This window comes from Vicugna pacos, chromosome 32, assembly GCF_048564905.1.
Source record: "Vicugna pacos chromosome 32, VicPac4, whole genome shotgun sequence".
In the NCBI taxonomy this organism is placed as follows: Eukaryota; Metazoa; Chordata; class Mammalia; order Artiodactyla; family Camelidae; genus Vicugna; species Vicugna pacos.
The window spans coordinates 8,253,480-8,397,658 of NC_133018.1; the positions used below are offsets into that span (position 1 = coordinate 8,253,480).

Here is a 144,179-nt window from a genome sequence, read left to right on the forward strand (position 1 = left end):
CCCAGGAGGACAGCTTTTTCTCAAACGTTCTAAGAGTGAGATGATGATAATTTAACAAACACCTGTTAAGTGTTAGGTCCCATCAGCCCTGCTTAAAGTGGAAGTCAGTCAAAATGAAGACCCAGAGGAGCGGGTAGACGAAGAGGGAATCGCTCCATTGGACAATCATTCCGCTTACCCACTCCTCAGGGAAGCCTCATCTCTACAATGCCAGCCATGAACGCTCTCTCAACTGAGCTATAAACCAAAGGCAGCAAAAGATCCTGATGCCCTGAACTCCAGCTTTGGACCCTGCTCACAAGATCACAAACAGCACTGAGAGCTGAAGGAAGGACTTTTCGTACCTGTCACTTTATTTTCAGCCAAACTCTGCTGGCAGGTCCCTGTGTCCAGAGGTGGATTAACAAGCTCACAGCTGAAATGTGGCACTAAATTTAAACCGTTACCTTTGCAAGGTGATTGGCAGTTTAACAAGCACTGGTTCAAACATCTGACCCTCAAAGCGTCCAAAGAGGAGCCCCCAGCCCTCCAGCTGGGAGGGCATGAATTCTGCCCCCTCCACTCCCACCCCCACCCCTTATCTCGGAGACCACAGTTACTTCCTGCTTCCTTTACAGATCCGTTCCATGTCTGTCCTCATTAGGGATGGGGACATCTCATTGCAGCTCTGCACTTTAATAACATGCAACTCCAGCTCTTAAAAGTCAACCAGCTCTGGGGAACAGGGTCTGAATTCATGGCCAATTTTTGGTGAGCAAATTCTATCAGGTATAACTTCTGATACAATGAACACCTTGGGGAACAGACTCATAGCTGTAACCTGATTAATCCAGTTCACATTAGCAGTCCAAGAGGCAGCCAGTGCTAAAGAGCTTCTGGTCGCTTTCAGGGTACCGTATGGCCAGGCCACCTGAGAAGCTTCCCCAAGGGGCAGGGCAGCTCTGGGTAAGGTGTGTGAGGCATGTGCGAAGCCCCCCAGGAGCCTGAGAGCTGCCCCGGGTCCAGCACTCCCCTGGGGGGAACCGGAGACCTTTTCTCCTCACTTTCTTGGCCAGCTTTTCCAGTATCCACCCACTCAGGAGAGTGGGGGAAAGAGGGAGGATACAGGATAGGTTAACACAGATGGTGACCACCAGGAGGTGGGGGTGGGGGATGGAAAGGAGAGTATTGACAGAAAAAGTGGGCGATTAGGGAAGGAGGCTTATGGTGATAACTAATGGGACAGTGGAGGGTCTCCACGCGAAACGGGAAGTGGGTGATAACAGGGATGGGGGAGGGGAGAGCAAGCAAGGGAAAGGACCTAAGAGGATGGCCACCGAGGAGGGTGATGGGGGTACAGGGTGTTAACACAGTGCAGAGGGTCGCGATGGGGCAAAAGGAGGAGAAGGGTGATGCCTGGGCCGGGATCACTGCCGAGGCGGCGGCGCTCAGCACGTAGGGAGCGCTGGGCAGCGGAGCCCCTCGGCCGAGCCGGGATGTGGGGCGCTGAGCATCCTCAGCGGCCGCGCCGCCGGGCGTGCGGACCGCGGGCCTGCAGCCGCCCGGCCCCCGCCTCCTCCCCCTTCCCGCGGGGTCGGCCCGGCCGCGCCGCCCTCGCGCCCCGCAGCCCCGGGAGACGCCGCTTACCTGCGCCCGGGTGCGCGGGCGGCAGGGGCGGCCGCTGGAGCCCGGGTGACGCCGCCGCCCGAGGGCGCGGACGCGCGGACGCCCCCTGCCCGCGCCGCGGAGCCACCGCCCGGCCACTGCCCGGCCCACGCCGCCGGAGCCCGAGCAGAGCCGGTACCCCGCGGGTGCCGACGCCGCGCTGCGCTCCGCGGGGACCACAACTCCCACAATGCCGCGCGCGGCCGGGCGGCGCGGGGAGGGGGCGCGGGCGGGGCGGGGCGGGGCCGGTGCGGGGCGGCCTGGGGGCGGGCTCGCGACCCTCAGCGCCCAGCGAGCGCGGGGTCACCAGGGGCCGGGATCGCGCCCCCCGCCGGCGTGGCTTCTGCGGGCGCGGCCGTGGCCCCGAGCAGGGAGACGCACCGCCCGCCCAGCCCGAGGGCGCGCGCAGGCGGGAGGGCGTTGGGTATTTCATTAAGTCCGGCGTGCATTAATTCATTCGCTCCTGGCTCTCCCTCTGTGCCTGTCAGTTCCCCTCCCTTCGTCCCTCTCCCAGTCTCTGGCTCTCTGAGTCTCTCCCTCCTACACTTCCTCCTTTCCTTCTCTTTCACTTTCCCTCCCTGTTCTTTCCTCCTTCACTTCCTCTTGCCCGGACACCCTCCTTTCCTTTATGCATTGATTCATCGAACACTTATAAGGCCTCTCGGGCGAGGAATGAAACCGCACATCAAACAGGATCCTTCGTCTCATGGAAGACTCACTCGTTCGATACAGATGATTACTGAGCAACCTCTCTGGGGCTGGCCCTGTGCTCTGTGGCGAGCAGTTCAGACATGGCGCCTGCCCGCAGGGAGCCACCGTCTAGTCAGGAGTTGACGATGCCCAAGTCATCACAGGTACAGATCTACCATCACCGGCCAGGCAGAGTGGTACCAAGAGAAAGTACAGGACAGGATGAGAGTGTGACAAGGGGGCCATGCGGGGCTGGGGGCCCCAGGGAGGCCTCTCTGAGCACATGATGTTGGAACTAAGGCCTGTGGGAGACTAAGTTAATGTGGCGGTGAGTTAAGAGCTCCAGGGGAACTACGCATGAGGAGGGGGTTCTTGGAACATGACGTGGGATGGCCAGCCCACAATCCCACAGTCCATCTGTTCTGTCCCAGAACCCACCTCTCCCTGTCCCTGAATCCACCTTGCCTCTGTCCCAGAACCTTCCTCTCACCGCTGTCCCAGAATGCCCCTGGTCCTTGTCCTAGAACCCACCTCTACCATGTCCCAGAACCCATCTCTCCCTGTCCCAGGAACCACCTCACCTTTGTCCTGGAACCTGTCTCTACAATGTCCCAGAACCCTCCTCTCACCCCCGTTCCAGAATCTACCTGCTCTCTGTCCCAGAACCCACTCTATTGTAGCTCAGAATCCACATCTACTGTGGCCCAGAATCTACCTTTACCATGTCCTAAAATCCACTTCATCCCTGTCATCTCTCCCCTTTTCTTAAGACCAAAGGAGGAAGAACAGTTTTTTCTCTTTTATTCACGTAAAATAAACCAAAATGCATACATCGAGAAACCATACAATGTATCCTGATTTGCACCAAGTGTGGGTAAACGGACACAGGCATCAGACTTAGAAACAGTAAACAAGACGCATCTTTTCACTGCCAGCCTCAGAGTGGCTGACCTGGGTAGGGTGGAGAAGGTGGGAGGGCATTTGGTGTCTCTCCCTTGCAGAAAGTTGCTCAAATTTAGACTTTTCCAAAGACACTTATCTATTCAGTCACTGCGTGACACTGATGACAGTGGAAAAGAGCCTTCACGCAGTTGTAAATGTGTGTTCCATTACTGGACTACGTCATCTGTAGTACATTATGAATTAATATTGTCTATAAATCTTATAATTACCTTTGACCAGTGCAGTTAGATGGCTCTGTACTTGTGGAGAATATTTGTCTGTTCAGTGGCAATGTTACCATATACATGTTTTGCTAATCCTGCTTGCATTCCTTCTTCTGGGAGACCCTGGGAGGTGAATTCCCCGGGGAAAAGAGTATCTGGGCCTTCCAGAGGGGGCTTTTGGGTGAAAGCTCCAGATAAATTGTCGCTGCGCTAATGGAGGAGTTGAGATCCAGGCCAAGTGCACATAAATTGCCTGTCTTCAGCTTGGCTGCCACCCGCATCCTCCTCCTCTCCCTGTATTCTCTAGGGCAGCCGCTCCCGACCCACTCTGAGGCTGCACAAACTATCATTACGCCGTCTCCTACACTTGCGGGGTCCACCCAACTCCCTCCTCCAACAGCTGGAGTCACCAGGGGTCCAGAGAGGAAACATGCCTTGCTCCACCAAGGCCACAGCAAGTCAGCAGGGGACTGTGTAAATCCTCGAGAACGTACTTGATGGGTGCATGAAAAAGACTGACACAGTCACTTCGTAGAGCAATTTGGCAGTATTTGTTAAAACAACAACAACAAATATGTATACCCTTAGAACCAACAATTTCACTACTCTGTATCTAGCCTAGAGGAATTCTAAAGTAGATAAAGGAATAGTTATGTTTTTTGTGTTATATAATACTGTGCAGCTATTAAAAGGGAAGAGAGCTAGATATATTTATAACAATATGGATAAAGCTCCTGAATAAATAATAGTGCAAAAAAAGTAGAATTATACTTGCAGTGTAATTTCATCTCCATAATACACAAATACACAACACGAAACGTTCTTCTGTAGTTTCTGTGGATATATACACACACAGTTACGCAAAAGCAGGAGGTAAACGCTGGAAGAATACTGTAGTGTGGTCCCCTTTTTAAAACCGAAGACGTTACAATGTTTATAATATAAAGAATATCCCTCGGAGGAAGCAACATCAGGGGAGGTCAGGAAGGAGTGAGAATTGGACACAGTGAACAAAAGGAATTCCAGCATCTTCTGTTACTGTTTTAATTTCACTTAATATTTTCAAAAGGATTTAAATGCTCCTGGAACAAAAAGCAAAAAGGACTAATGAGCTGCTAGGACTATCCCTCTCCTCTGGCCCTTAACCACCGGGTTCCCATTCCTTGAGACAATCATTATCACCAATTTCTTATGCGTTTTTTTCTGGGAAAGTGCTGTGTGTTTGCAAACATACAGAAGTATTTTAACTTTCAAAAAGGAAAAGACAAGGATGCTCGCTCTCACGAATCCTACACTACCTTGTACTTGGCCTTCTCACCAGTGCAATAAGGCAAGAAAAAGAAATAGGAGTTGGGTAAAAATAATAATTTGGAATAGTAATTGGAAAACACTATGCATAGTAGCAACGAAACAAAACTGTAAAGAATTTAGGGATGAATTTCACTAAAATGAGGAAGATGAAAAAAGGAAAATAAAAATACTGAAGGGCAGAGAATAAATTGTGAATAATGACCATGTATGCAAAACTTCATGGACACAAAGAGACAACATCATAAAAATGTCGGTCTCCCTAAATGACCTATACAATTTAACTCAATTTTTATGAAAATCCCAATTTTTTATGTGCAAAAAGATAAATTGATCATAAAATTTACAGAGGAAAGCAAAGGGCTAAGGAAGCTAAAGACAAAATGAAATTACCTAATGAAAAACGAACAAAGGATGTGAGCAGGCAAGTCACACAAGAGGAAACACCAATGGCCAGGAAACAACTGGGAAAGTGCCCTGCCCATCACTCCCCATGAAAATGCCAACTAAAACCACAATGAGATGCCATTTTGCTTTCATCATGTGAGCAAAAATTGAAAGGCCAGTTGTTGTTAAGTGTTGGCGAGGCTGTGGGCCAACAGGTGCTCTTGTGCACTGCTGGTGGAGTATAAATTTGCACAACCACTCTGGCCATCTTGAGCAGTTTGAAAGTGTGCACACCCCACCCCCCAATCTTGCCACTCCGCTTCCTGGTATACGCTCCAGGGCACCCCCTTTCAAACTGGGGGTTCCACTGATGGTGGTAGAACTGATAGAGTGAGTCATGACCACGATTTTAAAACCGTGAAATAGAATAAATTCCAGCCAAAATTATGAGAGTGTTTCTGAAAGTGTCCTAAGAGAACTGTGTGTTTGTGGGCATGTGGGTGCTATTCTGGGTCCCAGCGTAAAATGCATTTCTGATAGTGGGTGGAGTCAGGAAAGTTTGATAGCCTTTGCCCTAGAGAAATTTTCAGAATGGGACATGGATAGGAGTGTACATTGCAACATTTTGTGAAAAATTGGAGGCCACAAACATTCCTCAAGAGGAAAATGCACAGATCAATTCACAGAAAGGAAGAGGATACAGCAGTTAAAGTGGTAGAGACAGAGCTAAATGTTTCAACATGGATCAGTCTCCAAAATGCAATGCTGTGGGGTAAAGTGCATACTTGGAATGCATTGGTAGAGTGTATACTTAGCATGCACAAGGTCCTGAATTCAATCCCTAGTACCTCCATTAAAAAAAAAAAAAAGGTTGAGCTGGAAAAGGAAACTGCAGAATGGCGTGTATAGCATAGTACTAACGAAAAGTATGAACTCTTGCAAACAATACAATATACTGTTTAGGGAATACATATATATATACACACAATATATATGTTACATATGCATGCATACATACATATATAGTCAGGAAAAATGTATATGTTAATGTATGTATGAATAGTAAAAATCTTGCATGGGGACAATTAATGCAAATTCAGGCTAGAGATTATTCCTGGGGAGGGGGAGGGGGAGGGGCGGGGAGGTGGGAGCGGAGAGGAGGGGAAATAGGATTGGGGAGGGGCACATTAGGGGGGTGGGCTTTAACAATATTTTTAATATTTTATTCCTTTACAAAAACCGAAGCAACAAAGCAAAACATTTTGATTTGATGAAAGCAAGCGGCGGGTACATACATGCATGTCCGACCACTTCCTCTAAATGTTAGAAAGAGTACACAATTGTAAATTAGAAGAAGGCAGTTTGATTAGGTAAAATGACCTTTGTTTTTAAAGGTGGGAGTTGCAGGTTTCCGACAGGACTCGAGCTACTTGGAGATTTCCCAGAACAGCTGTTTGGACTGTGTTCCAACTGGGAGGTTCCCAGTGGCCCCTGTAGGGGCAACAGGAGAAAAGGGTCCAACAGAGTGGGTTTCGGAGCGGGGTGCACTTCTCTTAGTTACTTAGTTACTCTTTGTTACTTCCCCCTCAGCAGCCTGCTTTGCATTAGCTTTATGTACCCACCTTCTGTATTTGGGCAGTAAAAGATCCTAAGAATAAAATGTTTGTTTAAAAAAAAAAAGTTTGGAAACCATTGTCCTACCCCTAATAAAAGCTGGGAAGCTTTGCTCTGGGCAGTGTCAGGATAAGTGTGAGTCAGAAATCCTAGGGAATGAGTTTGCAAATCTCTCCAAATGGCTTTATGACACTGGATGACACACTTTGGTTGGTTAGCATATACAGAGGAGTAATTCTATCTGTCCAGAAAGCAGAGCCCCACTTCCGCGTTATCAGAGACTTAATGGGTTCCAAGAACAAATCTAAATCACCTTGAGCTGATCCAGAAAAGTGCTGCTAACATCTATTTAGCGTCTGAACAGACGGTGAACTTCCTGCTTACAGTGCAAATAGGTGGAACCAGACGTGAGCCCGCTGCTTGTGAAGCCCAGGGGAGCTTGCTTTATGCATCGGAGTCAGTGGATTAATTAGAACTTCTTTCCAAAGCCATCGCCTATTTCTGCCACTGTCTTCCCCTGGATCACCCTGCACTTGATCTGCTCCTCACCCTCATCTGGACCACTCTAGTCCTTCCAAATTCTCTAGAAGCTTTGGAATAGCTTTGACTAGTCATGGAAGGTAGGTTTGAGAACCTATCAGTCTTTGTGATGGCAAAACAGACCTTAGAAGCACGGCTGGGTTCATAAGATCTTTAAGTGAACCAACCCTCTACAAAACCTGGAATAAACAGACTTCAACCCCTAAATGAACCAGACTGTGTTTTGACAACATGCTTCATTTCCCACCTCGAAGAGCCTTTCTTGGTGGTAACAGATGATGACCGTCTTCGCATCCAGTTGGGGTTGATATTAAACTTATTTAACAACCAGTACACCATGGCAGCGGCCATCAGGATGGATACAGGCTATAAAAAACCAGCACGGCCACATCAATGCATACTGACCCCCATCAGCCTCAGACCAAGTGACACAGAAATCTCATCTTCATGGAATTCCATTCAGGCTGCCTCTGAGCTCAGGAGCAACGGATCTTAAAGCTCCCAGCTAGAATGGAGATGCAATCCCCCATTCCAAACCCACTTCTTCTACATTTCCAATAAAGGGAAGGTGTACTGCTTGTCAGCTACTTCTAAGCTCTGAGAAGTCACCTGGGGAAGACTATTTATTCTATTTATTTGACACAGAATTGTTCGACGTATACTCTGTGCTATGCCCACTGAATATACAGCGATGACTGAGTACTGGTGGCCTCTCCGTTCAATCCAGCACGAAGATACCTTCAGTGTGGTCTGCACAGGGCTTTTAAAAATTGTCAACCTTAAGGCAGAAGACCTAAATAGATATTTCTCCAAAGAAGACATCCAGAAGGCCAACAGGCACACGAAAACATGCTTAACATCGCTCATTGTGAGAGAAATGCAAAGCAAAACTGCAATGAGGTGTCACCTCGCACTGGTCAGAAGGGCCATCATTAAAAAGTTTACAAATAATAAATGTGGGAGAAGGTTTGGAGGAAAAGGAACCCTCCTATGCTGTTGGTAGGAATGTGAATTGGTGCAGCCACCATGCAGGACAATATGCAGGTTCCTTAAAAAACTAAAAATAGAGCTACCATATGATCTAGCAATTCCACGCATGGGCATACATCTAGAGAAAACTCTAATTCTAAAAGATACATGCACCCCAATGTTCACAGCAGCACTATTCACAACAATCAAGACATGGTAGCAACCTAAATGTACATCAACAGATGAATGGATAAAGATGTGCAATTATACATATATACATACATACATATATATACATATACACACAAACAATGGAATACTATTCAGCCATAAAAAAGAAGGAAATAATGCCACTTGCATCAACATGGACCTCAAGATCATTATACTCAGTGAAGTAAGTCAGACAAAGACAAACATTGTATATCACTTATCCATGAAATCTAAAAATATGATACAAATGAACTTATTTACAAACAGAAATAAAATCACAGACATAGCAGACTTACAGCTACCAAAGGGGAAAGAGGGGAGTGTATATAAGGAATCTGGGATTAACAGATACACACTACTATGTATAAAATAAACAACAAGGCCCCACTGTAGAGCACAGGGAACTATATTCAATACCTTGTAATAACCCTGTAATGGAAAAGAATCTGAAAAAGGAGATATATACCTATGAATAACTGAATCGCTTTCCTGTACACCTGAAACTAACACAACAATGTAAATCAACTACACTTCAACTTAAAAAAAATATCAAGTTCAAAAAATTAGGAGACACCACATACAAATCTGGATTTCCACCTTCTCTTGAAAAATGGGAACTTCTAGCCACCATGAGCCAGATTTCTGCAGAACAGCAAACGGGCTGGTAGGAGGTTGGCTGCCGTCTGCACCCCCTCCGTACTGCTCAATTCCAAGGATTGTCACTTGCCCCCAGCACTGACTCTGCACTCTGTGTGTGTGTGTGTGTGTGTAGGAAGGAACTGTTTCTCTGCTTTCAGGTCTCTGTCAAAAGTGGGAAAACACAAGCCAGACCAAGAGAGCTGAATGATTTTTATTAGCCTTGGCCACTTCCCTTGTTTATGTTATCTGACATGTTCCGTAGGCACGTGAGTTTGTAGCTCCCCGAGCAGAATGACGCCAAAAAAAAAAAAAATCTGCCTCTGGGAAGTTGGAATGAGCCTTAAACTTGACCACCTCAGGACCTAGCAGCAGGCAGAGGGGAGGAAGGCTTACAAGTGTGAACCATCTGGGCAGGAAGCCCATGTGGCTGGGGGAGGGCAGGGGGAGCCTGGAGGGAGGGGAGTTCGGAGAGCAGGCTCAGGCCTTTTAAGCGCCGGGAAGGAGCTTGGGAGCTAAGTGGGCTGACATGGGTTCTGCTCGACACCCACAAAGACTCTTTGAATAACGCTTGTCTGTTGATAGTCCTTGTAGACAAGGAGTAGGTTAGGGTGGCAGCAACAGGAGGCGGAAGAGAGGTGGGCAAGGCTGGCTTTTTAAAGAAATTTTTGGAAGGAGGTAATTAGGTTTATTTATTTATTATTTTTAATAGAGTTACTGGATATCGAACTCAGGACTTTGAGCATGCAAGCATGCACTCTACCGCTGAGCTATCCCTTCCTCCCCAAGGTTGGCTTTTACCTCAATGATCAGTATCACTCAGGTGCCCAGAAGTGGAAAGCTGGTGCACTCCCACTGGGTCACTGGAGGAGGGTCTAGTTAAGGGAGTGGGCGGACTTTAAGGAAACCTCTAGGATGGTGCAGTACCCAGAGCCAGTGACAGGGGGAGCTGTTACACACCCCACCCAAGCCTGAAAGAACAAGGGAGAGTGGTTACCAGAATCTGGCGATACCCTGTTGAGAGAGGGCTGTACTCTTTCCATAAGGGACCTAGTCAGCCCGTGGGACCCCACACAGAGGAAGCTGGGAGGAGTGACCTCACTGTCTAACCGCATTCTTATCTCCTCTGCGGCCACCAACTGGACACCGGAAGGGAGGGAGCCCATTGATGGAAACCACACAGGTCAGCCTCCTCAGGGGAGGGAACAAGAGAAAGCCAGAGAGTGGATCTGGAGGGGCAAAAGGAAAAACACCCGGTTCGTCCTCCCAGGACGTGGGAAAAGGAAATCACATCTCTATGTGGACGAGGGGCCAGACTCAGACGTGGTGTCTGCTGACAATGGCAATCACCCAACATCTCCAACTTCAGGGCAGAATAACCTCCTGGTTTCAGGAAGCCCGGGGACCCGAGCAAAGAAAAACTTCAGGATCTGGTTGTGAAGATAAGCTATTTGGTTGCGGACTCAGACCTGCCAAGATGGAGCCAGAGGCATCTTTGATTGGTCAGGAGTCCCTCGAGAGATGGCCCTGATCTGCTGTTACTGGAATTTGCAACTCCTGTGAAAAGTTGCCCGGGGCATGACTCACCCAGCTGATGTCCAAACCACTGCTCTCCATCCCGTCCCCTCAGTCTCCTCCCACTTTCTGCAGCTGCAACCCGAGAGGCGCTTGCTCCCTCCAGGGAGGGGCCCCGGGACCTGGCGCTGGCTTCCTTGCCTGGCCAGCTGCCTTTGCACACTGCAGGTAGCCGGAATTTCCTGGATCCCAGGGAAAGAGAAGCAAGTTGGAAGAGATCAGACAGAAGTCTCAGCCTCACCGGTCACATTCCTAGAGGGAGGAGGTGAGTCCCGCGGAGCTACAACACGAAATCACCTGGATCACCATTACAAGCTCTGGCTCAGTACATGAACTGAGGACAGCTCCACCGAGCTAAATCTTCTTTGCATTTCTGATTAACTAATCTGGTTTTCACACACCTGGGAATTTGCAACAGCCTGAGCCACATGCATTAGGGTTTAGTTCAAGTGTTTTTTTTTTGTTTTGGGGGGTGTTTTTTTTGCAAGCTTCCTTTTCGTTGTCTTTTAGTCTGCATTTCCTCCTTGCTCCTACCTGTCTAAGGTAGTAACTTAACCCTGCCGGATTCTATCCAGCTGATTCGGCGGTGGCGTGGGAGGGTGGTCGGGTCACGATGTGATTATCATAAACCCAACCTGCTCGTTGACACATCTGCCCTACCTAGGACTGAAGGGTGGTGTACTCAAAGTTCCTCTGAGACTTTAGCTGGCAAAGTTGTCACGATCTCTGTTAACCTGAGATGCACTGTTCAGAATGTCTTCTTTTACAAACTCACACTTCACTTGGTGGAAGAAAGCAAACAGCTTGAGACTCGGATCCAGATTTGAATCCCATCTCCAACCATCACTGGCTGGGTGGCCTTAGACACGGGTTACCTAAGCTCTCTGAGCCTCAGTTGTCCACCTGTCAAAATGGGCTTAATACCAAGCTCACAGCATTGCTGTAAGGAGCACATGGGATGACACGAATCACATAGGCTGGTTTAGAGGTGATCAGACATATTAGTGCCCTCCTGTTCCCAGCCTCCTTATTCACACACTTTTAACCCTTTAACATCCAAGCTGCTGACTTCAGGATCTTGCTTAACCACAAGAGGAGCTGGTGTGATCATGAAGGAGTTTCCTGCTGTTCACAGACTTCACCACTCCCGGCAGCTCCGGCCATCATCCAGCCCCTGTCAAGCCTTCTGCAGCCTGCGTCCTACGGCGTGTGATGTTCAGAGCGCCTTGTTGATTTGGGAAGTTGGAAATTCAGAACAATGGAAGTACAGGAGGTGGGTGGGTGGAGGGTCACGGAATGTGAGGGTGTGGAAGAGACCTGGGGGGCCATGAGGAGCTGTGAAAAACTGCAGAACTGCTGAGAATGGCAGGGAGTGCAAACTGAGCAACCCTAATGAGGCTGGGCGGCGGGTGCTGGAGGGATTCGCCTGGCACACACGAAGCCCGCAATATCGGTGAATGAATGAATTTGGAGGGTAAGGAAGAGCTGGAGGAAAGGGCACACCAGCCAGTGGGCGCCAGGGCACTCAGAAGGATTGGGTTTCTGCTCAAATGCCACGTATCAGAGAGGACCTCTGATGTCCTATGTCACTCGTTCAGTCCTCTCCAGCCACTGTCCTGCCTGGCTCCCCCGAAATGCTTATCACCATATTCCATATTTATTGTATATTTATTAGTTGCTTGGCTCCTCTGCTTGTATATAAACTCCTGAAGGGTGGGGACCTGGTCCCTTCCATTCTCTCCTGCATCTCAAGTGCCTAGAACAGAGCCTGGCACACAGCAGAGACTAAGTGCACAAATTTGAATAAGTTATTGAATACAGGAGAGCGATTCCAGGGATGGGAGGACCCAGGAGAAGGACTGGCCATGGTTCTCAAACTTAGGATGCCTCAGGATCACCTGGGGCTGAGTTAAAATGCAGACCATCCAGCCCCACTCCTGACCAGCTGAATCGGAGGCTCCGGGTGGGACCTGGGGAGGGGTCCGCTTTGCCAGCTGCCCAGGCGGTTCTGGTGCAGATGTTTTGAGGACCACACTGAGAAACTCTGGAATTGCCTTAGAAACTGCTGGATTCCCCCGATCACTCTCCCTTTTGGAATGGATTTCTCTTCCTTTATCTCAGAATCACTTTGTAATATCCAAGCATTGGATTTAACAGCTCTTTCCATCTTGATGTATCATCTTTGGGAAGCCCGCCCAGAATAACGTGATGAAAAGGAAGAGAGAACTTCCTCCAAACTGCTCCATCCCAAGACGATGCTCTTGGGCTCCCCAAACACCCCTTCCTGAGTGTTCCACCTGCTTGCACACTGAAAATATTGTATTTACTAGCCTCCAGTCTCTTATTTCTCAGTGATCTTCTGTGCCTGAATTGCCCGGGTCAGAGAGTACTGTCCGAGGGCAGGGACAGCGCCTTTTCTTCTCCATCCTTCCCTTAGTGGCAACAGTCCAAGAGGAGGCTCCACTGATGCTCTTAACTCACTGGCCAATTAACAGCCCCAGCTGGGCGCTGCATCGCGCTTGCGACGTGGAAATGATGATGAGAGCAATGACAGTCAGAGCCTCTTGGATACGCAGCCTCCAAGAGCCTTCCCTTCGAGAAGATTGATGACTTGGTGGTAAGGGAAGAGGAGTTTTCCTATTGTTATGTAACGTGCACTTTTTCTTCCTGACTCTTTGGCTTTCTCTGCTGCCCCAGTAACACTGTCTGTCCCTAAAGGAATTTATTCATTTAGCCTCAAGAAGTATGTGCCCGTGGGATGAGTGTTTAGGTGGACACAAAGCAATGGAACTTCGCAGGGAACCAACGAAGGGGCAGCCAACACTTTCATTTCTGCCGACTCACCTTACACTGAAAGCATAAATTGGCCAGACAGAAGACTCTTGCCCTCTGAGTTTGTGGAAATGTGATTTTACTTCTGGGCCCAGTGCTCATGATAAAAGCAGTGGTGGAAAAACATGGAAGTCAGAACCACCATACCTGACTGGCAGCTGCGGCTGGTGGTGATGGTGAGTGAGGTGGTGGTGGTGTGAGTGTTGGTGCGTGCCTGCATGTGTTGCAGCAAAACAGTGTCATCTTTTATGAAAATGCTTCTGACCCTTCCTCCTAGCTCCAAGCCAAAAATTCCTCCTGTTTTGACAGTTTCCACTGCCAGCCGCACCATTCTCCAAACAAGAGCCCTTGTTTTGAGTGCTAAACGCCAACGTCGATTCCTTCCGCGCCCAAGTGCTTGCTAGATCCAGTAGCCTTGACTGCCGCGGTCTCTCCCACAGGCATCTCTTTCTCAATCTCTTGGCTACCATAGCAATTCCGATTCGCGCAATTCCCCAGTCTGGGTCCCCTGCCCCCACTCATCCTACACATCACTGGCAGTTTAAAGTTTCTAAAGCAACTCCCTGGTTTCAAAGGCTCCCAGTTTACCCACTGAAAAGATATGCAGATCACTGGCTTAGTTGTCAAGACCTTCCAAGAGAGCGTCAACCTACCTGGCCCTGCTTATCCCCTCTACTCCGGCATTTTCCTGACTTTGGGTGTTTTCTCAGGCTGCCTCTGTGTCCAGGAATGCCTTCCTCGGGTATCATGTCTAAGGAAATCCTGTCCACTATTTCAGGTCTCACAAAGTAACTCCCGACGGGCGCTTCAGTTTTGCAAATCCTGAGTGCTCCAGGCACAGTGCTAAGTGTTGGGGATTACAAAAAAATAAACTGAGACTATGAAAACGAATGTGTGTGTGTGTGTGTGTGCGCGCGTGCATGCCTGGGACATTGTGCTGTACGCTGGAAATTGACACATTGTAACTGACTGTACTTCAATAAAAAAAGAAAGAAATGAATAAAGCATGGCTCTGGCTTCCAGCAGAGTTCACAGTTTACAAGGGCAGAGCAACGGGGGAGCATTCAGTAAAGCTAAGGGTTTCAATAATTCAGATTTCTGTGGAAGTACAGAGAAGGGGCACCTGACTTTGATGCTGGTGGTGGGGCAGGGATGGATGGTGGGAAGATAGGGACGCTGATACGGAGGAAGGAATATGTGGGCAGGCAGTGAAGATGGGAGGGCAGGGCAGGAGCCAAAGATGGAGACGGAAAAGTTCAAGGGACTGTGGAGAAGCACAGCCGTATGCTCTGTCACACGGGGTATCTGTGGACAGGCTGTGCAGAAACGCTGGGCCACAGACCAGTTCACTGACGAGAGGGAGAGAGAGGAGTTTTCTCCTGGCTCTTGACGCTCATTGCTCAGTTTATTCCGCAGACCATTAAGTCCCTACACTTACCCAGCCCTTCTGGGAAGCTGTGGGGGAGGTCGGATCCCAGGTCCTGCTGCGAGGAGCTTCATCCAGGTCTAGCCATGATGGGAGGAGCAGAGTCTCCCCAAACCTGGGTTCCAGGGCTGCCGTGGCTCCTACCATGGCAGGTGCAGTAGACCTTGTGCCTGACCCCAGCCTCACTCTACGGGAGGCAAGGAAGCTGGCAGTGGAGGCTTCAGCTGTGGTGATGGTGGCTGGGATTTCCAAGAAGCAGAGCATCAACTGTCAGTGAACTTCTCAGATATGTCTTCCCACGATATCTGGCTTCCAGACTCTATCAGTTGGCCTCAGTTTTTGGAAACCAAGACTACGACATGGAGGGTAGATTTGAAGAGGGCAAGTGTGGGAGCAGACAGATTAGCTAGGATGCTACGGTGCTAGTCTTAGCAACAGATGATAAGCATCGCAACTAGGATAGGGGTAGTGGTGACAGGAGAAAAAGAGCCTGATGGATATTTGGGAGACAAAATGAACAAGATTGGGTGATTGGTGGATATGGGGATGCCTCTGTCTGCATTGTGTTCCTCCACCAAATTCATATGTTGAAATCTTACCCCCCAACATGATGGTATTTGGAGGTGGGAGTCTTTGGGAGGCAATTAGATTTAGATGAGGTCATGAGGGTGGGACCCTCATGATGGGATTAGCGCCCTTATACGAGGAGACACCAGAGAGTTCTCTCCCTCTCTCTGTGCCAAGTGAGAATAGAGCAAGAAAGTGGCCATCTGGACGTCAGGAAGAGAACTCTCACTGGAATCTGACCATGCTGGCACTCTGATCTGGGACTTCCAGACGCTAGAACTAATGGAAAATAACCTTCTGTTGTTTAAACCACCGAGTCATGGCAGCCTGGGCTGACTGATACATGGGGGCTGAGGGAGAAAAAGGAATCAAGGTTGATTCCTTGGAAGGAAGGAAGGTGATTCCAACATGTGAAACGGACAAGGCAGACGTTTTCCACTATGTGAATCATGGGAAAAACCAAGAGAATAAGGCCACCATTGTCGAATGGCCCCAACTAAATTCAGACACTAGAGTAGGAGGATGCTGCTGGCACATTTTTCTATCACACTAGAGAGATTTCAAAAAATTCCAGTTTGTCTAATTATTTTTTGAGCCTATTTTTAAGAAATTAGTTCAACATCTTCTTTAGGAGTTTAAAAGAAAATTTCATCTTCTGGAATGCCAATCTGACAACGGTTAAAGGGAGCCTTTATCTTTCATTTCACGTTACCGCCATACAGAGTGGATTAAAAAAAATAGATATATAATCATCTGAGTTGAGGAGCTCTTTTTTAGCTCAGAGAGTAGGAGGCAGATTGGCATGCAGGAGCTTCATTTAAGCAAGTGTATTCAGAGTTATGCTGCTGCATTGTCCTGTCAAGATTTAAACTCCGTGAACAGCAGAGCAAGTAGGCTCGTTGGCCATAAAATCCTGTCAGAAGTCAGAAACCTGTGGACCAGTGCATCTGCTTCACCAGTGTCTCCCTTGAGCTTGTTTTTTAAAAGGACAGATTCTAGACAGGACATTGTGATCTAGAAATGGTATCAAGTCTTTCTTATCATTATCTTCCTTTGTCTTTGCCAAGTTGTGCTATTGTTTCTCTTTCCAATCAGGTCTTAGAAAAAAATACAGAGCAGGGACAGTTTTGGACATTTCGACTTGAAATTTCCAGCAGCTCTTTCGGTAAATGCTTTTTTGTTTCCATGGAAACCAGCAATGTTTTGAAGAGGCGGTGACAGGTTCAGCACACACCAGCTACCGTGGTGGGGGATGCATGTCAGTCAGTTTGTTAAAGCCAGTGGCAAAATTACCACCTTCTGGGGCTTTTCTCTGACATGGCCAACTTGACCTTCTAAAGACAGAGATGCAGAATGATGAAGATGAAGCCATTTTCTGCCCCTCCCCCCAGCATTCTGGGTCTGTATTCTGTTCCTCTCTGCATCACCAAGTCATTCTGACTCCCACTTTGAAGCCACCAGCACAACAGATGTGGTGACTGCTGTCTGTGAAATGTGTGTGATCACAGCGCTGGAGAGAGGAGATGGCTCTGGCAAGAGAAGGTGACTTGCCCATTGGCTGGCATTTCCTACCTCGTGGATTTCATTCCCAGGAACCCTAGCGTGTCTTGCTAGATTTCAGGTTCAGTTAGTTGCTTTAAGAATTCATGACTTTTACATACTTGCACATAGGGACAAGAGAGGGGCATATGTTTTTCACAAACCCTGAGAGTCTGCTGGATTTGGGGAGATGTTCCTGGGAGGTGTGTGACCTGCCTGCAAAAGTCCAATTACAGGTGAGCCAGGTATGGGGGCACTGTCAGCAGGAGAGCTGGTGACCTCTTTCTAGCTGCCTAATGAGCTGGGTGTGGCACACGTTTAAAAAAAGAGAACAATCTTCAGTGAGATTCAGCGAACACTGTGCCATTCTCCCAACTACAAAAGGAGAAACGGTTATATTTATCTGCTCTGGATTTCATCAGCCATTTGGCCATGTTTTGTCATGGATGCTCATCTTGAATCTGCAGGAGATGCCACCATCCTCAAGGCCCCCACCATTTCCCTGCACCTGTGTTCCTTGCCCTGAGGGCTTTCTCTGGAGAGCCCCACGTATGGGCACAGGTGGCAGGCCAGCAGTGTCACAGCGCTGACACCCTCTGAGAGCAGCTGTCATCCAGCCACTGGTGGGACGTGAGGGACGATTACCTCTTGGTAACTGGAATGGGGAAGCTAGGGTGCATGTCTACACTGGCTCCCAGGGCTCCAGAGTGGAACAGAATTCCATTAAGCAAGTTATGCCCTCATTTACTGCCTCTCTTTCCCTGACTCATTTCCCTACTTACCTGTGGATAGTTCCTGGGAGGGCTTTTTATGTATTTATTTTAATCCCCCCCCCCCAAAATCACCAATTTTTGAAATTCACATCATAATCTAAAATTAACCATTTTAACGTGAGCAGTTCAAGGGCACTTGGTAACTCACAGGGTTGTGCAGCCCCACCATTTTAATGGGTGAAAAAGCAAACCCCACACCCACGAAGCATTTACTCTCCCTCGCCCCTCCCCTCTGCCCCTGGCAACCGCCAGTCTGCATTCTGTTTCTACGTATTTACTTATTCCGGGTATTTCCTGTCAACAGAATCATAGGATATGTGACTTTTTGAGTCTGGCTTCTTTCACTTAAAGTAGTATTTTCAAGGTTTATTCAAGTTGTAGCCTGTGTCAGTACATTGCTTTTTATGATGAATAATATTCCATGGTATAGATACACCCAACTTTATTTATCCATTTGTTTATTAATAGATATTTGGGTTGTTTCCACTTTTAAAGCTACTGTAAACAGTGCTGCTATGAACACCCATGTACAAGTATTTGTCTGAGTCCCTGGTTTCCATTCATTTGGACCTATACGACCTAAAAGTGCAACTGCCGCCTCTTACGGTAACTCAATGGTTAACTTTTGAAGACTCGCCCAACTGTTTCCACAGTGGTTATACAGGGGTTCCAATCTCCCGACATCCTCACCAACATTTACTATTTTCCGGTTTTTTAAATTACGTCTGTCCTAGAAGGTGGATAGTATCTCATTACCTTTTTCATGTCCTCTTTCCCAAACACGTAAAAAGAACACACACCGATCACCTGCATGCCCTCTGCTTAGATTTAACAATTCGGATTTGCCCAAGTAGTTCTGGTGGGGCCACTGGCCCCGTTCTTCCATCTTGGGCATTTTCTCTAAACTGGGAGTTCTGGCTAGAAGCCCGCGCAGGCTCAGGTGAACCATCTTAACTGACATCTCAACGTAACAGCAGACACGTGTGCTGGGCGAGTACTAGGGGCCCAGTGTTTCACGCAATGTTCTTACCCAATCTCAGAATGACTCTGGGTAGAAGCGGCGACAGCTGTTCCTGCCTCCTGCCCGGCTTCCACAGCCCTCTCTTCTGGCAGCAACACTTTGATTTTCTCTCAGAAACCACCGTCCCTCTGTGGGTCCACCTGCTTAGCTAGATGATGCTGACCCCAGCCCCTAATTAACCAGGGAAGCACCTGACTAAGGCGTAACAACCAGAGGCCCAGTGATTGGCCAGCGACTGGCACGTGATCAGCTTGGACCAATGAGAGCCGGCCTCTGAGCTACCGCAGTTCATGGAATAGAAGGCTACGTCTTTGACTGGAGGATTCACCGTTCTTTCCCGTAGACTGAAAGTCCTGTCAGGTCGTGATGCAAGGGCATCGTTTGTAAGATGCACCCTGATTTCAGAAATATTCAAAGGAAAAATTGTCTTAGACTGCTGGCCATCTCGCCCTCCCTGGAGAAGAGCCTGTCTGAAGGGCAGGGCTGTGTTTCGTGGGGTTGGTTGGTTAACTCTCCACGCCCTCTTTGCTTTTCTCTAGCGGCCTGGAGACATGCATTGGGGGGCTGCTGGCTGAAACGCTGGATGTTCAGGAAATGGACCCAATCTCCCCAACACTTGCTGGAAATGCCCTGTACTCACTTACCCATCTTCCCTGACAAGTAGGGTCTTTTGGATCCCTAAATTTGCAGAGACCTCACGGACTCCATTCCATTGGGCGGGGTGGGGGGGCAGAACTAGAAGCAGCCACACAGTTCCCAGAGGTGGGTCTGTCTTGAATGAGACATTCCCGTGGGGACTGCGGTGGTGGTCAGGGCACTGGGTCCCAGGAACACCATCCTCCAAAGATTTCCAGGCACTGGGCTCAGAAATCAGTCTGTTTGAAGGGTCACCACTTAGCTGTGTGACATTGGACAAGTTACCCAGCCTCTCTAAGCCTCAGCTTCCTTCTCTATGCTGGTTTGTCATTTACAGGGTTGCTGGGGGTATTAAATGAGAGCATCTCCACAGAGCTCAGTGCAATGCCAGGCACATTGTGAGTGCTTAACACGTGTTAGCCGTCACTCTGCCCAAGGTTATTCAGACCTTAGGTGTCCAGCCAGCCTTGAACCCAGGGATGTCTGGCTCCCTGGCTGTATTCTTAAACATCTCCCCAGGACGCTTCACATTCTCATCCTGCTCCTCCTCTCCCCCTCCTCATGTCGCTCTCTTAAATTCACAGCTAAATTGTGACAAAACAGGGATTTGTGGCAAATGGCTCAGCAGGATTAAGAAACAACTGCTGGGCACATCTGCCACGCACGCTGGCAGACTCCAGAGAACAGAACTGTCATCAGCTCAGCTCACCTCCGCCTTTCCAGAGTGGGTGGGAGGGGAAGGAGCCAGAGGACTGGGCATAGGGCAACACCCACCAGGACCTGCAGGGACCTCCGCACCCTCCAGTTGTGTCGTTCAAAATCACAAAGCTTAGGAATGAAACTGATGGAATCTCAGAGGTCAAAAGATATTTTTTAACAGACGTGGACACAGGAAAAATCCAGCCATGGATATGTGAGGCAGGTTTCCAGGCAGCCCACAATATGCACAGCCTGACAATCAGGTCCCTGGGAGAGGGAGCTGGTGCGGGGGTGAAGGGGTGATGTGGGGGTGGGAGTGGGGGGGGGCAGGATACAGACAGAGACCAGGAGAGAAATGGAGCAGAGAAACAGAAAGAGTCAGAGACCAGACAAAGAGAGAAAGAATCAGGAGACAGAGGACAGAAAGAAGGACAGAAAAGGATGCTTGTTAACTTACAACACAGAGGTCCAAGGAAATAGAAAAAAGTGTGTTGTGGGGGAGAACTTAAGGAGAGAAAAAGGAAACAGAGCAGAGCAAGGAGTGGGAGGGGGTGGGAGGGATCTGATTAGCCAGTGAGTCCCTGCTGGCCCGCCCTTTCCCCACTTCTGTCTCCTGTATTTTTTCCTCCTGCAGGTGGAGGGACAAATTAGCAATAATCAGTCAGTCCTGTGCCTCTGGAAGCCCTGAACCCCAGTCTAGTATCCAGGCTGTGTTAGAGGTTTATGGGTCTGGTTCTGTACATGATTTCCCTCCCCCTCCCCTCTCCAGGTTCTGCCCCTCTCCTAGGCACGCTATGCTTTTTCATAGGACACAACTTCGGGAAGACCCTGTGAGCCTCCAACAAGTGCAACTGGGCACATGATTTGCAAGGCAAAATGAAAATACAGAGCCCCTTGTTCAAAAATTATTAAGAATTTCAAGACATTGATAGAGCATTAAACCAAGCATGGGGCTCTTCCGCTGCCCTCAGGTACGGCAAGTGAGTGGGAGAGGCAGGACCCCGGGCCTCTGAGAATGGCAAGAAGTACTAACTCTACCCGGGGCTTCTCTGTTGATTTCATTCATTCATTCATTCAACAGACATTTAAGGTGGCCACCCTGTGGCTACAGTCTCATATTTGGCAACACAACCCTCCATTTCTCAAGGACTCTCATGCGCTAGGCATTTTACTTGCATTATTTCATTTCATTCTCATTAACAACTAGAGACAGTGGCTGTTATTACTACCAGCCCCATTTTACAGATGAGAAAACCGAGGCCACTGGCTGAAATCCCAAGGCTATTAAGTGGTGCAGCCAGGTCCATCTGTCTAGAGCCCTCACTCGCTACCATCAGGCCAGTTTTGTCTCTCTCTAGTCCTCTTCTAAAAGGGACAGGAGACAGAAAGTGGGGCTCAGCAGGTGGGGAAGGCGCATCAGCTCCAGGACTTCTTCCAGCCAGCAGGGAGATTAGAGGGACAAAAGGGGGAGCAGCCTTAACGCAGTAGGAAGGCCATTCCCCATTGATGGAGGAGTTCTCACACACTGCAGTACGGGCAGAACTGGCAGGAAGCAGTAAATCGTGCCCCTAAAAGCACAGCCTGCCTGTGCCCTAGGGACCTGGGAATGAGAAGAGCTCAGAAAATATCAGCATCTGATGTGCAATTAAAGCATCAGGTGCAAGGCACTTACAGGGGTTTGTCAGTTGGGTTTGTTTTTTTGAAGTAAGTCGCTAACATGAGGTGTCAGGTGACCCTGCAGTGAGCACCCCTTGAGGGATGTGTCAAGTCCTCCAGAACAGGGGTTCTTAATCTGGGGGTGCGAGTGGGCTCTGGTTCCCCCGAGTTTGGACGTAGCTGTCCTGGCTGGTGCTCTCCAGGAGCAGACCCTGAGTCAGGATGCCACTAAAAGTGCTTGCTGGAGAGGTGAGGCCAGGAAGCACAAGGAGAATGCAGCTGTAATCTTCAGAAGGGAAGGAAGCCAACAGAAAGTGTGCACTGCGGGCAGCGGAGGTCCAGCCCCACTGGGAACTCCGGGGACAGCGTAGAAACATACCTCACAGTCGTGCCTCTCAAGGGAAGTGAGAGCGGGGATGTCAGTCCCTCAACGCCACCCTCAGGGGCTGAGAGCTGCTCCCAGGTGCATTTCTCCAGCACTTCCGGATGCCCTGCAAGCCACCGACATAGAGTATTTTATTCTTTTGATTTTTTTTTAAACTTGGTCTTTTTCATTTTTTTTTAATGGAGGTACTGGGGAATTGAAGCCAGGACGCGTTCTACCACTGAGCTCTGCCCCTTCTCCCACAGAGTATTTGATTCTCAGCTTTGAGTCTTGACCTTAGGCATACAACAATTAGGAGATACAGAATTGTCTGCACATTATCTAAGTATTACACTTTTTCAGATGTATCTAGATGCTTTGTGACTATGACTGAATTCTTAATAGCTCTGTGGGTGTGTGTGTGGGAGAGAGGCATGTACACAAAACATATTTTCTCAATTACGTGACATAAAAATACTGTTCTGTTAGCAACACATCTTTTAGTTTCAGGGGACAGAAACCCAGCTTAAACTGGCTTCAACCCAAAGAGGTTTGAGTCAGACGACTGCAAAGGTAAGAGGAAGCAGGTCTGCCTTTTAGTCCAGTTGGATCCAAGAGCGTCAACAGCAGCATCACCAGGAACCTTTTTTTCCGTTTCTGGGATTTGTTTTTCTTGATCTTATTTTCATGCACAGCCAGTCTTGTCCCACATGGCAACGGCTGCCAGCGGGTCCTGGCCTCCCTCCAGCAGCCCGGCCACTTGCACAGACAGAACAAGCTTGATTCTCATTGGCCGAGCTTGGGTCATGAGACCACCTCTGAGACAATGACGGAACCTCTGATTGGCTAGACTGTGGTCAGGTGCCCATAGAGGCGGGAGGTAGGGCTGCTCCACCCAACACGTGGGCTCAGATCCCTCTCTCTTTGGTTCCCCAAAGCAAAACTGAGGCACGCTGTGACCAAAAGGGAGCCTAGATTTCCATTACAACCAGCATGTGTCGTGCCTGCCATAAAAAAGGGACCTTGCTTTTGGAATATGTATATGTTCCAAATATGTTGAGATCTAGACCAAAATGTACCAGGGTCTTCCTAAAGAGGCACGTGGTTGGTTGACCATGATGTTGCAATAAAAGTACGGTTCTTTCCTTATCATTTGGTTGTGATTAAACCTCTCAGAGAATTCTCCAGTAGAAAACAATTGAAATTCAGGAAGGAGGGGCTCTGTGGGAGGGACGCTGAGGAGGCAGAGTGGGACTTTAGCTTCTGTAGACATGAGGTCCAGGTAGAAGAGTCTCCATCCAGGTGGGGTCCCGAGGGTTAGAGCTTGGCTGATGGGAAAAGAGGAATTCTGGAACTGCTGGCAAAGCCTTTCAGATAAATAAGCATGATGGTTCCCTACTGATTGTCCTCCGTATTCTTTTAAGCTTTTGACACAACAAATTCTGCCGTAATAAACAACCTTGTACAAAAATCCTCTCCCCGGTGCCTTGTATTTCTGTGGGATAAATGGAATCAATTACGATGCAGCGCACCATGGACTATAACTCAGCTTTGGGAAGAATGAGTTGGAGCTTCGTGTAATGACCTGGCGAGATGTGTGGGACAGACATGTCCTGCCCCCCACCTCTATCAAGCGGGAGGAGAGCCAGGTGCAGAATTTTTTTTTTTTGAGGAAAACTAAATCTCTCCTATGTGTTTTTAAGACCAAAGGAAATGGTATAGGAGGATCCTCATCAAACATTGAATATTAATATTTTAAGGATGTGGGACTAGGGACTTGTTTACTAGCCCAGTGGGTTGTTTGAATTGTTATAATCAGCCTGGGCCGTTTTTACACATGTATATATTTCCCATGCAATACAACAAAAATGGAAAGAGGGGAACGAGTATGTTGCATTTGTGAACAACCTCAAAATAATAAACTCTCCCCTTTCTGCTAACTCTGCTTGCTAAGAAGACTGAGGACCAGGGAAGGTCCTGCAGGCTGGGGGTTAGAGAAATGAAAAGGCATTTACAGCTTTTATAGAAGAGGGAGTTAGGGTTGGTAGATAAATGCCCAGTTAAATTCGAATTTCATATAAAGGATGACTACATTTTAGTATAAGTAAATTCCAAAATTGTACTTTCCCACTGGCCCAGCTTGGGTCATGTGACCATCTCTGAACGAACCACGGAAACTCTAATTGGCCAGAGGGTAGTCAGGAGCCCGCGGAGTCAGAACTTACTTATACTACAGATTTATACGATATTTAAAAAAAAAAATCTGATTTTCAAATTTAACTGGGTAGCCTCTGTATTTACTGTCTAATTTGGCAGCCTTATAAGGAAGGAAGAAAGATGTCGGGGTAGGAGATGGGGGTAGTGAGCAGGGGACCCCAGCTCTGCAAGTGGGGAGAGCCAGATGGGGTTTGGGGAGGGAGAGAGAGCAGAGCAGGTCCCCAGGAACGTGAGACTCTCCGGGACAGAACTGGCGACAGAATTTTCAAGAAGTTTCCTTGGGTGACATGCCTCCCTTTCAGTTCCCTTGAGAGACTGGCTGTAAAAGTTAGATTCTTTTAAATCTTCTGTGGACTTAAGAGTGGTTGAGGGCGACACTACAAGACCAGGGTCCAAGGTGGGCCCATTTTTTTTTTTTACCCAGAACGCATTCCACCCGGGTCTGTTTCACGCGCAAGGATGAAGCACCAGAGATGTTCATTTCTTTCTTTGTCAAGAGTCAAGGGCAGTCCACTAAGTTTCCAAATTGAAACCTCTTGTATCAGAAACAATCCATTTCATCAGCTGACTTTGTCCAAAGAAAATAACCATTGGGAGGCAGTGAAGTGTGACTGTGTCACTTTAGGATTAGTGCGACCTCCCAATAAAGCCTTGCCGAGGCTGCCACCTGGCGGTTTAAAGGGGCCCAGCACGCTCTCAACGTTGGTCATACCTTGGATTTCTCTGCTAGTGGATATTCATTCCTCCAGCGAATCTTTCACAATGCCTGTGTGTCCCAGGCAACAACGTTGCAGTCATACGAACAGCATTGTTTTAAAATGGTAATGTCTTAGTTGAGTGCAAATAAAAAAACATACTGGAAATGTAAGGAAATGAAAAGTAGGTTTTTAAAACTTGTAAGCCATGAAATCCATGTTGAAACTACTATACCATGTTTTAGGGCAGGGGATTCGTGACTCTTTGACAGAGTCATAATATGGAGAGAAACGGGTTGGGGAGAGCAGAGGGGGAAGGAAGGAAGGAGGGGGAGACACTTGGAATGGGAGGTTGGTGGGGGCACAAGAGCTGAAAAGTTGATAGACCTTTCGAGAAAGTAGCACTCACACCTTACCTTTGTTTTTAGGTTCCATGTTGGTGAAATCTTTTCTGTTTTCCTCCTTTTTTTTATGTAGGGATGTATTAGTCCCACATCTGGGGGCTGCACAGGGATGTAGGAAGGCATCACCTCTCTACCTGCGTCCCTCACCCCAATGAGCTGCTAATCATCGATCAAGTCAAGATTCAAGCCCAGAGTTCCCGCCCTTCGCCACTGCTAAACCCAGCCAAACAGTCCTGGGACAAAGCCAAGTGAGGCAGAATCCCTGTGCTCAGGGCGTCCACGGGCTAAAATCTGCTTCAGTTCTGGGTGCCCTAGGAGGAGATAGCACTGGTTGGGCTGGCCCTCAGCCATTCCTACCCTAGACATCGACCAGGATCCAGACCTCCTGGGTCCCCTTTCCTCCTGGATGAGCTGGGTGGACTTAGCCTCTCTGAGCCTCAGATACCACATCTGTCAAAGGAGAATGATACTGATTTCTTTACTCACAGGAGTAAATGAGATATTAAAGTGCATCAAATAACTAGGAAATCTAAAACTATTCTCAAAGAAAACGTGTATTTAAAATGTAGAAAACAAAACAAAAAGAACTAGCAAGCAGCCAATAAATGCCAGCTATTAGCTATCACTATTTCTATGATTGTTAATGTCATCACTACATCATCCTGGCAGGGATCTCTTTGGTCACTGCTTTATGGCTCTCTCTCTCCTGGCCGAGGGCCGTCCATCCTGCTCATTTTGTCTGAAGCACATCTACCAGTGCAGGTGGGTTCTGGCCTCAAGGAAAGCTCTGTCGCTCCACTACTGTTCTAAATTTGCAGGCAGCCAGGCACTGGAAACAGCATCTTGGTTTCTGAAAGCATCCTGCTGCCTTTCACCTTGTCTGTCCTTCCAAGGAATCTCAGTTCAAGAACTGATTGAGTGACAAGCCCATGACTGATTCAGACTCATCCTAGTCCTGCCAGTGCCACCCATCCCCCCTTCACTGATAAAGCTTCTCCCCAGGGGACCTTTCAGAAGCCCCACCCCCTCGTTTTATATTAGAAGATGATTGGACACCTTCAGGGAAGGAGCACGCCGGACGTCAATCCGCCCACCGGGATGCTTCCCCACGTGCCTCCTCCCCGACCCGCTTCCGCATTTGTTGTCCGTGAGATAAAGGGCCAACTTGGAGCTCCCAGCCTCCAGAATTACCCAGACTTGGGATTGGATTCCCAATATGGCCACCAGAGGGCGCATTAAACAGAGCCGGTCCTGTCCCTCCCCTGCTACCTACACGGCCGGCCTCCCTGGCCCCCTCCGGCCAAGCAACACCTCCCCCTACCCTGAGCCACACCCGCTGTCCCTCCAAGGGGCTAGGTTCTCGTCGTCCTCCCTCCACGTGCTCCCTCTGCCCAGAAGCTTCCCCAGCAACCCTGCAGGGCTCTGCTCACCCTCCCTGCCTTAGCTTAGAATCACCTCCTGGACCACTCACTCCCAGCCACAGCCTCACCTGGCTCATCCAGGCCCTCGTCAGTCTCCGCACGTATCATCGCTGGTGCTCATCTGTCAGGAGTTGTCTCCCTTCCTTCTGGGTGCCCCCTGGACAGCTGCTTTGTTTGTTAAATGGAGACAGGCTGCGATGGTTAATTCTGACTGGGTTAAGGGGTGCCTGGATTGCTGGCCAAACATTATTTTTAGGTGTATCTGTGACGGCGTTTCCCAAATTGATGAGCATTCGAACTGGGAGGCTGAGCAAAGGACCGAGGCAGGTGGGCGTCTTCTGGTCCAGCGACTGCCTGAGCATTGCCGTCTGCTCGAGCTGGGCTGTCCGCCCTCTTCTGCCCTCGGACGCCGGTGCTCCTGGTGTGTCCTGGATGGCGGTGTGTCTGAAGATGGCAGCGGACGGGCCTCGTTCCACACACTCCCCAAATGTTCCCGGAACCAGTCCCGAGTTGGCCGTCCTGTCTTGGCATTCAAAGTGTCAGTGGGTGTTACCCCAACTGAACCCCCAGCAACTGGAAACATGCCACTTCGTGTCATCCTGGAGCCTTTGTAACAAAAACCCCACCGATCTGACTCTTTTTCATTTGTTTTATTAGCATCAATATATACAAAGTGGAAAATGACTTAATTTCATTAGCTTAGAAAGTTTGTTTTGCGTTTTTATTCGGTTTGGACATCAAATGGAAATGGAAACTCCCCAGGAGAAAGCGTACCTTTGGGGGGTGCTGAACAACTCAATCAAACCTGACCTCAGATGACCCAGTGGCCCCTCAAGAGCATTGGAAAGCGATACCCTTTGGATTGACTCCAAAGAAAAGGTCATTTTTGTCCAAAGCTCACGCTCAGCCTGAATCTACCCATATATCTGCCAAGTCCTTTCTGCTTATACAACCATCCCGATTACAGAGCCACTTTGCTTCCTGCTGGGCTGTTTGGCTGTTTCCAAAGCTATCAGCTTGAGGATCTGTAGGCTCTCCAAGGAGCTGGCTTCAGAAGATCATTTTTAAAGCATGTCTATGGAACGAAGTAAGGACGGCCATCAAGTTGGCTCAATAATTGTACCCCCTTCCCCCGACAAACAGCAGAAGGATGAGCTCCAAGCTGAAGAGGGTGGAGGGCGTGCATTTTTATAAGCACAGGGTTGGGGGTGGCTGACAGATACAGCTTATGAGAATTAGCATGTAATACACACCATCACACTCATTCATTGAAGCTCGAAATAGCTGTAAACGTATTTCCCCGATGTCTTCAAAACAAAGAGTAGCTTGTAGGAAGGCTCAGTCCATTCTTGAGTTTCTCAAGATTGTATCCGATTCAAAAATATTTAACCCCAGTGGGTTTTCACATTGGTCTTATAAAAAACAGACATGACGTGAGCGGAAATGAGATGCCTGGTACATTTTTGGCACTATTATTATTATTTGTTTTACCTTTACCTATTACAAAGACACATTCAGGTATTTCGAAAAGAAAAATAGACACCAACCTGTCTTTTCAATCACACTGTACATTGTCAAGCTTGCCCACTCCAGCTTTAGGCTAAAACAAACTTTTAAAAACATGGTTACAGGTGCTGTACTTCTAAGACAGAACAAAGACATTGGTATCCTGGAAAAACAAAATAAAAATCAACACCTCTCTGTCCGTCCAACAGCCAAGAAGAATTGCTGGGCCATGGCCTGGCCAGTTTTAGGGGACAGGGTTAGCATAAAGATTGTATATTTCGTCAGTCTTTATGAAAGGCAAATGTTTAGTGTTCACATAACCATAGTATGTTCTAAAATTAAAAATCATTAATAGAGTTCTTCGTTCGGATGACCCAGGGTTAGGGTTAGAAGAAGCATCAAATAGAAATAAAAGCCAAGACCAGATTCTGACTTTAGAAAATGACCGAGTAAGACGGAGGGGGCGGTGCTCGGAGTGGCTGGGGTGGGGAGGGCAGCCTTTACTGATCTCGCAGTGCTTCGCGAATGCAAGCTCGAAGGAGCACGTGTGGGGGATGCTTTTCTGGCAGGAGGGAAATACTTGGGTCTCAGATCCCTCAAGACTGAGGTCCAAGCTCCTGGCTGGGGGTGGGGAGGGTAGGTGTGTGCGTACAAAGCCAACTGCTGTATTCTGTTCCAGATGCTTCCCAAGCAAGCTACCAAAAACGTGGGCTCCCGGCCATTCTCCCAAAGCCGTGGCAGCCAGAAAGGTCTTTTCTGGTTTGAAAACCAGCTAGTTTAGAACAATTCTAGAGAGCCTGGGAAGGCGCCAAAGAGGGCCCTCAAAGCCACTGGGCCTGTGTGCCTCTCTGATCCATCGGCCGTCCCTCAGGAGGTGGATCAGCCTCACACACACGATTCCTCCCTGCAGCCTCACCCTCTGCCTTCGCTTTATACTTATTTAGAAAAGAATCTTCCGGAAGATAGTCACACACTCACCAGTCCCACTGGGTTAGGGCGAAAGGACCCTGGTAACACACAAGGATGCTCATAGTATTAATGAGATGCCGAGAATTCCTTTTTGGCTTGGAACCCCTCCTTCTCTCCCCATCGGAGATCGAATCATGTGATGGGGGTGGATGCTGTCATGGTTCTAATCCCCGTGGCCCTGTTCCTCTGCACCTCCATGGTCCTTGTCAAGTGTTCATGCCACCATCCAACATCTGGGCAGAGCTTCAGACACTAGAAAAGTAGTTTCTTCTTTGAGGGCCCTCCCTTCCCCCAAAATACTGGAAGGCAAGTGTATTCTGAAGGTGTCACCTCTTAGGGTGACAGTGCACTCGAGTCTCCTCTCTTTTGAGGGCTCTGGCCTTCCAGGACCCCGAGAGGGGACCGGAGATCACCTCTGGATGTCTCTCCTGCTACACAAACCCTTTTAACTATACGGGTGGTGCTGCTCACACGTCCAAAGCCTGCGGGTCTATCTCGCAGCTTGAGGGTGGCCTCGCTGAACAAGGTGATCGATTCTGGCACTTGGAGCATCAATTTCGTCGTTGAAAGAGTGTCAGAGAAAAGAACAATTTAATTAGCTCGACTCCCTTACCTAACGCTCCCCCTCATCCAGTTCTTCACTGGAACTCTCAAATCTCTCATCTTCTCTGAAAATTTTCCTTTGTCATCTGTCACCTTTATGGAGAGAAAAGATTTTCTTAAGTTTGCCGGCATCCAGCGAGGCCAGGGTGGTAAAAGGGAATGTCGATGCGATAACACCTTTGCTGCCTTCAGAGGGGCCGTGGTGGGGTGGGGAGGGGATGGGGAGGGACCTTTGAGAAGCTGCGAAAACTGGAAGGGAGGACACAGGTGGGTTTTGGAGCAGACCTGTTTAAGGATCCATGCTAAATTCCAACCCAAGTTAATTCAACAAGAAACACCCTTTCCAACCTAATCTTGGGACTTAGATTTGTAGGAAAAAACGCCGTGGGCATGGATTGCGAAGATGCATGCAATCTGATGCAGCCATAGCATGGCAGCGCTGCTGGGAGAAACTCAGCCTCTTTTTTCCCCTTCTCTTCCCCCTGCTGCTGTATTTGCCATTTTGTAGGTCCTCCACCTGGCTTCAGGATTGAGGCTGTACCATGAATTTGGCTGCAGCTGCAATACATCCAACCACACCTATTTCGATTTTAAATATAATAAATACAGTGAAGAAAACAGCAAATCTTCAATAAAAAGTCTAAAGAAAAGACAGTCAACACTCTGGGGTTTCCATTAAATGCCACGTGGTCTCTGGATGAATCTCTCGAGGAGGTTGTCGTTGAATTCCTGTCTGTAAGTTCCCTTCTCAAGTGGAGCTCTCTCTAGATGGAAACTTCATACTCTCTTGTTTCCTGCAAGAGAGAGAAGCCCAGATCTGTTAACCCGTTGTGTGGCACAGTGACTCGCAATTGGTTCCGGATCTTCACCCATCTCTGCATCCAAGACATCGGGCATGTGACTTTGCAGTCTCTTTTCTTTGACCTTGACTTGCTTTTGCCGTGGGTTATGGGGAAAGTGGGTCAAAAGAGGGGTTTGAAAAGCACATGTGTGTTTCTGCTTGTGTCCTGCCCCTCTGCCATCATATGAGCAGAGCCTGCCTTAATGGCCATTTCCACCAGCAAGAAAATGAGGGGAACAGACAGCAGAGCTGAGTCACCCAGCCAACCACCAGCCAGTCCCAGATGTGTGAGTGAGGACTGCCGAACGAGGACTATCCCCCAGCCGAAATGAGCTGGAAACACGTTCCCTGGGCTGATGAGCAGATTAATGTTTGTTGCTTTGAGTGACTGAGTTTTGGGACTGTTTGTTACTCAGCATTATCATAGCACTAAGTAACTGATACATATACTAATAAGTATTAATAAGGTGTAGTTTCTAACATGCTATTTTTCATCAGCTGGACCTTCTTTTAGGAGTCAGAAAGAAACTATGCAGAATGTAAAACAACATATAACCTCTTCTTACCAGTGCCACATCTAAAATGACTACAACATGCAGGTAGCAATCAGTTCAATTTCTCCAATATTCATGGAGTGTGTGTAATCTACTCCAGGCCCCGAGGGCAGAGGAGCAGGGAGATATAAGAAGTCATAGACTTGGCTCCAGAAAGGGTCACTGTCACATGTTTTGAAAGGAGATCTACAGTTCCCATAGGTCAACATAGTTAAACGATTACATTTGTGCTTCATGAGAGATGGAAGTGCGGTAGGCAGTCTCTAAGGTGGTCCTCATGATCTCCATCCTCTTGGTATTCACATTTTTGTATGATTCCTTGCCCTTACTATGCTCTGCTTCTAACCAGGAGAACACAGTAAAGGGACCAGGATGTCACTTCTATGTTTATTACATAGGATTGTGATTTCCGTCTGGAAAGGAGACGCTCTCTGTCTTTTGCTGACTTTGAGAAAGCAAGCTGCCATGTTGTACACTAGTCCCTTAAGAGGGACACATGAAAAGGAACTAAGGTTGACAGCCTGCAGGCCATGGAGCCCTTCATTCCAACAGCCTGAAAGGAACTGGATGCCATCAACAACCATGGGAGCTTGGATGTGGACCATCTCCAGTTGAGCCTCAGATGAAACCGCTGCCTTGATTGACACCTTGATTATAGTCTTTGAATCCTGGAGCAGAGGACCTACAGAAGTTGTGCCTAGACTCCTGACCTACAGAATCTATCGGGTGGTAAAGGTATGTCCTTTTAGGTTCCTAAATTTGCAATAATATTGTTACACAGCAGTTGATAACCAACACAGGAAGTCAGAGTGAGTAGGAGGAAGGGAAGGTTAGCAGGGACAAGGATCAAGTCAAGTTCATGCCCCCAAATACTGGGAGACGACTGTACATCATTACACAGTGAATTTGAAGGGTTGTGGTTTTGCAAAGTCACTACCAGCCTTCCAATTCTTCACATGTGCCTCTGGGCCTTTGCATGTGCTCTCCTGTCTTCCTGGCATCTTCTTCAACCACCATATAAATTCTACCCACCTTATTTGTCTCAGCTTTATCTCACTTTCTCAAAGATGCCTTCTCCCACCCCCTCCAAGTGTTCCCCATCATACACTCATAGCACCCTGTCCAATTTCTTTCATGGCCCTTAAAAATTATGGTTGGTTGCAATTAAGACTTTCACTGGCACATGAGATTGAGGTTCAAGGGGAGGCAGGAGAGTGTAATGATGAATGGAATCAAGTAGAATTTGCATCCTAGACACAGGTTGTGCGCCCTGGCTGTGTACAACCTGACCAAATCATTCTTCCTCTCTCTGAACCTCAGTGTCCTCATCAGTCAGTCAGAAATAACTGGAGAATCTATCATATGGAGTTGAAAGGATTCAAGGAGATTATGCATAAGGTGATATGCATTTAATATGCCCATGGTACGTATTATTATTATTATTATTATTATTGATATCTGTCTCCTTTGCAAGACTATAAGCTCATTAATGGAAGGACTGTGTCTGTTTGGCTTAGCTGTGTCCCTAGTACCCAACACAAAGCCTGCTACTCAAATGTGGAGGGATGTTACACACTGCCATTCAGCACGGAATGGAGTTCAACAGGGTGTTTGGGAATGCCACCTGTTGCTACCAGGCCACTGGTGGGCTCTGACCCATCCATCAGCCCCTTCCTTCTGTGGTCATTCTGCTAAGAATGAACAGAGCGATGGACTTGTCACCAGCTCGCAAAAAGAGCTGGGTTCTCCAGCAGTTGTCTCAGTAGGGGTCTCAGTGGGGATGAGACGGGACCACTGGCCATGCCTTTCCGCCAGCGGCACTGTGAGCAAAAGGAAATTAAACCTCCGGTTTCAATGCTGACAAATACAGAGCAGACGAAGAGGGACCAACTCACCCCTGTCTCGTAAATGGGGTTGTCAAACTCGGTCTCCACGGTGATCTGGCTGTAGGGGTGGGAGTACATGAGGGGCAGGCGGAGGCTGGAGTAATAGCGACATCTGGAGAAGAGACAGTCAAGGGAAGAGAAGTTACTTTTCCCGGACTAGGCGACACCATACAATTCCGAAGGGAATCAGCACCTTCCTGAGCATCAGCACCTCTGCGAATGACAAGGAGGATGTGTGGAAACAGCCTCTTGCAGGCGAGAATCTGAGTGGGGTGAAAGCTGAAATCATAATTGCTCTCAGAGCCTAACCCAGCCACTGATCACTAATGCCTGTAGCTCCACTTACTGGGGAGGGGGTGGGGCTTAATCGTAAGACGATTTAAGTTCCTCTTTAATGCAAAGAGCAACAACAAAACTAATGTGCATTTATTAAGCGTCTACTGTGTCGTCTCAGAACAGCCTTCCCTGGCCACCTATTTAGAAGTGGTCTCTGTTTCCACCCCCTATCCTCTTTCCCTCATTGTATTTATCATAGTATCTTATAATTTGCATATTTCTCCTCTCTCCCTTCCAGACTGTGAGCTCCACAGGGCAGGGAACATTTATATTAGGCAAAAGCCTGCCTCAGGGCCTTTGCACATGCTGTTTCTCTGCCTGGGATCCTCCTCTCCCATATATGTGCATAGTTTACTCATTATTGCTTTCAAGCTCTTACTCAAATGTCATTTCTCAGTGGGGTCCCCTCTACCTCTCCCATTTAAAATGCAACTGTCGCCTACCCCAGCTCCCTTTTTCTGTCTTCCAGGCTTTTTCTCTCTGCATTTAGCACCTTCTACTGTACTACATACTTTTATTTTATACTTTACTTAGTGTCTATCTTCCCTCATTAGAACCTGGGCCCCATATGTCAAAGATTTCCTTTTGTTTTGTGCAGCAATGTTCTTAGAGCCCAGAAAACGGCCCAGCACATAGTAGGTGCTCAATAATTGTGAAGTTGAATGAATTAGTGAGTATCCTGGCCATGGCTGAGTATGTTCCTTCTTCATTAAAGTCAAGTTCTATGATCCCTAACACCAGGGACAATGACATTAGATTGTCAATACATATTTGTTGAATAAAGGAATGAATGAATGAGTTAATGACAGAATGAATGAGTGAGTGTGCCTGGTAACAGCACATGTCTATCTCTCCCACTAAACCCTAGCTCCGTGACATCAGGGATATTGTCTGTCTGATTCGCTGCTGCATGCTCAGCCCTCCTACCACGGAGGGTTGGTAAGTGCTCAATCTAAATGTTTCTCCCAGTTTGGGATTTGCAGATACTACTACATATAATATAGATAAACAACAAGGTCCTACTGTGCAGCACAGGGAACTACATTCAATATCTTATAATAGCCTACAATGAAAAGAATATGAAAAGGAATATATATATATGTATGTAGAACTGAATCACGATGCTGTACACCAGAAATTAGCACAACATTGTTAGCCAACTAGGCTTCAGTAAGAAAAATTTCTCCCAGAGTTGAGTTGAATCACACCATCCTGATGATCACACAAGTGCCACTGTCCCCAAGGTTACAGGTGGAGACCTGAGGCTCAGAGAGGTGAAGTGCCCAGTCCCCTGGGGCACTGACTGTTGAATGGATGGCAACCGCCACTGCCACCCGAAGCCCCGCACCTGGTGATGTAGAGGTAGGCTCCTCCCAGCAGTAAGGAGATGACGAGGACTGGGATGAAGATAGCCAGCGCCATGCTTCCTCCTTCCAGAGATGTCTCCGCTGCCGCTTCTGCTACTAAAGACAGGCTGGTGAGGGCACCTGGCTCCCAGGTGAGCTCCCACCCTCCCAGTCCTGCACCCACTCAAAGAGCTGATGTCACAGAGCCTTGGCCATTGGAGAGCCACCCCCAGGAGGGAGAAGGGGCAGACTGGAGGAAATGGTTCTTTGCAACAGAGCCCAGACCCATCCTTGAATGGGGTGGTCACCGAGGCCACCAAGATTTACACTCTTTTAAATCATTTTCTTGGTGGGGAGGGTGGTTACCGGTTGAAATCTGGTTAAAATCCAATTCAAGGGAAGACCTGGATAAAACCTCAAATGCGCTATCAGGAAAGGCAGATTTGCTTGACATTGCGTGGGGTTAGAGAGTTTGTTGCATCCAGACTGGCTAGTTCCCCCTAGAGTTGCTCAATCAGACCGTCCAGCAGAGGGCGCTGGGCAGCCGGATCAGTGCTCAGGACTCTGCACCCCACGACACCCCAACTGGGAAGACCCCGTTTTGATCCTCAGAGGCCAAGGCCGCTCATTCTCCGGTAGCCCTCTCCGCCTGCCCTGGAGCCTCCTGCTACCTCCCCACGGTCTGTGGAGACCCCAAGAACTACGAGGACCATGGTGGGGGCGGGGGGCGGGGCGACGGGGGCGTTTTCCCAGCACGGCTCCAAGGGAGACCCCACATCCCCTCGGGACACTTGGCCTCCGCCCCTCTGCGGTTCTCCGCCGCCACGTCTACCAGGGCCCGGCTGCACGCCCGCCGATCTATAATCCATTAACCGCCACTCTTCAGATCTGAAAAATTGATCCTAATGCCCAAGAGAAATGCGTGCGCACGGAACACCACGATGGCATCAGACTCCCTGAGCAAGCCAGGCCTTTGACATGTTTGCATGGTTCATTGGTTGGTGGAAGACAGCAAAGGATGGGCCTGAACAGAGCCTAGCACCGATAAACGCTCTCTCTTTTTCCAGTGGAGTGACTAACATGTGCTCTCCGCCCCGCTCATGTATTTGAGCCCTGGCTCTGTCTGCTTGGATTAAAATGTCATCTGTTGCAAGAGCGAGCAACTAATGGCATAGAATTCCCACCGCCCCAGATTCTGAGTGAACTGTTTATTGTCAGAAAGCTAAGTGGTTCCCAAAATAATAATAAAAACTATCTAATTGGTTAAAACTTGGATTTTTAAAATGAAACAAAAAAATATATATATATTTTGACACCACAGCCCAGTGAGTGGTTTTGGACCAAACTGAACGAAGGTTATACAGACAGCAGAGGACTTTACGTGTTGGGGGAGGGACTGAAAAGGGAGAGAACCACAAAATAAAAACAAAATCCTGGATCACTTTTTAGCATCTTGTTCTACATTAATAAATCTCACTTGGTAACTTCTGACAAAAGAACAGAAAACAAGGGGGGTGATCCAGGGAGAGCTATGCTGGAGAAGAGAGAGACGGAGGGGAAAACAGAAAATTCCCCAGGGAAGATCTTTCTCCCCCAAAACCAGGAGGATGCTCAGCATGGAAGGTGATGCATCCATAGATGTAGTTCCCCAAAGTGGCACCACATGGTTGAAAAGCTTTGCAAGAGGGTGACGCCTTTCTCAGGCGAGGGGACTCCCAGAAGTTTTTACCTCGTCTGCATGAACAGAGCTGGGGGCAGCTCTCTCTCAGGTCCTAATTCGGGCTGTAAGTTGCAAATTCCACAGTTTTTTTTCTTTTTGATATCATCTATTTTGAAATGATCTTCAGCAGTGTGAAGGCAGAATTTTTGCTTAAAGATTTTTTTTTAAAGCACCCGGGTAAGGATATTCAAGGACCTGCCCTTGCTTTCTGCAATGAGCTTGGTTTACTGGATTTTGTCATCACTGGACTCACCTTCTAAAGCGTGTTCAAAGCTGTCCTGATTCACTGAAAGGGAAATTGGACCATTGGTCAATGTCAAGTGAACTCACTCCGTTTGCACGAAATGAAGCCGCCCCCGCCCCAACTAGATGCAAAAGTCCATGCCACACTGCGCTGAAGTTAGAGTTATGGTTTTTGTTTGTTTTAAATATTGGGCTGCTGGAGTTAGCAGAAATGCCTGCACACACTCCTAAGTTCCTGAGAGCAGAGGGGATAGACATGAAAGAAATAGGGCACGAATTCCTGATACTCACCATGTGTCAGATCCCGCACATCAAGAGCATTACATACATTGGCGCACTTAGCACTCATGACAATCTCGTTCGATACTGTTATCACCCCCACTTAACAGATGAGCAAACGGAGGTTCAGAGAAGTCACCACACAGCTTCTAAGGGTTGGAGGCAGGATTTCAACCTGCTTGGCCATCTCGAGCCTCTGCTCTTAACTACGCAGTTCTGGTCTCTTCACTGTTTCCATGTGGGACAAAGGCTGATGAACGGTGAGGGTCAAGACAAAATCCCAAAGGCAGATGTTTTCCACCCAGGACATGAGCTGGACCCTTGAGTGCCTGTCTGGGAGGGCAGAAGCTTCCATGGAATCTTAGAACTGGAAGGAAATGTTGTACCTTGGAGTGTGGTCAGCGATAAAATGTGCAGCTTCCTGGGCCCTTTCCTGGACCTGCCAAGGCGGCGTCCTTGGGGCTGGCCCGTCTGTAGCTCTGGCCAACTTCCCTGTAATTCTGCTGCTGCTGGCCCAGCCACTGACCCTCCTTTAGAAAACCTGATGTGGACTCATCCAATTATTTCACCCAAGGGGAAGCCCAGGTCAGAGGGGGAGGGCAGGTGGACGATGGCAGAGCCAGGCCCGAAAATTCTCCGGCAAGGATGTTTTTGGCAAAACAAAACCAGTAAGAGACGGGGAAAGAACCGGCAGATCCACCCACGCTGGCAAGACTGAGTGCATTATGACAGACACTCAGTGTGGAATGATCGGAAATGCTGAAAAAAGATAAGGCAGAGCTATGGTTTTGTTTTCTGATTCAACGGATGTCTCTGATAAGTGGGGAAAAGCAAAACATTGTATGACATGCCCCTCCTTTTTTTTATTTCTCCTTTTGTAAAAAACAAACAACCCCTTCCCATCCTTCCAGTCTGTCTATCTGTATGAGTCCAAGGAAACGGGGACGCATACAAGCTCAAAGGTGATGAGTAATGGATTTCGGAGAGGAACATGGAAGGGGTGGGGGAAGGGAGGGAGGGAGCCACGGCCACTGCTTCTTATGCAACTCTGATTTCTTTTGCTTCTTGCAGGAAACACTTTTGTCATCAATCCAAAAAAAAAAAAAAGTGCTGAACATCATAGATAGGCATTTGGGGATCCGCTAAAGTTACAGATCCCCAGGTAGAAATGTAGAACTGTATGTTTCCCTTCCCCTTGGGGAGAGAATTCTGCCTGATTCTTAAGAGAGTTTTAACCATAAAAGGTTAAATCCTTTTGCCTAAAGCACTGAACATATTTCGGACATGATTATTAATTTCACACATGAAAGACACAGATAAGCGGACCCAAATCTCAATAGATGTGTCGTTACTTAATTTCAATGATGAGTATTTCACTGATTATAAAATAAACCTCCTCCCTCCCCTACCCCGCCCCGCCTTTACCATCTCTGAGATGGGGGCGTGTCTTAAAAACCAATGGGGTGTTACAATCGCGGCCAACAGGCGGCGCTCACGGTGTTCGTGAGCGCGGAATCCTGAGCGCAAACTCTTCAGCCTTTGGAGGATGGGTGTGAAACACTTGGGAGAATTCCCCAGAGGCAACGGCGCAGGGGGTGGGGGTAGGGTGGATGGTGGGGAGGAGGGGCGAGAGGCTGTGCAAGTAACCCTTGGGAACAAAGTAGTTGGGCAGGCTGCCTCTTTTAAAAGTCTAATCTTGAAAGAGCTCTTTTAGTAAGTAAAAAAAAAAAAAAAAAAAGCTAAGCTAGGAGAAGGCATGGTGTCATTGTTTAATTGGCAACCACTTCCTTCTTTCTCGGTGGTCTGGAAAATAATAGTGGTGGGGTCTTAGATTTAGTGAAACACAGTAGCTTGGGGTTTTAGAGCAAATTTAGAATCCCTGCAAGTCAACCCTGACATGTCTGGGTCCCTTAGTCCCCGGGATGTGGGTAAGTTTCTTTACCTTTACAGACGGGCAGTGGCCCGTTCCAGTGGGATGGCTGTCCCAGGATGCAGCGAATGGTCACTTCGCCCATGAGCTCGAAGCCCTCGTAGCACATGAAGGTGAGGGACTCTCCAGGCAGGTAGAGTCGCTTGTACAGGATTTGGTACCCGTTTTCAGGTAGCCCTGGGTTGTCACACGCCAGGGACTCCTCCGCTAAAAGGCAAGCCAAAAGGAGCTCTGATGAGATGACGCAAATCTCTGGGGACTCCTACTCAGAGCCAGTGTGACTGAGTCCAGTCTCCCCAGCATCATTTCTCTACGTCCCCACCTTGCATGGAGCTGGTTCCCATTTCTCAAACTCCCCTTTCCCTCCCCTACCTCTGGGCGTGGGTTACTCAGGGGCACAGTAGAATGTACCAGACTGTGGAATCTGGGTTCAAATCTGGCTTCTGCTACTTACTAGCTGTGTGACCTCCATCAAGGGCCATGACCTCTCTGAGTCTCAGTTTCCTCATCAGTAAAATGGAGATAATAGCAGTACCTATCTCACAGGAACTTGGAAGATTAAATAAGACAATGTGTGCAAAGGCTTAGCATGCCCTTGAAAGGTAGGTACTCAGTAAACGGTGGACAGTGGTGCTGATAAATTATGAAATATTCCTCTTGCTTCTCACCTTACACCTCACCTGCCCATCCAACCTGGATAAGTCTTGTCTTTCAATACTCAGCCTTTAGGTCTCCGCCTCCAGGAAGCCTTCCCTGATGCCCCCTACCCGGGAAATGCTGATCTAATTCCCTGGGCTTCCCTTCCTTCTGGGGGGAGGGGAAGTAAGTGATCCTTGAAGAGAAGGCAAATTCCAAGTGCAGCACCTGCAGTGTAGCAAAGGTGCCAGCAGGTGGCAGTGGCAACTCAGAAGGCGTTCCCCACAGACTCCCTGGAATTATCTTTCATAAATTAACAGGTTAATGAGTACAACATATATTTACTGAACACCTTCCATGTGCCAGGGACTGTTCTTGGCCCTGGACATACAATGATGAGAAAGACAGACGTGACCCCTGCCTTTTTGTAACTTAACGTTCATGTAATACACAGGTTATTTCTTGGACCAGGCACTGTCCTGGCCCTGGGGAGACAGAAAGGGACAAAAGACAAATTCTTAGACCTGGGGGTAAAGGAAGATGTTGACAGCAGGTCTAGGAAGATGAGGGGGAGGCGTCCCCAGCTGTTCTCACCTGGCTTCATCCTAGAATCACCCTAGATTATTCAGTGGGCTGGCTCTGCACCCTAAGGTATTTTAATTTAATTAGTTCCCTCAAAGTATTATTTTTAAAGCTCCCCCGGTGATTCTAAAGTCCAGCCAGAACTTTAGGAATGAAGGATTTAGGGCTCAGAACTGCTGCTTTGGTGTCTTGGGATGGTTAAGTAATTGATTAATCATTTAATTAATTAATTCCCCCAATTAATTCAAATATCCATTTTGTACCAGCGGAGTTACAAATATTATTTCTAATCCTCCCTCAAGTCCTTAAAGATGGTTGACAGTTCTGAGCAGAACAGCCAACATTTACTGAGAGCATCCTATGGGCCAGGCACTATTTGGAGTTTTATAGCTGTAAACTCATGTAAGTTGCACAACCACCACAAGACACGGATATTAATTATCATTGTCCATGTTTTATATCTGAGCAAGTGAAGCACAGAACTCTTGGGTATCTTGTTGGGTAAGCTGTTAAGCTAACTTGGTGCGAGAGATAGGATTCAAATCCAAGTGGTCCAAGTTTGCTGTTAATCACTGCATTAGACACTCATTTTTACAGATGAGGAAACTGAGGCTCAGGGGATGGCCTCTTGTGAAAGGTCCCACAAGAAGGAAGGGGCTGAGCTGTGATTTGATTCTTTGGCTCCAAAGTCAGTCCATTTCAATTCTGACCCAGCCGTCAGAGTCTGAGAAGAATTCCATGCGAAGTTGTTTCCCTGGCAAAAAGCCAGCTGTTTTTTGAAGGCATTTGTGTTTATCCTCAGCTCCCAGAAGATGGCAGGATGGAAAGTGACCTGAATTTGAAACCGGAGGCTTGGATCTAGTGTGTGTCCTTGGGTGAATCATTTTATGTCTCTGGACTTCATTTATTTTTCCCTGCCTGTTAAGTAAATGGACTGGACCAAGACCCCCTCCTTAGCTGGGATGTGGCTGGACAATGACATTCCGAGGATGTACCCACACTTTGAAATAAGATCATCTAAGGCAGGTGTTCTCAACCTACATGCTACTGACATTTTGGGCTGGGCAACTCTGTGGTGGGTGGTTCTGTGTCTGGTAGGGTGTTAGGAGCATCCTTGGCCTCCATCCACTAGATGCCAGCAGCACTCCTCTCCCTCTGTTGTGACAACCGAAACTGTCTCTAGAAATTGTCACTGACAACTGTCCCCTGGGGAGCAACGTCACCCCTGGTTGACAATCACTTGTCTTAGGTTTAAACGATTCTGATCACAGTGGTGTGACTTCATCCCGTTCTCTCCCAGGAATTCAAGAGAGCTGGACTGATGGTCTTACAGACATAATCACACACCTGCCCTCATTTCTATTCCCCTCCCTCCACACCGCATTAAGTATAGGAAAAAATGCACATTTTTGGAGCACATTTGAGCAAAATGCTCAAAATCAGGCTCCCTGGCTATTGTTATGAAGGGTTTGTGGTCGTGGAACACTGAAACTGAGCAGTAATTAGCAACCAATGTTAGTTGAGCACTTATTGTATACTAGGCACATCGTCATGAGCTACTGCTTGATGAGGACACCGGCTTCGGCTTGTTCAAAGTCACGCAGCTGTCCAGTGGCAGAGCTGGGATGCAAAGGTGACCTGCTGGCTTTTAAATCCTGTGCATTTAACGGTTCTGCTAGAATGAAGGGCCCTTCTTGTGCCCGAATCCCCTGGGCTATCGTGAACTGCTCTGAGCTATGGCTTTCTCAGAGACGGGAATTTCTTAATGAAGACGGGCACCCAGCTAGAGCTCAGCCTGCTGGCAGAGGGGAGGCCCCTGGGGATGACTCGTTTGTGGAAACTTTTACTTTGGCCAAGGTCTGGCCACGTGGGCTCCTCCTAGGCTAGGAAATCTCCTTGTCTCCTATTTGTGGTGTTCTGGGGGCAAGGCAGTGAAGGCCAAGGGCCCCCAGGAGAATCCTTCTGTGCCTCCCCAGAGAGCCGCCCATAAAACCCTCGCTGGGTTTGTCAGATCATTACTTTTCATGGTGTGGCTGATGTTTTCTGGGCGGGAGCCCCAGCAGCCATCTACCTTGCTGTCACCAAAGAGAAGTTGCAACAAAGCCGCGAAGTGCAATTAAGACCGCATGAGTGCTGCGAACGGTGATGATGGCAGTAATAGCAACAAATACTGTCATTTTTTTGAGCCTGTTGGGCCCAAGGGATACAAGAACCGACTGGATACAGTCCTAGCAGGTGAGGTGTGTGTTTGAGTCTCGGAACTCGTAAACAGATCATCTCAATCAGCTGCAGCAAGTGCTGTGTAACTATAGAAGCCATGGGAATGCAGAGGAGAGATACATGACCTAGCCTGGGCAGTCAGGGAGGCCTTCCTGGTGGAGATGATGCTGAGGATTTCTTATGATTTCCTTCATAGACTTGTTTCTCCTCCCGCATCTTCAACAGACCCCAGGCTCCCTGAGAATGTGGATTGGGTCTGTTTGCACATTGCTATATTTTCAGAGCCTAGCATTACTGTTCCCAAACTAGGTGCCATGGTGCCCTGGGGTGCCACCACAATCTGACTGGGGTTCTTTGAGGTTTTAAAAAAAATGTTGAGGAGACACAGTGACATCTTCCAGTCCCATGTGCACCAGTAGCTGGGGGAAGGTCACAGCTTTAACATCAGACTGAGCTTCTTCCCTTTGGATGACGCCCCGTCTTTGCAGAGCGAGGCTTTCTGTGGTTGTGGTTCTCAAAAGCAAGAACTATGACAAAATCAATAAGGACCAGGGGATGAAGGGGGCGGAGTCCAACCTGATGCTGAAAGTTTGAGAAGTTTGGTGGAGCCGAACAGGCATCTCTGCAGTAGTAACTGTATTACAATTGCATTACAATTGCATTACAATTACTGTAATTGTACATAAGCGTTATTTAAGAATGAAATAAATAAGTTCACTCGTGTCATTGGTTTAGATTCCACATATAAGTGATATCATTTGGTATTTGTGTTTCTCTCTCTGACTTACTTCACTTAGTATGATCATCTCTAGGTCCATCTATGCTGCAAATAGCATTATTTCATTCTTTTTTATATAAACAACAAGGACCTATTGCATAGAACAGGGAACTATATTCAATAGCTTGTAATAACCTATAATGAAAAAGGTTATGAAATTTACACATACATATACATAACTGAATCGCTATGCGGTGCACCAGAAGCTAACAGAACATTGTAAATCAATTATACTTCAATTTAAAAAAAGTGAAATAAAAATAACATCTTTTCTTTCACTTTATGTGCCTTACTTTTTCAAGCAGCTACAAGGGTGTCAGGGTATAGCTGCTTATTAAGTGGTCTGGACCTGTTTACTAAATATAATTGTTAGGTGTCCTGGCCCAGGAAATCTACAAAGCAACCCCAACACTCCAGAGACTGAGTTGAGAAAGATTGGGACCCTCCGTCTTAGCATGTGCCTGCCTAGAGGAGGATACGTTAAATGACTGAATTATACCCAGCAATCCTGCCTGGTAGGAAGTAGTAATTCCTTTTCACGAGGGAGGACCCTAAGGCCCAGAGAGGGTGAGTTACTTGCCCAAGGTCACTCAGCAGAGCTAGGGGTGTGTCTGATGGCAAATCCCAGACTCGTCCCTCTACCTATATCTGACCTCTCCGTTCTCAAAGTGGCCTGAGGTAAACAGACCAGGAGTGAAAAGACATGGCTTTGAGTCCCAGCTGGACCAAACCACGACATTGGGCAAGTGACGTGAACAGAGGCTATAGACAACCAGAGTTTGTACAATTTGCCATCCACTTCATGAGCTTGTTGGTGGACGATCTTGGTCAACAGGAGAGCCCCAGAACTTTACCCAGGAGCTGAGGCTGCAGAGTGATGATGCTTTGAGGGGTTAGTCAGGCTTGAGCTGGAATTCTGGGTTCTCTTTCCCCTGCTGTGTGACCTCAGGAAAGCTGCTCACCCTCTCTGAGCCTTCTCTGCCTGCTTTTAAGTGGACACACATACTATTCATGCAGTTTGGTGAGAATTAAACATGTCAATGTTGGGAAAGGGTGCAGCCAAGATGCTCATCAAACCAGGCTGTTTCCTCTGCTCAGCAGAGGAAACATTTTAAAGCTGTCTTATGTTCAACAACTTTGTCCTTAAAAATACTCTCGGACCCCAGATACAACCTCGCCCTCGCCCTGGCACCTGACTGCTAGAATCTGACCATCCTCCCACCCCACGTGCCAGCTTCCGTCAGCCCCGCCTGGCTGGGAAGTTGCTGGAACCCCACACCGGGTTCTGCTCCAGGCATCTCTCTGTAAGGAGGATCGGCATGTCTCCTGACACCCAGCTTGACTCGTGAACTCATCAGCGTGGGTGTCAAGGACGCCTTCTCACCGGAGCGCCCTGGGTCTCAGGGGAAGGCAGCCCCAGAGGGAGGGGGGGAAGCCAGCTTCTCGAGGCTCAGAGCCGCTGCAGCCCAGGGGCTCCTTGGAGGCTGTGTGCCTCATTAGTTGAGGTGCCTTTTCTTTCTTTTTAAACATAGCTCCACCTTTCAGTATTTTTAAATGAGCCTTTGTTTGTAGCTTTTCATCTCTGGGTCTCAGGAGCTTGAATTACTCAGGATGCTCGGATCACCCTCAGTCATTGGGCGGGGGAAGGGAGCTATATTTGCTTTTCGGGATGGTGTCACAAAGTGCCACCAACCGGGGGGCTTGGGACAATAGTCATTCACTGTCTCATAGCTCTGGGGGCCAGAAGCCTGAAATCAAGGAGGCAGCAGGGCATCCTTGACGTGCAGGTGCGGCTCTCCCATCTCTGCGGCATCCTGTCTGTGTCTGTGTCTCCATCACGTGGCATCCTGTCTGTATCTGTGTCTCCATCAGGGTCCCAGTCCCCCTCTTCTTACGAGGACACCAGTCACTGGATTAGCGCCCACCTTAATCCAATGCGACCTCATCTTAACTCGACTGTATCTGCCAAGACCCTATTTCTGAAAAAGGTCCCAGTTATAGGTCCTGGGGGGTTAGGATTTCAACATACCTTTTTTGGGGGGGCACAGTTCAACCCACAATGGGAAACAACTAGTGTGGACTTGGCCCAAAGGTCAGGGGATGTGGCTGTGGTTAAGGCATTAGGGCCACAGATTGCAATTCCCCTGGGACAGCCCTGTGTGGGTTGGGACCCTGCAACTCACAGTGAAAGGATGGGGCAAGACTGGGGGAAGGGATGCTGGCCTTGGAGACTGGAATCCTAAATCTCAATCCTAGTCCTGCCCATGAAGAAGTTTTGTGACCTTAGTCATGTTTCCCTTTGAGTCTCAGTTTCCTTTACACACCCTCCTACACACATTTATATATGTGTGTACATACATACGCTCACATCTCTCTCTCCCTACATACGTTTAGCAATGTGTTTCGCACATGAGAACTCCTGATCTCTGTATTTCCCTTCGAGCTTGAGTCTCCTTGATGCATCTGCACATATACACACACATACCGTACACATGTATACAGTCGGTCACAAACATGCACAATGTGCTTAGCATAATGCCTTACACGGTTGACAGATAACAATTATTGTTACTGTCTGTAAAATGGGGGCAGCTGTGTGTCATCTCAAGGTTACCCCTCAATTGCATTTTATCTCCCAGATTCCCTTCAGCTCTGAAATTCTGGGACTCAGACTGAAGAGGGCAGATGGGGAGACAGGGCTGTGTGATGCAAGAGCCCCTGTTGCTTGCGACAACAGAACAACGAAGTCTCGCCTCTTCCGTGCAGAGCTTCCGATTTTGATGAGTTCCCACCTGCCTGTATTTGCTTTTGTTACCCGTACGTCTGGAGTTGTCACCACGAAATCACTGCCGAGACCAAAAGCATGAAGCTTTCCCCCTATGTTTCCTTCTAGAATTTTTACAGTTTCAGGTGTTACGTCTGAGTCTTTAATTCATTTTGAGTTGCCTTTTGTGCAGAGTATGAGGTAAGGGTGCAATTTCAAAGGAAATAATCGGTGAGAGCAATCTCCAATTTAGGGAATCGGAGAATGTATTTGCAAGCCATGTATCTGACAAGGGGTTAACTTCCAAAATATGTAAGGGACTCCTACAACCCCATAGCCAACAACCAAATAACCCCGTTAAAAAAATGGGCGAAGGACTGGAAGAGGCATTTCTCGGAAGAAGACACACAAACGACCAGCAGGCACAGGAAGGATGCTCAGCGCCACTAGTCACCAGGAGATGCGAATCAAAACCACAGTGAGGTGTCGCCTCACGCCTGGTGGGATGGTCTTTATCAAAGAACCAGACGACAGTAAGAGTTGGCGAAGATGCGAAGGAGAGGGACCCCTCGGTGGGAATGCAGGATGGTGCGGCTGCTACGGGAAACCTTACGGAGGTTCCTCAGACAGTTAAAAATAGAACCACCGTAGGATCCAGCAATCCCACATCTAGGTATTTACCATAGAGAATTGAAATTGGGAACTTGAAGAGACACTAACACGCCCATGTTCACGGCAGCACTATTCTTACCAACCAAGATGTAGAAACTTATGTCACTGAGGGGTGAGCCGGGGGCTCAAGTGAGAAAAACAGGACTCACAGACACAGTGGGGCAGGCGGGACGTCCAGATGGGCGTGCCGGTTTCGCGGCTGTAGCAGGTCAGCAGAGAGCTCCCTTCCAGCACGAAGCCGGGGTTGCAGGTGTACTGGATGGTGGTGCCCACCAGCAGCACGGGGTCCGAAATCAAGCGGGTCGAGTGGTCCACCTCCCCGGGGTCGGTGCAGTACATAACTGCGCGGGACGAAAGAAGACCAGGCGGGCGTTAGGGCTCCGGGTGACCGGAGGTTTGCCGACGACTCCAGAACGAGCCGGAGAGCCTCCTCCCTTAGCTCCTTCCCCGTGTGAGAGACAAGGCAGGTGGCTGGCGTACAGGCCAGGGCTCCCGAGACCTGAACTTAATTCCACTTCTAGGAATCTGCCCAAAGATCTATGTACAAGGTTATACATCACACCATTACTTGCAACAGTTAAAAAATAGAAAAAAAGGGGGGAAAAACCCCAATACAAAGCCTTTAACAGAAGAAGAGGTAAGTGTCATGGAACAACCATTCCATGACATCCTGATCCACCACGAAAGAGAACAAAGTGTTTTCTCTGTAGGGCTTCACTATGGTCAAACAAACGCCTAGTACTTTTTAATTAAAAAGTCAATATAGGGTGGGGATGGCATAGCTCAGTGTTAGAGTGCGTGCTTAGCATGCACAAGGTCCTGGGTTCAACCCCCAGGACCCCCACTAAAAGTAAATAAATAAATAAAATCCTAATGACCTCCCCCCCAATAAATAAAAATAAAAAAACGCGAAATTGTAGGAAAAAGGCTCAAAAAAACAAAAGAAATATTAAAGAAGTCAATATAGATGGAAGGAAAACAATCATCCAACTAAAACAGATGAAGTAGACAAGCTGCGGGCTGCAAAAACGTATCTGTATTTCTGAGTTGGAAAAAAAGGGTGGCTGCAAGGCAGTCTGTATAAACTGGTGCCTGTCATGGTGACATGCCAGCGATTTCTGTATGTAGCCCTGCGGGTCCACCTGCACGAAACAGACAGCGTGTCTGTGTATCTGTAACAGACCCATGCGGACAATTGGAACGATTCTTTCGAGAGTGGCGCCACCGCTAGACAGCAGGCCGTCACCGACTCGCTCCTTCGACCTCGCTGTTTTACCACTGCCCGAGAACCACAAGCAAGCATTTGTTACTTGTGTGATGTGGTTACCATCGGGGGTGGAGCTTAACCAGTGAAAGGTGGTAACGACATCTAGGGACTTCCAGGTGGGACCCCAGTGTCCTACGGAGCTTCTCCTGCCCTCGTTTCACTAGAAGAGAAAGTAACCAAGCAGGGCGGGGAGTCTGCATCTCAGACGTGGAGAGTCGGTTAGGCTCCCAGCGTGGGAACTAAACACACAAGGGGCCCAATGCAAATTTATTCCCTCTGCTTTGGTCCTTTTATTTTTTGGGCAAAAATTGAGGCACGCGAGGGGACTGTCCCACAGAGCTAGTTTATCCCTTCCAAGCTTTTAAAATGTTTAAAAAAAATAATGGTGATGCAGATCACATCCATGAGTCCATGAGGGGTTTCTCCAACTACCACCACGTGGGGCTTCGCACTGTCCATTTCAATTTTCTGTCACTATGCCCCACCCCCCACATACATTCTGTTGCAGAACAAACAGATGTGTTCCCCTAGCTGGTTTGGTGACTCTTTAGCGAGGTCCTTCACGTTTCCTACAATTATAATGAATGTTCCTTGATGTTGGAATGTTTGTGGTAAGAACTGTATGGAACCCCCACAATTTCCTTCCCTGTTACTCTCTTTCTCTGCTCACAGTCCATATTTCTTATTTTGCAATCAGTGATTTAGGTCATGCTGATCAGAATTACCAAAGTACCCCCCAGGATCCAAGGATTCCCAGCAGACTAGAGCTTTAGGTAGGAGGTGGGAAGCAAAGGGCTGGGGCGGGGGCAGGCCACCTCCAAGTTTAGCTCCGCCCACTGCTACTGTGACATCCATGTAGAGACCAGAAGCACTTCCTTTCACTACCCATCTTTAAGACGCTAGACTCAGCTGTCACGACACACCTGGCCCGCACTCCTGAGGGGAGCAGGCAGGAGGGACCAGGAGACAGGGCTGGATGAAGTCATTTACCTACCACAGGGGTTCTGAACTGGGGCTCCAAGGGCCAACTTAGACTAGTTTGGGCTGATTACTGTAGGTATTTTAAAGAACTGAATTTGAATGATGTTTTTACACAAGCTACTCACATTCACTGCAGTCCACACCGCTCCCTACTGTCTCACACCCAGCTTGCTTCACTCATTTACATCATCTGCCAGATTTCTGAAAGCACCTGAGTCTAAGACTCCTGCCCTTGGGCTACAAAATGACGTTTGTGAGCAGGACCGGTGTGTCGGTGGAATAGGAGAGACGCCGGGTGCGAGGGATTTACTGTGCAATGATCCAGAGGGAAAAACAAGACCATGCTTACTTTTCTCACAAAACGGGGGGTCGCTGCTCCAGCTGAGGTCCCACTGGCAGGTGAGGGTGTCACTCCCCACGATGTCATAGCCGGGATCACACTGGTAAGTGATTCTGGCTCCCCTCACCAGCTCTGTATGAGAAGTGGTTTTCCAGCCATTCTGGATTTCAGGCAAATCTGAGCAGGAGTCGTTCCTTGACACCTCTTTAAAACAAAAAACCATTATCTTTTCCTTTTATGAATGTCAGAGGAAAAAGCAAATAGAAGAAAAGGCCTCCAGAAATAAGCAACGCAATTTCTGAAATCCCTTAACCTGCAAGAACTCTTCTATAGTGCGATTTTGTAATAATTTCTTCCCACTTTGGGTGTGGAGCCTCTGGCCCCAGTCAAGCCTTCAGATGATGGCAGCCCCAGCTGGTATCTTGACTACAACCTCAGGAGAGATCCCAGGTCAGAACTACCCAGTATCAACTCCTAAATTCCTGGCCCACAGAAACGGTGAGATCAGAAACGTTTATTGCTAATTTGGGGGGTAATCTGTTACACAGCAATACGTTGCTGCTACACTCAGCCTCATTCTAAGAATGTCTATAAATCTACTGGTTTGATGGATTAGTAATATACATTTTCGTCATGCTGATTAAGATAACAATGTAACTATTAGAATAGAAATAATCATTGGTCGCATTCTTCAAATCACATTGCAGATCATCAGCGAACATTAACCACGCTCCAGAAAATGCTACACACAGTTGATTACCACAGAGTCCTCCTCTGGAATGATTTTGCTTTCCTCCTGCAAACCTTCGTTACCAAGGTAGCGACCCAAAGCCCACTATTACGAGTCTCGCTTCAAAGTGCCCACTGCACAGATTTTGAGAAGAGAGCTAATTATGCCGTATAATTAATTTGCAGCTCTCATGTGCTTCTGGGGAAAGCAAAGTGCCTCCGCTGTCTGCAGGAAAGTCATTCTGAGAAACAAGCCATGGCTTTTCCCGGGATTTCATAGTGATTTTATTTGGGGGAGGGAGATCTCATGGGTGTCTGCAAGAAGAGGGGCACCGGGACATGGCTTCTAGAATTGCTTGGTGGGGACCAGGAGCCTCTATTTTTAGGCCTTTGAAAAATCAGTTGAGTCCTGGATTGAGGACACAGCTGCAAATGCTCACACTATGGATGAAAGAGGCGCAATGGGGGCAAAAACTGGATCCGTGGTCTGCTTTGTGCCAAATGCTTTCAGATCAAGAAAGGTTTGCTTGTCTGACTTTTCAATACGAGCCGACAGGTCTACACAGTCCTGCAGGACCACCCGTCTCCTCTGTGGCATCCACTGCATTTGGGATTACTCAGTGGCTGCCACAGTGCAGCACAGCCTTGACTCAAATCTTGGCCCCACAGTCTACTACCTGGGCGGCTTTGGCCGACTCACTTAACTTTCTGTTCTTCAGCTCCCAGGCTCCACCCCCAGAGACCCTGATTCAGGAATCTGCGTGTTCACCAGACATCCTAGGTGGAGGTTCTGGGATCATCTGTTCCTATGAACCCTTGTTTCCTTTGCTAAGAATGACAAAACTGGCCCCGGAGTCAGAGAACTTTGCTTCTAATCCTTTCTTTGTTTTAGAAGCTGTGTGACTCCAATCATGTCCATAAACATCTCTGAGCCTCACTGTCCTCAATCACAGAGTGGAGAGAAGAATCATGACCCTGTCTAGCCTTAGGGGCAAAGTGAAAACTAAGTCATGTGCACGATATACCAGTAACACTAAGATGAGTTACATGGATTCATTGACTTGTTTGACTAAGATGTGAGTGCCTACTATGTGCCAGGCACCAGGAATATAGGGATCTGAATATAGGGATCACGGTTCCATTGTCATGGTCAAGATCAGCACCATGGTCCAACTTTTGGGCAAAAGAAATACCCAAATGCACTGAGTGCATGCCACCAATGACTGGTCTTATGCTCATGGCAGACATTGCTAATCAATCACAGCAATCTCTTTCTTTGAATCAAGCTGAAACCTCCCCATCCTTCTCAACACAATACATCAGGGATCCACTGTCATTTGCTGGGGCTTGATCTACAATATGGAGCTTATTTATTACCTTGGGATTAGAGGAATAAACAGACCACTGACCAAAATCTTTGGAAGACACTACTTTCCCATCTCTGCCTTTTTATTCCTTTCCCTCCACAGGCTCTTGGCCACAGACACTAGCAAAACATCAGTAGCAGTGAGGAGAGTGGGTCTTTGCTTCTGCCTGGGCAGAGGAGAATTATTTGAAGTCAGAACCATGTGCGCCTAGAGTGTTCCTCTGGAAGGTTCTGACAGCAACCAGAGCAGATAAGCCTTGGCCACTTTCCAGAGCTGGGTTTTGGCCTTGAGATCAGTCTAGGAGCCTCAGAATTCTCTAGATGACAACAGAAACCCCTAACCCTTCCATCTGATCCCTTTACAGAAATGGGAGTTGCATCTACGTCTGGTTAAGTCTAGACCCAGGGTAGCAAATACCTCTCCTATGCCCATGACCGACATCACTAGTCAATCATGGAACCCTTTCCCACTGATTTCAGGCGTGGCCTCCTCTAAATGCAACATGGTCTTCAGCATAGGTAGTCACGAGGAATTGCTTGACATCAAAATTAAATACAGAGGCCCACTTCCCTTCTCTGTGAAATTAATGATGTGTTTCTTTAACAGAAATAAGGAGAAAACATTGAAAGGTTCTCTCTTTTTGTTTAATCCCAAATTAGCCAGGCTGTGTACCCCAGGGGAGCACTCCCTGAAACCCTGTGCTCGTCAGCACAGGACCCTGACGTTGTCTCTCTCCTTTTCACTAACTGACTCAAGGGCAGGGAGAGAATTCTATCCTTTCCTGTATCCTGATGCCTAGCACAGGGTCTAGCACTTAGATTTGTGAGCCAAACTCTCTGGAAAATGGAGATTGTGCATTTGAAGATGAAACAAAATATATATGTAAGAGTGCTCGCCAACTTCAAATTGTCGCACGAATCTGTTTCAGCTTCAGTGAACAAGAGCACATCCTCTTCAACACAGTGCCAAACTGAACACTGGCCAGGCTTTCTGGTCAACCCTGGGCAGGCTTGGATAGAGTCAGATTTCTGCCATCAAGCTGAATGCAATTTGGGAAGACTGACTCAGGCACCAGAGGAGACAAATGACCAAAACTATGACCTCATCTTCCAGTAGGGAGGGGTGGGGGAGGAGAAGTCTAGAGAGGGAGATGGAAGCCAAGTCATCAGAAAATCTCCCTCTAAAGGCAGCTCACTCCAGAGGGCACCTTGCCTGGACAGTTGGCCTGAGCCATCCCCCCACACCCAGGGCACCGCCTGCCAAAGAACACGTGCAAAGCGGCAGCCCTGGAGCGCTGAACACACTTAGCATCACAATCAAGGGCAACAGGGCCCCTGAGAAACATCAAAAAGGAGGTGAGCACTTGTGACGGCCTCTCTGAGAGGTGCGTGCACAGCAGGGCAGGGACGGGAAGTGTCCACCTGCTGGAATCAAAAAATATGGAAGGGACTTATTTTCACGTGTGTGGGGCCCCCTGAGACAGCCAGCGGTCAGGGAAGTAGCCCGTATTCCAGGGGCAGGAGGAGGCACAGAGAGAGCACTCTGCATTAGACAGAGATGGACAAATCTCCTAGCCAGAGGGAAGGAAGAACCAAAGACGTGGAATCTTGCTCAAGCCAGAGGGTCTTTGGTGGAGGGGGGTGAGGTGGCAGAGAAACTCAGCAGGAACAATCCTCCTTTTCCTTTTCCATCTTGGGACTTCAAGATGTCAACCTCTTTCCTGGGAGACGCAGGCAAGTCCCCTAACTGCTGGCTGAGTCCTGCCCATTGAAATCCTCAGGAGGCAACACTCACCATCCTGGATGCCAAAAGAAGTTAGGTCTTAACTGCCCCCTTGTGTCTCCCAGGTTGTCTACTGTTGCCAAAAATACTAGAGGTGGAGAAACCCTAAGAGCTGGGAGCCAGGAAGCCTGGGTGTGAACCTCAGGTCCTCCCCTGATGAGCAAGTCCCTTATCCTTGGTGGTCCAGGGCTTTTTCTGTTGTGACATGACAGTCTTGGACCAGATGCTCTGTCGGTTCAAGTCCCTTCCAGGGCTAGGATCAGTGGGACCTCATGGTGTTCTGGTCCCCTGACTGCTGGGGATGTTGGCAGCTTGGACTAGGATGGTGGCTGTGGAAAGATGGACAGAAGTGCTTGGATTTGAGACACATTGTGGAAGTAGGGTTGGGAAACAGGGACAAGGAAAGAGCAAGCAGTCTGGGGAACCAGGTGTGGTTCCGTCTGGGATGGGCTGACAGCCGGAGAAGCAGTTGGGTGGTGGTGGATAGGGGGTCGGGAAAGAAATAGTTCTGTTTTGGCCATGTTAAATCTGAGATGTCAGTTAGACAAGCAGGAGGGTAGTTAGCAGGGAGTTGGATAGATGAATCTGGAGTTCACGGGAGAGGTCAAGGTTGGAGGTACAAATTAGGGGTCAATGGAATATAGATAACTATTGTTGAAAGCCATGGGACTGGATGAGAACACACAGAGAAAAGGACAGCGTCCAGGATGGAGCTTTGGGACCCTCCAGGGTTTAGAAGTTGAGCAGAGGAGAGTGATGGAGCCAGCAGTGAAGAAGGGGGAGTTACAGGGTGGGCAGTGAGGAAGGAAGGGTGTGGGTGGATGAAACAGTAAGAAGGGGGTCTTGGATGGCCAACTGGGGACTTAGTTTGAACTTTATAGCAGGTTTTCTTCCTTCCTTCCTTCCTTCCTTCCTTCCTTCCTTCCTTCCTTCCTTCCTTTCTTTCTTTCTTTCTTTCTTTCTTTCTTTCTTTCTCTCTCTCTCTCTCTCTCTCTCTTTTCTTTTCTTTTCTTTAAGATGAGGGGTAAAGAAAAGGTTTGGAAGGCACATTGAACATCAAGAAAGGCATCTCTTGCAGGAATATCCTAAAGAACGGGAGGTGGGAGAGAAAGGGCTGTCTTGGTTGGATGGGGCTGCAGGGGAAGAGTCCTTAGGAGAGAGCCAAGCTTCAGTTCAGGCAAGATGTTGCAGATGGTGTTTTGAGAAGTTGCAAATATAAAAGCGTTGATGATATAAAGTCCCAGCTGAATGCAAATGAAACATGATGAAACTTAAAGTTATGAGACCTTATCTATTAAGTCCTGATATCAACCGCACGGCGTAGGTATCACTACTCCCATTCTACAGATGACAAAAAGGAGGCGCAGAGAGGTTAAGTGACTTGTCCAAGGTCACACAGCCATTGATGACAGTACTAGGACTTGAACCCTAGTCCTTCCGACTTGAGAACCCAACCTCTTAAAGAAACTACGTATATTTACCGTGCCAATATATAAAAAACCCCCACATAACACAACACTCCCAAAAAGGCATATCTAGAGGAAATCATCTTAACTTATATCTAAACATCAAGAAAAACACATGACAGCCTGGAATACCTACCTATGTAGTTCATGATGAATCCCTGGCCCTTCCCGAAGATGAGGCCGGCGGGGTCCGAGTGGAACTGGATGGTCAGGTCCGGCGTGGATGAGTACAGCTTCTGGGGACCGCTGTTTCCTAGATACTGGCCCAAGATGTGGGGCGTGACCTCATCACCGTCATAGATGGTCAGGATGTCGCTGTTGCTCAAGTTCAGGCTGGGGCGAGGGCAGAGACAAGAGGAGGGGTCTTGCGAAGCTAAGTTACGGACATTCAACAAGCCTTTGATTTATTTTTCCAGGTAATATGCATTTTTTTGAGACATACTACATATCAGGCCCCAAGCGAGGACTGGGGGTGAGGTCGGCACAGACCGAACACGCGAGCGGGGCACACTGATCCTTCCTAGGAGCACGGGACACGGATCTGGGGAGGGACTGGGCTTTTGAAGTGTCATTCGTGAAACAGCCTTCCCCGCATGGAGTTCACTGCAGTCAAGTGCTGCAGAGATGCTTCTGAACTCTCATCATTGACCACCTTTTCCTGGGCGAGACTAAATGCTGGGCACGGGGCTCCCTGCTGGGGGTGTGACATGGGCCTTTCATTCTTCTTTGATGCAGAACAGGCTGACTGCACGCTAATTATAATTTGCATTCTCACAGAAGGTGAACCGATCCTTCCATTTATCGTGTGGCAAATTCCTCAAACTCAACCAGGTTATCTATCATGTTTAGGGGATGAGGCAGAGGGTGGGAAGGAGGCCGCCTTTCTCATGAAACACACTCAAAGTTCCTATCACTATTCTTAGCATTCCAGGATGACACATTTTAAAAGACTCAAATGCAAGAAAGTACCTTGACACTAGAAATTTGGATCGCGATGGATAGTCAATAATCCAGAAAGTGCTTCAATATGCTACAGAAACACGTGCTGTGTTAGGTGTGCCGGATAAAATTGATCTCCTATTGAAAGAATGCCAGATAATTCAGCTTTGGCTGCATCAGTCATGGACAGGTATTAACTCATGCCTCTTTCCTTTCTTTCTCCTTCTCCCCTTTCTTTCTTATGTCTTTCTCCTTTTCTTGTGTCCGCTCCCTCATATTCTCAAGGACCTACTAGGTGCCAGGCACTGTGCTGTGCTCAGAGGACATGAGGAGTCACAGAGCAGTGGTATATGTGGAAGAGAAAGCCAGTGCTTGTGGGAGGAGTGACAATCAAGGTAAGTGCAGAGAAGGCTGTCTAACTCAGATTGGAGGCATCATGGAGGCCTCCCTGGAGGAGGTGATGCTTGCTTCGGATCCTCAAATAAGAAAAGGGGATGACAAGGCGGATAAACAAGAGGTAGGAAGAAGGCAGTGCCTGGGGCAGAGGGAGGAAGGGAGAGGGATCAAGGCTCACAAAGGAACTTGTTTGGTGGTCAGTGAAACCAGGTTTGGGTATAGACATGGGAGCAGGAGCCAAACCATGCAGGGTTTAGGAAGCCAAATTTAGGTCATTTGGATGTCATCCCATTGGGGATGGGAGACATGAAAGGATTTTAAACAGGAGCATCCTGACTAAGCAATTCACTGCCGGAGGAGAGGCGTTTCAGGAAATGGCCTGAAGTTCCTGGAATTGATACAGAGTGACAAGAACCACCCCCACCTCCCAGCTTCATCCAATGCCCAAGGGCGGTGTTTGTTGCCAGTCTGGGAGTGGGGAGGAGACGTGGAAACCACCCATGCTGGTGCTTCAAGCAGTAAGAACAAAATGACAGAAGCACAAGGTGTACTGCTGCAGGTTGGTTTCCAGAGGGCAGGGAATGCATGTTACTCACCACTGTATCTTCCACAGCATCTCTCACAATTCCTCAGGTCAGGCTGTCCTAAAGGGTGGCCTCGGGAGATTCTAACTGCCCCCATAACCTCCATCATCTTCCCCTGCTCCAGCCCCAAAACATCCTCTCCTAACAAAAGCTATGTGCTCATTTTGCACACATGGCTTCAAGATTAAACTCCTAGTTTGGGATTAACAGATACACATTACTGTATATAAAACAGATACATAACAAGGACCTACTGTGTAGCACAGGGAACCATATTCAATTTCTTGTAGTAAGCTGTAATGGAAAAGAATCAATCTACCTACCTACCTACCTACCTATATCTGTAATTGAATCGCTTTGCTCTACATCTGGAACTAACACTGTAAATTGACCACGCTTCAGTAGAAAATAAGAATGAAAAAAGACTAAGCTCCTAGACTCTCCCTGCCTTCTGCCAGTTTCCAACTAGGTGACAGCCTCTAAACCCCTATTATACTGAAATTCTGGAGTCGCCCCCTTCCTCTGCACACAGTAGGTGCTCAATAAATGGTATGGTATCAAAGAGCCTGCCAGACTGCCTATGTGACGACAGAAGTAGATGTCAGCTCTTGAACTGTGGTAGGGAACAGCCTCTTAACTCAAAGTACCAAGAAGACATCAATAGCTCATGAAAGTGTCGGACTGGGCCAGCGTGAAACCTGGTAGATGGCGGATATTTGTTCCTTAAGCCGACTTCACAGCCGATCCGCTGGTAACGGTGGGTTCCAGACAGTGCACAGCTTGGCTTCATTCTACCATTCATTTCAATGATCTAAATGCAGTAGGAGCATCTTTAAGGGTGCGAAGAGCTTTCATTTTAAAACCCCAGTGCAACTCTTTGTTCTTTGTAAAATCGGAAGGTGCAGTGCGCTGGAGAGAGCAGAATGCCTTGGAAATCAGAAAGCTTTGGTTTGATTCCTGGTTCGACATTTTCATAGAGGGCATGTGGTTTTTCTGAAGTTCCTTGTCTGTGAATAGACAGTCTTAATAAATAAATAAAAAGTCATGGGCTTTGCAGTGAGGTGAGACATGCAGAAGATCTGGGATCAGATTCCAGGTTCACTGATAGCACCTGAGCAAGTTTGGTCAAGTCATCTGAATGTTACGTCAGGTTGTGATGTTATTATGGGCATCATCACCATCACCACCACCATCATCATGATCATCACCGTCACCATCATCACTGTCACCATCATAGTCCTCTTTTTCGGTTGTCTTTTATACCCAACCTCAACCACAGGAGGTTTTGTCCCTCAGAGGCACTTGACAAAGTCTAGAGGCACTGTTGTCCCAGTGAAGGGAGTGCCACTGGTAAGTCGACGTTGGGGAGACTGGTAAACATCCAACAATGCACAAGATTGCCTCCTCCCACAACAAAGAATTTGGGTCACAACAATCTGGACGGAAAATGTCAACAGTGCTCAGGCTGAGAAACCCTTACTTATGCGAATGCATTTTGTAACAGTATAAAACAAACTATTAAGTGCCACTTCTCCTGTTGTCCTGGAATTTCAGACAAAACTCCCTAAGCTAAGAACAAGCCAAAATAGGTACTGAGCATTCCTATTTTCTAAAGGGATACACGTGGCCATTGAGTAAGACTGGGTTCTCCAGAAGCAGAGCCTGAGCAGAGATGCGACTGTCTCTTGGAGACTGGCTTATTTGGGAAACCATCCCAGGCAGCACAGGACGCAGGAGGAAGGGAAGGAGCCAGTGCATGGTGCACGGATGGGCAAATTCCACTGGGGCACTGGTCTCAGTCCTGCAGGAACTGTGAGAGATGGTGCAGAACATACCTCAGGAGAGAGGGAGCTGGGGTATTTATCCTCCAACTCCCATCCCTCATTGGCTGAGGGTTGCTATGAGGGGTGCTGAATCTCCAGCACTTCTGACTCACTAGGTACCACATAAAGCCTTCAGGCAAAGAAGGCTGCAGTAGAAAGCCATCGTGGGTACACAGTGGCAAGTGCTGTAGGGCTTGGGCAGTACACCAATGGCATCGGCCACCACCATCTATGCAGCTCTTCCAATCTCAGCCCTCCTCCCGCCTCGAGTTTACAGAACACAGAGAATTCACTGGGCCATGAAGAGACTTGCAGGAAAGATGGCCTCAAGGGGCGTGTCACTCCGGGAGGGGATCCATGGGGAAGGGAGATGGTGTATCACCCTCATCTAGTGCAGAGGGCTTCGAAGAAACTCTTGGTGGTTTGGCAGGTGTTTTGAGGGGGAGGGGGATTGGGAAACAGTGTCTGTATTTGATGCTCACCAAGAAAACAGTAAGGATACAAATCAGCCTGAAGCTGCCTTACTACCTGGGGGCAGAGCAAAGCGGGGAAAAGGGGGTGTGGTGTTGGGCGTGAGCTGCCCATGACTGATGAGAATGGAGAGGTTTCCCAGGTCTAGATGTGAACCCTGATAAAGGCAGACCCTGTGGGTCTCCTTAAAAGTGTTCCCACCCTAAAAGTGTGATGGGATCCAGCAGAAGGGAAGGTCAAGAGCAGCCGGGCTCGGCAGGCTCCACTCATGTCAAGTACCCCATAAGAGAGAAGAAAAACACCAGCATTCTGCGCATTCCATAACATAACAGCGGGGACACATTAGGTTTTCCTGTGAGAAAGCAGCATCCCATGGGGCCCTTCCTCACTGCAGAATTCCCAGCCCGAGGAGCCCTGCTGACAGCGGGGTGAGGTTTTAAAATGAATGATGCTTAGAGCTATACGATTATCAGACTGAACTGCACTTGTGACCAGAAGACCCCATGAAAACAAAGCTTTCACCACAAGAAGCCAAAAAAAAAAAAAAGGAAAAGAAATGTGAAGGGGCAGTAGGAGAAAGGATAAAATTCCTCTCTGCTGTACTCTTCTGATCTACCTTTTTGACAGACAGGTTCCAACAATACACACAAATGCTGGTAATTAATTTTCTCCCCATCCCAAAACGAGCCTGCGTTTTCCCTCGCCCACCCGGCTGTGTTGGATACACCGAGTCATCCAAGGTCCCGGCCACCGGGCCGTCTTCAGCAACTGAGAGGAAGATGCAGAGACTGAAGGGTAGAGGGACTGGCCACAGGGCAGAGCAGGGCTGTCTGCCGAGGACGGAAGAGAGATGTCAGTGAGATACAATCCAAGGAGGCACCGAGAAATTGAGATGTCAGTTTGACTCCAGAGCAAACAGGAGATGGAGAGGTGCCGGCAGGCAGGTGGGTGTGAGTTGACTGGAATTGGGTGTAGCAGGACCCCAGAGGGAGAATTCCACCAGAAGATAGAACTTCCCAAGGCCAGCCGCTGCCTGCGTTCTAAGCTGCAGGGGGGAAAGGCTTTCTCTGGGCACAGGGTCTTGAGCTCTTGCCAGGAGACCTCAGCTTCTGTCTCCTATCTGACAAGCCACCCCTTTCTCCTTGTCTCTGCCATTGGCTTCTCCCCATCATCTTTCAGCTGGATTGTGGGACAGAACCTCATGGCCTCCTGACTCTATCCTTCCCTGGCCACAATCCCTCTCCTGTCAGAAGTCAGGTGAATCAGACCTGGACTCTTCATTTGACAGCTCAATAGAAGCGGGGGGAGGATATAGCTCAGTGGTAGAGTGCATGCTTAGCATGCATGAGGCCCTGGGTTCAATCCCCAGTATTTCCATTAAAATAAATAAGTAAATAAACCTAATTACCTCCCCCTTCAAAAAAATCAGTAGATATACAAATGTGGTCTACCCATACAATGGAATATTACCTAGCCCTGAAAAGGTATGAAGTACCAACATACACTGCAACATGGACCAGCCTTACAAACTTTATGCTGCGTGAAAAAAGCCAGTCCCAAAAGGCCACATATGGTATGATTCCATTTATAAGAACTATCCAGAAGAGGTAAATCCATAGAGACACAAAGCAACTTGGTGATTGCCAAGGGCCCGGAAGCCGGGTGGGGAGGAATGGAGAGTGATTGCTTAATAGACATGCGGTTTGTTTAGGGGATGATGACAATGTTTTGGGACTAGATACAGGTGGTAGTTGCACAAGAGTGTGCGTGGACTCAATAGCACTGAATAATACACGATAAAACGGTTAATGTCATGTTATGTGAATTTCACCTCTGTTTAAAAAATGCTACTCATCTGGGGTGAAGTCCAAGTTTTTGATCGTAGTGTCAAGGCTCCGTGCATCTATTTTTCACCCCCTCCTCTCCCCACGGCCTCATCTCTCCAACCCAATATTCCAATACAAATATTTTACAGACTGAATTACTTGCCAATTTCTCCAAAGAATGGTGCCCTTGCCCACCTCTGGGGCTTTCCACGTGCCGGTCCCTGTACCCTGAATTCTTCCGTAGCCTTCTCTCTCTAGACCTGGGTGACCCCACCCCTCCATATTTTCTCAGTCTTCTGAGACTTGCTCACGCATGGGGCCCCCACCGCCCCTTGTATCTGGGCTAGGAGCCCCTCCGTGCTGACCCCTCATACAGAGCTCAGCACTCATGCTCCAGTGGTCTGGGCATGTCTGCATAGACCAGAGGCTCCCTGAGGCTGCGGAGCACGTCTGCCTGCTCTCGGCTGTGTCCCCAGCTCTCGGCACGGTGCTGAGTGTGTGCTGGGTGAATCAGCACCAGCCCAGGGCAGATGTCCCGGTTTCAGTTCCCACTCAACTTGGACTGTGGTTCTGGTTTCCTCTCTGCCTGGGACCCTGACCCCAGATGGACCCTTAACCTGGGCCAGCCTTGGGAGTGGGACTCCTCTGGTTCTGGCTACATTCAGCACTTGCTCCCAGGAGTTAATTTGAAAGCCCTACACGATGGGAGCTGCCCCAAATGCTTTCTGCCCCACCTGCCTCCTGGACCCTTCTGGCCCACGCCCTCCATTCTTCTTACATATGCAGGTCACTGGAATTAAGCCTGATACCACGACGCCCCTACGTGCCTGATAAGTCACTCCAATGCCAACCCATGGCCTTGACCACCTGGGTTCTAGCTTTCCTGCGCCCCTCCCCACCCCTTGATGCTGCTCCAGGCACATCCTGAGCCCCGTCCAGTGCCTGAGCAGCCATCGGCAGGCATGCCATCCAGTGCTTCCACGTCTAGCATCCCCTTCAATTCCTCTCTGTGGCAGGGCCGTAAAAATACTGGTCTCACGGTGTTTTGGGAGAAAAGATCTCCCAAGACCTCACTTAGCTTTTGCATAACAACGCTGCCTCCTGAGTATTCTGCACTCAAACAACAGCAACCACCCCATAAACTAAGACTTACAACATACCCTCTTTTCCCCAGATGACGACACTGAGGCTCAGCCAGGAGAAACCACCTACCCAAGGTTAGGTAGGAATCAGACCCAAGACTCAAACCTAAGTCTGCCGGAGCCAAAGCCTGAGAAAGGAACCACTATTTTATGTGACATCCCATGAAAGCCACATATACTTGTCACCAAAAAATGTGCCCAGGTTCCGTCTTGTCTCAGAAAATATGAATTAAAAATTGCAAATAAAACCTGCAGGATGAAGAAGCCCCATTTCACTGCCACCCCTCCTCCCTCCATTCTGACACGCCTTTTATTCTCATGATGCCATTGCTAAAGTTCATTCGATTAGAATCATGACTTCCAAGATTCCCCCCCCAAGATAATATTTCTTCTTTCTGCAGACTCCCTGTTTTAAAAATATCTTGTCTCCTAAACATTTTACATTTCTTGGTAGCAAATTTGTTTCTCTTTGTTGCCATTCTCCTTCGTGTATAACAGAGTAGGCGATAAAAATCACCCTTAAACTGGCTACTGAGACTGGGTGGCTTTATTTTAGTGGCATGAGATTTCTGTTATGAGTTTGGAAATATTTTAGAAGAGTTCGGGAAGAATGCATAAGAAACTGGTATAGTATTTGCCTCGAGGGAGGAGGCTGTTTGCTGGGGGACAGTGGGAAACTTGACTTTCACAGTAGACTGTTGTGTATCGTTGGGTTTTGAATTGTGTGAGTGTACTACCTTTTAAAAATGGATAAAAATAGCCCAGGGGACTCTCATTATGGCTTTCACTAGGGTCCAGAGTGGTGAGGATGGAACGCAGATTTGAATCTGACACACATTAGCAAACCCTTCCCTGGTGAAGTAATTCTCCTCTTGGCCAGTAGAGGGCAGTGTATGTCTAAGTAAGGTATAGGCGGCTATTCCCCAGCAGAATGTCCCCCCACCTCTACCCCCAGTCAACCTGGAGCCTGGATGTGGGGAGACAGTGGTAGGTGACGTTTGTAACTGTTGAGCTGGAGTTAATATTCCACAGAAGGAGTAGAAAGAAATGGTGAGCAAACCACCTTGCTTTTCTTTATTCCTTTCCAAATAAACGTCTGAATCTTGCTTAGAAATCTTGCCTTTAAAAGTCTTTCCTGAGTGGTGCTCATAAGATGATTTTTAGGTAGGCAAACATACTTGGAAATGTCTAATGGCTAGGCATTTATTTAAATGTGAATTAGAAAAATATATAAATATGTGGTTTGCACATCAAACTTTTAATTTCACGGACATTACTTTGCTGAGAGTCAGGTAAGTGAAAAAGGCAAGGCAATTGATATGCAGTTTAAGGGGGAAAATAAGAAGTAGCTGGTAATAGAATTGGACGGTGGAAATCACAAAAATTAGCCCACAGAATTAAGCTCAATTCTCTCAGCCCATGAAGTCCACGGTCGGGCCCCAGCTCACCTCTGCAGTCTCAAACATCTCTGGATGCCAGATCCTTTGCAGCCCTAGACTTGCCTTAGCCAGGCTGGCCCCCTGGATCTGGAATGCCTCCCCTCTCCTCTCTGCTGGACAGCATTTTGCCCCCTGTGCTGCCCACACCCGCCTGCGTTTACAGCTAGATGATAGCTAGCCAGGGCTTTCCTAAGGCTTCCGAGGTGCCGGGTGCTGTTCTCAGCCCTTCACAAGTACCGTTTCATTTTATCCTCCAATGAACCTTCTAAGGACTACTATTCTCACCCATTTCACAGATAAACAAACAGAGGCACCCAGAGGTGAAGAAACGGGATGAAGTTCAAACAGCTGGTCGTAAGAAGAGTCAGAGGCCAAACCTACGTAGCTGGAAGGTAAATCCCCAGCACTGAACCACAGGACTCTACCTGCCTGTTTCAGCTCCCACCCCAGGCTACGAGCTTCCGGAAGGCTCATGCCCTTTGTCCTCATATCCCTAGACTCAGCACGGGGCTTGGCACAGGTGAAATCAGTGTTATTTACATGGGTGAATTATGGGAGATTCAGCTTTGGGTTTTTCCTCCAGGTGAGCAAACTGAGGTTCACCGGGATTAAAAAACTTTTCTAAGAAAACACCATCTTGTGACTGGATAAAGAAGTTGTGGTACACACACACACACACACACACATGCACACACACACATGCATGCACATAAGCGCACACACACAATGGCATACTACTCAGCCATAAAAGAGAATAAAATAATGCTACTTGCAGCAACATGGATGGATCTGGAGATTTTCACTCTAAGTGAAGTAAGCCAGAAAGAGAAAGAAAAATACCATATGCTATCATTCATATGTGGTATCTTGAAAAAAACAAATGAACTTATTTACAAAACAGAAACAGATTCACAGACATAGAAAACAATCTTACAGTTGGTTACCAGTGGGGTAGGGGATGGGAAGGGATAAATTGAGGGTTCAAGATTTGCAGACACTAACTATTACATATAAAATAGATAAAGTTTCTACTGTATAGCACAGGCATCTATGGTCAACATCTTTTAGTAATCTATATGAAAAAGAATATGAAAAGGAATATATGTATGTATATGTATGACTGAAGCATTATGCTGTACACCAGAAATTAACACATTGTAAACTGACTACTCTTCAATTAAAAAAAAAGATTTGGCAGAAAAACAGAGAAAAATAGACAATGGATATCAAGGAGAAAATTGACGGAAAAATAAAACTTAATATAAGGAAAAAAAGAAAACACCATCTTGCAATTAAGGCAGGACCTCCACGGGATGGTAGAGATGGTGATTAAGTACATCGTAGGGTTTAAATAAGGGGGAAAAAAAAGAGAATCAGAACTCATAAATCCAGTGGTAGGTATAGCAAACTTTTAAAAAATACTTATATTTTTCTTGAAAGCCTTAAAAAAAAGACCTGTTTTGAATTCTTTTGCACCCGTTTTCTTATTATAGCCCCTCAACCACATGGTGAAGGGTGTCAGAGAACATGTTATTAATCCCATTTCACAGTGAAGTAAACTGAGGCCAGGAAGGCCCAGATCCTAAGGCTTCCGCTCCTTCACGAAGCCGCCCAGCCAGCGCCAGGTCCTCCTCGACACCGTGGAATTGCTGAGGGCCCTTTGGCCCAGCGCTAATTTGGTTTCAATTTAATTTGATAAAATGGCAGGCAGGACAAGAAACCATGTCACCTCCAGGGAGGGCAGAGAAAACCAATCTCTTCGGCTCCCTAAAAGGATCCATTAAAGCAAAAAAAAAAAAGAACAGTTTTCTCATTTTCTGCTATGTCCTTCCCTGTTTCCTTCCTCCCCTTCTTCCTTTTTCCTTTTCTCCCCCCAGATACCCGCCAAGCACTGGTCTGCGTCCAGCTCAGACCTAGCCCTTGCCCGTGCTTCTCAGTCCTGGCTGTACAGGAGAATCTCTGGGGAGATTTAACAACTCGCTGCACCCCAGGCCAATCAGACCCTCGGCATCCCTGCGGGTGGGTCCCAGGTGTCAGTGTTGATGAAATTCCCCAGGAGGCTGTACCAGCAGCCAGGACTGATTTGCTGCCCTGGAGGTGTCAATGTGGATGAGACCCAGTCTCTGTTCTGCCTTTCTTTTTTTCTTTCTTCTGCCTTTCTCCCTTTCTCGACCAATTCCCCCTATTATTCCCAAAGAGAAGAAGAAAGGGACCCCCTCATTGGACATGCCTTCCTCCGGGATCACCCCACATCCCTGGAACGAGCCATCTCAGAATGTGGTGGGCAGAGCTTTGGCAAGGTCACCGAGAAGACGCTTCCCACCCAGCACTACAGACCAGGGGCAAACCCAACAGCTCCCAGCTGCTTTGCTGGGAGAGCACAAAGAGATTAGTCCTCAACCACCTGGTGTTTTCGCTCCATCCTGAGAAGGAGGGCTAAAAGAATGGGCTTTGGGTTCAAATCCTAAGTGAGCTGGTTTCTAGCTGGGTGACCTCGAGAAAGTGGCTTAACCTCTCTGATCCTCAGTGTCCTCACCTGTAAAATGGGGCTAATATTACTGAGAGCTGTAAATGACTTAAGTAGTGCCAGGAAGTCAACTAACAGAGCATCTTTTTGTCTTTGAAAAAGTATATTTATAATGATCACTGGGACATTGTTCTGTACACCAGAAATTGACACATCGTAACTGACAGTACTTCAATTTTAAAAAATTAGCAAGTAAAAAAAAAGTATATTTGTAACGAACTCCACAGCCTGTTAAGGGGAGAGTGGGTGTGGTGTCAGGAGAGCTCTCTGAGAGGCGCCCCTCTGCTGCTTCTCTGCCCTGTGACCCTGGACAAGTCGTCCAGCCTGGGCCTCAGTTTCCCAGGTGAAAATCTCAGAATACACCAATTGTAAAATAATTAACAATGGCCAAGCACCAAGCCGTGGGTATAAATCTTGTCCTGTTCTTTTTCTAGCTATGGGATTGCAGGCAAGTTACTTCACCTCTCTGAGGCTTGGTTTCCTCAGCTGTAAAATGGGGATAATAATGGCCACCTTGTAGGGTCAGTTGTGCACCAAGATGTCATCTGGAGCTTTGGACTGGGGCCAGGAGACCCGAGTTCTAACCCTTACTCTTCTTTGGCTGGGGTAGCATGAATGCAGAAATGATTTCAAAGCTCTGCCCTCTTCCACGTCCATATCCTTTGCCACGAGGCTTCGAAGCATCTGCCACCAAGAGGTGGAGTCTTGTTTCTCCACCCCTTCAGTCCGGGCTGGTCCTTGCTCTGTGACTCGCCACAGAGTATGGGAGATGATGCTGGACCAATTCCCAGTCTAGGGTCACTCAAGAGGCCCTGAAGGCTTCTGCTCTTTTCACCAGTCACCTTGGGAGGGAGCCCAAGCTAGCTGTTGGAGGATGAGAGACATGTGTGACAGGGGTGAGCCATCCGAGGCTAGGCCTGCCTAGACTGACAACCAACCTGCCCCAGTCACGATCTACAGAGCCACCTATCCATCCCACAGCTGCCAGCAGCCACAGAAGTGAGCCAGATGAGAGCAGAGGAACCACCTTGCTGACCCGTAGACTCATGAGAAATGATACAAGCTTGCTGTTTTATGCCACTGAGTTTGGGGTCGTTTGTTATGCAGCAAGAGCTGACTGATAGAGGGGTCTTGGGACAGTCTTTTCCCTTCTCTGGGTCTCAGCTTCCTCATCTGCAATGTGATGGAATTTGGACTCTGAACTGTGCTGTTCCTTCTCAGATTCCTTAAAACCCTGGGCTCTGGGAAATCCCATCTCCCCTCCACTAATGGATTGCAAAGCTTGTATTTCTATTGTGGCCAATTATCCCATGATTTCTGCTGGTGTCTGGAAATCTGTGCCCCTGGGGCCAGCACTGCCTTTAACTCTTCTTTTTTTCTTTTTTATGGAGGTACTAGGGATTGAACCCAGGACCTTGTGCATGCTAAGCAGGCGCTCCCACCACTGAGCTATACCCATCCCCCTAACCCGACCCTTAACTCTTGACTCTCCCTTCTTGTTTGGCTCTCAAGCTGAGTTCTTACCACCCAAAGCAACTATATCTCTGTTTGAAGGACGGAAGTGCCTCTGGACAAGGCACTTAATTTTTAGGGCTTGGAATTAACTTAGCACAGAACAGGCTGGCAGCAGCTGAAGAGAAGTATGACCCAGCTATCAATCATACAGTTACTGGGTCCTTTTATTTCCTGGTTAAAGGACTGGGCTGGGGCCCATAAACAGGGAGAGCTTTGGGGATGTGCTCCCCCATGGAGTCAAGAAAGGCAAGCTGGAGCTTGCCCAAAACTTCCTTCTTCCAGGAGTATGTCCATTCTCAGTAGGTGTCCAGGAAATGGGAGAAGAGCACCTCTCTGAGCCTCAATTTCTTCTTCTGGAAGATGGGGTGAGGGAGCTCTTCCTTTTGGAGCACCTCGCTACACTTTGTTGTGTGGTTAGGACACTGGCTTTGGCCCCAGAGATCTGGATGCAAGTCCTAGCTTGGCTTCTTTTTAGCTGTGTGGCCCTGGACAAGTGACATCACCTCTCTGAGCCCCAGTTTCCCCATCTGTAAAATGGGGGGAGGTAATTATAATGCTATCACATAGGTTTCCTGGTGAGACTTACATGACAGCATGGGGAAAGCACTGGGTGACTGGCAAACAGTAAGTTTGACTGACACTCTTCAAAATTCTGCTTGGATGTCACCCTCTCTGTGACATCTCCCCAGCTCACAGAGATCAATGCAGTGCTCCACTCCCTCCACACCCACCTCCTCCAGCCACAGCAGTCTGCCCGCATCTCGCTAGGCTGTTTCTGGCCTCTCCAGAAACTTCCTGACCTTGGAGTTTCTGGAGGCCTAGGAGCCTCCCTGCTCTGTTACTGAGACATAGCTGGTCCCCTCAAAGGCTGTTCAGGTCAGTAAATGTGGAGGGTAAGGTGTATGCACAAACTCTGGTTCTGTCCTTCATCGGCTGTGTGACCTGAGGAAACCACTTCACCTCTCTGTGCTGTCATTCCTGAACCCATAAAGTGGTAATGACAGTAGCTGTCTGCTGAGGATTCCTGGCATTTGAAGTCTTCATTGATGAGGTGCCAACTACAAGCCAGACCCTACGTGATGTGCTTTGCACATCATCTCTACATTTGGGTAATTACCTCTCTGTAATGCTCTCTCCTCACATTAGCTCTAATTTATGTAATTATTATCTCTACGTAATCATGTTCAAGTTCATCATTGCTCATGGGTATAAACCACGCAGCTCAGGGCCGAGCACACATTAGGTCCTTCATAAGTGATGACTAATTAGAACCATTATCCTAACGCCCAGAGCATCAACAGATCTGCCCAGTAGGTGACGGGGAGAAAAGTCCCCTCTCATCCGGCACACAGGGCATAAATCCTCACGACTCAGCCAGTGCTGCCCAGCACCTACTATGGGCCACCTTCCTGGCTCAGTCGGCAGTGCAAACTCCTTCCCCCTCGCCCATGTGATACGTAGCAACTGCAAACACTCAGGCCTTGTGAGGGGCCCCAAGGACGGAATTATTTTTACTATCAAACCCAAATTGGTTTACGAAAACTGTCAGTGGAAACCAAGCAAGATAAATTAAACCCCGCAGCTCCTCGGCCCCACTTACTCCTTGCTGGTGAGAGGCTATTTTCACTCCCTCTGTGGGAGGAAGGGGGTGCCAAGTCCAGATGCCACCCTGCCAAGCATGTGTCACAGTCTGCCGGGGAGAGCCTTGGGCCGGTGACCTGAGGGCCCAGCTCCCTTCTGCAAAGCTTTAGTCCTGTTAACTGCTTAAAATCCTTCCGCTGCTGCCCACCGTGGGCAAGTCCAGACTCCCCAAATGCAGCCTTCGAGACCCTGCCTGATTCCACTGCTTCCTCCTTGACGCCGCGCCTCCTGTATCACTGAGCTCCAGGTGCGCAGGGCCTCCTCCAGCTCCTCTCAAGGGCCAGTGAGGACTCCAGACCCTGGAGACCTGGCAGGCAGAGTTCAAATCCTAGCTCTGCCAGTTCCCGGCTGTGTGATCAAAGTCATTTTTCTATCTCTACGAGCCTCAGTTTACGCATCTGTAAAATGGAGATAATAAGAGGACCCACTGTATGTGCTCACTGTGAAGGTGCCTGGGATGTGAATGCCATGGATAAACTAAGTGCTCAGCACACATCCCACGTTACAGACAAATTTTCCTGCTTCTGGACCTTAGCACATGCTGTTCCTTTCAGCTGGAACACTGTTCCCTCCAGTGTTGCCCATCTGCTGTCTGTACTTTGGTCTCAGCTCAGCATAGATCAGAGTTCTTCTACTACAGCATCACTGACATTTGGCATCAGCTAATTCTTTGTGGAGGGGGCTGCCCTGTGCTTGGCAGGTTGTTTAGCAGCATCCCTGGCCTCCACCCATCAGATGCCAGTAGCATCTTTCCCTCCAATTATGGCAACCTAGAAATGCCACCAGACATTACTAAGTGTCCCTGGGGAAGCTTTTTCTCCATGTCCTGCTAATTTAGATAAGGATGTTGAAGGATATCTCAGAGGAGGCCACAAGGGAGCAGAGACCTGCAGGAAGCTAGGGAGTGAGCTATGCAGATATTCAGGACAGAGAGAGCATCAGGAGGTGAGGAGGAAAGAGACAGCCAGTGCAAAGGACCTGAGGTATGTTTACGGAACAGCAAGGAGGCCAGTGTGGCCAGAGAAAGCAAGGAGGAGAATGGAAAGAAATGAAGCAGGAGCCGTAACCAGGGCCAGATCACACAGGGCTTTTGTAAGAGCTTTGGCTCTTACTCTGAATAAAATGAGGCGCTACTGCGACATTTGAAGCAGAGCATGATGTGATCTGCCTCAGGTTTCAGCAGGGTCACTCAGGGTGTTGGGTGAAAAACAGCCCCCAAGGGAAGTGAGTCAGAGAAAGACAAATATCACATGAGATCACTTATATGCGGAATCTAAAAGAAAAATGACATAAATGAATTTATTTACAAAACAGAAACAGACTCACAGACACAGAAAACAAACTTATGGTTAACCAGGGGGGAAATGGCGGGGTGGAGGGATAAACTAGGAGTTTGGGACTAGTTGATACAAACTACTATTTACAGAACAGATAAACAACAAGATCTTACTGTATAGCACACGGAACTATATTCAATAGCTTATAATGCCCTATAACGAAAAACCATATGAACAAGAATATATGTATGTATACTGAATCACTATGCTGTACACCAGAAACTAACAACATTGCAAATCAACTATACTTCAATGAAAAAAACAGCTCGCAAGGGGACAAAAGCAGGAGCAGGGAGACCAGGGAGGAAGCTCTGCTATAATCCTAGGATGAATCAGCGGTGGCTTGGACCACGGTGGTGGTCATGGGGGTGTCTGAAGTGCCTGAACTCGGGGCAGGTTTTGACTCTTGGGTAGAATCAACAGATGTACTGAGGACTTAGGGACAGGGTGTGAGAGAAAGGGACGAATCCAGTTCACAGCGAGTGTGCTGGAGCTGGTGGCTCCTTCTGGGTCCTAAGAGCGGACTGTGAAATGACCAGGCACATGCTGAGCCTGTGGGCATTGTGTTGGTTGCCTGAAATTGATCACAGTGGGAGTATTCACACCAGGGAAATTGGCAGACGTTACAAATAAGGAGTTGTTCCCCGCCCTACTTGCTGCACATTTACCAGCATTCTACTGCTCTCGAATTAATGCTGTATCTTTTTGGTCTGAGCAGCTGACTCCCCACTGAGACGGGGAACATGACGTGAAAGAGTCTGGAGAAAGAGAATCAAGGGGCACTTCGTCGGAGATGCCTCTTAGACACATCCAAGTGAAAAGGGAAGAAAGCAGGTGGATACAAGTTGAATATAATTGCTGTACTGAACTCATAGGATTACTCTGAAGAGTAAATTAATTAATGTTTGGAAAGAACCTTGCAAACAGTAAGTACTCAGTGATGGAAACGGCTTTCTTTATCACCTCCATGAGAAAGGACCTTAACCACAGGCTAGACTTACGATCTCTCAAGTCTGAATCCATCCAGCAGATACGGGGGAGGGCATTATTTTTTTAACAAAATTGAATTTAGGTGAGGACGTTCTTCCCAATCCATCACAGTTCCCTTCCCTCCACGCTGTCTCATACCAGCCCCCCATTCCCATTTTATGTTACTTGCCTGGCCCTGCGGGAGTCTGTGTTTCCACCCTCTCTATTGAAGGCAACTCATTACTTTGTAGAGAAAGAAAGTGAAGCCCAGAGAGGCCAGGTGACGGGTCCAGGGTTGCTCAGGGATCACTGTCAGGGCACGGAAGAAGGAAGCCAGGGGCCCTCTCTTCCAGTTAACACTCACATCTAGTGTTGCCAAGATGATCAGAAGAAAGTCTGCTCCTTGCAAGGGTTCCTTTCCCGACGCTAATGCCGGTGGTGGCCTGGCTTGGGGTTGGGGGAGGATTTCTGTTTAAACTGCTCCAAGTTCCTGGCTTGGCTGCCCCGTCCTGTGCTTTGCAGTGGAAATAAAACCCCAGCTGGTGTCAAGCTGAAGGTTAATTGAATACTTGATGCCTAGAGGGGACGAAAGCAAGGTTCCTATTTTCCTGTTTCCTCTTCCAGGCCTCTAATACCAAGGGAGACGGGGCCTAGTCTTGGTGAAGCAATCCCGTCTGTAAGGGGAGCACGTGGAGGAGAGGATAGCTGAGCTGGGCAGAGGGGAGGGGACCACAGACAATGTTTCGGGGCATGGAGCTGGGGGACCTTCTGCAAGAGAAGCCAGGATATCAGGAGCTGATTTCCTCTTCTCCTGGCTGAAGACTGAGGTGGTTTGCCCAGCAACTCCTGGTGCTGGGGTGCTCACTGATGGGGACCATAAGTTTCTATTTATTATGAGGGCAATGGGGAGCCACAGAAGGCTTCCTAGAGGAAGCAGCTTTAGAACAGAGTTTCCAACTTGCAGCTTTAGCTCAGAATACCCCTGGGCCTCCCTTGGACGCCTTCCCTCTGTAACCCCTACCCAACCTCCATGCTCCAGCCACATTAAACTCCCTTTAAGTCACAAGGCAACCACCCTCTCTGTAATTTCCAGGCTTTGCACATCTGTTCTCACTGTCCAGATATGCTTCCTTTCCCTTCATCACCTGCCTATACCCTCTTTCATCTCAGCTTAGAAGTCACTTTCTCTTGGAAGCCCTCTAAGATTTCACTCAGGCTCCCTCAGCTGCCTCCCCTCCCCATCATTACCCTTATCACACTGCACATAGTTTCTTGTCCTCTTCACCCACTAGACAGTGAGGGCACAGACTGCTTGCTTTTCTCAAAACCGTTCCTCCAGCACTTAGCCTAGTGCTCGCACAGTTCTTAGTTTTTTCTTTTTTCTTCAGAGTTCATCGAAACCAGCCAATCCAACATAAGTCTTACTGCTGAAGGGGCAAAGATCAGAGTCTTTTCAGTGCCTAAAACTGCCTGGCTCCTAGCAGACACTCAAAAAATTTATCTTGAATGAATGAGCAAGTTATTCCAGATTCTAGAGGCCAGACAGATGAGAAAGGAAGAAAAGGGGTGTAACCTCATTGAGGAATGAGTAAGGGGGGCACTGTGCAAGGGATGCTTAAAACCTGCCTCCAGCAGCCATAAAACACTCATGTTCCAGGAACCTCATTACAGATTTAAAAACAAAAAACAAAAAAATGAGGCCCAGAGAGGAGCCAAACGTCACAGAGCTGGAAACGGAGGGGATGGAATTCTGACCAGGCTGTCCTGGCCCCAAAGCCACATGAGGCAACTGTGCAGAGTCTGTAAGTCTGTGACTCAGCTGGAGCAGGGGGTCCTGTGACAGCCTCTGAGGACCTTTCCACTACCGCTAGAGAACAGCTTCAAAGACAGTCACTCGTAATTTTGCAAATAACTTTCCCTCTTGCAAGCCTCCGCTGCAGAGCCAGGCAACCCAAGTCCCGCTTCCCAGCCAAGTGGGTTTCTACTTCAGGCTTGAGGGGCGAGCTGACCCCCAGAGGCCCTGGCTGCACGCAAAGAGGCTCTTCCAAACTTAGCATCCCCCCACTGTCCCAGCCACGTGTCTGGGTCTGCTGGAACGCTCTTTTCTGCTTTCTAGACACCCCTATTTGTCTCTGTCCCCTTCTCTTGATCCCTGGGAGGTTAGAGGGGGAAAGGTCTAGATGGAGCATCTAATAGGTACTCCCACTGAGTATCAGAAACAGCCACAGTCAGGTAAGTCCATTCATTACAGCATTTCTTCATTCAGCAAGCATTTCCTGACCATCTACTGTGTGTCAGGCTCTGTGTTAGACACTGGAACAGAGGTAACTCAGACCAGGTCCTGCTTGCAAGGACCTTCTGGTCTAGCTGACAGGTAGGAAAATAAACTACTACAGTCCGGAGCGAATGTGTTACACCTCCCTCCTCCTCCTGACCATCCTGGCCATTCAGTCCTTTGAAAATGCTGCTGTGTTGGCTCTTGCCACAGGGCCTTTGCACATTCTATTCCTTCTAACTCATCTAACATTGTGTTCACTCTAACTCACCCTTTAGTTCTGAGCTTTATCAGATCCTCAGGGAAGGCTTTTTTGACCTTCTTCTTTACATCCAATCCCTGTTACAGAATCTCATAGCACCAGGCACCATTCTGTCCATCACTGACCAAAGTTACGGTATACTGTGACTGACATATTTCCTCACTTAGTGCCTGCTTCCTTAGCAGACCGAATTTCCTGAGGATATGGACTCTTTCTGGGCATGCATGATGTTGTTGTTTCCCCACCACTGGGTCCTCAGTCCTTTGCACAGTCCCTGACACACAGTACATGCTTAATTAATATTGGTTGAAAGAATAAAGCAGGAGCAATTTCTTCCCCAATCTGGCTGGACTGGGGGTCCACTCATCACAAACACTTACAACTGGATATCTAAGAAGATCCGTTTCTCCTCCCCTACGTGGATCTTCCAGACACAATCTTCACCTTCCACATAGGGCTCTGGCCAATTTGGGGACAGCACCACCCCGGCCACAGCAGAGAGCTCCCCGCCACACATGGCTGTAAAAGACACAGACAGACACACAGACACACATTACGTCTAAGGAAGCAGATACGGGCAGCGCACTTAAGACTGTGGGCTATGAGGTCAGACAATCCATATGTGTGTGTAGAGTGATTACATCAGGGCTGGCCACATGCCTGTTGAGCAGAAGGGTGGCGAAGGTGGGGCAAGGACATTATACCATGGGTTCTGTACCCACGGATTCAACCAACTGTGGACCAAAAATATTTGAAAAAAACCCAGAAAGTTTCAAAAAGCAAAACTTGAATTTGCCACTCACTAGCAAGTATTCACAGAGCATTTATATTGTATTTAGAACATTCCCATTGCATTTACAACTATTTACATAATATTTACATTGCATTAGGGATTGTAAGTAATCTAGAGACAGTTTAAACTATACAGGAGAATGTGCATAGGTTATATGAAAATACTATGCATTTTATATAAGGGACTTGAGCAGCCATAGGTTTTGGTGTCTTTGGGGTTCCTAGACCGATCCCCTGCAGATAACGAGGGATGACTGTAGTTCTTTCAGGACCAAGGACAGAGCTCAAAGTTCCTAGTGAATCCTCAGCCCTCCAACCCCTGCCCTCCCTTGTGCAGGGTAAGTAGTGACTAGGAGATGGTACATTTGAGTCAGGTGGACCTGGGTTGGAGTCTTGCCTCTGCCATCAACAGGCTCGGTGACAAGGCATATAACTCTTGAAGCCTCAGCTCCCCCGCTCTGGACAGCAGGGAGAAACAACAGTGCTGACTTCACTGGGTTATTCTGAGGCTTGACTGAGCTCACAGATGCCAAATGCAGCACAGCACCTGGCACAAGGTAAGCATCCAGTGATCCTCAGTTCATGTGACTGTGGAAGGCCCTTGGCTCTGAACTGGGAGTGGAGATGTGGCCGCACCTGGTGCTTGGTCCTTTAAATTTCACTCTGTGTTTACCCCTTTGGAAAGTTCTCAATAAGGCAGAGGCCAAAGCACCAATAAATTCCGCTCTGTTAAACCAGCACATTTAATAGAGGGATCAATCCCTCACCACGGCAAGGCTGTGATTTCACACCAACCGCCATCCGGGCGGCAGCTACCAGGGGCGAGGGCTCTCTTCATCACCCCACCTTCCCCACATTGAGTCCAGGCTCAGGATGGCTCATTGACCTTGAATGTGGAGAAGTGGGGAGGGCAGGGCACTGGAAACCCATGTAGATGAAGGTCCCACACAGCCGACATTGTCCAGAGGGGCTCAGAGCACAGGTCTCTGAGAACAGAGAGCCCAGACTTCCTTTCCTGCCTCTGTCAATTACCCTCAGTGTGTTCTGAGGCTGTCTTTTCAGTTTCTGTTTCCGCATCTGTAAATAGTAACATGTACCTTACAGAGTTGGAGTGAGGATTAAATCAGATAATGCACAGACAGGGTGCCTGTAACACAGCTTGTGCACTCCTGTTAACAACTACTGTTATCATTATTATCATTATTAATGAGACTCAGGGCTGCCATGTGTTGTTGGGTGGGTTGTGCACTGCACAAGTGTGCACAGCACATGTAGGAGTTGAAATCCATGCAGTGGTCTGCTCACCAACCTGTACACGATGGGGCCATATGCCTGGACAAAGGGGTACCTTTTTATTTTTATTTTTATTTTTTAAAATATTTCTTATTGAGTTATAGTCATTTTACAATGTTGTGTCAATTTCCAGTGTAGAGCACAATTTTTCAGTTACATATGAACATACATATATACATTGTCACATTTTTTTTTGCTGTGACAGGGGCACATTTTTAAGTGTAGCCATTTTGTAATTTTCTCAAGGACCAGCAGCAAACCTGACCCAAAGGAGAGTGAGCCCTGAGAAGAGCTCTAAACCTAAAATTGGTATACAAGCTGGGCCTGTTCATCTGAAGGGGTGGAGGGCCCTGTGCGCTCCGGGAGGAGGGCGGGGACCCACTCACCTCTGCACAGGGGCTCTGTGTCGTTCCAGTACGGGTCCCGCACGTTGATGCACTCAATGATGGCCGGGCCCTGCTCCAGAGAGTGGCCAGGGTCGCAGGTAAACTCCACTATCGTCCCGATGTTATAGGTTGGGTCGGATGTGGTGAAGTTCCCGTTCTGAATGTAGGGCTCGTAGCAGTGGCCTTTTTCAAAGGCTGCGTTGGGGACAGAGAAAGGGCAGTCACTCAGATGAGTCAGGGGCCGCTCACAGTGCTGTGTCTCAGAAGCAGGGGCCCCTCTTGCTGCTCACAGGGAAGCCCCAAGGGAAACAGGTGCCGGACCTCACAGTCTAGTTCCAGCTGACCTGCTGGGGGCCCTTGGGCCACTCACTTGGCTTCTTGGGCCTTGTTATTTTCACATCTAAAATGAGAATAAGAACCTCTTGCCCTCCCAACCCTGCGGAGGTGGCCTTTGGAAGTCCAAGGGCCAGTCTAACCACTGCCCCCAGCCCATCCTTAGCAGGTCAGATTTGTACCTCCCAGGACCCAGGCCTAGCCCCACCATGCTTCCCCAACTGCCACACCACCACTCCAGGAGAGGGGGTGACCCCCGGGACCCTCACCCTCGAACCGGATGTTGAAGGCGGAGGTTGCCCGCGCCTGGTCAGAAGTGAATTCGATGCGGATGGTGTGGCCGTCACTTAGCAGGCCCTCAAAGGGGACGCTCTCGGTTTGGAGGGAGTCGTAGAGAAGAGCAGACTTGTTGGTCAGCCCGCTGTAGACCATCATCCTAGCAGTGGGAAAGGAGATGAGGGCCCCTGAGAGTCTTCCTGGGTCAGAGTGTATGCCATGAGACCCCTTCTGGAGATCTATTCCCAGACTCAAATCCTGACTTCACCCCACACTCGCCCAGACGCTCTACTTCATTGAATCAAATTTGTTTCCCTTTCTGTCCAGCGGCTGTCCTAGACTCATGGACTGATTCTGAGGTTGTAAGGAAAGTGATGTGTATGATGTAATGACCAGACTACTTAACTGATACTGATTATTATTACTAATTAAGAAGTTGGGATGGACAGACTAATAACATTCCTGAAATACTGGTACATATATTTAGACAGAGTCCCGGCTTTAACTTTTGAGCTGTGCGACTATGGACAAGAACACTTCACATCACTGGGCCTCTGTTTCCTCATCTGTAAAATGGGTATAAGCACACTTACATCAGAGTGTGGGCATTAGACACCATGGGTATAAAGTACCCAGGACACAGTAGGGACAAGTCAAGTTTATGAAGCCTTGGACCCTTAACTAGGCTGTGTCTTTGATTCTCATTTCCTAAGAGCATGGTTGTGCGGAGTCAGCTGTCCTGATTTCCAGTTCCCAATTCCCCACCACTGAGGTTATCCAAGTCTCAGTACCTTTTGGGCCTCAGTTTCCACAGCTGTGAAAAGAGGGATCATAATGTCTTCCCTACCTATATTACAAGGGGGCTTTGAGAAAGTAACAGGATAAAGTGCCTAAAAAATAAACAGTATTAGACAAAATGTTGGTATTCATTTTTACTGTTGGTAAAACCCTTTGAGGCTTGACTCTTTGCTAGCCTTGGTATTTTTAAAGAAGTTTTGCAAAAATGGGGAAGAAACCAGTATACAAATTGGATAACTTATTTTTATGGAGTCATTAAACAGGCATTTTTAGTCCTTTGAGTTTTTTTGACTGTGACCCATAAAAAGGGTTTATATTATGTTGCCCAGATGAATTGCTAATGTCACCAAAATGCATGAATGTTGGAACCACAGTTTGTTCATTTTGCCGTGCGTCCACCGTGGCTGGGATGAGGAGGGGGCCAGGGAAGAGGCCATTGGCCATCCCAAGAGTGGGGAGGGGCCTCTTCACAATCTTCTGATCCTTGCTGATTCTGTTGTATCTTGGGGACTGTGCCCCAGGACTCCTCTTTCAAAGAAACAAGGTCTTTGGCAAAGAGGGTTGCCCTGGAGGAAACCCCCAAAATCTCAAAATCTCTATAGTCAATTAATCTTCTTAAAAATAGGAATTTTCTAGCTATGTTCTCTAGAATGTCTGAAATGATAATAAGTTTTATCTCAAATCTATATACAATCTGTGGTCAAATGGGTTTGGGAAATGCTGGGTTAAGTAAGAATTAAACATTTTTTTCCCTTGCAGGACTTGTCAGTGCCTTTGCCAGTTAATATGCATTAATACCTACTGAGATAGGGATACGGCATCTTCCAAACATATTTGACCAGGGAACCCACATTTTACACTGCATATTATGGGACAGGAATTTAGAAGGACTTCATTTTGAGGGGAAATCATCTTAAAATCTTTCTTCATATCTCTACTCTACTCAAAATCCTTCCACGGCTCCCCATAGCTTATAGAAGTAGCCTGGCACCCAAAGCCCTTCAGAAGATGACCCCAACTGACCTCTACATCTTTGCCCACCCCTCACTCCTATTCTCCCTGCTTGAGATATTCCATCATGCATTGTATTTTTGGATTCCCTGTTCAAATTTCTTTCCAAGGTTTAGATCAAGGTCCTATTTCTTATGTAGAGCCTTATCTAGCTCTAACCTCTAACTGTCATTAGCTGTTTTCCTCAATAAAGTCCACGGACAAAGTTAATAGAAATTAACTTTTCCTCTTTGCACAGTGAATGTCTTCATTTTGTGTGTGTGCGCCCGTGCGCGCGCACATGCATGCACATGCGCTAATCTTTAACCTTGATAAACTACTCCAAACTTCTTTCCCTATGGACACACTTGAGAACTGGTTTCCCCTAGTGGCTGTCAACTCCCACCTTTCATAAACCTGTCTGTGTGTGTGTTTGGCACACTTATCAGAATTTAATAAACTTTCAGAAAATACTTATTTTGGTTAATTTTTTCTCTCTCTACTCATTCTTGCTGTCTGGTATAAATGTAAGCTTGGTTTATTCCTAGCACCACTCAGAAGAGGCCAATCAGAGGTCTGAGTTTTAGAAAGTGTTCATCACTGAGGGTTCCCGGGTCTTGCTTCTCAGTCAGTCTCTAGGGAGAAAGACTGAACATCTGATATTCTTAAAGGGTTCCTGAGGTCCTTCTGATGCTGCCAGGAAGCCACGTTCTGAAGCCCCTGTTCTATACCTTGCACTTTAGAGCAGTGATTTGTTGGTGTGCGGTTGTTCAGGATAAAGTTGGACTACTTGGAGGGAAGTGGAGTCCAGAGTTGGGTAAATTATTTAGTTGTCTGATATTTTTTCTTCTAATCCTTTCCTAAAGAGGTTAATGGTTGAGGTTTGAAGCTTCAAAGAAGCCAGAGTGCTATAATTCTAAGATCACAGCCTGATAGATCCCAGAATTCTAAGGTGCTGGCAGTCTAGCAAATGCTGTCAGTACCCGACCCATATCCCCTCAGCACTCATTACTCACCTATTTTCTGCTGGTTTCCACAGTTTCTGAGAACCAGCCAGCTCAAACAGGCAACGCTGGGGAGTCAGAGTGCCCAGTGATGGATGTTGGGGTGGAGGTGGATAAATACCCCAGCTCCCTCACCCTGTGCTAGGAACACCCTGAGCCCCACTCAACACAGCTTCCCAGAGGTCCCCGGTAGATAAGAACCCCAGTTGTCTCCACAGTAACACATACTGTACCTACTCCCTTTCCTTTTCTGCTCACTTTCCTAGTGCTTTCTAGGATCAGCTCCCAAAAAACCCACTTTCTCTCACATCCTTGTCAACATGTCTGTTTCCAAGGGAACTCAATCTGGGACAGCACGTCAAAGCTGCTAAGGTCTTAATTTTCTAGGACATTCCAGAATATTCTAGAGTAAGTTCTCAGGTTAGTAAAGTTTTAAGATTCTGGATTCTGTGCACATTACCTAGCATCTACAGACGTGCTCTGGGTGAGATGTTGTCTTCTATCCTCTCTAGTTCCTTCATGTGCATAAATCTGTTTTTTTATCTCAACTTCCTATCATACCAGGAACCAAAGTTCCTTACTTCTCTCCTGTTCTCCATGGAGCCTAATTCATGACTAGGAGAAGGTACGCAGTAAACATTACCTCCTTGTTCAACTGCAAAAAGGGATGTGCAGGAGGAAAGATGAGGAAGTGAAACGTGGGGGAGCTGGATTCCCTTCCCGCCTCTCCCCCTGCCCTCTGTGACTGGGGCAAGGCCCTCTCCCTCTGTACGCCTTAGTTTCCTTACATGTACAAGGAGAGTTTGAAGCTGATGGTCCCTAATATCCTTGCCACCCTCCCCAGCTCTCCCTTTTTTGACTTCCATGAGCCACCGTTTTAGCCATTTCAAGACTCCAAATCCCTTGCTGCGTGCTAACGCTCTGGGAGAGAACGAGGATGTCTGGGGGCCCTTGGAGGTTACCTGTCCTTCTCGTGCAGCGACAGCCTCTCAAAGTGCAGATGCAGCTTCTGACCCTCTGGAGCTTCAATCGTCCACACACAGAGCTGGCTCCCGTTGGTACTTCCCGAGTGACTTGGGGAGAGGACGCGGCCGATGGTGGCATTGTGCACAGCCCCTCCACAAGGGGCTGGGGTCAGAGAGTTGGGGGGGGTGGGTGATGAGAGGAGAGAGAGAGACAGAGAGAAAGAGACAGACAGACAGACAGAGAGAAAGTGAGAGTTTCATCCTTCCCCGATCCCCACCTCTTAATGGGAGGAAGCAGGCTGGGAAGAGGGGAACCATGGGAAAGGCCTGCCCCCAAAAGAAGTTCATCCTGTCTGACAGCAGATCTAATTCCACGATTGGAACCATCATCGTGTGAGCTCCACGGTAGGAATGAATGACTGCGATTTAAGGATTCTTCCAAGGTGCTGCTGGTGCCATTTCTTAATTATAAAACGGTAATCAAGAAAGACATCAACAGGCAGTTCACAGAAGAAGAAATGTGCTTTTAGGTACTTAGTAAGCCCTAAAATATCCAGCCTCACTAATAATAAAAGAAATGCAAATCTAAACTGTATTCTGTTTTCATGCACTTAATTGGTCAAGATAAAAAGCAACAGTAAAACAGAGATGGCACAGGTGATGGGAAGTGGTCCCTCTCATTCAGGCCCGGTTCGAATGCAAATTGCTGTGACCTTTCAGGAGAGCCATTTCGTGAAACATCTAGAAAGTATGTTCAAATACTCTGACCTAGTAATTAAGGTTCTGGGAACTCACCTTAAGAAAAGATTTAGAGAGTTTCCCAAAAATGTGTGAATGAGGATGTTCACTGCTAGACTGTTTCTAAGAGCCAAAGATGAGAAATAACGTGAACGTCCACTCACAGATACTTGGTGATATACATACACTCCATTCATACAGTTTTTAAAACACTACGTTCCCAAAGAATACTTGAGAATATAGGAAATACATAAATATAGAAAATAGAGGAAAATGCACACTGTATTTTAAGTGGAGAAAAAGACAAGTTGCAAGATGGTCCACCGTTTCCTATTTCAGTGAGCTACACGCACGGATCAATTGAGAACAGGAATATAAAAGTGATTTGCTACAATCTTCAACATGTTCATATGTCTTGGATTTTTTTTTACCAGAGTCATATATTACTTTTACCATAAAAATTCAATAAATATTAAAAAGTGATTTGTGAACCAGGAAGAGTTATTCAAACGTGGGAAAGCATGGACACAGAAAACAAACTTATGGTTACCAGGACCGTAAGGAGGAAAGGAGGGTAGAGGAATAAATGGGGAGTTTGAGATTTATAAATACAAATTATTATATATAAAATAGATAAACAGCAAGGTCCTACTGTATACCACAGGGAACTATATTTGAAACCTTGTAATTGCCTATAGTGAAAAAGAATATGCAGAGACTATATACGTAAAACTGAATCACTATGCTGTACACAAAAAATTAACGTCATTGTAAACCGACTATACTTCAATAAAAAGACAAACAAAAAAACAAATGTGGGAAGGTAGTCTTTTTCTTATTCTGAAGAGATATTTGACTGTCATTCAACGTTTGTTGAATGACTGCATGACTAATAAGGAATTGCATAGATGAGAAAGGCAGTCAGCTTCCTTCTCTACTCTGGACTCTGCTGTGACCTACAGCAAAGACACAGCCAAGAAGTCTGGTACTTCTTTCAGCCCATGGACAGAGCACCGGGTCACTCTCTCTCCAGGCTGCCTCCTCCTCCCACACCCACAACCCTATTTCCATCCTAAAGAGGAGGTTCAAATCTGGCCAGTGCCACTTACCTGCTAGGGATCTAGGACAAGTCCCTGAAGCTCTCTGAACCTCTAGTTCACTGTAAAATGGTAACAATATTTCCACCCTCCTTATAGGACCGTGGTGAGAAATCAATGAAACATTGCACGTAGAGAGCTTGGTGCCACCCTTGCACAGAGAAGGTGCTCAAAATGTAACCAGCATGACTGCCCTATAGCTCAGGAGCTGAGGAGATGGGGGATGCTGTCGCTGTAGGGGGGCGCCGGCCATCTGTCCTTCCTGAGCTGCCGCTCATTTGTTGCCTCTCTGCTCCCTTCCTTGCCTTATTAAGCTGCCTGATGACTCTGTTTGGCTTCAATTTGCCAGCCGTGGCTCCCCATCCATCTTTCTTAGCACAAATTGAGGCTTAATTTCTCTCTTCACACATAGATAAAAATTAACACGAGGGAGCATGGAGACCAACCGACCTATAGTTCGGATTTTTTTTTCCTTTGTTAAAAAAAAAAAAAGAAGAAAAATTCTGAAGGGCCTTGGGGGAACAATACTGCAACAACTAAATCTCAGAATTTATCATCAGCTCTCATTTGCATTTTCAGTTCCATTGACTATGAACGCCTGGAGGGCAAGGATTATGTTTTCTTATTCCCAGTCTTCTCCTTGTACATGGCTCATGGCCTGGCACATAGTAGGTTCTCAGCCAACGTGGGCAGCCTGTACTCTCTGGCCATGGTCAGGACTCTTGAGAATCTAGTAGGGTTTTGCTCTCTTGATAACTGAAGATGGTCAAGGTTATTGCCACTGGAGCAGGGACAGTGTGGTAGGGCCCAGTGTTTCTCAATCTATAATGTGCACATGAACCACAAAAGGAGTATGTTACATGTAGATTTTGATTTGCTTGGTTTTATGGGGCGCAGGACCATGTGTTTCGAATAATCTCACTGGTCTGCAGACTGCACTTCGAGTAGTGAAGGTATAAGGGAAAGAACTCAGGAGAGAAGGATTCTGGACTCAGTTAAATTTCTATCTGGTGACTTTGAGCAAGTGACTTCACCTCCATAAGCCTCAATTTCCTCATCTGTAAAATGGGGATAATGGGATAATCCACCACATAGGATTGCTGTGAGGATACAGACTGGACACAAAATACGGCAGCAGTCACATCAAAAGTACAAGCAACAAACAAACAAACAAAAAATAGATAAGACAGATTTGGTCAAAATTAAAAACTTGTCTGCACCACAGGACACTATCAAGAAGTGAAAAGACAATTCATAGAGTGGGAGAAAATATTTGTCAATTGTGTATTTGACAAAGATCTAGTACCCAAAACATATAAAGAACTCTGACAACTCAAGAAAAAGACAAATGACCAAATTTTAAAAAATGGGTGAGGGACTTGAATAGACATTTCTCCTAGAAGATAGACAAATGGCCAAGAAGCATGTGAGAAGATACAATATCATTAGCTGCCAGGAAAATGTAAATCAAAAATCACGGCAAAATACCTTCACACCCACTAGCATGGCTGTAGTAATAAAAAGCAAATGTGGAAAGCAGCAAGTGCTGGTGAGGATGCGGAGAGACTGGCACTCTTGTATGCGGCAGGTTGTAAAGTAAAATGGTGCAGCCACTGTGGAAAACAGTTTGATGGTGTAAGGTCACCTTCAAAAGTTAAACATGGAATTCCCATGTGACTCAGCAATTCCACTCCTGGGTATGTACCCGAGAGAAATGAAGACCTACGTCCCCACAAAAACGTGTACCCAAATGGTCACAGCGGCATCATTCATAACGCCCCCAAAGTGGAAACAACTCAAACGTCCACCGACGAACGAACAGATAAAATGTGGCCTATCTGTATCATGGAATATTATTCAGCCATAAAAAAGACTGAAGTTCTAATACATGCTACAAGCAAGGATGCACTTTGAAAATACTGTGCTAACTGAAACAAGCCAGACACCAAAGATCATATATAGTGTGATTCCATTTACATGAAATGTCCAGAATAGGCAACTCTATAGAGACAGAAAGCATACTGGTGTTTGTCAGGGGCTGGGTGAGGGAAAAATGGGGAGTGACTGCTAATGGGTACAGCGTGTCCTTTTGCAAGTGATAACGGTGTTGGTTGCGTAACATTGTGAATGTACTAAACGTCATTAATGGTCAATCTTAGGTCATGTGCATTTTATCACATAACAGAGCTTTAAATAGTAGCAGAGATTTGTATTTCTCTTCCCCTAAGGGCAATATTAATACCCTGGGGGCTGATCTCCCCCCTGCTTGTGGACCATCCACATTTGGTCTGGCTGAGGCTGGCGTGTACCTGAGCAGACGGGCTCCTGGCTGCTCCAGTGGGGCTTGGAGGCATTGATGCACGTCAGTATCTCGGCTCCCTGCAGCTCATAGCCCAGGTGGCAGTGGAAATGGGCCACCCCGCCCGAGTGCAGGCCCATCACCGTGACGTCCCCGTAGTCTGGCCGGCGGGGAAAGTTGCAGCTCAGCATGAAGGCTGGGCAGAAATGCAGAGGCAGACAGTTATTTCTCAGAGAGGGAACAGAGAACGTGACCCACATCCCGGGAGCTGATTTGTGCTGAGGGAAAAGGATAAGGCCCCTGGGGACCCCGGAGCTCTGGAGGTGGGTATTTTTGTGACTCAGGTTGATCATATGGTGCTTGTGGTGCTGAGATGGCCAGACTGGCGCTTTTCCTAGGCTCAAAGCTCCCCACCCTGCCTAGCCAGAGACAGTAGATTTGGGGTGAAAAGATGTGTGTCCTATACCTCACTGGAGCCTCTCTCCACGTGGACATAGAATGACTTTCTCCTTGAGCACAGGAGGGGCGGGGTCGCCCAGCTGGTTAGTCCCACCTGCACGAACATCTTAGGTGTTTGTTTCAAATGCAGGTTCTTGGACCGGAGTTGGAATAACTAGTTCCTCAGGAAATGCCAAGGATATGATGAAAGCTTGAAAACAACTGTCCTGGGAGGTAAGGGCTTGGTCTCTGGGGGAGACCAATGTGAGTTTACGCTCTTCACTCCATCATTTAGAAACGGTGAAGAAACTATTCATCCATCACTTGAGAAAGTGACACAGTGCCCTGACCTTCACTCTCCGCATCTTGCTGGTGGAGTCAATAATGGTCCCTACCTCATGGTAGGTGGTAAGGATTAAATGGGAAATGCTGAAAAAGAGCCTCCTTAACTCAATGTGTGGTGAACAGCGCTCACCGGATGGGGGTGGTAGAAGGGCGTGTGTGGCCGCATTGCACTCAAGCTTCATTTTCACAAGAGGATGCTAAACCCATCCTAGCTCCGCCCCCTAGACTCTGGTCTGATCTCTCCTGCAGCCTAGGACACCTGCATTCCCAGTACTCATTAGAGGGACCAAATTCAAGTCCATGTCTCAACACACTATTTTCTTTTTCATTTTTAAATTAACAAAGACCAGAGAGCGCAGTCTCCATCTTGAGAAGGTGTGATGACATAGACACTCTATATAGTCGTCTATCTGTTTCAGAAACATCCAAGGGGAAATTTTTAAATGAATTGTTTTTTTCTGGATGTTTGGTCAATGCGACATAAATGTGGATGGTTTTCAGTATCCTGAGCTGTGGCTAAGAGCTCCTGGTAAGGGAAGTAACCCGAGGCTGGGGAACCGCCCAGGAGGTGGGGAATTGGGATGACATTGAAGAAGAGAGAGAAGGAAGAGGGAGTGGAGGGTGGGTACGAAGACAGAGAGAGGAGGAAAGAAAGGAAGGAAGGAAGCAAGAAAAGAGGCAGGAGAGGGAAGGGAAAGAGAAGAGAATGGTGAACAGAAAGCAAAAGAGGGGAGAATGGAAGACAGACAAAAAGGAAAGAAGTAGTGGAGAAGGAGGAAAAAGAGGGGCGGGCCCCGGCGGCAGAGGCTCTCGACCAGAAACCCACAGACTCATGGGACCCATGTACCAAACTCAGGAGCCATGAACTTGAATGGGGAAGGGGGCTTGCTTATTTTTCATTAACCTTTAACTCAGACGGTGGTGCTTCCCTTCAATCATGAACGCAGGCAACGCACTGTAACCTCATCACAGAACCTGCGACTCTGTCACCAAGGGAAACGGCAGATACTTTCCTAGCAAAATGAATATCTTGACATATTTCTTCTGCTTCTCAGTACTGTGAAATTACAGTAATTATCACAGCTGCTGGGAAATATTATTTCATGCGTTAATAAAAGAAGCACATAGATGCTGATATCACGGATGAAAACAGTATTTTGACAACTGCTATTCAATAGGGCTTGTTTCCTTTTTAATTGTGTATGTTTTATTTTATGCTCTTAAAAACATAAATCAAGGGAGGGGTCCATAGATGTGACCAAACTGCCAGAGGGGGCCCCCTGGCACCACAAGGGTGAGAACCCTCGACTCCAGAGGGAAACTGAGACCAGAGTTCCGTGCCAGCAGTCCCGGCCCGGTCCTACCCTGGTAGTGCAGCTGGAAGGTCCCGAGGCCGTCGTCCTGGAAGGTCCGGAAGTAGACGGAGATGGTATTGGTGGGGCTCCGGATTACCTGCCCCTCCACCAGGAGGGTGTGGTTGGCCAGAACGGTCAGGGAGGGGCCGTCCACCCCGCGGATGGAAAGCAGCTCCCCTTCAGACAGGTTCACACTCTTTACCTGGGGATGAACAGGGGCAGACAGAGAGAACCTGAGTCGTGTTTAAGACAGGACCCTGGGTCGGGGGTGTAGAGCTCAGGGGTAGAGTGCGTGCTTAGCACGAACGAGGTCCTGGGTTCAATCCCCAGTACCTCCATTTAAAAAAATAGACAAGAAAATTTTTTTAAGTTTAAAACTTAAAAAAAAGACAGCCCCCCCCCCCACGCCAGGCTTTGAGGCTACCAGCACAGCAACCTACCCCTCCTCCAACCAGCCCTGGGTCCACGGAGAAGACAGGCCCCAAGCCCCAGCCCTGGGAACATCCAGAGCCCTGGGAACACCTAGACCCCCTTCCTGTCCCTAAAGGGCTGAGGGGACAGAGTGAAACCAAGCTGCAGGGTGGAGGCACTGCAAGGGTCTGTGAGCCCCCTTAGCTGGGTCCCACGAGACAGGCTTCCGGATGCTGGCAGCCGAGAGACTCTCCTGGACCTTATTTTTCAGCATGTGCCTCAAGTCCCATCTCCAGGGAGACAGAAGAAGGCCTTTCATCAGAACATAAGTTCCAGGGAAGTGGGAAAATTTCCATGTTGCTCAGGGTCCTCAGTGCCTAAAATAGTGCCTGGCACATGGCAGGTGCTCAATAAATATTCATAGAACGGCTGAATACATTCTTGCCCCAGCTGGTGAGGGAGTGAGGGGGCCTCATCTCTAGAATTTTCTCATCCTCCCCAATGGTGGCTTCAGTGGCAGAGCTCCCTCCAAGAACCGTGTACTTGGTCTGCTAAGTCCATTTTCCAGGCTTGAGAGACAAAGAATGGAGATGTTTTACTTATACACAAGGACAAATGGAGCCAGGGGTCAGGTGGGGCCTTTAGTCCCCAGTGCTCATTTTGAACATTTCTGCTTCTCCTAGTGGGGCCTGGAACCCCAAACCCTCTGTCTCTTGTCTAAGCGAGGCAGGCATTACCCACAAGCCTTTTCTTTTTCGGAGTAAACACCTTTCTCTTCTCTTTGATGAACTCCTACTCATCCACCGAAGCCCCACTAACACTGCCCTCCATTGTGAGACCTTCCCTGACTGCCAAGAAACTTGCCTGTCCCTCCACCATGATTTTTACAACATCTGCTATCAACACTACTAGAGACCTTTTCAAAAGGCATCCCAGGGTCTTCTCTGTGTGCCTATCTCAGTCACAAAACAGTGAGACAGTGCTTTAGGGCTGACACTGCATCAGTTTTGCACACCATCCTGTCCCCTAGTGTCAACTGCTGTGATTGGTATATAGTAGGTGCTCAGTGAAGGACTTCTACGGTGCCTGATACAGAGCTGTGTACAGCATGCGACACAGAGTGGGTCTCTTCAAGTGGAGGAAACTGTTCATTCAGTTCCAGAATCAGAGGGACTGCAACTGTTCTCTGGCTGAATTCCATGAACATTCATCAAGTACCTACTACGTGCCACACGTTGTGCTAAGCTCTGGGGGCTGCAAGGACCATTGCATTGTTGAGAGGCTTCTCTTTTATCCTCCCCATACAACCAGAAAGTCTTTTGAAAGTAACATTCTGCTTAGGTCATACAGCTGACTGTGCCTCAAGACTTCTGGTGACTCTTTATTGCCCATTAGAAAAAGGTACATGTCCAGCCCTTCAACCTTGGCCTGGAAGGGTCTGCCACCACGTGGTATTGGCCCCCATTTCTGGCTTCACTTCCATCCTTTCCTCTCGGGGCAGTGAACAGGACAGTTCACCACTCCCCAGGACAGCTCCTCAGTTCATGTGGAAAAGGACCTCTAAAGGTGGGGTGGTTGGTGAGGGGTGGCCTGGAACCAGGGAGGGGATAATTGGTAACATGCATTGAGCACCCTCTCTGTCTCCCCTAGGCTCTGGGTGGATGCTCTCTGTGCATTGTCATATTTATCCTTCAATGAGACTCTGTACAGTAACAACATTTTCATCTCTGTTTTACTGATGGGGAAACCGAGGCTCAGAGAGATGACATCCCTTGCCCAAAGCCAAGCAGCATTACTGGTAGAGCTGGGACTTAAAACCCAGCTGTTTGAACACTATGCCAACCTGCTTTTCTGTTTTTAGTTCCCAGGCAAAAGTTTAGCTAACAAATGAACCAGGTGGGGCTTCCATGAGTATGACTGTATGAGTGTGTGTGTGTGTGTGTGTGTGTGTTTGATAAATTTGATAAGCAGGGTATCAGAGGACTTTCCTTCTGGGTTTAATGTCTCACAATTTATCAACACATCCTCTTGCTTCCATGTACGCTAAGAGATTTCCAGCTGTGCACTGAGTCGGGAACTCCTGTTCGTCCGCCAAAGCCCAGTTCAAACTGCCACAGTTAGGGAAAAGACAGAACCAGACTAGTTAGGATGATGACACCGATCCTGACTCAGACCACCCTCCAGAGACTTCCTGCAAGAAGATGCAGCCACCGCAGGGCACCTTTCTGGGCTTACCTGCAGCTCCACTCCATAGCCAGTGTAGACTGTCACATTGTAGGTGCACTCCAGGAAGCTGTTGAGAGGCAATGGTGGGTAATCACTGGAGTCGATGTACCCTTCAGGATCGGAGAAACTCACACTGCAGAGAGCTGGAGGAAAGCACTGTAATTAGGACACGGAGAACAGCTCAGATGGAATCTCTCAGATGGGCTGTGGGCTGGAACAGGTCCGCTGGGAATACCTGTGTCCTCCTGGCCCCTCTCCTCCCACTGCTGTTAATTCTTCAGCCCCAGAATCAACTTGATAATTAAACAGCAATGGTTGGCATGGAATAACGACTTACTGCATGTTGCTAAGCACCTCATCAGTCTACAGGGGGACCCCTGCATCTTCGGAGGGACTGATATTTTGTTCTCATTTTAGAAATAAGTAAAGCAAAGCTCAGAGAGGGAGAGCATCTGGGTCAAGCTCACACAGCGATCAGGAGTCAAACCCAGAGCTCACACTCTTTAATGAGTGGCCACTTTGCATCTGTCCAAAATTAATGAGTGATTGATAGCCGATGTCTCTCTTCTGTGTCTGAGATGGAAAAGAGGATAGAAGAAAGACTGGAACACAGAAGTGCATTTTATCAAGTTCATGGAATAGTAAAAGCAAAAGCGTGGTGGAAGGCTAGGGCCTTGTAGGCAAGCTAAAGGGTTCTGCTCCAAGGCGACAGGCTGGGAACCACACTCCTGAGCTGTGTGGCCTTGGGCAGGCTGCTTCATGTCTTAGGGTCTCAGGTGTCTCTTCTCTAAACTGGGGATATTAATTCCGAGCCACAAGGTCAAGCTCACAGTCAGTGCTCCCAGATGGTAACTAATGGTGGGGCGTAGGCCTCCCTGGGGCCCCCTCCCCCCCATGCCTGGAGCACAGCGGGTGCCCCACAGCCCCGAGGGCTGGAAGAGTTGGGGGCTGCATACCTGGGGCCTGCTCGGTGGTGATGACCGTGGTGGTAATGATGGTGGACGTCGTGGTCTCCTGGCTCTCCTCTGAGGCCGACCCGGTCAGCTCATTCTCACCTTTGTCCATCAGGGTCACGGGACTGGCGTCCTCAGGAGGAGCCTCGGGGACCTCCTCAGGCATGGCGGGTGCCCCGGCGTCGGGGTCGGGGCTCTGGGGGAGTGTGTGGGCCAATGGCGACTGCGAGGTGAAGGGGGCGATCTGCAGGGGTGCAGGCGTCGTGGGGACCGCACTTTCCTTCCGCTCCAGCCAGAGGGGCTCCTCCGAGGACAGGGTGCCAGTCTCCTCTCCTGCGGAAGCCAGGTGGTCCAGGTCCCCTGGGGGGCGAGGCTTCTCCGTAGCGGAGGAGAGGAGACCCAGGCCGGGGGATGCTGGCTGGGACCCCACCCTCCGGACCGCTGCTGCAGAGGTGGCCTTGGGCCTCAGCTGCATCCTGGCTGAGTTCACCTGCTTGAGCGAAGGCACCTTCTTCCTCGGCGGGGAGGCGTGCCCGGTGCTCGGCTCCTCCGGAAGCGGAAGCAGTGTGGACGGGGCTACTGAGTCTTGAGGTGCGGATGGGACTGTCCCTTCCAACTCAGGCTCATGAAGCTCTTCCCCGAGCTGTGCTGGATTCAGAGGGGCCATGGTCACTCTATCTTCGGGGGTCTCTTGGCTCAGACTGCTGCTCCCCATGGCTCCCGAGGGCAGAAGGTAAGTACCCGAAGGACCAGTATCTCCCTCCAGTGGCATATCTTGGAAAGAGAACAGACATCAGTTAGCTTGGGGCTGGGGGCTTTAGGTCCTCCACCGGACAGACTCTGAGGGTGGCCCTCCTAAGGTGGCACCCAAGGCTTGCCAGGATGCCAGCACAGTCCAGTCAACCGATGCAGGGGGCACCTCATTTCCTTCTTCCCTTCCTCCCTTCCTTCTCCCGATCATGGATTTGTACGGTTGATCGTGCCCAGTCTGAGCTAAGCAGAAACTGAGAGCATAAGAATCTCACAGTCCAGTTGGGTATGTCCCGGGAGGGGAAATTAGAAAATAGAAGCAATCATATTGCATGTGATAAACACTATGAAAGAGAGAAGCTTTGTGTGCTAAGAGGACAGAGAGGACAGGCCCCCAACGCAGTCTGTGGGAAAGGACTACCACGTACAGTTGAGCAGGTTGTTCACTGCGCAAGGAAATCGCATGAGGAGGAAGAGTGGGACTGTAACCAACCCACAGTCTCTTCTCCAAGCTGTGTGCCCCAACTCAGGGCTATATGGTCCTGGGATCGGGGGAGGAATTTTGTTTTTGTTTTTGTTTTTACTAAATACTATAAAAGGGACCTCGTGGGAGACCTAGAAAGATTTGAGTATCCAGAATCCTGAGGCAGGTTTAGTATAGAGGTGAGGCTCAGGTGAGGGCAAAAGAGGAAGACAAGAGAACAGGCGACGGAGGTGGAGGGCGATTCGAGAGAAAGCTGGTGAGGTAGGGAGGTTGGGGCCAGGCTCTGGTGGACTTTGTATGTCCTGCTCGCTGGCTCCTTGTGATTTATTTTTGTCTTGAAAGTAAAACTACCTAGTAATTGTAAACAAGGACTGCCGTTTGGCAGAAGCGTGCCCAAAGCAGCTTCATCTACTTATCCGAAACTCAGGGCTGCCAACTGCAAGCTGATAAGTGGCTTTCTCTCTCTGAGCCTCCGCTTCCCCAGCTGTGAAATAGGGCCATTGTTCCATAGTTGTTATCATTCAAGGGTTGACATCATTCAGTGTATTATATGATGTGTATAACACGTACGTACATAGGGGTCCCTCACCGACAGTCAGTGCCTAGCACATGCCAGCTCTGTCATCATCCTTACTACTGTCATTGCAATCTCTCCTCTCAGCAGGATGCTGGAGCAGTCAGAACATTCCCAATGATGACGATCTCAAGATAGAAAGGAATTACGTCCTGGGGACAAAGGCACTCAGACCGATAGCTGTCCTTGTCGATATTCCACAGAAAGACACTCGCTCAGCATCAGTCTCGGGCCCTTGAGCACTGTCATTTAAATTTATTTCCGCCGCCGCTGGAAAAGGTTCATTTACTTTCATGGAGTCGGGGGCAGTGGCTTCATCTATACAGACTGCAGCCGCCTGCAACTGGCATCGACAGATGTTCCTGCCGTGTAACACTGGTTACCAGCCTGTGCATCCCGGGCCGACCTGGCACTGGGGCAGGAGCGGGCATCAGGGAGGAGAGGGTGTGTGGATGACCTGAGGACAGATCAAGGTCATCCAGGTGCCAGGCAGGTTTCTCAGTCCAAGAAAGGGCCAAGAAGAAGAGCTGAGGCCTTGGAGTTAGACCTGGGTTCAAATCCTGCCTTTGACAGTTACTAGCTGGGTGAACGTGGGCAGGTCCATTAAGCCTCTTTTTTGTGTAATAGACATACTCCATTGACTTCGTAGGATCAGATCAGATTGCGCGTCTGTGCAAAAGCTGTGACTTTTATGCTCACAGTGGCCTTTATCAAATGATTGATGCTGACCATCTTTGTGGGCTATTGAGTGAGGAGGTGATGAGACAAAAATAGGAGAGGATGAGGGTTCAGGACACTTGACTCTGGAGCTGTGGTTCGATGCACGGAGCTTGGATGCAACCAGGGTTTGGGGGACCTGGTTGACGATCCTGTCTTGATTACTACTTTCTGTTATAACAGTGTGGATTTTTCTCTTCTCTCCAACTTCTCTCTCTCTCTCTGTTGAATGGGCAGCCAGACTCGATGGGGCCTAAGGGCCCTTCCCGCTTTGACATTGTTGATGATTGAAACAATCGGGTAATTGGCAATTATTCTTCGAGCCTGTTGGTAATCCTGCTAAAAAGGGCAAAGTGACAGCCTTGATCCTGACACTGGATTGTGACTTTAGCTGGGTCCTGTGGCTATGTTAATTTCAGCCAGTCTTTTTACAAAATTGTCCCCTTGATCACAAGGGGCTGGATGAGAGTGAGGAAGGAGAGGGTGTGGGAGATCAAGATACTGGGAAGCAAGTCGTTTCAAAGAAGGTAATGAAAGATTATCCACGACACGAAGCATGTCAGTGCGCCTTGGCCACAGTGATAGTGGCAGTGAGAACATGTAATTCTTAATGGCTTGACAGAGTGCTGAATACGTGAATTGAGGCATGGGCTAAACGCTTTGTATCTACTGCCTCATTTAATTCTTTCTCCACTTTATTAATTAGAAATTACTACTCCTATTTTATGGGTGGGCAAACAGAAGCTTTGGGGTACTGAGGAACTTTCCAAGGTCATATTGCAAAGCTGGGTTTCAGACCTTGGTTTTCCTAATGGCGAAGACCATGCCGCTAGCTGTCAAGAAATATGGGGTATTCTCACTTGCAAATGTTTCCTCAGCTTGAATCAACCTCTCCCCTGCCAACACCCCTCTCTCTAAAGCCTCATTTTGTTTGTGTTTCTGCTGGGTGGGCTACAGTGTTTCTTAAACCCTCCGGATGATACTAGCCCCACCCCTCAACGTGTTCCTTGTGAAAATACGAAGTTTCGGGCTCCCCTGCCAGACCCATCACCCCTGAATCTCCCGGCCTGCTGAGAGCCCACGCGGCCAACAAGAGCAGGAGGAAACACAAGAGAAAGGATCCTGTAGTCAGCTTCCTCCCCACAGTCACTGCTCTCACCCCTGGGGTCCCCGGGGCAAAACCGGTCCCAATCACGGTAGCAATGAAGCGTTTTAGGGAGTCAATCCACTGGACTGAGTCAGCCCTTTCCCACTGAACACCTGGCTGCCGAGAAGAGTTGCACATCCACCGTGTAAATTCACCTCCCTGCCCCCGACGTCCCCTCCTCCTCAGAGCTCACACACGCTGGGGTCTTGCTGGCTGGCTCCAAACTTCAGACCACGTTGAAGACAGGTGAGTGTCTATCTGTGGTCTGCAATGTGTGCGGCCTTTGAGACCTGGCCTACGTCCTCGGCCAGGACGCTGGCCAGGTGAGTGCCACCTGAAACCAAGTCCCAATTTGAGAATTAGTCCAAATTGGATTCCACAGCCTCAGAGATCCAGAGACTGAACTTGCTTGAATAGTCTGGGTTTTCCTGGGGCTTCCCAGTGACCACTGGGTTGAATTAACTCCTTTTTCTCAGAGCACTTAACTTTTCCAACCATCGTAGTCACATGGGCTGATTTTTCCTTCATCATGTGCATTCAGTGCCCCACTGGAATGCTGCCAGTCAGTTAACGAGTGAATGCATCGGGTACTGACTCTCTCTGATGGTTGAAAGTCAACACTCGAGGATATGGTCCCTGCATTCAAGTGAGGAGGGCAGACACACAGCGATATCCCCACATGGGTATCAAACAGAAGAGGCAGAGCGCTAATTAAATACATCCTGATGTTGGTTTCCCCTCTTGAGACAAAACTGAGCAACTGAGCATTTGTTCCGCCAACCAAGTTGCAGGGTTGGGGGAGGGGGAGGGGGAGGGAGGAACATATCTTTCTCTCTTTTTTCTAACGTTGATGGGGAGATGGGAAGTTAGACTTGGAAGCATCCCATGAAAGTAGAAAAACCACAAGTTCTGAAGCTTTGAAGCTGAAGATTTGTACCTTAAATGCCGAGTGGCAGCGGAATGACCAGGAACGGGCTGGATTCTAAGTAATAGCACATCGTCACACAGGCACCAGAGGGTAGAACGGGAAGTGGAGGAAACAGAAGCCGGATGGTGCTTCTGCTACAACGTTCAGTGGAAAGAGCAAGCGGTAAAGTTCTCTGGTGTGGACGCAACCAACTAGAAACAACCAACTAAAACAGATCACAATGCAGAGAGTCCTTCTCCCATCGGAGGAATGGCTCCCAAATGGTGATCCTGGCTTGCCTCTGGGTGGTGGGACCTTCGGCAATGTCTTTTTTTCCTTGTTTGGTATTTTCCAAAATGGGCACAATAAATATTTAGGACCTTCTTAAAAAAATTATAAAAAGAGCAAGGTTTAAATGCTGCCTTTGGCACCTCGTGATGGAGAGGACGAGGGGGAGCAGACACACATTTGTAATCATAGAAGCGCTTCATTCACTAACTGAGTCATTGACCCCCTTTGGGATGCAGGCTCCTGGTGGGGATGGTGGCAATTCTTCTCTTTGGACTGTTCACAGGGAGTAAATTTAGGAGGTAGGAATGGTAGGTGGATCAGTTGATATCTTTTTGCTAAACAACAGTACAAAAATGTTAGCCACTATTTCATCATCAATATTAATACTTGATTCAGTCGTGGGTTCTTGTATTTTCATACTGCACAAGAAGGACTTGCCTAGTTCACCCTGGTCAGTTTGCTTGGCTGTCCCCAACAGGGACAGAACCCAAAACTAAACATCACGTCTTGCAGATCAGAAGTCTCCCGGAGCTTCTGATTACAAATGCCCAGAGGATGGACTTGATGTCCAGAGAGGGAAAATGGGCTCACACAGCATGTTAGCAGCCGTAACAAAACAAGGCGACTCGAGGCTTGAAAAACCACACCAAAGCACATCAAATGAAACTAGAAGCATCTGGACTGCCGTGAAGAATGTCAGTTCATTCTATGCTTTCTGGGATGGAAAATTCTTTGCTGGGGACAAGGGGAGGTCCAGTGCCGTTTAGGATCAGCAGCATTCCGGGCCTCTACTCATTAGGTGGCAGTAGCTACCTACCCCCATCCCCAGTTGTGACAATAAAAAATGATTGCAGACATTGTCAAATGTCCCTTTAGTTGGGGAGGGGGAAGAAAACGGGCTCTAGTTGAAGACCACTGGCACTGCCCCCGGAACAGGACAGATCTTCTGTCCCATTCCTGGAGTTGATCTGCTTTGTTTTGCTTATATCATTGAATTTTAGGGTGGAGAAAGTCTTAGCAAAACCCCCATTTTATAGATAAGGACATTGAAATGAGTGAGGGCTGAGTTTCTTTCTCCCACTCACGTTTGATCATTCATTCATTTATTCAGGGAGCGCCCACTATGCCCACTATGCACTGGGTCAGGCCAGGGGTGTTGGCATCCCGGGGTCCACCTTGGATAGAAAATAGCCAGAACTGATGACCACAACCCATTCCTCTCAGCCAGAGAGGACCCAGCTCAGCCGGCTCCCTCAGCCCTGTGGGAACGAGGACCCTTGGGTAGATTCGCGGTGCTGGCCCCGTGCGGACTTTGAGAAGACTTTCTGGGACAGAAAGGGCAGACATGCAGGGTACGCTCAGGGGGAAATGGGGCTTTGTCTAGTGCCTCAGTCGCAGCCCTCTACCTGTGCCCAGGCTAACGGTACTGATATTCAGGAGGTGACGGACACCCTGCTAAGTGCATTCCCAGCTGTGATCTTATTCCAGCCTCCAAACAAGTCCGTAAGATCGGCATGTTGTTTCTCCCATTGTATAGATGAAAAAAAGAAATCAAGGCTCAGAAAGTGGAAGTGACTCATGCAAGATCATGGAGCAAATTGGGGTGGAATTAGACACTTTCTGACATTATTTTCTGTGCCCTTTCCTCTTCCCCAGACCCACAAGTATTTTTCCCCTTATAAAACAGTTTATTTGAAAAATGGAAGAATATCTGAAAGGTGTAAAATCAGAATGATCAGCCCCGCCCCGCCCCTGCCCATCCACCAGTCCTGCCTTCCCAAGGGAACCCATGTTAATAGGATCTGGTTTCATCTCCAGATTAAAATGCATGGCTATACAAATAGTGAAGGGTTTTTACCTTAAAAGGTGTGACAGCGCATAGGCGTGTGGGGCTGGAGTCAGAGCTGCTTGGGTTCCAGACTCAGCCTGCTGCTACCTGCCCGCGAGACCCTGAACATTCCCTTCCCTCCTCTGGGCCTCTCTGTTCTCATCTGTGAGGCAGGATCATACCAGCCTCATCTCCTAGGGTTGCTTGAGAGTAAGATGAGATCACAAGTGAACGGCACAGTTCACACGGCAGCCTGTCAGCCCTCAGGGGCACGTTGTTGCTTTCTGTCTGTCAATCTGGATACTCACAGAGTTATGACATTCCATATATCGCTCTGTCACTTACTAAGAAATGCGTTTTGAAATATTTCAGTCATGCAGAAAGAGCTAAAGACTGAGGCAACAAATTACTGTACACGTAACACTTTTAGCTTGAACAGAAGGCGGTCGAAGCCTGTCTGTTCCTCCCTACCATATGATCCTTCTTCCCCACCCCCGGGAGTAGCAACTGTCCTGAATTCGGCCTTCAGCACCCTCATTTATTATGTGCATTGTTTACATTTTACTGTTACTGTTATTTATTGTGTGCATTTATTTATCACACACATCAATATCTCAACAATATATGGCATTGTTCAGCCTCCTTTTCCTTTCTTTCCCTTCCCTTCCTTTTCCTTCCTTTCTTTTTGGTCAATAATTTGTGAGATTCATCTATCTTAAGTGTAGTTTTGATCAATTCTTTTTTCACTGCTCAATAGTATTCCACTACACTAGTGTTCTATCACCAATTTTTCACCTCAAATCTATCATGGATATCTTTTTGTCAGCCCAGATGGGGCCACCTCGTTCTTTTTTAGTGGCTACATTAAAATAGAAACATATACATTATTGAACCAGGCTCTTAAATCAATTAATATTTAGGTTGTCGCCATTCTCCACCCTGTCTTCCCAATAACAGTGCAGTAAATATGTATCTTTGGTGAACGTGTTCAGGTAATTCTACAGGACAGAGTCCTAGCAGTTGCATTGCTCAGCCAAAGGATGTACATATTTAAAATTTTGACTGATACTGAAAAGGCTCTTTCCAGAATAATCTGAGCCTCTTTGTTTACCCTGCCACCAACTCTACACAGGAGCACTGCTGCCCTCCAGCTTTGCCTATGCTTAACTTCCGGTGACTTGTAACTAGACAATCTGAGATGGAATCTGGGGCAGTTGGGCTCAGGCACAGTGAGCTTCTAGAACACCTCCCAGGTGATTTCGAGGTGCTCTGTCTAGTTGCTGCTAAAGCTGTGCCCCAAGTTGTTCTTGGCCCTTCACCTGCCTCACCAGGAGGCATCCAGGAAGACCATTCTAGGGTGAATGGAAAGTCCACCCCAGCATGGCCAGAGTTCATGTCACAGATCAGGCTGGTGATCGGGGGCAAATGAGGGCTAGGAAGAGAGTGTGGATGGAATGGCTTGAGAGCAAAAGAGGTTCCATCTAAACAGCAGGAGATTTCTAGGTAGATGGGCTGCTTGGTCACGTCCCAAAACGGAGGGACACTTATGGTCATGACACCCACGGGGATGGTGCAAAGCGTTCACAATGCAAAGTAGGGCTGTTTGTATTAGCAAAAATCTGGAAACAGTTTGCCTGTCCGTCTAGAGGGGGCTCGCTAAACAACTGTAGAGGCACACAGGGGCACACATGCAGGGATGAGACACAGTTGCTGGTGAATAACATGGCGAGTGAGCTGCAGAACGTCCGGAATTACATCTCCCCTTTGACTCAACAAGTCCGCTTCTGGGAACCTATCCTGCAGAGAGATGCCTGCCCCTGAGCAGAATGACACACATACAAGGTTAGGCAATGCAGCTCTGCGTGTAGGAGCAAAGGACTTGGAGACAAACCAAGTGTCCATCAATAAGGTTAAGTCAATTATGGAACATCCAGACAGAGCGCCGGGCAGCTGCAAGGAAAGATGGCGAAGTTGCCTGGGGACAGAAGCGGAGAGATGGCTGAGGTTTCCGTGTTGTTAAAAAGCAAACTGAAGAATGGTATGCAGAGTTTGCTGCTTTCGGTGTAAAAATGGGGAGAGAAAAATAAAGCTCAGTGTGTTTGCATTTGTTTATATGTGCATACGGAAACTCTGAAAGGAGACACAAGAAACTAGTCACGTTGGTTACAGGGGAGGTGGAGCATTAGAAAATCCAGGATGGCGAGTAAGGGTGGGAAGGAGAATTTCCACTATGTACTTTTTCATAGATGCACATATATGTTTCTATGTGTGTATATGTATGTATATATACATATAGAAGTGTGTGCATGTGTGTGTCTGTATCAACAAAACATTACCTATTCAGTAACTGTGTAACTCGTTTAAGAATAACAAAAAGAATGGCAGAGCTATGCGCCAACAGAATTCAACGTGAAGTGGAAAAATCCAAGGCAGTGTAGTGGGTATAACAGCTCTCATGTGGGTAAAAGGAATACATTTGAACAAGGTAATGGGAGTTGCCTCAGCAGAGCAGAACCGAGGCTTGGGGTGGGAGAGGGAATCACTTTTTACTGTGCGTCATTTCTTTATAGCTTCATTAATTTGCCACGAGCATACTACTTTTATAGAAATAGTAATTAGTAATAGTAATTAATAGTAATAATGAACGCCCTGAGGTTTGCCACCCCAGTTTCAGAGAAGAGCAGAGAACAAACTCCAGCCTCTCTCGGGGTTTCTGACAGCTCTCACATTTCCACGGTGGGTGAGCATCACTGCAGCAGGGAGGCCCCAGGGACAACAGCCGTGCTCCGTTTCTCATCCCTCCCTCACCCCTCCTGGGAGAGGAGGGACCACCTGACTGGAGGTATTAGGGAGGAAGGTATTCGGGGCATCACTGACATCCACTGCATCCTATTAGCAGGGCAAAGCTGCTGGACCAAAAACCCAGCAGTGAAGTTCCCTGCTTCCCTTTCCAGACTTCTCTCCTTGTGCCTGGGTCCCCCGAATCAAAGTCCCTTGGGGAGGACAGAGTGTAGGTGTCCATCCGTGGTCTGCAGCCCAGCTTCACCCGTGATCAAGCTGGTCCCATCTGGCTCCTTTTGTCTGTCTTCCACTTGGTGAAAATCAGAGGAGAGGATCACTGAGGTGAGTGATGACCATCTCCGCCCCCTGCACTGACTAGTTAAGAGTCCAGAGTCCAGACCATGGGTTTCATGGTCTTGTTTATTATACTGAGGTTAAACACAAGTAACCTGGACATCACCTAGCACATCACGATCTTCAAGGGAGTACTGACTTCGCAGTTCTATCAAGCGGTCTGTGGTGGTCCTCCATTTTTGCAAGACAAATGGGAATCTTCAGATATAAGAAGACCATCAGAGCCACTGCAGATTTTTCACCACATCTTCAAAATTGATCCCCAATCAGGATTTGTACCAGATGAGCCCTTGGAAATGATCAAATCATTGTGGGTAGTTGGGTTAGTACTTTCAAGATGTAAATCAGATCATAGGATCTCTGATTAAAACCCACCAGTGATTGAGAATAAAACCAAAATATTGTTAAAAACGACCATACTACCCACAACAATCTACAGATTCAATGTCATTCCTATCAAAATACCAATGACATTTTTCACAGAACTAGAACAGATAATTTAAAAACTTACATGGCAACACAAAGTCCCTAAATACCAAAAACAGCCTTGAAGAAGAACAGAGCTGGAGGAATCTTACCCCTTGACTTCAGATTATACTACAGAGCTACAGTAATAAAAACAGTGTGGTACTGGCACAAAAATAGACACATACGTCAACAGAATAGCACAAAGAGCCCAGAAATAAACCCACACACTTACAGTCAATCTGTGACAAAGGAGGGAAGGACATACAATGGAGAAAAGACAGTCTCTTCAATAAGTGGTGCTGGAAAAACTGGACAGCTACTTGTAAAAGAATTAAACTAGAACATTCTTCAACATTACAAACATATACAAAAATAAACTCGAAAGGGATTAAAGACTGAATGTAAGACCGAATACCATAAAACTCCTAGAGGAAAACATGGGCAGAACACTCTTGGACAAAAATTGCAGCAATGTATTTTTTTGGATACATCTCCTAAAGCAAAGGATTGTCAAGCCAGCCTCTCCACCAGGCTCAGACATTCATCGCTCCGAAAACAATCGTCTAAGGAGATTACTTCCAGGGGCACTGAGTAGTCGCAGACAGAACATGAGAAACATCTAAGGCAGGTCAGACCCTGTCAAGGAACTAGGGTTCCACTCAACACAGTCCAACGGGGGAGTTGAATGAACTCAGCTTTTCAGTTTTACAAGGCACCCAAGAACCTGGGCCCCACCATGAGAGAAGCAAAGAGAGCAAGCTGTATCTTAAAAAGGTATTTTTAGATATCCCAGTTTTCCCACACATTGAAAACCCTGCTTTTCTCCTGGACTTTGCTCCCTAAGTCCAGCCTGTACCATCCACAGTAGTCAGAGGAATCTTTCTAAACCATCCCTTTCCAGTGGCTTGTGGTCTCTCCCAGGTTTCCTGTCCTTCCCTTAACTTCCAATACTACCAAAAACATACTGCTGGGTATTCTCGCCTTGCCTTAACTCCTCCCTGAAAGATAAGCCACACCATTAATCACACGATCGTACTTGTCTAACATCTTTTCTATTCTTCCTTACTAGGAGCAAGTTTCCTGAGGACAGCAATCCTGTCTGTCCAATTCGTCCCTGTCACCCTAGAACCTATCCCATGACCACGAGCCTGACACACAGTAGGTCCCTCATAAATATCTATTCAGTGAATCCTAACCGTGCCTGCAGCATTGTTGAGAACATGACTCAGGGTGTTAAATTAAGCCCACCTCTCTAAGTGAGGGCTTACGGACCAGCAGACGGTTAACACTGCCTCGCTACCATAAAGGTGAACCCTTAGGAAACAAAGATGCTTTGGTTTAAAGGATCACGGATGGAGAGTTGTTTTAGGTGAATGAAAGCACCTATTCCTAATTCAAAATATAATCTCATCACGGTGCCAGGAGAGAGCAGGAAGGTAGCCCGCTCCCATCAATCACACGGTTTGCTTCAGCAGCGGGAGGGCAGATGGAAACTCGACTGGTGAATCTGCTTGTTGGTCTCAGCGCTTTTCTGCCACCACCCAACATGCCACAGTCGCACGCATGGAGGGGAGATTTCAGTGCAATGTGCGTATCACCCCAAAGCTCACACCAACTGCAGCTGTGAGTGGACACCTCGACCCCTCCCATGTCTGCTGCAGAAGCCCCCCGGGGGGCTGCAGGGGACTAACAGCAGGTGTTAAAAGGATAAGCTTTTACAAGGCAAGAAAAGACTCTTTCAGTGTTTAGGCTGCAAGAGTAATTATCTGATAATTGTCCTCTGTGAGCTGGCTTCTCCCCCCACAAATGGGCTTCCTTTGTAATTCATGTTGGGTTCAGAAAGCCTTGAAGATTCTTTTATGTCCAGTTACGTTTCATCAGAGCGGTGGTGCATCCATCTTCCCAGTGAATGAGCCCACATAGCAGTTGGCACAGGGGTGCGATCCCGCCTTTGTATCTTTAACAATCTGATTAACTGTGGCTGACATCAGTGCCAACAGATTAGCATTTAAACCCTCCCCTCACTTCCCACCTCCGTCTGCCCCGCCCTCCCCCCACCCTCCCCCATTCACATCTCATGGTGCGACTTGGTGATGTCTTGCTGGTAGTGATGGGGAGAGGAACACGGCGTGATTTCTTTGTGTACATGAAAATCTGTGAGTCACTGAGGGAGGACTGGGAGACAGACACACAAGACAGCTCAGAGGGGAACCCCCCGGTGGGAAATCTATCTGGGTCCAATTACCTACATCCTCACATAGACAAATATAATACTTGGGAATGAAGCCAGATGGCCTGGGAGTGAGTTTAAAAGACATCACCAGTCAGCTCACAATTTCTCTTCACCTGTGTGTTCACATTCACAGAGAAGAACAAAGCGCACATTGCCATCCTGGGATGCTTCTGAGACAAGCCCAGAGTGGAGAAGGTCCAGGGAATCAGGAGACCCAGGTTTTCCACCAAATTACTATATACTTCGGGCAAATTCTCTCAAAGCCTCAGTTTCTTGCTTGACAAGGTTAAGAGAGTCATCTGAGCCTGGTCAACTTTAAAGAAACAAAACTGGGGTGACGGGGAGCAGTAACGTGTATGACTGAGTTTCAGAACTGTGAGGCTTAATCTGTTTCATTAAAGAGTTGAGGGCTGGCCTGTCTTCAGACAGAACACAGACAGCAGTGGCTTTATCTGCTGCGGGCAAACAAAACATCTTCATGGCTTTACCTGCAGCATTGAAATGCTTTTTTTCCTTTTTCTTTTCCTGAAATGTAGCTATTGTTATCTTCATTTTAATAAAGAGGAAACACCGGTAAGTGGCAGAGGGTTAGGGTTTGAACTGGGGCTTTCTGACCCTCAAACCTGTGCCTGTGTTTGTGTCTCCCCTCCAGCTGACCCTGACCCTGGCCTGGCTGCTTCCTGGCTGCATACTGCATGCTACCTACTACCAACAATTCAGCACTGGAGCTGTTCCAGCTAAGAGGCCCGCAAAGACGGAGGAGGGTGCTGACTGCGCCCTGCAGTAGCAGAACACCAGATGCTCTTCCTGAGGCCTGGACCTCAGAGGAAAGCGGGAGGACAACTTCGACAAAGGCAGAATCTAAAGAGGTGGGGGAAGCTGCCCAGCACCCCCACTTCACAGGTAGGCAAACTGAGGCCCGTGGGGCAAAGGAAAAAGCTGGATTAGGCAAGTCAGGATGCCTTGTTAACTCACCCTATGGCCTTTGGTAAGCTCATTCTCATCTCTGGGCCTCAGTTTTACCCTCTGTTTAATGGAATCATCTCTTCAAATAAAACCTTAAGAGGAATGACAAAGTCCAATTGTGCAGTAAAGGATTAACTCAGCAGGCCTGGTCCACACCCTGAACATCCCAAGGGAAGGCTTGGCCTTGCCCCTGGCTCTTGGGATGGAACCTTTAAGCCCTTGGAATATCCTGCCTGGTAAGAGCATCTCTGTTTAGCTGGTGGCATTGGGCCCCACCAGGAACACCATGTGAACAATGTGACTTATGGCGGGGGCCTGGGGCTTGGCATCAGTTTGACCTCTAGAGGGGCTGGGGACTAAGACAAGCCCCCTGGGTGGTCAGTCACACCTAAGTGATCAACCCAGTAAAACCCCCGGGGACCAAAGCTCAGGAGAACTTTGGGGGCTGACAATACTCTGCGGGTGTCACACAACGTCGTCCCTGGAGGTTAAGCACTGTGGGCACGGCTCTACTGGGAGAGGAGAACTGGGAGCCTGTGCCTGCCGCTCCTGGACTCCGCTCTACGTGCCTTTTCCCTTTGCTGATTCTAGTCTGTATCCTTTCGCTGTAACAGACCATAACTCTGGTTATGGTGGCTCTCCTGAGTTCCGTGAGTCCTTGTAGCAAATGACTGCACCTGAGGGTGGTCTTGGGGACCACTGAACCCCCATAGTCAGCCAAAAGTGGAACCTCATGGATTGAATCAGGAGTGAGGGGTGGGAGTCTGAGAGCTGCTCCCCTAAGTTTTTTCCTTCCCTGGGGCACATTTGATGATGATGATGGTGGTGATGATGGAAGCTAATGGTGATGCCGGGTCCTGCAGTTCATGCTTTTATATGAACCACTTCATTTACTTTTCTTAGCACCCTGGGAAGTAGGTAATACTATTACTCTCCTCCCCATTTGACAGATGAGAAAACTGAGACTCAAAGAAGTTTGGTTTACTTGCCAAAAGCAACCCAACTAGTAGCTGGTGGGGTTGAGAATTGAACATGATTTGTAAAGCACTCGGAAGGCTGGTCTTTCATACCCTTTTCAGATCATCTGTCTTAGAGATAGATGACTTTAAGGGACAGTTTATCTTTTGGGGCCATGGCTGAGAATTCTGGGACTTGGGGGAAGAAACAGTTTCTACTTATCCTCCACTTTTCCTCTGCTCTCTCAGGTGACTTTGTCCGTGCCAGGTCCATATCTGCTAACTTCTAGGTCAACCTCAAGGGGGACTTGGGCCTGAGACAGAAGCCATTGCATTCAATTCTACCCTCGCCTTAACCCATCCATCCTATTCCATTCCATTCCAAATCCATTCCACCCATCCTATCTCTTTCCGTCCCATCCCATCTCACCCATTCCTTCCTATTCCATTTCAGTCCATCCCTTCCCATTCCATCCCATCATCACGTATCGAGCACACACTGTGTGTCGGGTGGATACAGGATGCACAACACATCATCTCTACCCTCAGCCTCACACAGCTCAAGGTTCTCACTGGGCAGATGAGCTCAGTGAATCCTGGGGAGTAGATTGGCACCATCTAATGCCAAGCCCCAGGCTCCTCCGTTCTGTAACTCCTGAGCCTTGATGTCTGCCTCCTGGAGTTCAGCCAGCCTCTGCCCAGAGCCTAATGAGCTCTTGCAGCCAACAAGAACAATGCCTCGGGTGTGCACGGGCCTGAGGCCGAGGCGGTGCACAGAGCCTCCCTTCACCCCGAGGCCTGCCCGGTGGGCAGGTGGTAGGTGCAGGGCTTGGGGGACACGCTGGAGGGGGCGGATCCGATGGTCCTCAGAGTGGTCATTGTCAGCCCCCGAGTCTGGCAGAGACCACACAGAGAGCCTCAGTGCCCTGGTGCCCACCTGGCCCCCTTCACGGGCACTGAGCCCGCACACACTGGCACCGGGCCATCTCCCTTGGGTGGGAGGAGGATGTCTTTTATTCACTTAGCAGTCAACTCTGCCAAGGTTGGCTCAGCACATGTGGGCCTGTGACACAGGGAAAGAGACGCAGAGAGACGAACGAGGAACAATGCCAGTCTGTCTTTTTCACGAACAATAATGGCAGCTTCATTCACAGGACCGCTAATAATTCTTACGTAATGACAATAACGGCCACCACTTTTTGGACCTTACGATGTGCTAAGTGTTCTACATGCACTGTCTCTTTTAATCCTCAGCACTACTGTCTGATAAGGGACTGTTCATTTCCCTGTTCTGCTAGTGGGAAAACGGAGGCTCAGAGAGGGAATTCACTCACCCAAGAATACACTGGGAGAGGGTGGTAGAGCAGGGATTCAAAACCAGGTCTGTTTGACATGTGAGCCCTTGAACTTCTAGCTCTATTCCATTTCAGGTCCTGTTGAAAGCATCCTAGATTCATTATCTTATTTACTTTTCACAATAGCAATTTCTTCATTCATCCATACACTCATACAGTCATTCAACAAACCCACCAAGAACCCACTGGGTGCCAGGCACTGTGCTCAGAGATATGGAAGCAGGTATACAGTATGTTAGGAGCAGTCTCTATTCTTGGAGTGAATGAAAATGAAAGGGAGGGGAGCTAACTCTAGAGCCCCTGCTTTCCCCTCCCAGATGCCCACATCTGTCTGAGGCTATGGGACCAGGAGCAAAGGAAGCCCTGATGTTTATCCTTGACCTGGGTTATCTACTTGGCATAAGATAACCAGATGGAGCCTGGTCAAATGATAAGAACACTGGGTGAGAGCTCGAGTCTATTGTGTCCAGAACTCAAAAGTGAGGATGGTCATACAGACCATATTTAGAATCTCTTGGTTCCAAACATACTTTTTAATATTTTTCATAAACTTTAACTGAAGTGTAACATATGCATAGAAAAGTCTACTCAATGAACCTTCTCAAGCTGGACACACCTGCATAACTAGCCACCAGATCATGAAGCAAAACACTGCCAGCACATTCTGTATCTTCTGGTCACAGCCCCTTCAAGGTAACCCAAATTTTGGCTTCTATTGTGGAAGGTTGTTTTTAGCTACTTATAAATTCATTGGGTAATTATGCAACATGTCCTATTTTGTATCTGACTTATTTCACTCATATATATGAGATTTATCCATGTTGTCACATGTAGTGGTAGTTCACTCCTTTTTATTGCTGCATAGTATTCCATTCTGTGATTACACTATACATTATTCATTCTATGGCCAATGGACATCCGAGTTGCTTCCAGCCCTCCGCTACTGTGAATAGTACAACTGTGAACACTGTATTACATGTTTCTTGGTGCACATGTATACCTATCCCTGCTGGGTTATTCCAGTGCAATGCTGCTTCCACAGTATGGCATGTTCATCTTCAGCAGACACTGCCAAAGATTTAGTATAAGTCTTCCAATTTTGACAAAAAAATTATCCAGCTGCTTTCCTCTGATGCAGTAACTAGTGGACCGACAGAAACCTAATCTTGTTTATAGAAATACTAATAGTTACTATTTTTATTGCCGTTCTGTTGTTCCTATCTTTCAAGGACTTGGGCATGAAAGCACATACGAAGCCCCAAATGAATGGTTTGGATAAAAACCTGACCAAAGTGCACATCCCAAGAGGCCAATCAGACATTATTCCAATACCAATTTCCATTTTCCAAGGGTCGGTTGGCCACACTTCATCCTCATTTGGTGTCTGGATCATCCGTGGACATCTCATTACATCCTTGAATGGGGATTGCTTCTTGCAGCTCCTTCTAACTAAGTGTAAAATGAATCCAGGGGGCTGGGCTTGCCTGCAATGAGGGTTCAAGATGGCGGGCCACAGAGAGGGGCAGGGAGGCAGGGGGGTCCAGGCACGGGGAGGAGCCATAATCATCCAAGAGGCACCAGGGAGGGCTTCTCCCCAAGGGCCAGCCTTAGGCAACCAGGCTTTAAGCTGGAGGCAATGCAACCCCTGTGTACCAACTTGACTCCCTCTTGAATGAAGAAGAGATGACAGGAGGGGTACAAGGATGAGACCAGGAAGCTCTGCAATGGTCCAGAATTTAAATCTCCAAGACGTCTGAATCCATATCCTCCCTGAAGGGCACTGGAGACTTTCACGGCTGCCCTCCCGCACTCTTGCCTCTTCCTTTTTTGCCACCATATCTCTGCTGGTGCTGCTTCCTCTACCAGGAGTACTTAACCCCCTGACACACAGAAGCTCACACACACATCACAACCTTCAGCATCAACATCTCTGTTTCCAAAATCTCTGCCATTGCTGCTATTACAACTTAAGTCTCCTGCTTTTGCTCTTGTGGCTTCTTGTGTGTTTTTTGTTAGTTTTTAGAATTGCAAAAGAATCCTTACTTTTTGTTTGGGGAAATTGAGCCCAGAGAGGGAAAGTGACTTATCCAGTGTTACCCAGGAAGCAAAGAAGATGACAACAACAACAATATTAAAAACATCTCAGTAATAATAATTGAGCCCTTACTAGGTGCCAAGAACTGGGCTCAAGGCACCACCATCCAACATCTTATTTAATCCTGTGACAGGTCCTGTGTTTTGTCCATTTGGTAGATAAAGAAACCGAGGTTCAGAAAAATGAAATTTTTATCCTGAAGCTTCTGAATGTAGGCTTAGCACTGTCCCTGGGTCTCTCCAGCTCCAGGGCAAGTGTCTTTAACTACTTCTTGTGTTCTTGGCTCTCTGACACCTTCCCAGGGTTCTTCTTCTTGCTAGCAATCTCCTTTTTAGACATCCTTTCTCCCCTCATTTCCTGGTCCTCTCCCTTTGTGCACCAGGTTTGTAACCGGCATGACAAGTCATCGGCCACCGCTGGAACAACACTGGTGGGCAAGATAATGCAATATTGATCTTCCCACGGCAGATTCTACTCCTTGTAGCCACGCGGAAGGGAGATTAATGCAGGGCCCTGGCAGATAGCAAACAGCATCTGTAAGGCAGCTTCTGTGACAAGCAGGATAACATGCTTTATTAGCCTCATGACAAGACAATGTTTTACCATAATTTTTGATCAGACACTGGGTGATGCTCGTATCAAAATGTGTTTCGGAGGCGGTCACGCTGTGTAAGTAGCAAATGAAAAATGAAGTCAGTGGTGGGGGCTGGTAGGTTGGAGACGGGGGTTTATCTCTGTTTTCCAAAGGGCCACAGAAAATGCAATGAATGCTCAGACCTCCAAACTAGCAGGCCAGGGTTCCTATGCTGACCTTGGGACAGTGTCCACCACACCTCTCTACACTCCAGGCTTATGTATTCATTAAAGTTCCCAATCTTCTGCCAGAAAACTCTGGGTATTGCCTTCCCTGAGGCCAGTGTTTCTTAAAGGACCACTTGCATCAGAATCTTCTGGGCCGATTAAAAATGCAGATTCCTAGGTTCATCTCAAATCCAGTAAATTAGAGTTTTTTGCAGGGGTAGGTGGGACCAATTTTTGTGTGTGTATGTATATATATATATTTATTGAAGTATAGTCAGTTTACAATGTTGTGTCAATTTCTGGTGTATAGCACAATGCTTCAGTCATACATCAAGATATATATATTCGTTTTCATATTCTTTTCACTGCAGGTTACTACAAGATATTGAATACAGTCCTCTGTGCTACACAATGTAAACTTGCTGTTTATATATTTTATATATGTTAGTTAGTATTGGCAAATCTCAAACTCCCAAATTATCCCTTCCTTCCTCTTTCCCCCGTTGATAACCATAAGTTTGTCTTCTATGTCTGTGAGTCTGTTTCTGTTTGTAAATAAATTCATTTTTCTGTTTTTCAGATTCTACATATAAGTGATATCATATGGCATTTTTCTTTCTCTTTCTGGCTTACTTCACTTAGAATGACAATCTCCAGGTCCACCCATGTTGCTGCAAATGGCATTATTTTATTATTTTTTATGGCTGAGTAGTATTCCATTGTATAGATACACCACAGCTTCTTTATCCAGTCATTTGTCAATGGACATTTAGGTTGTTTCTATGTCTTGGCTACTGTAAATAGTGCTGCTATGAACACTAGGGTGCATGTATCTTTCTGAATTAAAGTTCCCACTGCCAAGAAGTGGGATTGCTGGGTCATATGGTAAGTCTATTTTTAGTCTTTTGAGAAATCTCCATAATATTTTCTGTAACAGTAAGCCAGGTGCTCACTGATGTTTAAGGCTCATTGCCTTTGGGAGTTCCGGGCATGGAGAAAATTACATCCCATAATATCCCCACAACCATGCCATTACACCAGTGAATTTGCACTGAACTGCACTGCAGTTAATCATGTAATCTTTTTAGATTACTTTATCGTGTACACTGCACAGTCACCACCACTGCCCTATGTGGTCCTAGAACTACCTTGTGGGAAAGAAATTACCTTCCCATTTTACAGAGAAGGAAACCGAGGCTCAGAGATGTACACGCTTCACTTCCAATACACAGAGCAGCCAGTGCTGATCCCCTGCCTCTCCTTCAAACACATTTTACTCTCCGGGATTTTCCCTAGGAGGGTGATTCTCAACTGGGGGTGATTATGCCCAGCATAGGGCAGTCAGTAATGTCTGGAGACATTTTTGGTTGTCACGACCCAGGTGGGGAGTGCTGCTGGCATCCAGCGGGTAGGGGCCAGGGATGCTGCTCAACACTACAGCGCACAGGTGGTCCCCACCACAAAGAGCCACCCAGCCTCAATGTTAGCAGTGCGCAGGTAGACAGAGAACACCAGACTATGCCCCCTACTTCATCCTACTTAGATCCTATTCTAAGCTCACTGAGATGCTTCTGGAGAGTTTAGACTCTGGATCCCTTCAGTTGCCAAAGGGAGAGTGGACTGTAATGAAAAAGCAAATTCTGGAAGCTTATTAAGTCATTTGCATGACCTTGGCCATGCCAGCCCTCCCTGCTGAGCCTCAGTTTCCTCTTGAAGGACAGGGGTGGAGTGATTAGGCTAAATAAGACTCCCCCTGTCACTTTAAACCTGTCCTGAGATCTGATTATGTCTAATTTTCTGTTAATGCTGGGTGACCTCTTTTGGAAGATGAGACAAGATCTGAGAGGCTGGCCTTTGTGAAAGGCAAAGTTATTGTGCATTTTGGCCGATCTGTCTTCCCGCCTCATCAGCCAGATTTGCTCCACATTAAAAAGGATCTCCCAAGGCAGAGAATGCTTTGGAAGGAAATTGGATTGGAATTTAATGGATGGCCTGGGCGATATGCCATCGCCATTAAATTACCCTGAAAAGCCGGCCCGTTGTTCTGTACAGAAGCAACATGGCTTTGTTTGGATAATGCCATGTGTGTGAATTCAGTTTCTTCCCACTGGATCCACTGTGAGTAGAAGCCCCTCTTAGATGCCAGTGGAGCGGACGCAGGCCAGCGCCCCCAATGGTCTTCATGCACATCCTGGCTGGGAGGGTCTTGAATTCAGCAGAGCCTCCAGATCTAATTTCTGCCCCTCATTCTCTCCAGGAAACTTCCCTGCAGGGGGTGATTCCCTCTTTGATCTGATTATACCATCCCTTGCCTTAAAACCCTTCCATGGACCTCTACCATCGATGCCAGCAATCCACCAATCCACCAATTCCAGGGGCAACTGAGAGGCGTGCCCCAGTAGAAACTGTACTTTGAATGTTGAATTTGGATCTTTTTCCGGGCTAGTGCTCTGCGGCCCAAACCTTTCTCACGATGCTGGGCAGTGGTAGCAACCTTCAGCTCCCAGTCAGCTCCGCAGTCACAGGATAAACCACTGATATACTTACAACCACTCAGTACCCATACAACCATATTCAGTTTTCATATTCAGTACAATATTCAATAAGTCACATGAGCTATTCAACACTTAGTATAAAACAGGCTTTGTGTTAGAGGATTTTGCCCAACTGTAGGCTAATGTCCGTGTTCCCAGCACGTTTCAGAAAGGCTACACTAAGCTATGAGGTTTTGTAGATCAGGATATTAAATGCATTTAGACTTATGACACTTTCAACGTATGATGGGCTTACTGGGCTATATAACCCCATGGTAAGTCTGGGAAGAACTGTATACTATTTTGACTTCTTACCTATCATTCCCTCTGGTGAAAACACTTCTTGGCCATCTGGTAAACCTCTACTCATCTTGGCTATCTTGGCCTTGGTATCGTTTCTCTGTAAAGCCTTTTCCACATCCCTTTGGAAGAGATGGCATTCCTTGTCCTGTTCTCCTGCAGCACCATGTCTGTCTGCTTCCCCCTCCTTCCTTCCTGCCTTCCTTCCTTCCTCCTTTCTGCCCTCCCTCTCTCCTTCCTTCCTTTATTCATTTAATTTAATTGAGCCCTGCTCTGTGCCTGCCATCCTCGGCACTGGGGACAGAGTGGAAACAGGACTGATACAGCCTCTGACCTCCTGGAGCTGAAAGTCTAGAAGAAAAGACAGATGTGAAAGAATGACACAGAAAATTAACTGCAACCAGGATGAGAGCTACGGGAACACTTAGCAGGGCCCTGGTTTCTATTCTTGCTCTTGGTATGCTGCATTTTAATGACTTGTTTTCAGGCAGATCTCCCCCACCAGACAGGGAGCTCCTTCAGGGAGCCTGGAGTGTTGAAGATGCGTCAAAACATTTATCGAATAGGAGGAGGGCCTGGGAGCAGCAGAGGTTGGGAATGACCCTCAACCCTCTGTCCCCTTTGACCCAACATACCTGCCAGCTACTGGGACATCTACCACTTGGAATACCATAAACCCAGTCCCTTAAGAAGGAGAAGACAGAATGACCTGGTTTATTCTATTTGAAGAACTCAGAGTTCCCAGTGCCCTGGGTGCCTCTCAGAGCTCCATTTTTATTTCTTAAAGAAAAATAATAAACCAGGTTAGCGCTAAAGAAGATGAATAGGAACAGAGACAGGCTAACTGGCGGTCTGCCGCTCTCCGAGGTGCTATCCTTGTCAGTTCCAGTGAGAGGGAGACAGAAAAGACGATTCTTCAAATAGCTCGTCTCTTTTTTGGGGAATATGTAATCGTCTCAATTAAAACACAGACCAGAATATTTAATGGCACGGAAATTGATTTTGATGCTATTTAAATAATTTCCCCCTAGAGAAAACGGGTATTACTTGGCCTAATTTGGTGGAAGCATTTATTTCCTTCCCAGCTCAGAATTCGCCTGCATGAGGGTCTGTTTGCACAAAGCGGATCTGAATTCACGTCTGGTTCAGAGGACCTTTCCAGGGAACTAGAACGGGAAGGAGACTAAGGTTTGGGTCAACCAGAGAGGTTCACAGGGTGCAAATGTATGAAAACTTGCCCCAACTACACCATTCTCAGCAACTCCTAGAGCATTCCCACAGGGAGGATCTTCCGGGAGGGTGGGGCTTGTAGTCCTGCAGCATTGCTTATGATGTCATTGAGAGTGGGGGGCTCAGTGGTGCATAGTTGAGTATGATTCCTCACTCCTAAAAACACATCTAGTGCGATATGAACACACCGTGCCCTGTAAGACATCCACATGCTGGATCTCTCTAAGTCATCTTTCCTGGGAGAGGATATGAGGAAGGAAATGAACCTGCATTTGCTGCTCACCAGACCCTCTGCTAGGCTCTCACAGCTCCTCCACGCAAATGTCACATCAGAAATTATTACCGGCAAAGGGAAACCCATGGGTTGAAAGCAGAGGTAGGCAAGCTACAGCGGACGAGCCAAATCTGGCTCACCATCTGTTATCGTAAATAGCTTTATTGGAACAGAGCAATGTTTTCTCTTTTACATATAGTCTATGGCTGCTTTTATGCTGCTACGGCAGAACTGAATAATTGTCTCAGAGACTGAATGGCCAGTGAAGCCTAAAATACTTACTATCTGGCTCTTTACAGGAAAAGTTTCCCAACCTCTGGTTTGAAGTATGAATATGTGAAATTACATTTTTATAGCGAAAAGAAGAAAAAGGTAAAATATTGGCAATTTCATGTGGTTCAACCTAATGCTCCATTTTGGTGTTAGACCCCATAGATTGCACAGCTTGTCCTATTCATCTTCCTCATTTATATTTGTACAGGAAACAGAACTAAAGTTCAGAGAGGTTCACTGACTTGCCTAAGGTCACAAAGCAGGAAAGTGACAAGATCAGGGCACAAACTCAGGAGCCCAACTCCAAGATAACTACTCTTCCTGCTTCCTGTGGCTCCTCCCAGGGAGCCCTGACAAAGTCTGTGCCCAGTTCTCAGCCTTTGTGCCCCCAAAGTCACCAAATATTAACCCCCACCCCCGTAGTGTTCGTTCTAGCAAATGCAGCCTCAGAGTCTGCCAAGAACCCAGAATTGGGATGACCCTGAGTTTATTCTTTGTGGCACTAGCAGTAAATTTTGTGACCGGAATACTTGATCTGAGAGACTACCAAAGGTCATCTCAGCTGTCCATGTTGAAGGTTCAGAGTTTTATCTCAAGAGCAATGGGGGGGGGTTGAACATGGGGGTTGAGGTGACACAACCAGATTTGCAGAGATCACTCCACTTTCCGGCTGGAGCTTGAGAGAGGGCAGGGGTGAAAGCTAAGAGAACACTCCAGGTGAAAGATGATGAGGCTTGGCTAGCAGCAGAAGCTGAAAGGTGAATTAAATTTAAGACAGATCTGTTTAGAGTCAAGAGGTCTTGGGATTGGATTGGATATGGAGGGGGAATGGACTGAAAGAGGGAAAGGGGGCAAGGATGATGTCCAGGCTTATGCCTGAGCAAGCAAGTGGAGAGTGAAGACCTTCCTAGGAAGGGAGATGCTGAGCGAAGTCTAGTGTTGGGAGGAAGATCGCCTGGCCCTCTTCCTGTTGATTGCTTTGGGATTCTAGTGACCTCAGGTTGGCCTCTCTTTAGGGACTGAGCTTTCTCATGATCAATTATTTGGGCTTCACATTTTGGGCTCTTAGCAGCCCCCCATCAAACTGTGCACATGTTGGTCCTCCTCATCCCCTTTGGATACCTTTCTCACTCAGACTTCAGGCTCTTTGCTTAAACATTACCTCTGCAGCTTTCCAGACTAAGTCAGTCCCCATGACATGCTCCCTGAGCTCCCATGCTTCTAATTACTTGCTCAACATCTGTCTTTCCTCCTAGGAGAGAAGCCTGAGAGTGGAAACTATATCCATTTTTTTAAAAAAAAAAACCAAACTAGTACTAGCAGCAGCTCTGAGTCAGGAACAGACAAGAGGCAAAGTAAATATTTGAATAAAGAAATGAATGGATGAGCTTGTATACCTCATCCTGGTTCCTTGCCACATCTGGATTAATATCTCTCCCTTCCTTTCCCCCCAGGGATTTCTACAGATTGCCGAGATGACGTGTGGTTGAGTCTCATATTTACCTCAATGATCCAGAAGTCTCATGTTTATCTTCTAATTCAGAAGGCTTGTGGATTCCTTTAAATGTTTTTTTTTTTGATGTCCCCCATTCTACCCCTGGATGCCAGATTACTGTTCCTGGAATTCTTCTTTCATCCTAGTGTAACCCAGCTCCCTCCCCCCGGGAGATAAGAATCCAAATACTCTCTCTAGGATTCCAAGATCCTCCAGGGCTGGGACAAACATACTTCCTGGGTCTTTTCTCCTTCTGAATCCCCACCCCTAGAACACTCACAGAATTGGACCCCTGTGGTCCCCCTCTTTGCTGCTCCTTCTTTGTCGACCCCAGCTCCTCCTCCAAGCCATCCCCAATCACCCCAGTCCAAACTGACTTCTCTGAAATACCTGCATCCATTCTGTCTGAGCCACTCTTTTTTTTTTTCAAATTATCTTATCTGTGTCTACCCCACCACCTCAACCATATTCTTTGAAAGAAGAGGAGGCCTTTTCTTGCCGACTTTGTTTTCTTACAGCAACCAGTGCCATATGCTTAGTGGGTACAGGCTACTAACCTCCCATGTGTAACACCCATTCCACCTGTAGCTACTTGTTCAATGTCTGCCTCCCCCATTAGATTGTAACTTTGAGGACGGGGTTCTGAGTCATCTTCACACCCCCTGCTTCCTGATCCCTTGCAGTAGAGTAAGTGCTCAATAAACGTTTGTTAGATGAATACACCAAATACATGCCTCACGCTGATGTTTATCTTTGCACTCTAGATATTTTATTCCCTAATTAGATCCCAAAGGATGACAGATCAGCATATGGAGGTAGAGGGGATGAGTTCCCTATCCAAGTTCCCAGGGAGGAAATCATTGTGTAACTGTTCAAAATATAATCAAACCTTCATTAAATTAGATACCCGCATGGCCATCACAAGTCATGGCTCAGTTCTTTTTTTCTTCAATAGTACAGAAATCACAAACTTTTTTTTCCCCCAAGAAATTGAGTGAAATGAAGAGCACTGAGAGAGAGAGAGAGAGATTGACAGGCACGAACTGCACTCCAGGATTAGAAGGCACTGTAAGTACCCTGGGTACACTGACGTTTCAGCAGAATGGACAGCACCCCACCTGAAATGGGCACCTCCTTTAGGTAGTGGGGCAGTTCCTAGACTGGAAAATGACTAGAAGGGATTGTGCCCTTAAGAGCTCCTACCTCTGTGTGAAGACGCTTCAGGGTGTCTCTCCAAATCCAGTCTCCTCTTTGCCCTCCTGACCCCTTTTCCTGCCATGCTCTCTCCCACTGTCCCCATTCTTTGTCCTCAGTTTCAGCCTCTTCTCTAGGGATGTGTGCTTTTGCCTACTCCTTGGTAGGCTTCGCCAGCTGAGTTAAGGAAAACCAGTTAGAGCAGAGGAATCTTGTAGCTGTGATCCCATGGGTTCCTCACCTTTACCTGCACCTCTGGTTGCCTTTCAAGGCTAAACTCTCTTTTGAACCTCATTACTGTAGACACAGGAGATTTTCCTCCAGCTCTCCATGTTTGCCAAACATAGAAGGAAATATTAATAATCACTACCCTACCTTTCTTGGTGTCAGCCCGTTTCATCTTCATAGACTAACCCTAATCTTTACCCAGTGCTCCTTTATTTCTCTCATATGGGATGAAAATATAATTTCCTTTTCACTTCTGTGATTGTGGTAGCCCTAATGAAAGCCAGGATTCTGGAAGTCTTCCATTTCTGCTCCCTTCTTTTCCAGTCAGTCACGATGTCTTGTGATTGTTCATTCTCTCAGCCTTAACACATTCTCCATCCACACCCAGCCATGCCAATGGCCCAACATATCGTCATCTCGTGCCCGGATGATTCTGACAGCCTCCTCATTGGTCACCCTCACCCCTGTCTCTCTCTCCAAAAGATCCTCCTTCCATGGTGATTTTTCTAAAAATTCAAATACAACCAAATTCTGCTTAAAATCCTTCAGACTTTACCCTCAAGATATGGTTTGATTCCTTCAAACATTGTGTATAAGGCCCTTCAATTCCAGTCCAAACCTACATTTACAGCTTCAACTCCCCCTGGGGTCCCTACCCCAGATCCTTTATAATTCAATTAACCAGTGACACAGAATTAAATATAAATTTCAAGATACAGGGCATATAGGAATAGTGGTTAGGAGTACAGGTCCAACAGCCAGGCTGCCTGGGTTTGGATCCAGCCCTGCAGTTTGCTAGCTGTATGCCATGCCCTTGCACTATGGTTTCCTCATTTAAAAATAGGGGGAAAAATAAAGCAGTGCCTACCTCAGAAGGCTGCTGTAGCATCAATGAGATCATCTGCATAAAGGTCTTAACACAGTACATACTTTCAACATATTTTTATATCCTTTTTTGTCTATTACTAAACATGCTGTGTTATCTGTGCCTTGATTCGTGCTGGTGCTTCTGCCCTCTGTTCACCTGGTTAACTGCTAACTCCTCCTCCTGAACTCTCACTTCAGGCAGCATCTCTTCCAAGAAGCCTTTCTGGATTCCTGGGCTGGGTTAATGCCTCCCTGATCCCTGCTCACTTCTCACGCTGTCCTGTAACCATTTGTGCACCTGACACATGCTGTGTGAGTTAGGGGCTGCATCTTCCCTGTCTCCAACCTCAGTGTCTGGCACAGTGCCTGGCATAGGAGGATATGCTGGGGTTGCATCTGTCGAATGCACGGCCATGTAAGAATCTTACTCTCCTATGAGCCTGTGTGTATTTCAAAGGTAGAGGCTGCGTCTTCTTCTCCCGGTCCCCCTCCCCCAGCTCTCCACCCAGACCCGGGCAGAGTGGATGCTCACAAAAGACTTTTTAGCTTGACTGAATTAGAAATGACAGACTCATTCCAGGAGTCCTCGTGTGGCCATCTTGATGGAGGGAGAAGGCGGCAGGCTGGCAGGAGCACGCCGATAAAGCGGCCAGAGTTGGTATAAGCCATTTATTCTGAACGAACTAAAAGCTAATCTTTCACAAGCAGTCTGGTCAGATTCTCATTTCTAATACAGATGCTATCAGGGTCTTAGATGTGATAAACTCCCCGGGGTTTTCTATAAGACTGAATGCTGGCTGGAGCTAAAAGCCTGTCCTCCTCCGAGTTCCAGCAACTCCCTCCAGATCAGGGAGCTGCAGACACACTCGACTGCAGGGAAAAAAACCCAGATTTTCCTGGCAGGCTGGAGTAACCGAGCTGCAGGAGCCTCAGCACCTCCTGTTCCTCTCCCCATGGCTGCCCCTCCCCGGTCTTCAAATTTCAGCATAAACATCACCTCCTCCAAAGGACCTTCTCTAGCCACCTTAAATTAAGACATCATTGTAATTTTTACTGATGCCCTGTTTACTGTGAGTTCGCTGAGGGCAGGAATCATCTCTGTCTGGTCTGCCATTATATCCTTTATGCCAACACAGTATTTTGCACATGGTAGATCCTCAATGCGGATTTATGGAACGGATTATCGGACAGGAGTAAGTGCTGTGAGATCCTAGGGAGCCACTTCCGTCCCCTGGCTTCTTTCCTCTCCTGTAACGCGAGAGAGGTGATTGGGATTTTGCAGGGCTCCTTTTAAGTCCATCAACTAGGAGCTCACAGAACTGAGATCAGAAGGAAAGCGATCCACATCGGGCGCCCCTCTTCTAAAGCCAGAGCTTTGCTAGGTGCCTTCACCTATGTTGGGCACGATTCACACTTGGGCTGGCCAGTTCTCTGCGGTGGGGGCTGGCCAGTGCACTGTAGGATATTTAGCTGGAGCCCTGGCCTCAACCACTAGATGCCAGCCATTGCCCCCAACCCAAGTTGTGACAACCATAAATGTCACTGGACATTGCCATAAGCCTTTTGGGGGAGCAAAGCTGCTCTGCATCACCCCTTGAGAGCCCCTGGCCTAGACAGTGGTGGTCCGATCATCACACTGAGGAGTCTGGACTCTTCTTCACATTAATCCCAGCCCTCCCTGCACCAGAAGCACGTTCCCCCTTGACGGACTGTCGGGAAGTGACAAGCTCCCTCCCTGGCAGTGGACCTCAGACGAGCTGTCGTCAGGATTTCCTGGGAGGACTTGTTAAGACCCAGAGTTTCGGATGCAGCAGGTCTGGGAAGGGGTCGAAGATTTTGCATCTCTAACAAGGTCCCAGGTGATGCTGTGGCTGCTGGTCCAGGGCCCAGACTCTGAGAACCGGTGCCCTCAGGCGGTAGTTTCCAGCCCTGGCAGCACATGAGAGCCAACCCCAGGGGAATTTACCAACCCCTGTGGGGGTGACACCCCAGCCCACTTCATCAGCATCTCTGGGGTGGCAGCGAGGCCCTTGTGTCGCTTAAAGCTCCCAGGTGATTCCAATGTTGCAGACAAGCCTACGGCGCAGAGGGAGGGAGCCACAAGCACCTCGTCTACATTGTCTCCATTTAGTTCTTTCAAAAGGAGTCTTTGGACCATGTTGGCCATGGAAAAATGCTAGAATGGAAGAAATCTGCTTTCTGTTCCTGTGTTGGTCTCCTCCTCACTCCACTGGCCTCTCATCCACTTCATTGATTCAGTTGTTAGCTCATCTCCTTGTCCCCACGTGCCTTGGTCGGTTTCTTCCCTCCTGCACATTCCCTCCCATCTCTTAATACCCCATGGCTTACCCGCTGCTCACCCCTCACCTGTCTCTTACTCATTTCCCTTCTCCCCACCTACTGGTTCCTTCTCCTCCCCATTTTTATCTTCGCTCATCTATTTTCCCATCTTGCTTCGTGAGCAGGGAGACAGGAGCAGGAAGACTAAGACAGCAGACCTTGCACACGGAGCTCTCTCTCCTGCTTCCATCCTCCTCCCACTCCCCTCCTCCTCCGTCTCAAGGCCTCACAGTCACTATCACCTCCTTAATCTCTCAGAGCAGCTCAGAGCCCTCTCATGTGCTCCTACAACACTACAGCTCCCACGGGTGTCATTTTACATTTTTTATCACGTGGTCACTGCTTGTCACTCAACTCCACGAGGGCAGGGGCCCTGTCTGTCTTTGCTGTCACTGCACTCCAGTGTCTAGTGCTGTACCCGCCCTTGTGTTGAATGGATACTGTGAGGGTGCTTGGACATCCGCCCCAGGTCATCCTCCCCTGTATGCCCCAGGCAAGGTCCTTTGTGCTGGCAATTGGTAGACACTCAAGTGACAGCCCTAGGATTCTTTTCCCAGCAGTTGTGGGCCTGGATGGATTGTGAAATCACCTGGAAAAGACAGAGACGAGCTTAACTCCCGCTATCTTGGCAAAAGTCATCCTCGGTGGTCAACAGTGATTTCTCAAACTGGTCTCAACTGCAGTATTTCAACCCAGGACCTTGAAATCACAATCTGTCTGACATTTATTTACCAATCAGAGTGATTTTAGGTCCCTCTCTAGGCCTTCAAGGCCTCCCCAGGTGGGAAAGCTATAGGCGATTAGCATGGGCTTCCTAAAGCATTAACCAGACGCCTGGGAGGAACAAAGAGCTAGTTTGTAAATGCAGATGCCTGGGCCTTAGATGGACAATGCCTTACAATGCCTTTATATCCCTAGGCTAGAGGAAAATGGGCCATGGGAGAGAATTCTAGAGAGTTCTTCAGTACTGCTCTGTACAGTGCATCCAAGCTCGCTTCAGGGAAGGCCTCTTAACCAACGCAAGGTAACTGTAGAAACCAGAAGCTCTGACTTTCTCACCACAGTGAGCTAGGAGGACCAGGTAAGAGTTCTGAGGACAGGAAACAGCCTGGAGACCCCCATCCACTGACAAAGAGACGTGTAGGATGCGCCCCTACGGCCTCGGCAGCCGTCCAGTGTCTTAGCTTGGCTGGGGTTGTGTTCCAGACCTCCCTCCTTATGACCCTTGACACTGACCTTCCTTCCCAAAGCCCTCCAGGTGGGACAGATACTGAGCTCTTCCCACCTGACTGCGAGGTGGGAGGGGAGGCCCGTGGGAAGCCACTGTCTGCTCGGCCCTCTGCTAGATGCTTCGTCACACGTGCTGGTTTTCGGAGGACATGTGTCCCTCTCTTTCCCGTCCTTCTACTTTTTTCAGCGCTGGCTTTGGCTAATGAGCATTTTTAGGCAAACAGCTTCCGCTGCCATCAACTCCACTTCCAAGCACTGATTCCCTGGAATGAAATTCTTTGGTCAAGGGGCATGAAGTTTTTTTTTAACAGCTCTAGCTGAACGGAATTGCCACGCTGCTTTCCTAAGGGGTCTTTCAAATTACAAAACACCCGAGCTTACCGATGTTACGATAACCTTGCCAGCATCCCGTCTTATTGGTTTAAACGTTTTAAACTAATTTAGTCAGCGTCAGGTGGTCCCTCAAGGACACCATCAGATGCACTGACTTGACCTCTGAGAAGGATGAGCATTTCCCACGGGCTTTCCACTCGCGGTTCATGTTGGTGAATTATTTAATTATGCACTCTGTCTATTTGCATTTTGTGGTCTAGATTTTTTAAAGTATAACTTCGAATAAATTACACCATAAACCTGTGTTGATCAAATCTTTCCTTTTTCATTACCACCCATCCCAGTAAGATAATTTTCCCATGAAAATTTCATCCAGCAGCTAGACTACATCTCTTTACGTACTGTCTGTAGATCCGTGCTTTATACATACACAGGAACCCAAGAACTAATTTTTGTCCCTCGGGGGCAATACTGTCCTCATTAAGAATGTTCGTAACCAACTAAATAGTTCAACCAAGTAATAATGAACTAATGATCCTGAACCAAATAATAATTCAGCTAAAGACACAAACCAAATTCAGCAAATATTTCCTGGACGCCTAATGTGCACCAGCAATGAGCTATGGATCCAAAAACGAGCAAGAGCTTGAATATCCTTTCTTCTGCCTCTTCTGGGGGCAGTTGGGGAAGTAATTAGGTTTATTTATCATTCTTATTGGAGGTACTGGGGATTGAACCCAGGACCTCAGGCATGCTAAGCACGCATTCTACCACTTGAGCTATACCCTCCCTCATTCTTCTGCCATTTTTAATGTAAATTGATGAGAATGTTGGGAAAGGGCAAGGTAAGTGGGAGGTGGGAGGTACAAATCAAAACAAACAAACAAACAAAACACAGCAACCGCAATGACAATAAAGCAGGTGAAAGGATCGTGAGCAGATGTATTTCACACAGGGGCAGAAGCTGGACCCAGGATTATGCTGGAGACAACCTTCTGATGTGTAAGGACAGGCAACCTGATGGGCAAAGGGAGATGGAGCAGCAGAAGGACCTGGTTCAAAGCCCAGCTTGTAATTTACAAGTAATTTACCAGTCACGTCACCTCCGATTCCAACTCCATAAAATGAGGGCAACTAATAAGACTCACCCTTCCAGGTAGGAGTGAGGATTCATGAGATCATTCTCCCTAAGCCCCTAGCACAGTGCCTGGTCCAGAGTTAGGGCTCTAGACTGTTTGCTATCATGATTAATATCGCTGTGTTAATTTCAAGAACGTTGCCTGCAGGCCCTCGGATATACTTGGGGGGTGAGGAATGTTTCTGCCCAAAGGTCTGTCAAGGGTCTCAGGCAGAGTGTGACCTTCAGACGTGAAACCACAAGTAAGTACACAAATCGCTAAAAACAAACTCAACAGCAGGGTTCTTTTCTCCCCAACCCTTTCCTCTTTCTTGTTCTCCAGCCCAGTGTTTCTTAAACTTCCATGTGAGTACGCGAGTCACCTGGGGATCATGTTAAATGCAGATTCTGATTCTGTAGGTCTGAGATGGGGTCCCAGATTCTGCATTTCTAACTACTTCCCAGCGGATGCTGTTGCTGCTGGTCTGCAGACCACCCTTGGAGGTGGTGTCTGCAGGGCTGTGCACCCTCTGAAGGCTCTGGGAGAGACTCCTTCCTTGCTGCCACCAGCTCCTGGTAGCTCCCAGCCATCCTTGGCTTTCCTGGGCTTGTCCTGTACCGCTCCAGTCTCTGCCTCCTTCCTTATCAGGTGTTCTTCCCGGAGGGTGTCTCCTCTGCAACTTCACATGCCCCTCTTAGGAGGACGCACGTCTTCAGAGCCCACCCTAATCTGATACGACCTCAGCTTAGCCCATTACATTTCCAGAGACCCAAATATCCAAGTCAGGTTACACTTGGAGATGCCAGGGAGACGTGAATTTGGAGGGGGTGTTATTAACCCAGGAGAGAGAGACTGACTTGTCTGAGGAAGTGGAGGAGCTCAGATGTAAACCCAGATTCTGTGAAGCCCAAGTCTGTGCTTTCAGCTAGTCCACTAAGAACACACCTGGGAGCTCGCCGCCCTGCTGATGGCCCTCATTTACCTGGGTCTTGCCCTTGCACGTAGCACCATGTCTGAACGGCCTCTGGACAATTTCACACAGTTTGCGCTGTCTCCCCATCCGCCTGATGGAAGACTGAGACCCAGACAGCGTCATCACGAAATGCGCTGGGAAAGGGGCTGGGAGTCCCAACGTGCTGTGCTAATGAAGGGGGTTATTAATAACCCCAATTAAGAGTGGCAACCACCACACGAATCGTTGCTGCCCGTTGAGGATTCCATTCTGTGCAATAAACATTTCCAGGCGCAGTGCTAAGTACCCAACCCATATTATCTCATTTAATTCAATTAACGACAACCCAGGAGAAATGTGGTGAGTTGTTAACTGACTCTGTTGTGAGGAGGAGCACCAGCAGGTCTGAAACTCTGAGGCTTTTGCATTTTAGAAATATATATTTTTTCTTCCTATGGGCATTGGTGGGTAAAAGAGAAGAGAGAAAGATTGGGGCTAGAGCGGGGAAAACTGATGTCAGAGATAGAGAGGGTTTGTTTCTACCTTCTTCTCCAGATTAATGGCTCAGAAAGCGGTGCTCACCCCTCCTTCTCTCCCCTTCTTCCTTCCATGCTGTGTGCCACGTTGGGTTAGGGTTAGGAGTACAGTGAACTAAATCTGGTCTCTGAATGGGCTTTCCTCCAAGAGGAGGGGCCGTGCCTTATAAGGGTCTGAGCTCAGCATTCTCAATTAATCTGAAATCACCTAGTTTAAGTAATTATTTTTTGGCTGGGGGAGGTAATTAGGTTTATTTATTTTTAGAGGAGGCACTGGGGATTGAACCCAGGACCTCATACATGCTAAGCATGGGCTCTACCACGTGAGCTATACCCTCCCCGTGGAATCACCTAGTTTAGAAATGGACAGACAACCCAGACCTACCGTGGGAACTCGGGGACAGGAGATTCCGGTCAATTATTAAAACTAAGACAAAAGAACATTTAAGGATTAACCTGCCTACCTCGCCTCAACACCTACAAGCAAGCCTGCCTTGAAGTATGCATGATACAGTATTTCACTTCCATGAGCTCTCTTCCTATAACTATGTCTCAAAAAGGGGAGAGGAGAGGGTATTGCATTGCCTGCTTTGGTATAACAATTTCACATTGTCCGCTAAGTGGACTATTTATATGATTTTTGCCCTTTGCAGCAGGAACCAAGAGAACAGGAGTTATAGTAACAGTACTACCAATAACAATAACACAGTAATAATTGTAACAATTTCAGCAACAACAACACTAATCGTAATCAGGCGAAAGAGCTTGCAGCACTTAGGAAAGGGGCCAGCATCCCCACGCGGCCCAGGACAGGGGAACCAGGGGAAGGGAAGTGACTCTCTCAAGGTCACACTCCAGACAGCGCTGGCTTGGGAGAAGGACCTGGCCTCCCAGCACCCAGGCCAGGATCCTTTAACAACAATGCCAAAGAAAACAATAACCGTCAGGATTCTGGGCTGCTTCTCCTGAGCCAGGCATTGTGTCGGCACCTTGGCAGACAGTATTGCAAATCATCACAAGACCCCTGAAAGGAGGCATCGTCAGCCCATTTCCCAGATGTCCTGAGCCCCCATGGTGTAGGATGTAAGCCAAGGGGCAAAGACAGGCTCAGAAGAATCCCTGCCTGGAGGAGGGAGGAAAAGCCTGCAGAAGAGGTACGGGGGCATTTCAAGGGCTGCCTGGGAGCCTGCACCCTGGTTCCAGCAGAACAGTTTTGCCCCAACTCTCTCTCCCTCTCCTTTCCCATTTCTACTGCATTCCGGTCTTTCTAAAGCTACGCTTTCAGCTGCCAGGGATGCTGGCTTCAAGGTCCACGGGAACGGTGCCTGGGGAATTTGCAGAGCTACCTTAGCTACGGGCAAGCAAAGGTTGCCATGGAAACCCTTCATCCCTTCCCAGACCTGCAGCCCATTCTCCCTCCTCTGACGCTCCACCCCCCACTTCCCCACCACACAGGGGCAAGGTTGACCAGAGAGCCCAGATAAAGGCAGGGTACAAAGGCAGGTCTTCCTTTGATGCACACTCGCCTCTCTGCCTCTGGCCTCCTTCAAATCCATCCTACACCTGCTGCTCAAATGATTATCTACTGCCCAGTTCAAATTATGTCACTCCTCTGCTTAAATCCTGTGTTGGCTTTCCAGTAGCTGAAGGAGCAAACAAACTCTTTGTTCTGAAATTTAAAATTGTCCCCCTTCTCCATAATAGAGCTGCATGTGAGCACTAAAGTTTTGCTACCCCACCAGTTCGTAGGCTCTAAGAGGCCCCCAGGTCTGTCTTGTTCATCGTTGCTTCCCTGGTGCCTAGTGCAACTCCAGGCTCACAGTAGGCACTCAGGAAGGAGAAAGAATGAGGAAGGAATGAAAAGTGAGAATTTTCTCTGCATCAGTTGTCCATGAGATAAATTTAAGTTCAACATCCTTCCTCAAAATTCTTCCTCCAAGACTGGGCAGGTCTACACCCCCAAATCTCTCTGCCCAAATCCTCCTCATTCTTAGAAGGCTCAGCTCAGTCGCCACCTCCTCCAGTAAGGCCTCCCAGATGCCCCTTTTAACAACAAATGTCTCTCTATTCTAGAGTTCACTGGGGTGAGCTGCATGTGTACGAAACACCTTTCCCTTTCCTCTGTAAGGCCTTTGAGTTTATGGAACCTGTAGTCTTCATCCCTGGGCCCCCAGTGACTAGACCTTAGCACCCCGAGGTGCTTAAGAAGCAAATATATCTCAGATTTATTTGCATCAAATAAATGATGATTTACTGTGATTCTCCCTTATTCCAGGGCCCCTGAAGCCAGCTAATGGTAGGGCCAGGTTCACAGCTTCTACTCGCCCGCCACTGGGGTGATGGGACACTCTGCTGATTTTTCTTCTTTGGGGGGTTTAATGGGTTAAACAGAATTACCAGGCCCCGTTCTTTGATGAACTTCAGTGCTCTCACATCTTCTCTTAGTCGTCCTGTTACTGTCCTTGGCCCCTTTGCGCTGTTCTCCATGAATCCGCTGGAGTGATGCTTACAAAGCCTCAGCCACAACAAGGTCACACCATGGCTCAAAACCCTCCAAATGTTTCCCTCTCTTTCTAAGTAACAGCTGAAGCCCTCAGTCTCTGAGATGATAGGCTGCCCTATCTAGTCCACATTACCTCCGCCTCCTCACTCATTCAGCTCCAGCACCCTGGCCCCCTTGCACATCCTGAGCATGGTCCTGCCTCAGGGCCTTTGCACTTGCTCTTTTCTCAATCTTAATGCTGTTCCCTCCGATATCCGCATCTCATTCATCTGCTCTTTCCCCACTCAGTGTCACCTTCTCCCAGAGGCTTGCTCTGATCATCCCTTACCTGAAATCCTCCCCCTGCTTCTTAATCGTCTTCAAGTAAGGGGCGGAACCCAATACTCTCTGCTGTATTCTATGCATGTTTGTTTACCTTCTGTCTCCTTATAGTGGGTCAAATGGTCTCCACCAAAAAGATATGCTCAAGTCTTAACCCCTGGTGACCCTGGTGAATGTGGCCTTATTTGGACACAAGGTCTCTGCAGAAGTCATCAAGCTACGATGAAGTCAGACTGTATTAGGAAGGATCCTCATTCAATAACTGATGCCCTCATAAGAAGAGAGGAATTTGGACACAGACATAGAGGTGAGAATGCCAGGTGACGACAGAGGCAGAGTGGAGTGATGTATCTCCAAGCCAGGGACACTGAGGGTTGCCAGTGACCACCAGAAGCCAGGACAGAAGCGTGGCACAGATTTTCCTTGGAGCCTCCAGAAGGGATCGACCTTGCCGACACCTTGATGTCAGACATCTGGCCTCCAGAACTGTGAGAGAAGACATTTCTGTTGTCGTAAGCATCCCCGGCTTGTGGTTCTTTGTGACAGCATCCCTGGGCACTGATACCCTCTCTCTCTCTAGAGCATCACCTTTCTAAGGACAAGACCATTCCCTTCTGCACCCTCAGCCCCTGGAATCCCCAGCATCCATGGTCTGGCAAGACTAGGCGCTGTATCAGTCCTTTTTCAGATGAATGAATGAATTCATGGGGTGAGTCTCAACTGAGAACCAAGTCCTGTGCTAAGCTCTCCTTAAGTTTCTCATTAACCCAAGACTGTGCCCCAGCACCTCCTCCAAGGAGTGATCAACCTCAGAGTAACAGCCGTGATTCCCGGACCACTTTGCCAGTTCCTTGAGCACTTTCGGCCTCATGATCGCACCTGGCTCTCACCAATCAGCCAACAAGCTGAAGGAGCATTTATCATCAATATCATCAATATCTCAATTTTCCAAAGGAGGAAGCAAAAGAGAGGTACAGAGGTTTGCCCAAGATCACCCAACCAAAGAGGGGCTTGAACCTCACGCAGCCTGCCCCCTATAGAATGAGACAGATCCAAGGCCCGGAGAGTATCAGCGCAGGAGAGCCTCAGGAGGCAGAGCTAGGTCGTGGTTATTGAGTGCCTACTGTGTGCAGGGAGGTGCTGCACATGGCATGTGGCCCCATGGACTGAGACAGGAGTGGGAAACGGGGCACTGTGGTCCTAGCTGTCAGTTTGGCCAGTAAGTCTGAATGCCAGCTTCAGGGAGAGCTGTGTGATGTGGGCAAGTGGTTCCCCCCTCTCTCTGAGCCATGGGGACACCTGTGAAGGCATCTGTGTTCCCTTATCACCTCTCCCAAAAGTCAGTATTCTATGAGCCTCTTAGGAATGACTGTTCTCACTGACGTGCACCAAGTCCCTTAACACTCAGCATCTCATTGTTAATAACCTCAAGGAAGCCAGGTTCGTACCCCAGGCCTCCCTTGTTCCTCATGCCGGGACACATGTGGCACTGGAGGCTGTGACGTGGACAGACAGTAATGCCAGCCTGTGGCATGAGGCAAAGGGCTGCCTTCTAAAATAAGACAGAAGCCCAAAAGCCCCAAAAGCTATTTTTAAGGGCGTTTTAGAACTGTTTGTTTTTAAAATATCATGAAATGGTTATCACCGACCTTTTTTTTTTTTTCTCTCCTCCTGCCTTTTTCCCAAGCAGGTGCGGGAAGATTAGCGGTAATTTAAAAAGCAGGACTGCCTCTGTGTCAATTTCTGGCTAATGAGCAAAACACGCCGTGTAATTGCTATGTGTTGAAGGAGGCAACAATACATTTTCGGCGGCTGTTTAATATGCCGGGGCTTGGCTGAGCAGATGTTCTGAGACTCGCTTTCCAAGACGGAGGAGGCAAGCCCAGAACAAGAAGATGAGGCTTCCCTTTCTTTCTCCTCCACCCAGTGCTGGGCCCCTTGGAGGGCATGAGACACGGCCACGTGCGTGGGACACGATCCACACCAGGTTCCCGGAGGCAGAGCCGACAGGCGGCCTAGAAACGGGCTGGGCCAGCAACAGGAGGGGTGCAAGAGTGTGCCACCCTTTGTCATCTGGCCCACCAGCCTCTGGATCCTAACAAGGTCTTATATTTTGACTTGCAGCAAGCCAGGGATGTCCCCTGCTGGCTCTGCGATCCTCACATGTGCCATCAGCCTCTCTGGGTGTTGGTCTCATCACCTCTCAAATGGGGATCGTAACACCCCGACGCATCTCGTGGGGATGAAACGAACGAATGAACAGGCGGGGATGCTCTTCTCTAAAGTGTCCATGTGACTCACTCCGTCACGAGGGAGCTTGGACACCCATAGCAGGTCACCCTTCCCTGTCTGCATCTGGCTCAGTCCTTTGAGCTGGGGAATCGGTGGACCGGGACATCAAACATCACATCTTCACGAGGCCTTCCCTGCCCACCTCCCAGCTCCTTGAGGGTGAGAATTTATCCTCCGTGTTTTTCTCTCACTGATGAACTCCAAGTACCCGGCCCATAGTAAGTGCCCAATTCCTCTTGAATAAATGATGCGCCTGGAATACTCAGCCTAGTGCCCCTGACATAGCAGTGGCCCTGGAAGGGACAGTGTATAAGTTATTATTTAAATTGCACAGAGTGAAGCGTTTTCACATTGCATTAAGTGTCTGCCATCTGCCAGGCATAGGATCAGATGCTTTTGAATGAATTCCCTTCCCAGTCCTTCCAACAACCAAGTCAGGCAGGTACCATTATCACTGCATTCAGTGGAGCTCAGGGAGACGAGGCAACAGCCCGCATTCACACAGCTGACGAGAGGCAGGGCTGATTCCATGTCACCTTGTGTCTGAATTCCGAGTCAGCTTCGCAGGGCCAGCCCTGTGCACCAGGCGCCTGAACACAGGAGGCCCCTGATAAGCAGGGCTTCCCTTCCACCACGGAGGAGAGGTTGTTTGGTTGGAGTCAAACGTGAAAGAAGGGGAGACAGCGCAGGAGACAGAGGGAACAGCATGAGCAGGGGGAACAGCATGAGAGAAGGTGCAGGGGTCAACCGGATAGATTTCTCATGCATCTCCTCTGGGCCCAGCCCTGGGAAAGGCGCAGTGAGGGCTACAGCAGGAGATTTAGCCCTGCCAGGGGGAGAAACAGCACCTGGGAGACACAAGTGAACAATAAAGGAAGGAGTCAAATAAATCCCATGATTCAATGATATTTGAGTATCAAGAAGCTCAAGAAGCTCCACTCCCAGGCGGGTGGAGGGAACCCAACCTCCCTAAGTTAAGCCAAGGCTGAGTGGCAGGTGGGGGCCCGAGGGGGTGCTGTCGGAGGTCAGAGAGGGAAGAGAATGACACTGAAATGAGTGGCTTCCAGCTTAGGTCTGTGTGCAGCAGCCCAAGGTCACGCCAGCAGGTTTAAGATGCATTTCCTCAGCGTGGAAAGTGACAAGAGAGAATGTTTAATGACCCCAGTGGCCCAGGGTGTCAGAGCACCAAGGTGGTTCCACGTTAAGGTACCTGAGCAGGATGAACTGCCCCTTGGATCTGAAGAAGCAGCAGCTTATGGAGCTGGACAGGGCTGGGGGCTGGGTCTTGTATTCATGCCCCTCGTGGATGCAAAGCCAAAGAACTTGAGCTTTGAAGTCCTTGGGGGCTTGGATTCAAGCCTGCTTCTCACTAGCCTCCGTTCCCTCCTCTATAAAGTGAGGATTAGCATGGTCCCTCTTCAAGGATTTGATGGATAAAATGATGCTTTGTGAACAACATTACAGAAATCGGGGGCAGACGACACCCGCCTGACGGTGCTCAGAAAGACGGTGTTTCGAAGGAATGAACTTGTTCACCCAGTAACTTCTTGGTGCCCACCTACTATGTGCAAGACACTACAGTGTGTGCTGGGGAGATGGGGGGGAGTCATTGCCCAGGGTTCACCCCCAAGCTGGGAGCAGGGTCCTTCCTGCAGTTCCTATTCAGCAGTTAAAACTACGTGTTCCGAAAGCAAAACCAGACCTCTGCGCTGGTTGTTTTGAGAGGCAGGCTCGCCGAGTGGTTTGCGGCAGGGTTTGGGGTCAGATGGGGCTGGCTGGACTTGTGATTCCTTCTGGACTGCCCCGGCCTCAATCAAGCGACTAACCCCTCTTAGAGCTTCAGGCCCGCCATCTGCAAATCCACAGTAAAAACAGGACCTATTTCACAGAGCTCTTGTGAGAATAAATTGAAAAAAAAAAAAGTGTGCGGAGCCCGGCTCACCATCAGCACCTGAAGGGCAGCCACGGTGACTCTTGTCGCAATGACTGTTGCAGTTGTTGTGCAAGCACTTCCATGGTCTTGCCTCTCACGCTGCTGCTCCCGGGGGAGTTTCACTCCCCTCTGGCGTCTGCAAGTCATCAGAACCATGCCTGCCTCATCGCAAGATGCTAGGTTTCGAAGTGAACGAAGGAGCACTGAATGAATACCGTCTTGTCACAGGGCCATCTACATCAACAGGGTTCCCCGCCTTTTCCATTCTTCCAGATGGAAGTCGCATTTTTAGCTCTTATGCTCCCTTGTGTGTTTCCTCTCACGAGGGTTTCGCCCAACGGAAGCTCAAGCTCGCAGCAGGTGCCTATGAAATCCCCGCCTCCACGCCTGGGCGTCACCTGGGGCTACCTTGTGTCAAAGATACTACTTTGCCATCAACAGGATGGGGCCCAGAGCCACACCTACGCCACCGTAGCCCGCCTGCCCCTTTGACCGGTGCCTGCCCCTTAATAATGGGGACACGGTTTGCTCAAGCCCCTGCCTCTGTCCATCTACCAACCGCCCTGGGGTGTGGGGAAGACTGCAGCTTTTGTACCCTCTCCCAGCCCCTTTGGGTCCAGCACCTCCTCCATCAAGAATAATCCCAGGCCGCTGACCAGACCGATGGTGGAAAATGAATATTCTGGCCGCTGTTCAGTTTCCAGATTGATTGGGGACAAAAAGGAACTGGGCCCCCTCAACCAATCATCCAAGGCAGCCAGCTGTAACTAGGTATACACTTCAGCAGCCGGTGTGTGAAATAGCACACCCGCACTCTGCTGATGAAAAAAAAAAACCACCCAGATCATTATTCGCCGCAGTCACTGGCTTGGAGGCCTGGGAGTGGGTGGGATGGGCTCGGGGGGAGATGGGACCACCTCAGTAGCCACAATAATTTTATCATTAACAGCACCCCATACCACCCCCCACTGTATACTATGAAATGTGTTTTGTCTTCCACAGTGCTTTGGCGAAGTAATAAATCATTCAGTTTCTGGGTTTTGTTAAGCAAATGATAAGAGTAACACTTAAATAGTGTTTGCTTTCTGCTAAGTGCTTTACATGTATTAATTCAGTCCATCCTTCCAGCAACCTTGCAAGGTAGGTACTATCATGATACCCATTTTAAAGAGGAGAAAACTGAGGCACACAGAGAGAAAGTAACCTGGCGGGTTCACCCAGCTGCTAAGTGGTTCCAGCCCCCTCTCTGACGCCTCTGGACACCTTCACGCAAACGTTTATTGGGAGTCTCCTCTTTGCGAGGCATTGCACCAGCCTCTGAGGATAAGGGGCCCCAGACCTGGTCCCTGACCCCTTGGAGACGCTGCAGGCAAAGCAGACATGTAAATGAAGACAGGAAGGAAGGTACAGCTGACAGGAGAGGACTCTCGGAGGCAAGTCAGCGCCAAGAGCTTCACGGTGATGATTCTATACGATCCCTGTGATGCCCCTTTGAGGTAGGAACTGGTTGTCCTTGTCTGACACGTGGGAACTCGGAGGCTCAGAGAGATGAATTCACACCTCAAGGAAGTGGCTGAACTGGGATTTGAAGCCAGGTCTGTGTAAACTCAAGATCCCACTACCTCGAGGTTCCCTGGAACACAGGTCTGGGAAGCCTGCATGTTCAGCGGCAGCTTCTGGGAGGTGGGATGGTGAGCTGAGTACTGGGGGGAGGGGGCTCAGTATGATGAAGGGGCAGCAGGGAAGGGTCTCAGGTGGAACCTGTATTGAGAGAAGATGGTGTGTATGGGGGTCTGGTGTGTATGGGGGTCCAGTGTGTATGGGAGTTGGTGTTTAGTGGGTGTTGGTGTGTATTGGGGGGCTGGTGTGTATTGGGAGGCAGTGTGTATGAGGGAGCTGGGGTGTGCGGGCTTCTGCGGGGCCAGAGAAGAGAGCAGGGTAAGCTGGAGGGACATGGTGACAGTGAGGTCCTGGAGGCTGGCAGTGCTCATGTCAAGCTGAGCCTCCGAGGTCAAAGTCAGGATGTCATCCTGCAGGCAGTATTGACAAATGTTAAGCTAGAACGACCTGACCTGTGAGCTGGCAGATTCAGCCTCAGTTTTGCTAAATATAGAATCCCCAGCAGGGTTTTCAAAACCCTCACCTTCTTTCTCAGACCCTCCCCCTTTCAAAGACCATAAGGGGCTGGGGACCGCAGACTGGGAACCAGTGGTCTAGTTTATAACTACCTTTCTGAGGGACCCTTTTGAAATAAATGTCACAACTGGAATTAATCAAGTCCACAGGCTGGAAAGGTTTGCCCCCCTCACCCCCAATCCCATTCCTAATTTTTAATGTTTCCCTTCCCAGGCAGATCAAAAAATACATAAGTAAACGGTTTAAAAAAAAAAGTCGCCTGTTTTGGAGAGCTGCAGAAATGCCCAACCACACTGGGAAGACCATACATCATTCAGGCATGAGGAGGTTTCAATAACACCAAAGTTCTCAAGCAATTAGAGGGTCGGCCTCTCTGTTCAGCTCTGGAGCCCTAATGGGCTGGCAGCTGTGAGTCTCTGGAAAAAAGCCACGTGCTGAACCGCAGTCTCTCTTCAAACTCCCAACATAATCGGGCTCAGGGACAGGTCTAAAGGCAGAGGTAGCTGAAGACTTGTCCCCAAGTCAACCTGGAGGGACTGTCATCACTAAGAAACCACCAGACGGGAAGGTGGCCTTGGTGGAAGGGGGCCAGGATGAGATGGAGACTGAATCCTTGAGAGATGGGGGTGAGGACCCAAACATCTCTGTGAAGGGAACCTGGAGGGCAGGGCCCAGGGAGGGCAGGTTCAGGAGGCACCTCTGACATTGTGAGAGCATTGCCCAGGCCAAAGTCTCGTGCCGTTTCCTGGGGCCTCTCTGCTGCTTTGCAACCAGAGAGCCTCGCTCTTACTTAACCTGATTGTGTCCCTTCTTTCTCTGCTTCGAGTCTTCCAGTGGCTCCCAGACAGCCCCCAGTATAGATTCTTTGCAATGACACAGGAGGCTTTCTGTTCTAGTCTTCTGGCCGCCCTCGAGAGTGATGCCCCAGGTATGCAAAACTGCTGGTCTCCCCTGCAAGGACCAGGTTTGCCCATCCTCGAGGGCTTTGCTTCACCCATTTTCTTGGTTTAGAATGCCTTCTCTCCCTCTCACCTGGCTAATTTCGATTTATTTTTAATACTCAGCACAAATGTTACCTCTTCCAGGGAGCCTTCCTAGAATACACCCCATCACACTCCCACAGCCTCTATACCCCTCTAGTAGCTCATTGGTTGACCTCTCTTCCTCTCTGGTCTGGCAACTCCCTGAGGACAGTGTCTGTGACTGTGTCTTACATGTCCCTGTGTTCCTCCCACCTGCCAAAGAGCCTGGCCATGGTAGATATTCAGTAAATGTCTGTTGAATGCATGAATGAAAAATTAAATGAATGAATGACTGCATGGACAGTCCATGACCATGATTCTGAACCAAGTGTGATTTTGCCTCCAGGGAACATCTGGCAATATCTGGTGAATTTTTTTGTTTGTCACGACTGTGGTGAGGGGAGGGAGAGCTGTGCTACCAGCACCCAGTGGTAGAGGGGCCAGGGATGCTGTTAAATATCTTATAATGCATAGGACATACCCCTACCCATCCTTCTTGCCCCAGACAAAGATTTATCTAACCCAAAATGCTAATAGGGCTGAGAGTGAGAAACTCTGCTCTGTGTGTCAGGTCCTGCGGCCACTGCTGTTGGAAATGAGAGATGGCAAAGAAACGTTAAGTTCTTAATCTGGCAAAGCACATAAGAGCAACAGCTGAGAAACTACTAGAAAACAGAACAGGACAGAAACACTTACTGAACATCCCCAAGTATCAGGCACTGTGGGTATCTCAACCCTGTTGAACTCCTACTCATCCTTCAAAACCCAGCTTAAACATCACCTCCTCCGGGTAGCCTTCCCTGATGCCCCAACCCAGGCTCAGTCTTCCTGTTCCCTGCTGCTGCAATTTCCATTACACCATCCTGTAATTATTTGTGTATGTGACTATCTCCCCTCCACCCTGAGGACAAGGGCTGTGTCCTAATTGCCTTTATTTCTCTGGTTCCTGGAGAATAGTGAGTAGTTGACTAAATGCTTTGGGGAAATGAACATCAGGAACAGGACTATTGCAGCCATCAAGCCCACAGTGGGTTTCCCTGCCTTCTGGAACCTGGAGGACGCCTGTGTAAGGACCACCATGGCCGACATGCCCAAGTATACAGATGAGCTCCGCCCCCAGTCATGACCTGCCATGGAGGAGGAAGGCTGCTCTGCGCTGTCAGTACTTTGTCATTGACTCTGCTGCCAAGCCAGAGAGCAAGACATTCTCCCAAAGAGCCTGTCAACTAACAAGCTATAAATTAAAAAGGAGGGAAAAAAAAGGTCTGCTAATTCTGACCCACTCTATTTTTTACTCGCAGCTGCTTGGGAGGGAATGCACTGTGACTTTCAGAGGGAACATTTCTTTGGCTGAAGTTCCTCTCTCTCTGCCTGCCCCGTCATTTCCCTCCTCCAGGGTCCAGCCTGGTTGGAGCCAAGGGAACATGTGCTTTGGGGTTCAAATTCTGGCTCCACCACTTCTTAGTCATGTTTCTCTGAGCCTTACTTCCCCCACCTGCATAATCCCAGTATCTGAGCAGTTCTAGGAAGCACGAGGTGAGAGGTTCTCCCACGCCCCCCACACTAGCATCTCCCAAGTGCCTGCAGAGGATCTGAAATCACCTGCAGGAAGCTTTTAGTTCAAAAGGGAGGCAGGACTTCTGATCCCTAGAAAAGACCCTCACCATCCCTAGCTCCCAATCCCCAACTCTTGTCCCTCAATGTTCCTTTCTAACGTTTAGAGAACATTAACACTCTGATCTGTCCAAGATACAGGGTTCTCAAACATCACTGAGCCTTGCAACTCCCCACCCTGCGCACATGAGGAAACTGAAGCTCAGAGAGGAGAGGAGAGCTTGGCTGGGCTACACGGAGAGGCGTGCAGAGGCGCTGGGCCTCCGGGCCTCACTCAGTGTGCTGTCTTTTTCCCTTTCATAATAATAACAATGACGTCTGTCATTTATTACGCGCTTGCTAATGTGCTAGGAACTGAATTACCTGAATCACTTGTGAGGAAAAAAAATACCCATCAAAGGGAAAACTGATACACTGAACCTCATTAAAATTAAGAATTTCTGCTCTTTGATAGATATTGTTAAGAAAATGAAGGCAAGCCACAGAAACTATCTGCAGATCTCATATCTGATAAAGAATTATACCCAGAATATATAAATAATTCTCCAAACTCAACAGTAATAAAACAAGCAACCCCCAATGTGGGCAAGACACTGTGCCATCCAAAGATATATGGATGGCAAGGAAGCTCATGAAATGACGCGCAACATAGTAGTCATTAAGGAAATGCAAATTCAAATCACAGTGAGATACTCTGACACATCTATTACCATGGCTAAAAAGCCGACAGCAGCCGAGTGTTGACAAGGACAGGGAGCACCTGGAACTCTCATATGTCTGTGATGGGACATAACACGGCACCACTTTGGAAAACAGGAAGTTTTTTAAAAAAAGTAAACCAATACCGTCCATATGATTATGAAATTCCACTCGTATGTGTTTACCTAAGGGAAATTAAAACATGTCCGTATAAAGTCCTGCACACATGTCCACGGCAGCTCTGCTCATAACAGTCCCAAACTAGAAATGACCCAACTGTCCCTCAGCAGATGAATGGATAAACAAACTGTGGGGCACTCAGGCAACGGAATGCTGCTTGGCAAGAAAAAGGGATGGCCTCTTGACACCCACACCAACCTGGATGAATGTCGAAAAACATGATACTGAGTGAAAGAAGCCAGATTAAAAGAAAAAAAAATGAGTGCACACTACATGATTCCATCTATAGAAAATTCTAGAAAATGCAAGCTAATATATAGTGGCGGTGGTATTCTAGGGAAGATGGGGGAAGTGGGAAAGGATGAGAGGGAGGAATTTTTACAAAGGGCACGAAAACTTCTCAGGGAGTTGGATGTGTTCATTACCTTGGTTATGGGGATCTTTTCAGATATACACACACACACACACACACATATTTTAACAAATTATACATTTTAAACATGAGCAATCGATTAAGTGCCAATTATTCCTCAATAAAGCCGGTAAAAAACAAAAACCCTATGAGGTCAATGCTGTTTTCGTCCTATTTTACAGAAGGCTAAACTGAGTTTCAGAGAGGTTAGGTCACGCGTACAGGGTCACCCAGCTAGTAAGTGGTGGAAGTGGGACTCAAACCCAGGGGGTGATGACTAGTGAGTCCCACTTCTCAGTCGCCAGGCGAGTCTGCCCCCAGCTCCCACAGAATTGCTGTTATCTGTCACACGGTCTGTAAGGTCTGCTTCGGAGAGAGGGAGAGAGAGAGAGAAAGAGGAAGAGAGAATTCTTCTAGAATTCCTTCCATTCATCCCTCTCTGCCCCACCAGCTTTCCTCAGGCTGCACGGATGTGCCTTCTGTCATTATGCATTAGTTTGCATTTTCTACAAGTTTATGTAAGTGGAATCATGTAGTGTGTAGTCTGTTTTTCTGATCTGGCCTCTTTCACTCAGTATAGCATGTTTTGAGGTTCATCCATGTTGTTGACAGAGGTGGGAGGAGAGGGAGGAGGGGGAGAGAGAGACACCCCGGGAGAAGAGAGAAATCAGTTCCCTTAAATGCCCCGCTCTCCCCGCAGACGCGCCAGACCCCAGACAGCACTGCCCAGAGCACCCACCCTCCCACATGCCCCTCGTGCCTGAGGGGTCACCACCTCGCGGCTTCTCCTCTCTCCCCTGGCTGGTTAGTAACTGAGGGGCTGTGTGGCCCAGGATCTAGACTGATCAGCGTCAAAGCCCATCTTTTCTGAGCTCCCCAGGGAACCTGGCGCACGGATCGCGCTGGTGCCTCACCGCAGCCCCTGGATGACCGGGCTCCCCTCCCTTCCTCATCTCTCTCCACTTCCTCTCCCCAACTCCACTGTGCCAGCCTGTCTTTTCTCGGTGCCTCCAAGGCTGAGGAGGCTTCTGTGCTCCTGTTCCTGGGTCCTGATGCTCCAGGCTGTACAAGGAGGTCAGAGAGGTCCTTAAAGTGTCAAACAGCGGCCTCCAGCTGCACCAAGAAAAAGATCAAACTCCTTCCCTGGCCTCAGAGCCCCATGTGGAGGCTCGTCCCAGCTTCCCAGCCTCCTGTACTCCCATCTTCACTCCCAAGCCCAGTCCTCCTTCCCAGAACCCTCTTCCAACACACCCCTGTGCAGCCTGCTCCCCCTCACTACCCAGGGCTCAGCTCAAAGGTCACCTTCTAAGCCCAGCCCCAGCCCACCTTTGCAAGATATCACACACACCCACCACCGACACTCGTGATTACAAACCCCCTGCACAACCTGAAACCACCCTGCTTCTTTGTGGGTTTACTTGTTTACCATCTGCTTCCCGTGTTTAGATCAGAGACCTGTATGTACTAAATACTCAACAAACAGGTGCAGTGAGGAAGGGGTGTCCGATCTGGCACATTTCCTCCGGGCTGGGAGAAAACTGTGCCACTTTGGTCCAAGGACTTAACTTCTCTGAGACTGAGGGTTCCTCATCTGCAAAATGGGCACGATAGACTTCCCTTCCTCAGGGTGGTGCTGGAAGGTGGGGGTGGGCTGGTACAAGGCGTGCTATTAATACATGGTGGCCCGTTTATTTTTACTATTCTTTCTTCCTTGGATGTCAAGGGTTAGAAGCCGGACTTGGGACCCCTGAGCCTCCAATTCCGGACAAACATCTACCTTCCATCTGTGAGGACCTGCGGGGAGAATCACTCCCCCTCTCACCCCAACAGCACGAGGCAGCTCCCCGAAGAGGCTGCATCTGAAGAAAGAGAACAAGACGGCCCCGAGGAAGAGGCTCCGCGAGACACAAGGAGCGGTTTCAGACAATATCTAATTTGTATTCTCCAAGCGACGCAAAAGGACACTGCATCTCTAAAAAGGGAACAATCAGAGATTAGGGAAGATTGCTGTGAGAGAAAACCTTGTTTAAATCTATTACTGAACAAAAATGGTCTGTGGGTTTTGAATGGAAAATTTGTGTTTCTGCTCCCATCTCAGATTAACCCGTGGCAGACAGCCGCGGAGTCCGCGGGGAGCGGATGGGGGCAGGGCTGGGGACAGAGTCTCACGGCTGGTATTTTTACACTGTTTCTAAAACCCCTGTGCTGAGAACAAACCTGCAGGATCCTTGGAAGCCTCAGATGACTACCTGAATGGTCATCCCCATTTTACAGATGGGGAGACTGAGGCTCACAGGGATGAACTTCAGTGCTGTCACATCATTTAGTTGTCCTGCTACTGTCCTTGGCCCCTCTGCAGTGTTCTCCATGCATCCGCCAGAGTGATGTAATTTAGCGAGTGTGTTTGGGCTTTTGTCATCTTCTGGATCATCTGCAGGGCCCGACTTGCCTGTTCCGGCAGAGCCGGGGGCACTGCTGATACCTGCACCTGGCTTTGCACAGCCCCGGCCTGGTGGCAACGAAAGGACTTCTTAGAAGCCTCGGAGGTTCTCAGTCTTGGCAGCATATCTGAATCACCTGCAGAGCTTCCCCATCCCTCATTCCCCGTACTCAGCAGATCCGGGGTGGGACCCAGACCTTGGGTTTTACAAAAGCTCCCCCAGCGATGCTGAGGCGTGGCTGCCATTAAGGACCACCGGTTACCTAAATTGGCGCAACTCAGGCAGGATCACCTGGAAGATGCTTGTTAAGTCACAGATCACCGGCTGTCACCCCAGACCGGCTAAATCGAAATCTCTGTGGGCAGCGGGTGGGGTCCAACGGCTCCATCTTCTAATAAGCAGGGTGATAGTTAGGCACATGGATTATTTTAATCGCTTTTTAAAAACAGTCTTCTTGTAGTATAAATGGCATACGATAACCTACACATTTAAAGAGCACAGTTTGATACATTTTGATACACCTGCATCCACGAAGCCATCGCTGCAGTCACGACAGTGGGCCTACCCAATTCCCCCAAAGGGTTCTGCATGTACACCTTCAACTTCACTGGCTTAGAAGATAAACTCAAACAGGCAAGCACAGTAATCAAGAGGTCAGAGTTTGGCTTCTGAGAGGCGGGTTCCCATTCCAGTGCTGCCACTCACCAGCTGTGGGATTCTGGGGCGGCTGCTTCCCCTCTCCGAGCCTCAATTTCTTCATTTTATGGTCCGAAATTCACAATGTTATTGGAAGCATTGAAGGAGATCTTTGGAGAGCGCCTTGATGAAAGTTAAGTCCCCCATCACCCTGCCATTATCAGGAGACCCACCACCTTCTCCATTGTCGTGGCGGGCTGAGAGGAGGAAGCAGACCTGGGAAGCAGAGATGCTTGGGAAGGATGAGGGGTGGAAAGGGGTGAGTCTTGTCTTCTCCATTGGGTGCCCACTGTCTGGCGCCATGCTGGTGTGTACACTCCGCTTTCACAGAAATGGGTGAGTGACAAATGCCGTGCTGTCCAGCATAGACAAGACACTGGGGTGGGAAGGTGGGGTGTCATCAAGCCTTATCGTCCCTCCCTGCCTCCACCTCCACCTTCATCCACCTTCTTTTCCGACCACACTCCCCATTTCTGGCTCGGGACACAAGCCTGCAGCCTGGCCCTCCATCTCCCCAGACTCTGTCCTTTTTTGGAGCTTGGCTACTTCCTCAGGAACACCTACATCTATTTTCCAGCTCGTTTGTTTCTCTTCAGAAGTTCATTTGTTTGTGTCTTTGCTCATTTGGTCTATTGTTCAGGCAGGCGAGGATCTGCACGTAACCATTTCTGCACCTCCGTGGGCGTGTGCCCATGCTATCCTAGGACTTAGCCTCACCGTAGGGGCACCAAGAAGAGCTTGTTAACTAGGTGAGCAGAGAGGAAGCAGTGCTGTTCCCAGGGATGACGTTATCAGCACCTCTGATCCCATTCACCCCTGTTCTCCACTTCCACTGGGTCTGGGGGCTCGGCCTCTCCTATGGTCAATGGCACATTTTTACTGAGAGGTACTGGGCGTTTCCCATGTGTTTGTGCGACTTTTTTTCTCACCAGCTGAGCTGTCAAACCTGGAGGGCAGAGGCCACTATGCAGACCTTGGCCCCTGAGTGCCTATCACAGAGCCTTATAGACAGTCAGTGCTCAGAGTGGCATGTGGAGGAGACAGAGCCAATCACTCATAATCGTAATCCTAGCAGCTCCCATTTATTGAGCTTCTGGTACTTTCTACACATCACCTCATTCGACCCACAGGGGAGGAGGAGGCCATTTGCCTGGTTTGACACTTGAGGAAACTGGGGCTCAGAGAGGTTCAGTGGCCACACAGCCATCAACAATAGAGCAGAAATTGGAGCCTCGGTCTGTTGGACTCCAAGGACAGTGCTCCCTCCATCCACTCATTTAAGAGATCTTTGTGCCTGGCTTCATGCTGGCGATGTGTGCAGAGCAAAAACACTCACAGTTCAAGTCTTTATGGAGCTTGTAACAGTTACAACTTATGGAATAAGGTGCAAGTCCTGTGGAATTAATTCAGGCCCTGCAAGTCACATGAGGCCCTAGCCCGTGGCAATGAGGTCAGGGGTCAGCGGACCAGGGCTGACCCAGCCACTCGACAGTGGCAACAAGGAACCCTAGCTCCTCCTCTTTCTGCTCCCCATCCTTGTGTGGCTCCTCTCTTCATGGCTGAAAAATGACCACCACACCAGCCTTCACTGGCTTTATGTTCCAGTGAGGAACAAAGGGCAAAAGGCACCCAAGTTGAGTCTCTCCTCTTCCGAGAATCTTTCTCAGAAGTCTCAACAGCACCTTCTGCTTGCATCTCATTGGCCAGACGGTGTCCCATGGCCATTCCTACCTGCAAGGAATTCTGGGAATTCAACCACAGTAGAGAAAGGCCAGAGCGGACGGGATTGGACTGGGCATTTGGTAAATGTGCCCACAGTTTCCCAGAGCTCACAGGGAGACAGATTTTTTTAACCGAAAAATCACATAAGAATGAAGGTGCAATTACGAGCTGAGATAAGAGCTCTGAAGGAATGGAACACGATCCTCTGAGTACGTGTTTAAGTTTCTGATCTCAAATGTAGCTAAGGCTGTGAGCAAAGCACACACTTGCTTTGCAGAATTAATACTTCAGCTGGAATTTGAAGAATGACTCGGTGAACTTGGTGAAAGTAGGAGGGAAGTATGTTCCAGGCTGATGGAACAGCTTGTGCAGCGGCGAGAGGTGGGCAGGGGCCCAGCCCCTGCTGGGAACAGTAAATTATATTCATAGTTTTGGTCTTTATTCTGAAAGCAATGGGGAGCCACAGAAGGGTTTTAAAACTGGGAGGACGCGTTGGCAGATCCGTGTGTTGGGAAGATGGCTGCGGTAGCAGCATGGAGAACGGATTGAAAGTCGGAAGCCAGAAGACCAGTGAGGGGACTGCGGGAGTCGGCCGGTGAGAGCTGATGGTGGCTAAGACTGGGATGATGGCAGGAGGGATGGAGAAAAAGCGAGCTGCCTTGAGGAATATTTAGGAGGCAAAACTAAAAGGACTTGGAAATGGACTGGCTAAAGGAAGTGAGGGAGAGCAGGGAGTAATGGATGGCATGCACGCTTTCATTCTGCTGAAGCGCTCACGTGGTAGCACCAGCCACTAAGCCAGCACACACTCCAGAGAGATGGCCAGGCCTGTGGCACGGCGTGGGGCGGGGGACAGTGAGCCGAGGAGCGTGAGCCACGTGAAGGTTTGCTGCTCTGTGGAATCAGAAGCCACCCTTTCTTTACAAATCCTTCACCTTCCAGGCAGCCATGCTAGCCCTGCATTTAGCTCCTAATGCAGCTGATTCAGGGTGCCTGTAGCTACCCGTTTACTTACTTCCTGTCCAGACTGCAAATCGCCACTTGGGACAGCAGCGATTTTCCTCAAGCGCATCCCTGATCCCTCTTTCTCCGTGGAAGATGTGACGCCTTACCCCAGCGTGGCCAAAAGCATCATCCTGTTGGTTCTCTTCCTTCCTGGAGTCATCTCATTCCTCAGCCACAGATGCTGGGCCGGGGCCTCTGCCTATTTTCCCTTCTATGTGTTCAGCTTGTCCTTGAAAAGACCCCTGCCCTCCTTCTTGAAAGCAGCCACTCCTGAAGTCTAATGGCTTCTGACAGCCTGAGTGATCCCGCTGCTTGGAACCAGTAATGGAGGAGCTGGCGCTGGCTTGGTGGTGGTTGTGATTCTTAGTGTTCTGTGGATGGCATTGACTGGGGGAAGCAAGCCAATCTCTCTGACTGAGTCAGCTTCCTGACCAGTGACAGGCTCGTCCTATGTTTGGCGTGACAAGCTATCTGCCCGACAAAGTTCCTGCTAGCTGTGCAAAGCTCATCAGAAAACCGAAATTGCTTGAGTCGGGGATAAATTGGAGCCTCCTCCTCTCTCTCAATGCCCTGAGTTGTGGGATGGTTGGGACAAATCTTTTCAAGGGGCTTTAGAATCATACCACCCCAAACTCGTCACATCATTGATTTCTCCCCTTTGTTTAGAGTAGCTTATTTTTTTCAGTAACTTACTTTCAGATCCCAAAGTAAAATACATTTATTGTAGAACTTCTGTAGTACAGATAATGGCATATCTAAGATAGATGTCTTCATTTTAGTGCAGCTGATTTGCAGATGACTGCAGACTCATGTCATGGCAGTTCTAACTTCCTGAATTGGGGGTGATTTGTTATGCAGCATTATCATAGCAACAGCTGACTGATACAGGTACTTATATCTATCTAGCTACTTAAACTCTAATCTAGGGGAGTCATCCTTGATTGCCTCCTTTCTCCCTCCC

The 144,179-nt window shown here is 48.2% G+C and overlaps 2 protein-coding genes across 5 annotated transcripts in view; both read right to left on the reverse strand.

Annotated features, from left to right (window-relative positions):
• The window catches only part of ASPHD2 (aspartate beta-hydroxylase domain containing 2), a 13,381-nt gene extending 10,486 nt beyond the window's left edge, over nt 1-2,895 (reverse strand). The window contains exons 1-2 of one of the 4 annotated variants that reach the window (XM_072953047.1): nt 2,866-2,895; nt 2,364-2,506 (exon numbers count right to left, since the gene is read on the reverse strand). The gene's annotated coding sequence lies outside the window, so the exon portion shown is untranslated. The other 3 variants (XM_072953048.1, XM_072953046.1, XM_072953045.1) reach the window with 3 other exon arrangements.
• Nucleotides 2,896-30,748: 27,853 nt separating this feature from the next.
• SEZ6L (seizure related 6 homolog like) lies at nt 30,749-91,364 on the reverse strand. The gene is made up of 16 exons (XM_031692649.2): nt 90,635-91,364; nt 89,688-89,821; nt 87,051-87,243; nt 84,914-85,099; nt 80,767-80,932; nt 77,006-77,172; nt 76,404-76,598; nt 74,313-74,451; nt 54,923-55,119; nt 49,452-49,646; nt 47,004-47,195; nt 39,215-39,409; nt 37,004-37,036; nt 35,033-35,141; nt 33,358-33,460; nt 30,749-30,861 (listed from the first exon to the last, which is right to left on the reverse strand). The coding sequence occupies exons 1-16, from the start codon at nt 91,344-91,346 to the stop codon at nt 30,832-30,834; spliced, it is 2,946 nt and encodes a 981-aa protein (XP_031548509.2). The 5' UTR covers nt 91,347-91,364; the 3' UTR covers nt 30,749-30,831.
• Between the last annotated feature and the right edge of the window lie 52,815 nt (nt 91,365-144,179).

Bases quoted from the DNA above. Each gene is read 5' to 3' on its own strand.
- SEZ6L (XM_031692649.2), bottom strand. From the start codon at position 91,346: ATGGGGAGCAGCAGTCTGAGCCAAGAGACCCCCGAAGATAGAGTGACC. The intron at 37,037-39,214 runs GTAAAGAAACTT...TTTCCCTTTCAG, and splicing joins GCCACTGCCCGTCTGTAAAG to TGAATCAGGACAGCTTTGAA. The intron at 33,461-35,032 runs GTGCGGGGCTTC...TCTCTTCTCCAG, and splicing joins GCCTACCTCTACATCACCAG to ATGTCGCTATTACTCCAGCC.